Source organism: Mugil cephalus, chromosome 8 (assembly GCF_022458985.1).
Source record: "Mugil cephalus isolate CIBA_MC_2020 chromosome 8, CIBA_Mcephalus_1.1, whole genome shotgun sequence".
Lineage (NCBI taxonomy): Eukaryota > Metazoa > Chordata > Actinopteri > Mugiliformes > Mugilidae > Mugil > Mugil cephalus.
The window spans coordinates 495,251-606,801 of record NC_061777.1 but is presented as its reverse complement, the minus strand read 5'-3'; the positions used below and the strand labels follow the sequence as shown (position 1 = coordinate 606,801).

At 39.3% G+C, this 111,551-nt stretch overlaps 6 protein-coding genes, 2 long non-coding RNA genes and 2 pseudogenes across 8 annotated transcripts; all 10 read right to left on the bottom strand.

Annotated features, from left to right (window-relative positions):
- Positions 1–10,620: 10,620 nt before the first annotated feature.
- LOC125012804 (golgin subfamily A member 6-like protein 22) lies at positions 10,621–13,471 on the bottom strand. Its single transcript, XM_047592955.1, has 2 exons — positions 12,225–13,471; positions 10,621–11,963 (listed from the first exon to the last, which is right to left on the bottom strand). The coding sequence occupies exon 1, from the start codon at positions 13,444–13,446 to the stop codon at positions 12,226–12,228; it is 1,221 nt and encodes a 406-aa protein (XP_047448911.1). The 5' UTR covers positions 13,447–13,471; the 3' UTR covers positions 10,621–11,963; position 12,225.
- Positions 13,472–13,515: 44 nt separating this feature from the next.
- Positions 13,516–21,186, bottom strand: LOC125012005 (GTPase IMAP family member 8-like; the record flags this gene model as incomplete). The annotated part of the gene is made up of 6 exons (XM_047591596.1): positions 21,052–21,186; positions 19,599–19,667; positions 17,333–17,389; positions 16,423–17,034; positions 14,886–15,533; positions 13,516–14,639 (listed from the first exon to the last, which is right to left on the bottom strand). Coding segments are annotated over exons 2-6 (2,460 nt in total), but the record flags the coding sequence as incomplete, so codon positions are not given.
- A 14,285-nt stretch (positions 21,187–35,471) lies between these two features.
- On the bottom strand, positions 35,472–44,144 carry LOC125012766 (GTPase IMAP family member 8-like). Its single transcript, XM_047592899.1, is given in 7 exon segments — positions 35,472–37,487; positions 37,490–38,644; positions 38,899–40,053; positions 41,295–41,915; positions 42,841–42,876; positions 43,229–43,363; positions 43,613–44,144. Coding segments are annotated over 5 exon segments (3,369 nt in total). The 5' UTR covers positions 42,857–42,876; positions 43,229–43,363; positions 43,613–44,144; the 3' UTR covers positions 35,472–37,065.
- A 595-nt stretch (positions 44,145–44,739) lies between these two features.
- Positions 44,740–49,437, bottom strand: LOC125012772 (GTPase IMAP family member 8-like). Its single transcript, XM_047592905.1, is given in 3 exon segments — positions 44,740–47,432; positions 47,435–48,079; positions 49,320–49,437. Coding segments are annotated over 3 exon segments (2,727 nt in total). The 5' UTR covers positions 49,342–49,437; the 3' UTR covers positions 44,740–45,372.
- A 24-nt stretch (positions 49,438–49,461) lies between these two features.
- On the bottom strand, positions 49,462–52,185 carry LOC125012843. The gene is made up of 4 exons (XR_007113327.1): positions 51,637–52,185; positions 51,254–51,387; positions 50,866–50,901; positions 49,462–49,940 (listed from the first exon to the last, which is right to left on the bottom strand). It is a non-coding gene; the product is annotated as an uncharacterized LOC125012843 (long non-coding RNA).
- A 1,190-nt stretch (positions 52,186–53,375) lies between these two features.
- On the bottom strand, positions 53,376–63,120 carry LOC125012768 (annotated as a pseudogene).
- A 224-nt stretch (positions 63,121–63,344) lies between these two features.
- On the bottom strand, positions 63,345–69,566 carry LOC125012844. The gene is made up of 3 exons (XR_007113328.1): positions 69,458–69,566; positions 64,042–64,086; positions 63,345–63,407 (listed from the first exon to the last, which is right to left on the bottom strand). It is a non-coding gene; the product is annotated as an uncharacterized LOC125012844 (long non-coding RNA).
- Positions 69,567–75,732: 6,166 nt separating this feature from the next.
- Positions 75,733–84,658, bottom strand: LOC125012764 (GTPase IMAP family member 8-like). Its single transcript, XM_047592897.1, has 5 exons — positions 84,608–84,658; positions 81,753–81,806; positions 80,602–81,255; positions 78,940–80,115; positions 75,733–78,685 (listed from the first exon to the last, which is right to left on the bottom strand). Exons 1-5 carry the CDS (start codon positions 84,615–84,617, stop codon positions 77,100–77,102), a joined length of 3,480 nt encoding a protein of 1,159 aa, XP_047448853.1. The 5' UTR covers positions 84,618–84,658; the 3' UTR covers positions 75,733–77,099.
- A 2,320-nt stretch (positions 84,659–86,978) lies between these two features.
- Positions 86,979–88,742, bottom strand: LOC125012001 (GTPase IMAP family member 4-like). The gene is given in 3 exon segments (XM_047591590.1): positions 86,979–87,681; positions 87,683–87,821; positions 88,026–88,742. Coding segments are annotated over 3 exon segments (1,551 nt in total). The 5' UTR covers positions 88,735–88,742.
- A 4,281-nt stretch (positions 88,743–93,023) lies between these two features.
- Positions 93,024–95,738, bottom strand: LOC125012775 (annotated as a pseudogene).
- Between the last annotated feature and the right edge of the window lie 15,813 nt (positions 95,739–111,551).

The following is a 111,551-nucleotide window of genomic DNA, read 5'->3' as shown; positions in this document are numbered from 1 at the left end:
TCACACAGGTTCCTACATGTTCTCTAAGTTCATCTTCAGAGATGCTGGGATGGAGCAGATCTGGAGTGTTGATAAGAACTATTTCTTTGTCTTTGTACTTCCCCCTGACTGACAGAAGGTCTGGTTCTTTCTCTGAGTTGAACTTGTTCTCTCCCAGGATGAAGTTCCCCACTGAACTCCTCTCAGTCCAGCTGTTCCCCAGAAGAACAACCCTCAGCTCAGACACTGAAAAGAAAATGGGTTCAGTGGTTTACACAGTGGTTTAAACCGTAACTTATCACTCCTTTGACGTAAGAACATCTACAGTCCCCTCCAAAAGTACTGGAATAGAACGGCAAATTCCCTTGTTTTTGTTGTTCCATGAAGACATTTGGGTTTAAGATAAAAAAATTTGTATTAGACAAGAGTTCAGAATGTCAGTTTTTATTTCCTGTTATTTACATCAAGATGTGTTAAACAACTTAGGATATATCACCGTTTGTATTATACCACAGCATTTTTATGTGAGCAAAAGTAATGGAACTGACAGGTGTTTCTTGTTGACCAGAGGCCGGTATCACAAAGCCGGATCACAGACTTATGGAGGTAACTTCAGGGTGAACTCTGGGTTTCTGGTATCACAAAGCTGGATTCATTCTTATGGAGCTACGTTACCATGGTAACTTACTCTGAACAGCTAACCTGCTTCAGGTCAGGGTAACTTTCAGGATTTATCTGAATCCCATAAAAGGCTCCGCCCACCGGCCAATCAGCTGTTCAGGAAAGAATCACGTGTCCTTTCATTGAAGACCTGATTGAGATTGGAGCCCAAATCACTAGAAGAGCGTTACGGCGTGAACGCATCTTCCAGGAGATAATCACACAAAGAAGAGGATGTTTTAGCCATTTGTCCCCGCTAAGCTCAAACACAGCTCAGAATCAGGATCATTTCATTCAAGACAACAACCTGATGTATTGATGTGATGTAACTGTGGCATCAGCTTCCAGCTTTATTGTAGCCCAGGTAACATTATAGAATTAAGAAGATGAAATGATGTTTTTATCTTTTTACTCCAGAGGGGTTACATCTGGGGGAATGAAACTAATTGTCATTCATTTATGCAGCTCAGTGATTGGGTTTCGTGGCTTTGTTAAATGTAAACTAATTGAGCCATTGATGTGTAATTTGCGCACTTATGCAATCTGCAGTCCTTTACCAGGGCTTATGGCGTCTTTTCAATGCAGCCGCATTTTTGACTTTTCAAGATTTCGAGTGAGATTTACTTTTTCTTCTTCATATCTGAGGAGAATCAGTCTTTGCTCCTTTATGCTGGTGGATCAGCCTCATGATTGTGATTGTTCTGCTGCCTTGGAACCCACCCTTATATGTGCGCGTTCACAAACCTGGGTTGAGTTAGCGAGTTGATAACCAGCGTCGTCATACGGCTTATCCAGATCGTCACTGTTCTGGATAAGTTCCGCTGGATAAGTTGGAGTAAAACCGGATAAGTTGAGCTCTCTTCATAATACAAGTCTCAGGTGTTGCCTTTAAGGTTGATTGTTCAAACATTAAATAGCTCTGTATGACTAGTCTACTTTTTAGGTTGAATCCTATAAAGTTGCATTTCTTGTTAAAGAGGATCAACCAACATGAAGACCAGAGAGCTGTCTATGGGAGAGTTATTGGACAAACAATGGGCATAGCAAGCACAACACTCTGGAATGTCCTGAATAAGAAAGAAACTACTGGTGAACTGAGCAACAGACGTCGAAGAGGTCGGCCAAGGAAAACAAGAGTAGTTAATGACAAAAATATTGTGAGAGCTGTGAAGAAAACCCCAAAACATCAGTAAGTGACATCACCAACATCCTCCACAGTGCAGGGAGAAAAGGAATCACAATCCACTGTTGGAATCCATACCAAATGATGCAACCCACTCATCAGTAGTAAGAGTCAGAGGCCAGATTGAAATTTGCAAAGAAGTACAGAGATGAGCCACAAAAGTTTTGGAGCACGGTCTTATGGACTGATGAGACCGAGATTAATCTCTACCACAGTGATGGAAAGGCCAAAGTGTGGAGAAAGAAAGGAACTGCTTATGATCCGAAGCATACGGGCTCATCTGTGAAGCATTGTGGAGCTCTTGTCATGGCCTGGGCGTGATGGAACAGGCTCATTGAGATTTATTGATGATGTAACTGATGATGGTAACAGCAGAATGAATTCTGAACATTTTGTCAGTTTACGGAGAAATGCATCCAAACTAATGGGGAGGAATTTTATCCTGCAGCAGGACAATGACCCAAAGCAAACTGCCAACAAAACAAAGGACTTCATCAGGGAACAAAGTGGAAGGTTTTAGACTGGACAAGTCAGTCACCTGACCTTAACCCAATTGAGCAGCATGTCACCTCCTGAAGAGGAGACTGGAGGGAGAAACCCCCCCGAAACAAACAAGAACTGAAAGAAGCTGCGGTAAAAGCCTGGAATAGTTCACACATGAAGAATGCAACAGTTTGGTGATGTCAATGGGTCACAGGCTTGAGGCCGTCACTGCTAGGAAGGGTTATATCACCAAATATTAAATGTTATTTATTTGTTCCATTACATTTGCTCACCTAAAAATGCTGTGGTATAATACAAACGATGACAAAAGTTGTTTAACACATCTAGATGTAAATACCAGGAAATAAAAGCTGACATTCTGAACTCTTGTCTCATACTCATCTTTTAAACTTAAACCCAAATGTCTTCAGTGAAAAACACAAACAAGGGAATTTGCTCTGCTGTTCCAATGCTTTTGGAGGGGACTGTATTCAATTCGATGGTGTCTGACAGTTTGGGCCTCACACTTTAAATATTAGTTACTGCACAGCTTGAATTAAGGACTTCAGACTGAACTCATGGTGGGAAAAGATTCTTTGACTCGCCTTTTCTCTTTTTTGGGGTAAAATATCCCTTAATTCCTTATATAACATCATTTGTTGGTTACTGTTACTATCCTCTACATATGTCATGTGCCGGGGCACCTGGTTATTTATGTCTATGTTGTGTGCTCCCCCCTTCTTTGTTTTCTGCAGGTAATGACTTATGGATGGGGTTCACTGCCTGCTACAGAAGCATCAGTCCTGAAGGGATTCTGTTCCCATCTACGTCTCTCTGAGGACCTTCAGACCAGTTTCCTTTTCCTTTGGTTTGGTTATAAATTTGCAGCGGATGGTTGTGATAAGTCTGGGGTGCCCTAAACTCTTCACAGGGCAGTAGGTTGGTGCCACTCCATGTATTATTATTTACTTTAGCTGTTTTAGTGAGTCCAGCTTTTCTTTGGTTGTGTCTTTATATAGTACGCAGCCATTTGTGCATTTCTACTTCCCTCTTCACTTTCAACAATGGCAACCAAATCTTTTGCTACAACTTGGGTTAAGACAAGTCTGTATCTCTGAACAGCATCAGTTAACTTTTCCTCAGTGTGTTCCATCTTTATTGATCTAAAACAATCAATTCAAAAATTATGGAGATGGTGAAGCAGTTGGAAATACTACAGTGGATCAATCACAGCTCTTGTAATTTGTGTTGCAATGACATGTAATTACATTTCTGGGTAGGTGCACATCAGGTTGTAGCGTGAGGATCTGGGCTGTCGTTTGTACCTATGACATCAAACTGATGCAGAAGCATAAGCTGTGCATGAGGCCTATTTCTTTGTATTCATCATTCGTTTTGGTAATTTTGATTAGTTAAAATAATAACCTGTATTTGAACTGTAAGGGAATTGTTGGTTGTGGTGTTGCTGTCTCTGGTAACCGAGAGATCCCAATAACTCAGGGACATAACGTCCATCTACATTGTTCTTTATACTTGCATTGAAATGACAGGATTTAAGAAACATTAACACACACTGTCATTTTAAAACTCTGAAATAGTCAACTGTTAAATATTTTGAACTGAAATGAAACACGAGTGTGACTCACTGTCAGGAGGCAGTAATCCATAGCTGCTGCTGCGCTTCACAGGTGGTTCTGTAACTGTAAGGACACAGAAATTAAGTTTAGTGCAACTTTCCTATGTTGCTGATCACAACGTCCCATAAGCCTGCCTGAAGTCCCACTACCTATACGGTTTTAGTGGCACAAAGTTGGTCTGTTGCCATCATGCTTAAATTCCAGACTGCATCCACACTAACTGCTCAAAGGTTTTCCAGAGTCCCCAGCTCTAATTATGGCCATTTCTCCTCAAGCCAAGCTTTGTCTTTATGACTTTTGCATGGATGGTGCCCTGTCCCCTGCATTGTTTTCAACAGTTTTCCTTACATCTCTCGTATCATTGCTGCTGTTTTTCCTTTTTATCACTCAGTCATTCACCTCCATCATTAGTATCTTTGCCCTCATGTCATTGCTGCCCTCTGACTCCTATTTCCCCTATTCCCATGCATTCATTGCTCACCTTCCCTGCATCATTTTTGTCATGTTGAGGGGATTTAATATAGGACCTAAGCGCAGGACAAAGATGATGATGATGGTGATCAACCAAAAGGTATTTACTAAAGACAAGATTTAAACAAAAGGTGCTGCAGATACAGCAGGATAATCAAAAATCATGGCATGGAACACAAAAACCAAAAAAAAAGGACAGGGAACACAGGGAAAGGCAGGGCTATAAATACACAAAGGGCTGAGGGTTGATGAGAAACAGGTGAAACTTATGAGGGTGATCACACCAGGAGAAACCAACGGGCAAGCAACGGAAAACACGAGGAGGCACAACAGACAGGAAACCAAGAAACTTAACAAAATAAAACAGGAAACTCAAAACATGGAGCAGACAGATATAGACAGATATTTCCCAGTTGCCCTCCCTGATTAGTGGTTTTCTGTTCAGTCCCTTGAGTTCCCTTCACATTGTCCATGGTGTGAAATGTTCTTCCTTCCACTATTAAACACAGCCCTGAGTTCTACTGCTGCTTTTCTTCCAAATTTTTCTCCATCAATCAGGATTTATTTCTTCCTGGTAGACCATGGTTCTCCACTATCCTTCTCCACCAGACTAACATCTTCTCCACCACCACGGGACGTGTCTTTACACATGGTCATTGAAGAAATGAGAAGCCTCTCAGATGGGGTTACATAGCTTGTTGAATACCAGCTGAAAGATAATCACTCATGCACTAACTATCCAATAGGAGGCTTCAAACTATTTGCTTAGTTAAAACTGTTTTACAGTTTGATTTTTTTGCCCACTTTTGCAATTTTTATTTTTTATAATCTTATTCTCCTGCTCTTATTTTATGTACCACTCTTCGTCCTCCTAATTGCCCTTCGGGGATAAATAAAGTTTTTTTCTGATTCTGATTCTGATACAAATGGCGACTTCGTTTGGGCCAGACAGTTTATATAAGATGCTGAAGAAGAAGATGAATCAATGATGGGTGCTTGGATTCAAAGATAAGTGTCAGTTTAACTTTTACTCTATGTGTTATAATACAGACATGAAAAAGAGCTCATTTATAACTAAACAATTATTGAGTTGATCAAGGATGCAGCAAAAAACAAACTGTGGACTCACGTGTTGCCATTATGTCACTTTGCTGGAAACATCACAGACAGATTCAGCTGCAGAGAAGAAGGAAAAGACGTTAACTTTTGTGATTCACACTCTTTGATAGTTTAAATATTAATTTAACCATCAGGTCACTGAGTCTTGTTTATATAAAAACCAAAATATAAAAACTGTCCTGGAGGATTTTCTTCTGTTCATTCTTTGCTCTTCCTTTATTTGTGTGTATTAATCCTGTCAATGCTTCATGCTAACGGCTTCATTTAAAACTTAAAACACTAAATGTACTGTAGCTTTGAGTAAACCTCTCAAAAACTTCAATATCGAAACATTTTCACACATCAGACTTAAACATTCTGTTCATGGACTTATTTTTAACTTGGAAGTTATGTTGTTTAAATAAATAAAGAGAAATAAGCGTATGATGGCACGGCCACGGTGTGATGGACAAAGACATTGCTCTCCAATAAGACACAGGCTGCAGTTTGATCTGGACAAGCCAGAAGTCTATTAGGACAATGTTTAGTGGACAGATGAGACCAGAGTAGAATAGTTTGGTTTAAATGTTTGGGCATCGTCATGTTTGGAGATGAACCAACACTGCATTCCAGCATCAGAACCTCATCCGTCCATGAAACATGGGGGCGCTAATGTCCTGGTTTGGGCCTGTTCTGCGGCATCTGGTCTGAAGTGGTTCTGGTTTGAGGAATGGGATCAAATTCCTCCAAACCGCTGTAGAAACTGATCGGCAGTTATAACTTAATAACTTCAAAATGTAAAAATCATTAAACTAATGAGAAAGATGATCCCAGAAAAGACTTGGTCTGAAGTGAAGTAAATGTCACGGAGGAAGTCTTCTCTCTGCAGGAAACAGCAGCTCTCGTCTAAAACAGCGTCTCCGTCTTTTCAGACTGATGCATTTTCAGGCACATGTCAGACGTTAAACACTGAAACCAATAAATAAGTAAATCTAATATTATTTTTTTGATTTCTGCTGCGCCGTCTACTTCCTCTTCAAACACAGCCTACTAATATTTCTCCAGCCAGGTTCCTATTCATTCACTCATATCAGCACCGAGTTAATCTGCAGTAAATCATCTCTGACTAAACGTCGATGGATCTTTACCAGATTATTTCTATTTATTCAATTTGACTTCAGTTCTTACCAGCTCGGATTCCTGCTGCGACACAACGAATACAAAAACACAGAAAGTGAAAGTAAGTCCAGGGATAAGGGGATGAGAGATGAGTAGTTAATGTTGGAGCGCCACCTGCTGGACAGAACACAGAAGAGCTCTGCTACATGGAAGCATATAAGATTTCAACCTTATAATTTTAAGGTTATCATCTGCTACCAATGCCAATACAAACATTTTGTCATGTACATGATAATTCTGCGTAGAAGCTGTTTACATTGATATTTTTATTTTAAATATGTGGAAACTAAAATGAGTGATGGCCTATTAGTGCCACTGGTTTATAAATGGCAGTAGTACGACCTCCCAACTCACTGCACCTGGCACATGTTTCAATTAAAAACATCAGTGTATGAACCTGTGTATTATTTAAATAGCTAGGATTGAATGCTCAATAGCAAGATGTCTTTTTATTTGTCACTAGCCTTAGTTTAATATAAAACACAGTGAAGAGCCCTGACCTGGACTACAGAAAGTTAGGACAAATAAAGAAGTATAGAAGAAGACCTCACTTGTTGGAACAATCTACCTGTCGCTCTAACTGGAAGAATAACAGCAGTTAAAATGTCCATTCTACCTAAAATAAACCTTTTTGCTATGACCTCAGTCTAAACCACGTCTCATTGGTTTAACACCTCAGATTCTTTTATAATAAAAATAAAAAAATAAAAATTCCACAGGAAACTCAAATCAAACTTTTCACCCCACAGAAACCAAGAGAATGTAGAGGATTTCCAGCCCTGAACTTCAGACCTTTTCACCTGTCAAGTCACCTACAATATAAATCTAAATGTTTACAATATGCACAACAGTCACAGTAATCCTCTGTGGCTTGCTTGGCTCACTTACAATCTACTGTGATGAGTGAAATCCAATGAGATATAATCTACTAGTAATACCGTACGACACTTCAAGTCTAAGTTCAATACAGTGGAATACCAGAAAGATTTTAATACCTGTCTGTAATTTTTGAAAAGTGTGTAATCGGGACGCTAGTGTAAAACTATTGGCCAAATAACAGTGATAATAACACAGTAAAAGAAAGTGATATAATGATGGTAATTATATGAACAACAATAGTAAAAATAATAAGAAGATAAGCTACTGCCATGTGGAATAAGTGTGGACCATCCCTGGATAAGAGAAAATGAGTGGGTGATAAGAGATAGTGGAATTGGTGAAAAGCATAATTTGTGGGCAACAGGTAACATTTGAGTCTAGTTTGCATCGTCCCCTGCAGCCAAGAAAGGATTTATTTGAGAAAATCTCATTTGAACCAGCAAGGAAGAAGAGAACTACAGTCACAGTGCATTGTAAAAGTCTATAAGAGCAGGTCCAGGGAGTCAAATGAGATGGAAGAAGGTAGCACATTTTAAGGTGTGTAAAGAAATGGAGGCTCACAGTGACCCTTGGATGACATGTTTAGTCAGAAATCACATTTTGTGAGAAGTTGGCAACAATAAACAGCAGCATGAAGCACAATGGACTGGACTTTGTCCCTGGGCTGCCGTCCTCACAAGGTAACACAGTAATATTAAAAGCTTATAGCTTCTCTAAAGTAACTATGGCATAATCACTTAACAAGGTCCACACTTCATCTCACCCACTCATCACTGAGTGTCATTGTCTCTCTCTGGTTTGGCGCTCATTGGCTTTGGGGTCGTGGTTGTACTACAGAACTCACCAGGTCGTGTGTTATCCATGATGTCTGATGCTGAAAGAACCACTGAGTGATCAGTCAAGACTCAACTAGAAGATAAAATCTTCATCTCATCTTCATCTGTTTGTCCTTGAGATGGTTGAGGGAGGCTGGAAACCTCCCAGCTGAGAGACAGGGCACTAGAAGATAAAATGTGACATTCAAATTCAGATGTTGTTCACAAACATCACCATTCATGCTTTATGACAATAAAATATGGTAAGACATTGAGACAAATAGATAAAAAAATCATAGATACAAACATAAACAAAGTAATAAAATGATAAAAGAAGAATCGAAACACTCTTTACCAATAAAAGCTCATTATAAAAGTAAGTAAACAAATGTAAAAATAAACCACATAAAATTCCAATAAGATAACTACAAATCCAATGTGATGAAGTAGAGTTAATGGGAATTGAAATCATGAAATGGCCTGATTAAAAAGGTGAGTCTTTTTAAAAGTATCAATAGTCTCTGCTGCCCTGAGGTTCTCCAGCTGTTCCACAGTCGGGGCCAAAATAACTGAATGCTGCCCCCTCGTGTGTCCTAGATCTAACTTGTGGTATTGTTAAAAGGCCGGCGCCAGAGGACCTCAGGGTTCGTGAGGGTGGATACGGTAAAAGTAAGTCGGACAAGTAAGAAGGCCCAAGACCATTAAGACATTTAAAAATTACTAAAAGAACCTTAAAATCGATCCTGAGGTGCACGGGGAGCCAATGCAGCGATTTTAAAACTGGTGTAATGTGTTCCCGCCCTCTGGTCCACGTCAGCACACGAGCAGCAATTTTGTAAAAGTTGTAAATTGTAACAGTAACACAGAGAATCACAGTGAAACACTACAAGTGGATCAACAATGAGTGAGGAGGTGGTCATTGTTTAAGACGACATTTTGATCTGAAACTTATCATTTCATCCTGAACCTGCAAAGATGTTGAAATAAATAAAGTTTAATGTGAATCTGGTGACTAGAAAAGCTGGAATCCTACATGTTAATGTGACCAAGAGGATTTCTGACTCAGTTCACTGTAACTTACTGAGAGGTGCACCACCACTGCAGGGAGAGAGGAAATGTAGATGCATTGACTGATGTGAGTTGATGTTTCAGCTTGTGGTCTTCTCTCTTAATTATTTATTTCCTCTACTCCCAGACCTGTGTTCAGTGACTTAATTCCAGACTAAAGTGAAAGTGAATTACAACTATTGATCATGTTCAATATAGAGGATCTAGGGGATGCTGATAGAACATTTGACCCTGTAGATAAACAGAACGTTGAGACATTGGTTGATTGGTGTGAGTTGTGCCATCTGTGTGATAGTCAGAACTAACATCATGTGATTGTTGGTGTCCACAGCTGAGTGAATTTTATATTTGAAAGTCAGTTCTGTCCTGGTCTGATTTGAGTTTGATATGAATCTCTAATCAAGGTTTTTCTAAAAAGGACAGTGATAGAGGACAGTGAGAGGAGTCACCAGATGCTGCAGTCTCGATTATGTCTCTATTAAAAGAGCTGGAGGTGGTGAACTTGAGCTGCTCATTTATTCTCAACTTAAATGAACTCAACCAGCTTCATTAAGAACCTGTGAATACGTCATCATCCAACTTTCTGAACCCAGAGCAACTTTACTGACTCTTCTAGTTCTTCTGCTTTTGACCCTGACCAGAAATAGTTTTCATGATTTCATGAGTGAAAACAGAAAGTGTGTGACCCTTAGTGCACCCTGGGTAATGTAGTTTTAGTGTTTAGACAGACAGAAAACAGTGACGTGTTTTAAGTAAGAGGCCACAGTGAATGAAGTGAGGCTCTATCGCCCCCTCATGGCTGGTTAGAGTTCAGTTAAGGATATGAAAACTGGAATTATGACAGATTCTCTTCATTCCATTGATTTTTGCTCCTCTTTTATAAATATGTGTTAGTTGAAAGTATTCACATGTAAACTGGAGAACAAGCGTCAGATTTTAAACCTCTTTAATATGTACCTCCATGTTTTCCAGTCGTCTAAAGTGTTAATGTTCCTGTGACATGAGGAGACTGGAACTGTGTTGTATGTGTGGGTGAGTTTTAGCTGCCAGGTAAATATTGTGCTGTTCTCTTGTTGGTCACTACTGATCATGTGTGAACCTTTAATCAGGAGTCACATGTTTGATTGTGTGTTCTCAGTCTTAATGTGACAAAACCTCATCAGTCCAGTTCTCAGTTCACTTTGCTTTATTCAGATACTGTGGCTGTTTAATTTCACAATGAACCAATAAAATGAGTCAGATATTCAACATATACTCTGGTTAGTAAATAATGAACTGGATGAGAATGTAAAATCAGTTCTTATCAGCTACAGATTGTGGAGATGTTAAGGAGAGAAGACGTCTAAATACAGATGTTCTACATGTTTCTAATGTCACTCTATTTATCAGGACATATCTGACAGTTTATCTCATGGTTACAAGTTTCTTTGGATCAAATATCAAGATAAAAATCTGGATGATCAATACATACACTGAAATCCATCTACATTACATAATCAGAAATAAAGACTCAATAAATCAAAGCAGGATGAAAAAGAAAATGTGTTCTGTCTCTACAGTCTGATATCTGCACATCAGGTTAAAGATGTTCATGTGTTTCATAGTTCAGTTCATGTTGTGACTTCAGAACATTTTATTTCACTCAAATCACAAACATCATTTCTCCATCATGTTGTAAAGAAAACCAGAGCTTCCTGCTGAAGTCCTGCTGCTTCCTCTTCATTCATGTCTTTGGATTTTAGAAACAAAGACTCAAAGAGAACAGAAGATGAAGGTTTCCTGCAGGATGAACAGCATCTGGCTGCATCGACTCTTTAACATTAACACGTCTGAGATAAAACAGGAAAGAAAAGAACTCGAATGTTTCCACCATAAAATGTTGATTTGAACAAACCTGAAGAGAGAAAATCCAGAATGAAGATCAGCTCCATTTAGAGAGTTTCAAAGAGTAAAAACTACAAGGTCTCATTGATCAGCAGGTAGACACAGCTTCAATGGATTGTTATGCCTCTACCTAGGGATTACCTAAACATAACGTAGAAAAATTCTCCCTCTTCCACACTTTCAAAAAGAAATCACAAAACACGGAGAATACAGTCCGAAAGACACAGACACACAAAAAGACTTAAGAAACAACTCATAAAAACATGAAGAACATCATAAGGTGTTGACCTAGCCTCTGAATTCACTAGATCGACACAATATTAGGTATTTGATCCTTGAATATTCTGGAGATTATTTGTTATAACAAGATATATCATCACACCAGTTATGAAGGAGCTTTGCCTCATTGCGTTTGGGATAAACAGCTAGTTTGACTATGTTGGAACACATCTCAGATAAACCAGGTGCAGAAACATCACTCAGTATCTCTGTGGCAGTCGAATCTTTGAGATCTGAGACCAGAACAAGTAGTTTTCATTTTTCACTGAAGCACAATCAGGAACTAAAGGACAGAGACGAGGAGTCCGGGTGAAACAAGAGGAGGAACACTGACCCAAAAACAACCTGCTGGATAGATACAGAGAGGAAATTAGTTCATGTCTGACTTCAGTAAAAGGAACTGAAGCATAAATGTGATGTAACAAAGGTGTCTATTAGCTGCTATCGGTAAGATGTTAAAGTAACTGACTGAGAACCAAGAAGGAACTGTGTTTGAGATGATTTTAGGAAACACTGGGTTACTTTTATGTTTTATGTTGAATTAGCATTAGAAAAGAAAGTGAATCCAAAACTGTGCTGTTTATAAACCATTTATGATGAAAAGTTTACCTCATAAAATGCTACAGGACGATGATGACTTTTCCTTCAGCAGTTTCTCTATCAAGTCACTAATTTCATCTTCTTGTTTTCTTTGCAGTTTTTCTTTTTCCTCTTCGTTTTTCACAATCTTCATTTGATTCTCATGTTTTATTAGTAACTCTTTGATTTTTTTCATGTTTCCTCTGTTTTCAGTCACACACTTCACCAAGTCACTGATTTCTCTTCTATGTTTCTCCCTCTTCTCTTTTTCCTTGAGAGCTGAAAGAGCCTTTAACATGTCATACTTCTCATCTTTCTCTTTCATTTGTTTCTCAGACTCTTCCTTCTGATCTGCTAATTCCTTCTTATATTTCTCTTTGAATTCATTGAACTCTTCAGCTTTCTTTCTGGCTTCCTCTTCATGCGTCTTCTTCAGATTCTCCAGTTTTTCTTCCAGTTGTTTTCGTTCTTTTTCCTCTTGTTCTCTTCTGATCTGCTCCTCTTCTCTTCTTTTCTTTTCATTTTCTTCTTTTTCCTGCTTGTACTTTTCTACAAGTTCTTTCATTCTTGTTTCCTGCTCCTGTCGTCTCTGTTCATCTTCTTGTTCTCGTTTCTTCCACTCTTCCAACAATTCTTTTCGTTCTTTCTCCCAGGCATCTCTCTTTTCTTCCATCTCTTTTCTGCTCTCCTCCAGTTTTCTATCTGTCTTTTTCTTTTCCTCTGATTCTGACTTGATTTTTTTCTCCAAATCCTGTCGTTGTCGTTCCCACTCCTGTCGTTCTTGTTCTTCCTGCTGTTTCCTTTTTTTCTCTTCTTCTTCTCTATTTGCTCGTTCTTTGTTTATCTTTTCCTCCATTTCTTTAAGTTTCATTTCTCTCTGTTTTCTTTCTTCTTCATTTTCTTCTCTCTCTTGTTCCATACTTTTTTTAATTTCTTCCATCTTGTTCATTCTTGTTTTCTCCTCCTGTCGTCTCTGTTCATCTTCTTGTTTTCGTTTCTCCCACCATTCTTTTCGTTCTTTTTTCCAGGCATATCGTTTTTCTTCCATCTCTTTTCTCATCTCCTCCAGTTTTCTATCAATCGTTTCCTTTTCTTTTGATTCTGACTTTATTTTTTTCTCCAAATCTTCTCGTTCTTGTTCCCACACTCGTACTTGTTCTTCTTCCTGCTGTTTTCTTTTCATTTCTTCTTCTTCTCTCTCATGTTGTTCTTTCTCTCTTTCCTCTCGTTCCTTCTTGATCTTTTCCTCCATTTCTTTAAATTGTCTTTCTCTCTCTTTTCTTTCTTTTTCAATTTCTTCTCTCTGTTGTTCCATACTTTTTTTCATTTCTTCCATCTTGTTCATTCTTGTTTTCTCCTCCTGTCGTCTCTGTTCATCTTCTTGTTTTCGTTTCTCCCACCATTCTTTTCTTTCTTTCTCCCAGGCCTCTCGTTTTTCTTCCATCTCTTTTCTGCTCTCCTCCAGTTTTCTATCAATTATTTCTTTTCTTTCTGATACTAACTTGATTTTTTTCTCCAAATCTTCACGTTCTTGTTCCCACCTTTGCCGTTGTCGTTCATCCTGCTGTTGTCTTTTCATTTCTTCTCCTTCTCTCTTCTCCTGTTCTTTCTTTCTTTCCTCTCGTTCCTTCTTGATGTTTTCCTCCATTTCATTCAGTTGCTTTGCTCTTAGTTCCCTCTCTTTTTCCATTCTTCTTTTCATTTCTTCCATTTCTTCCTCATGTTTCCTTTCTAGTTCCTCTCTCTCTCTCTTCATCTCTTCCTCCTTCTCTTTCAGGATTCTCTCCATTTCTTTCTTTATTGCTGCTTCAGCCTCTTGCAGCATCTCATTGGTGAAGCAGCTGCCTCCATTTTCCTTCACCATGGTGTCAATCTTTGTTATCAGCTCTCTGACTTGTTGCTTGTTGTTTCTATCATAGTTATTGAACACATGGTATCTTCCTCCACAGTCAGAGATAAGCTTCTTAAAGGAATCATCACATTCATCCTTGATGTATTTCTCAATGGTCATCTCCTCATGTTCCAGTTTATCTCCTCCAGTTAAAAGAATGATGGTGAACTTTTCTGAATTCTTTCCAAATGCTTCCTTGATGAGTTTCAGTGTCTCCTTCTCCTCTGGAGTTAATCTTCCAATCTGTAACACCAACAGGAAGACATGTGGTCCTGGAGCCAGAAGACTGATACATTTCACCATCTCCTCATTGACCTCTTCATGGGACAAAGTTGTGTCAAACAGACCAGGAGTGTCCACTACAACAACAGGACGACCGTCCACCTCACCCTGAACTTTATGACAAAGTTTGGTGACTGATGTTTGACTTGATTTGGCTTTAAACTCTTCTCTTCCTAGAATGGTGTTTCCTGAAGAACTCTTTCCATTTCCAGTCTTCCCTATCAACACAATCCTGAGACGCTCTGGACTATGCTTCTCTTCATCACCTGCAGCTGGAACAGAGTTAAAAAGCAGTTTGTTAATTGATTCTTCTTTTCAGTTTGTATTCTTCTATTTTATGTCAGTGGGTCATGAAGAAAATGATTCAAAGGAGAGTTTTCCTCCATGTATTAATAAAAGACACAACATCTGGAGTTAGCTTAAAGGTTCACAGTAGCTACAGTTTACTGTCGACTCAAGACTGTAATGTAGAGACATGAGTATGAACAAAGAGACACATGAGAAACTAAAGGACTTACAGGAGACTTTGGTCTTTTTCAGCTTCTCAAGTTCATCCTGTTGTTGTAAGACTTTATCCATCTGAGCCTGAGCAAATGTTCCTGTTGTGTAGCAGCTTGGTTTAACATTGGAGAGTCTAACTTTTACTACAGTCTCCAACAGTTGTGGGATCTGCTGTTTGTTCTTGATGTTGAGAACAAAAGATCTTCCTCCAAAACGTTGACAGATCTCCTGGATGTCTCTGTCTCCTTCTACAAAGTTAACAACAGCTGGATGAGTTGGATCTGACTCCACAGTGAACAGAATGATGGTGAAGTCATTGACTCGAGAGCTGAATGTGTTCTGGATGATCTTTAACTCTCCCTTGTCTTCATCAGTGAGGGGATCCACAGGCAGGACCAGGATGAAGGCATGGACGCCCTCAGGATCACAGAGGGAGATACACCTCAATGTTTCCTCCATCACTGCCTCCTGAGGTTTTCCATCCAAGGCAGGCAGCTCCACCAGGGAAACCCAACGTCCACACACCTCTCCCTGATTCTGAACACACTCTGATGAGTTGGAGGCTGAATGAAGCTCTGTCTGACCTAAAATGGCCTTGACTGCTGAAGTCTTCTCTGCTCCTCTCCTCCCACACAGAACCAGGTTTAACTTTGGTTTGATGGTCTCTTCAGTGAAGGTGAGGAAGGTTCCTCTGGTTTCATCAACAATCTTCTCAATCTGCTCCATCAGCTGGTTGTGACCTTCTTTGAATGTGTTGTAGAGTCTCCATCCACAGTCTCCAAGGAGTTCATTAAGAGAGACATTCATTTCATCCTCATGTGTGATGACCACCATTGAATATTTAAAGACATCTCGTCCAAACAAACTCAGGATGAACTTCAGAGTTTTTCTGTTCTCCTCAGTGAAATCAGAAGGCTCCACTAACAGCAGCAGAACATTTGGTCCAGGAGGACAGAGACTCACACAGCTCTTCATCTCTTCTGCAAATGTTTCCACAGGAAGACTGAAGACATCTGGAGTTTTAACCACAGTCACTGATTTTCCTCTCCACTTTCCACAGGAGGCCACACAGTGTCTGGTTGAATGTTTAAGTTGAAAACCTTGAAGTCTGATGATGAAGTTGCCAAGTTTTGTCTTCTTGTTGTCACTTTTCCCCAACAGGACAATCCTGAAATCAGACGCTGTAAAATAACAGAGACAAGGACACAATGATACATATGAACATTTACATTTAAATGTAACAGATAAGAGACTAAACAATGAAGGATTTCCTTCTATTTTATTCAGTGGTGAATAATTGTTGGGTCTATTCATTTATAGTTAAAACCAAACATCTGTGTTTAAACACATGGTCAGGACTGTGATAAATCTACTTACTGTGGGATGAAGTGTTTCACCAGGAGAGAGGGAGAAGATCAGTGGCTCCTTTAATCACATTCAGCCCTGGAGAAAACATGACATCAATCATTTTCAGCTCTAAACCAATAAAAATAATTTGTGTGAATAAAGTTTTTATTTCCTGGTTCATTCTCTTACCAGCAGCTTTAACTGCACCTAAGATAGAAGTCTTTGTTTCCTTGTGTTGTGTCTGATGATCTCCTGGTAGATCAGCTGATGCATCTTCAGATACCTCACAGTCCAGATGTTCTCCATTGTTCTCCTTCACTATTTGACCCAAACGTGTTAACAGCTCTGAATGATCAATATCCCTCCTCCTCAAGTATCTGTATCTACATTTTCTGATCAGTTCTTTTAATGGAGGATGGTTCTTGTAGTTTTCTACTGATCTCTCCTCTCTGGGTGATGATATCAGAACCAGTGAATGATGAAATGATCGATCACTGAAGAGTTCCAGGACTCTGCAGAGTCTCTGTCTGTGTTCCTCAGTGAAGTCTTCAGGCTGTAGAACCAGCAGCAACACATGAGGTCCAGGATCAGAGAGTCTCACACAGGTTCCTACATGTTCTCTGAGTTCATCTTCAGAGAAGTTGGGATGGAGCAGATCTGGAGTGTTGATGACAACTACTTTTTTGCTATTTAATGTTCCACTGATTCTCTGACAGGACTCAGGTTCTTGGTTGAACGTGTTCTCTCCCAGGATGAAGTTCTCCACTGAACTCCTCTCAGAGCAGCTGTTCCCCAGAAGAACAACCCTCAGCTCAGACACTGAAAGAAGAGAAAGAACAACTAGATTATTTCTGTCAACATTAGAGAGGATCTATTAGTGATCAACTTATCACGTTCTTCAGTTTTGTGTTTTAATGTGTGTATATAGTTTCTATAGGAGGATTAACTGTTTACTTAAATCCTGTAACATTCACCACCTGAACTGTAAAGTGGATCTCAACATTCTCCACTAACACAGGATCAGGATAAGAATCTATGAATTAATGTAGATCCAGCATCAGTGTTTTCAGTCTGATATGATCAGACAACAGAAAAGTTCAAAATCAGTTAAACTCACAGTTTGGTGGTAGAAGCTCAAAGCTGTTGCTGCGCTTTAGAGGCCGATCAACTGTGACTGTAAAGACAGAGACACAGAGATTAATTCATAAAATCAATTAATCATTTACTCATGCAAAAATATCTGGAGTAGTATATTTTGGTACAGCTTCTTCTACTTCTATGAATTTATAAATGACAACAGACAGAGCAAAGGTGGTGGTGGGGGTGGTGTTGCAATATATGGTGATCTGAACTTGAATTTCATGATAACAGAGGCAGTGATGCTTCTATTATGACTGACATTGACAGTCTTCTTCAATGTCTCACGATACAGATTAGTGTTGAAAAGAAAACAGATATCATCAGTTCTACATACAGAGTTCCAGTTCAGGGAATGGATGGAAAACATGGGAATAAAAATGGGCAACAAAAGTATCTTCATTCATTTGCAGGGATTTTAATACTGATATACTAAACCCCAACAATCAAAAATGTTTTTTAATTCAATGCATAGTTTGAGTCACTTTCCTTCAATCACTAGACACAGAATAACAGCTCATAGTCTCTGATAGATAACATATTCACCAATGAAATAGAAAACAACACAATAAGTGGGTTATTAATTAGTGATATCACGACCTCCTCCCAGTATTCACAGTATATGACAATCATTGTAAAAATGAAATAACATAGATGAAATAGGTCAGAGGAGGCGATAGTTACTTTAAAACATGAATTAATAGTAATATACTATGATGAAGCAGATGCATATAATGTATATGATCAATTATGAACTGCATTTGTTTCATAATATGAATATTAAATGCATATCCCATTAAGGAATATAATAAAGGGATAGTGTATAAGAGCAGTCCATGGTTGATTAAGGTTTAAGAAATACCTATAAAAATAAACATTTACTTTACAGGAGTTTCATGAAGCAGAGAACAGAAGACGCTGAAGGTAAATATAAAAGATATAAGAATAAGTTAAATAAAATAAGACTAAGCAGAATACTTTATTACTACTGTACCGTACTATACTATACTACTAATACTATATACTATAACAAGAAATTATAAATGCTGTTAAAAAAAAAAAAAAATATAAATATATATATATATATATATATATATATATATATATATATATATATATATATATATATATATATATATATATATATATATATATTGTTGTAAATTAGATCCCAAATGTGGAGTCTGATGGAGTCTGTATAGATTACACTGTTCAAAAGGAATCCACACCCAGTGTTTGTGAAAGCAGTCCAGGTCGATGAAATTAACATGAGACAATAAAACATCAACAAATTATAATGGCATTGATTTGTCATTAATTACACATGTGGAACTTAGTCATTGTATGCTAGACAACACTGGGAGCAAACACAACTTTACAAACTACAAACTTGTCTCAATAATACCACAACTCTCAAAAATATTATATGTGAAAAGCCCTTTAACAACAGAATGGATAGATTTTTGGAGAAATAAAAATCAGACAGATCAGCATCACAGGAAATAATAGAACTGACTGGAAATCACAGATGCAATAGACAACAAAAAACCTGCATTAGGAGAATTCAACGATCTCAAAAGACATTTGATCCCATTATATTGTTTATCCTTTATATTAATGACATGTATTAAAATTCAGTTTCAGTTTCACGTTTGACACAAATATTCTCGGTTCAGAAATAAAAGTTAAACAAGTGGAAACAGATATAAATGAGGAAATGACAAAAACTAAAAATATGAATAAAATATTAAATGTAAGTGAGACTGAGTTTATGTTGGTAAAGGCTCAGTAAACACAGATTTGTAGGTATTATAGTAGATGACGGGATGAGGTGGAAACAGTCCAACGTATCAAGAAGCATTGCAGTCATTCACAAAGCAAAACAATTCCTGGATAATAATTCTCTCCACACACTTTACTGTTCACTGATCGTGACATATTTAAATTAACTGTGCTGATGTTTGTGAATATACGTATAAAACTTCCTTACATTCACTTATCATCCTGCAGAAAGGAGCAATGAGGACGATACACAAGCTCAACACAAACTTTTTATCCAATCAAAACTATTGAAAATCACTGACATCGTATCTTAGCAAACATCAAGGTTACCAATTAAGAAGCGAATATAACTTCATGATTTATTCACTGATGTAGTATATTGGTGAGAGGCATAAACCTATGTGAATGTGTGTGATAGTGGCTTCATTCCCACCTCCAGACTGATGGTGTCTGAGTGGACTCACCGTGGTCTGGATCCTCCATCCTGTCGCTCTGTCACATTCACCTGGAGCTCAGCTGAAGCTTTCAACAGCCTGAAAGGATCAAATAGTTCTGTTAATAGTGAACCCCCCCCCCCAAAGACCTGCTATTAAACTGTAGTCTCTAAAAGGACGGGAGTCATACACAAACACATGGAAAGGTTAGGAATTAGTTAACAGTTCCTACGCTACAGAAATCTGATGCCAACATCTAAGGAATCTCTTTCTAGTCCAACTAGTTGTTCTGGCTCAACTACAGCCTTAACAAAAACAGGTTCTTGAAGGAAACTGGCAGCAAAAACTTATAAAGAACATTCACTGGTGCATGAAAGGTCCCAGAGTTCATTGATTTAAAGCCTCCAGAGAGAAAGTCTGTGTTCATGTCAGTTAGTTTAAAGTCAGAGAACAGAGAGGGTAATGATGCTGCTTTATTTATCTCCAGGTATTAACATGATCACCTCAACGAGGAAATAAAAGGAAAACTCAGTTCACAAAGAATGTGGCAGAGAAAAGATCTCGTGGAATGTCAACCATCAACATTTTACCTTTCACTGATGCGATGGAACATTTGTTTTCAGCCTCCCTTCCTCTATAGACGGAAACTACAGGTTTGCATGTGTTAGTATAATGTTATTTATTTCACCTTTTCCCATTAAAAATGTCTTAAGTTTATTTACATTAACCTGATAATAATGGCTGAACTATGAGGAGACAAACCAAGTGTCTCATGACTGTTAAATCACACATAAAACACACAGCACTGGTTAAGGTACCGCATTTAACATTTATTATTTAATCAAGAAAATAATCAAAATAATAATAAAAAGAGTGAGTTAATCGCTGACATCAGGAGTCAGTACTGCCTCCTTTATGTTTTTCTTAAGGTTCAACTTTAGACAGATGACTTCACATCCTCTACAAGGACTCAGTCATTATGAGTCAAGAAAAATAGAAATTATCAATGTGTGGCTCCTGCAACCTCTTTTATCATGATGTAGACATATAAATAAAAAAAAGTATAGACCTACAATCTTTTCTAATAAATAATAAAAAGAGAGTTAAGGTGAAAATAAATGGAAATAATCAAACACACAAACTTTAAAATAAATCTGATAAATAGCTCCAGCAGCACAGAGGCAGAAATCTGACACCTCCATCTAATCACACTGATGATCATGTGACTCGTTTCTGGTTTTTCTGGTTCTACTACAGTCTAAAGTAGAGGAGGTAAAATGATCCAAATACAAACTGTACTCACCATAGATTTAGACACATTTATCTCATTACATTTAGAGTGATGGACTGATTTACTTATGTGCATATAATAAACAGAGACCCAGAGAGACAGTGTGTGTTCATGTCAGTTAGTTTAAAGTCAGAGTGAACAGAAAGCTGCTTCCAGCTCTGTTAGTCTATGTTAATAGAATCAGACACTCACCTGAAGCTGATGGTCACTTTACACCTGATCACATCTGATTCTATCCTCAGAGCTCAAGTCACCTGGAGACAGTTCAGTCTACATCACTGAGATGATCCGGCTTCATGGAGCTGAGACTCCGTCTGATGCAGTCAGTCCAACATCAGACAGGAAATAAAAGTCAAGAGAATGTGGGAGGAGAAACAGATCTGAAGGTTTAACAGGAATGTCAGCCATCAACATTTAATCAGCAGAGATGTGTATAACAAAAAAGTGAACATGAGCTATTGCACAACCACAGTAAAAATCTGGGTTATTGCACAAGAATGAATTCATCCAACCAACTGATTAGTGTCTGACACTCAGAGTGAGGAGTTATACAAGTTGATGAACTCTTGGAGTCATGGAGTGGGTTGGTCACGTTGTCCAAGATGACTTTCACTTGGTGAAGCATCCTCTCGTCTGACACCACTGTTAGAGGGTCCAGCTTCACTCCCACAACATCACTGGCCTTGAGGATCAGTCTGTTCAGCCTGCTGCCCCAGCACACAACAGCATAGAAGAGCACTGGCCCCCACAGACTCATAGTACATCCTGAGCATAGTCCTACAGATGTTAAAAGACCTCAGCAGCCTCAGGAAATAGAGGCGACTCTGGTCCTTCCTGTACAGGGCGTCAGTGTTCTTTCTCCAGTCCAGTCTATTATCAATGTGAACCCCCAGATACTTATAATCCTCAACGACATTCACCTTAGTCCTCCTCAGGTCCACCACCAGGTTCTTTGTCTTAGTCACACTGAGCTGTAGATGGTTCTGCTCACACCATGTGACACATCGTCACCCTCTAAAGGATCCAACCACTGCAGAGTCACCAGAAAACTTCTGGAGATGACAGGTCTCTGTGCAGTGGTTGAAGTCCGTGGTGTAAAAGGTGAAGAGAAAGACAGAGAGGACAGTCCCCTGAGGTGCCCCAGTGTTGTTGACCAGCCTGTCTGACACACAGCGTTGCAGGCGCACATACTGTTACTGCCAGTCAGGTAGTCAACAACCCACGACACCAGGGGGGAATCCACCTGCATCGCCATCATCTTCTTACCCAGAAGAGCCGGACGGACGGTGTTGAAAGCACTGGAGAAGTCAAAGAACATGAAAAAGCACATGACTCTTACAGTGTTCCAGGTGGGGATATATAGATGTGGATGAGCAGGCAGATTACTCCATGTTGGGGCTGAGAGGTGAACTATCTAAATGTGGCTTGACCACAGGCTGGAGCTTCTCCAAGATGAGTCTCTCCAGGGTCTTCATGATGTGGGAGGTCAGCGGCACAGGTCTGTAGTCTTTTGAGCCACCAAGGCCGCTGCCACTTCGGCACAGGAACTAGGATGTCTTCTAACATTGTCAGTGATGATCACGGTAGATGAGGGTAGAGGTGAGAAAATGTCTTCCACTGGAAGATGAGATGCTGTAAGGAGGGGGAGGGGGAGAGATTGGAGGAGGAGTTGTCAGGGCCAGAACAATAGAGGTGTTGATGGAGGAGTTGCTGATGGTGGTGTTCAAATCTGTTAAAGAACATATTGAATTCATCGGCCCGTTCCACGCTGCCTTCCACTCCTCTATGTCATGGTTCTGTGTCTGGCTTTTATTTTGGGATCATGTTTTGAGTTTCCTGTTTTATTTTGTTGAGTTTCTTAGTTTCCTATCTATCTTGCCTCATGTTTCTGTCATGTCTGTGTGTGTCATGTTTTGTGTTTCCTGTCTCTTGTGCCTCGTGTGTTAATTGTTCTTTGGTTTCTCCAGGTGTCATTATCCCGTCTCACCTGTGTCTTGTCATCCCTGAGCCCTCTTGTGTATTTATAGTCCAGCCTTCCTTTTGTTCCTTGTCTCGTCGTTGATGTTCTTTTCCTGATGAAGTCTGTGATTTTCTGTGCCACGTCCATGAAGCTTCCTGTATTCCTGCTCAGCCTCTCTGATCTTCATCTTCAAGTGTCTCTGTATATCTCTCGCCTCCTCTGCTGCCAGCCCTGAAAGCTCTCTTCTTCTCATTCAGGATGGCTATGATTTCCTTTTTCACCCACAGCTTGATGTTTGGGTAACAGTGGACAGTCTCTGTTGGAACAATAGAGTTAACAAAGGTCCAGGTCACAGTCTGTTAGCAGCATGTCTCAAAAGTATATAAATATACCCAGCTCTATACTGGGATTTAAATGTGATGTCCTCTGTAACGGTCTCTACTCTGACCTACTTTCCTCCCATCAGCCTCCAGTGTTGAGACCATGCTCCTGTACTGAGCATGCCTGTACCTCCTCCCCACTCAAATCACAACAGGGTCTCATCACATGAGACTTTTTTCTTTCTATTGTGCACATCACTGAATAAAACACCTTTATCAACCTGGACGTGCCTTTAATGCTGCCTGTGCTAGTATAATACTAATAAACAATAGTTTTCTTTATTAGTATTATAAAATACATGTTTACTCTCATAGTAGTTAAGAAATTACAAATTAAATCTCAACTGATGGAAAGTGACTCATGACTAATGAAAGTAAAATGATAAATATTGCTACCACATCTTATTCTATACGTCCTCTATGACGCCACTGCTGAAGCATTTATTGTGAAAATGGTTATTTGTAATGATAACAAATGAAGTGTTTTTATGTCAAAGCTCATCAGAACCATTCATGTCTCTGGATATACGCAACATTTACAACTTTAAGTCTTTAACTTCAGCCATGTCAGTTTATCCTAATATATATAATTTACAGTATATATCATTTATTCTATGAAGGTAATGAACATTGACCTATGCTGGCATGTAATAAATGAAATATCATAGTGTGTTTGTGGTGTGACCTGATCAGTTCAATTCAGCTTTATTTATATAGCGCCAATAACAATACAAATCGTCTCAAGACGCTTCACAAAAACCAGCCTGCAACCTCCAGAGCAGCCTGAGGGAAAAACTCCCTTTTAACAGGAAGAAACCTTGAGCCGAACCCAGCTCATATGGAGGGACCATCTGCCGAAGGCCAGCCGGTTAGAAACAGAGAAGATAAAGAGAAAAGAAGAGCAGAAGAAATAAGATAAACTAACTTCTGTCATAGATACATACATCAAGCGGAAGGAAACATGTAGGGTCTAGTAATATAACACATAGCTGATGATCTGTGACAGTTTGTGAGTATAACAGGAATCATGGGCAGGTTGGTGAATAGTTCATCTAGGTAGAAGTGGAAAACTGGAGGAGGACATGAAGACTGGGGCAGATGTAGTTTATGGAGCTCCACAGGTCTGATACACAGACTCCAGACCATGAAGACTGGGCTGGTTGATGAGGCCACGGCAGCAGATGTAGCTTAGAACTCCACAGGTCAGATATTCAGCCTCCAGACCAGAGACCCTCACAAGAAGATGGAGGGGAGAGAGGGAGACACAGTGGTTAGTAAATTATAAGAGATAGAAAATAAAATGATAAGATATTAGAGGACAGGAGCCAGAGAAGAAAGAGGAGAGGAGGAGGAGCAGTGCATCGTCCCCCTGCAGCCTAGGCCTATAGCAGCATAACTAAAGGATGGTTAAGTCCAGCTCTAACTATAAGCTTTTTCAAAAAGGAAAGTCTTAGTCCTGACCTTAGACGTAGAGACTGTGTCTGCCTCCAGAACCCAAACTGGGAGCTGGTTCCATAGGAGAGGAGCCTGATAGCTGAAGGCTCTACCTCCCATTCTACTTTTAGAAACACTAGGAACCACAAGTAGACCTGCACTTAGAGATGGTAGTGATCTGTTGGGACAGTATGGTACTATGAGGTCTTTCAAATATGATGGAGCTAGGCCTTTTCAGGGCCTTGTATGTAAGGAGGAGGATTTTAAATTCAATTCTACATTTTAAAGGGAGCCAATGAAGAGCAGCTAATACTGGAGTAATATGATCTCTCGCTAATTCCTGTCAGTGCTCTTGCTGCAGCGTTTTGAATCAGTTGGAGGCTTTTTAAAGAGTATTTGGAGCCAGACAGTAACGAGTTACAATTATCCAGCCTGGAAGACACAAATGCATGAACTAGTTTTTCCGCATCACTCTGAGAAAGGATGTTCCTAATGTTGATGATATTACGAAGGTGAAAGAAAGCAGTCCTGGTCACCTGCTTTATGTGAGAATAAAAGGACATATCCTGGTCAAATATAACACCAAGGTTTTTCACAGTAGTACTGGAGGCCAAGGTAATGCCATCCAACAAAAGCAGGTGATTCGATAATGAATCTCTGACATGTTTAGAGCCAAATACGATAACTTCAGTTTTGTCTGATTTTAAAAGTAGAAAATTACAGGTCATCCAAGCTTTTATGTCTTTAAGGCACTTGGAGTTTAACCAGCGGATTAGTTTCATCTGGTTTCATGGATAAATATAGCTGGGTATCATCTGCGTAGCAATGGAAGTTTATGCCGTGTTTTCTAATAATATTGCCTAAGGGAAGCATGTATAATGTGAATAATATTGGTCCTAGCACAGAACCCTGAGGAACCCCATAGCTTACTTTGGTATATATAGAAGAGTTGTTGTTTACATGGACAAACTGGAATCTGTCTGACAGATATGATTCAAACCAGTCCAGTGCAGTTCCTGTAATCTTGATCACACTTTCAAGTCTCTGTAGTAGAATATTGTGATCAATAGTGTCAAATGCAGCACTGAGATTTAGCAGGACAAGTATAGAGACAAGTCCATCGTCTGAAGCCATGAGGAGATCATTGGTAACTTTAACCAGAGCTGTTTCTGTACTATGATGAGCTCTAAAACCTGACTGAAACTCTTCAAACAAACCATTCCTGTTTAAATGATCAAGCAACTGATTAACAACAACCCTTTCCAAAACTTTAGAGATAAAAGGAATGTTGGAAATTGGCCTATAGTTGCTAAAACATCTGGGTCAAGAGTGGGTTTTTTAAGTAATGGTTTAATTACAGCAGTTTTAAAAGACTGGGGCACATATCCTGTTAATAAAGATAAGTTTATCTGATTTAATATGGAGGTATTAATTAATGGATAAACCTCCTTGAGCAACTTAGTTCGGATGGGGTCTAGAAGACAAGTTGATGGTTTAGATGCTGTAATAACTGAAGTGAGCTCAGGAAGATCAATTAGGGAGAAAGAATCCAAATATTGACTAGGCCCTGCAGAGGTTTCTAATGCCACTGTACTTACATCTTTGACGAATGGAAGGGTGCTATGAATTTTATCTCTAATGCAACAATTTTATCAGTGAAGAAGCTCATGAAATCATTATTGCTGAGGTCTGAAGGAATAGATGCTCAACAGAGCTGTGACTCTTTGTCAGCCTGGCTACAGCTGAAAAGAAATCTGGGGTTGTTCTTGTTTTCTTCTATCAATGAAGAATAATATGCTGTTCTAATCTTACGGAGAGTTTTTTTTATAAGTTGTTAAACTATCTTTCCAGGCTATGTGAGTTTCTTCAGAACTAGTGGAATGCCAAATTCTTTCCAGCTTTCGAACTGTCTGCTTTGAACTACGCAACTGTGAATTATACCATGGAGCTTCCCTCCTTCCATTTACCACCTTCTTTTTAAGAGGAGCAACTAGATTTAAAGTTGTACTAAGTGATGCTGTCGTGCTGTCAACAAAATAATCTATTTGTGATGGAGTTAGATTGTGGTTGCTGACATCCACATCACTAACATAAGGCACTGAGTTAAATATTGAAGGAATTAATTCCTTATATCTAGTCACAGCATCATCAGATAAGTGTCGACCATAACGAAATGTCTTTCCAATTTCTGTGTAATTACTTATAGTAAATTCAAATGTTAAAGAGAATGATCGGACAATAGAGGGTTGTGAGAATATACGGTTAGACCTTCAGTGTCTATGCCATAAGTTAGTACAAGATCTAAGGTGTGATTGAAATAGTGAGTTGAACCATTTACATTCTGAGAAAAGCCAATTGAGTCTAGTAATGACATAAATGAAGAGCTAAGACTGTCACTGCCAACATCAACATGGATGTTAAAGTCACCTACTATATGACTTTATCTGTTCTAAGCACTAAATCACATAGAAACTCAGAGAATTCAGCTAAAAATTCAGAGTAAGAAGCAGGTGGGCGATACACCACAACAAAGAGAATTGGTTTCTGTGTTTTCCAGTCTGGATGCGCAAGACTAAGAGTGAGGCTTTCAAATGAATTAAAGATTTGCTTAGGTCTAGGATTAATACATAAATCAGAGTGGAAGATTGCTGCCACTCCTCCTCCTTGGCCTGTGCCTCCAGGAATGTGATAGTTACTATGACTGGGTGGCGTGGACTCATTTAAACTGACATACTCATCATCCTGCAGCCACGTTTCAGTCAAACTAAATAGATCAATCTGATGATCAGTTATCAGATCGGTCACTAAAAGAGATTTAGATGAGAGAGACCTGACATTTAAAAGACCACATTTAATTTTCTTATTGCTCTGTTGTACTAGTGAATTTGTGTTGATTTGGATAAGGTTCCTATGAATGACTCCTCTGTTTTTATTTTTCCATTTAAAAAATCTGGGAGCAGACAGCACATCTATGGAGTTTGTGGAGTTATGGGTGTGAGACAGCACTAGAGAAGCAGCAGAGAGGCGTGTTAGACTGCAACTCTGCCCCCTGGGCTGAACTCTGGGTTGTCACGGTTTTGGGGTGTTAATAAAATCGGCCAAATTCCTAGAGATAAGAGAAGCACCCGCCACGGTGGGATGAACTCCATCTAGTCTAATCAGCCCAGGCTTTCCCCAGAAAGAGTTCCAATTATCAACATAGGCCACGTCGTTGGCTGGACACCACCTAGATAACCAGCGGTGGAATGACGACATGCGACTATACATATCGTCACTGGTCAGATTGGGCAGGGGACCAGAGAAAACTACGGAGTCCGACATAGTTTTAGCAAACTTACACACCGATTCAACATTAAGTTTAGTGACCTCCGATTGACGTAACCATTGGTCATTACTGCCAATGTGAATAACAATCGTACCATACTTAGCCTTAGCCTTAGCCAGCAGTTTCAGGTAAGATTTAGTGCTGGACTCTGGCCCCTGGAATGCATCTAACTATGGTCGCTGGTTTCTCTAACTTCACGTTCCGCAAAATCGAGTCACCAATTACCAGAGTTGGCTTCTCAGCGGGTGTGTCGCCGAGTGGGGAAAATCTGTTTGAAACGTGAAGCGGTTGATGGTGCTCCGTGGGCCGGGTAAGACTATGCTTCCTTCCTACCGTCACCCAGCCGCCCTGGTTTCCCGGCTGCTCGGGAGCTACAGGGGGACAGCAAGCAGGAGCTATGCTAACGGGAGCTGCAGGGGGACAGCTAGCAGGAGCTACGCTAACAGGAGCTGCAGGGGGACAGCTAGCAGGAGCTATGCTAACGGGAGCTGTGCTTGGTCGGCCCGCACCGGCTACAGGGCACTGGCTAGCTATTGGGTTTTGCACGGTGCGGAGCCGTGCTTCCAATTCAGAGAGCCTCGCCTCCAAAGCTACAAATAAACTACATTAATTACAGGTACCATTACCACTAAAGGAGGCAGAGGAGGAGCTAAACATGTGGCACGACGAGCAGGAGAGAGAAGAAGAAGCAGAGGGAGAGAAAGTAGCCATAGTTAACCGCTAAATACACCAAGGTTGATTAAACTGAGAAGAAACGTGAGATTAACAAGGTGCTACAGAGGACAGGTGGTTGTGTAAGCTCAAAACACGAGTTTCACCACTTCTACAAAAAATGTTTAACGGAGCTAAAACAGTGTGTGCACACACAGCAGCGGTGCAGAATCAGGAAGTGACGCAATACGCTTACTCACGTGACAGGACACCAATGTGTGTTTGATCTAGTGAACAGTGGTTATTCTATCTGATCCACGTCCTGGGAGTTTGTTATCAAGTGTGGAGACTTGTCATGGGAAACGGCAAAGGGAAAGTATCAGAACATCTCTATTACAGCGTACACGAAGAAGAATCCCCCTGGATATGAACGTTTTTTTTTTTCTTTAGATGAAATCCATTTGAATTCCTAAATGAAACTTTGTTCTATTTTCAGGTATAAGACTAGAAAAATGTGTTGGCTGCTGTGAGAGCTCTGGGTGATTATTGTAACCTACCCTTATAGAAACCTGTAAAAATGTTCAACTTAGAGAGACTTCCGGTTATGGAGCGCAGCTGACAAGTCGCAGCACCTCGGCTCGTCGCTAACTTTCTGAAAAATACTTAAAACTCTACTGAGGCTCGGACAATATTCGCAATTTTGGGTGTGGGAAAGTGTGTTTGGTCACTATGCCACCGAAAATTTCCAAACAACTTGGACAACAACCAGCTAAGGGGCCGCAAAATGACACGGCTAATATTGCCACGGAGAAGGCTAGCAAGAGTGCTAGTGGCTCCAAAGAAGAAGCTAACGACAACGTACCGTCCAACACTGTTATACTGGAGGCGATTCGCTCATTGAAGGAAGAAGACCGTGAAAAGACACTGAGAGCAGTCAGGAAGCTGAAGGAAGTGCGGTACGGAAATCAGCGAGTCAGCTTCTTCCCGGACCTATCACCTGAAACCCGCCAGCGTCAGCGACAATTCGACGGAGTTAAGGCCCGTTTTCGGGCTATGGATATCCGCTACGGGCTGCTGTACCCAGCGCACCTGGTGGTCACTCACAACGCGGAGCGTCTGGTTTTCAAGTCCGTCACGGAGGCAGAAGACTTTCTCCATAAAATGCAAACATCTCCGCGAGCTGAAATGGATATATACTGAACCTTTTTTTCACCGTATCTTTTGCACCTTCCCAGGTAAATATAACTAGAAGTTTAATAGATCGTGATCGTTGCACTGAGAAAAATACGCAAAATACCCCCCTCCGTTTTTTGTTTCGTTTTTTTTTCTTCATATATATATATATATATATATATACACACACACACACGGGCGTCTTTAGTGTGTGTTTTTCTTAAAAATGGACAATTAAAGTGACAATCACAAGTTTGAACGACACAAAGCTGCCCTTAGAGACATACTCTCTGGTACCCCCAAGAGGGGAGGAAGGGGGGGGATTAACGATGTACTGTTAAAGTGGCCGGTGTGTTTATTTTTATTTATTTATTTATTTGTATGCTTGTTTGTTTTTCTTCCCAACCTTTGATTTACTGAAGACCGAGCTCAGTCCATTTGATTTCGATGTTAGTTAGCCTTAAGCTATGTTACAGTATGTGCATCACGTTGCTCCTCATGGTGTGGATCTAACGTTCTGCATAACCAGAGTTTATTACTATTTGGGTTGTTTATGTGCGCTTCGTTTGGGGAAGTGCACGAGGGGTTCTTGGGACGGGTTAAGATCTCGGAGTGCTATTTTTGCTTTTCATTTTTATTATGTCAGTCATACCATTCCTAGGTACTTTTACAAAACAAATGGCACTAATGTGTTCAGTTCATCCTGTAATTTAAGTTATTACATAACCCCATGAGTAACAGGTCAGATTTAAAAATCTCTAGTTGGAATACAAGAGGGTTGAATAAATTAGTAAAACTTAAAGAAGTATTGAGTAGGCTTAAGCAAATGAAATCCAATATAATTTTTCTTCAGGAAACACACTTGGTACAAAACGATATTAGCCGAGTGGAGAAAAGGTGGCCATGGCAGGTTTACTTAGCTTCCTTTACTTCTCATGCTAGGGGGGTCATGATATTAATTCATAAATCTATCCCCTTTCAATTAAAAAACAAATATATAGACCCATCAGGGAGATATGTCATACTTAATGGTACTATAGTATCCACCCAGATCAACTTGATAAATGTATACGCTCCTAATGGGGATGATCCCTCCTTTTATCAAAACCTTTTTCTGTCTCCATCATCTTACCCTGGCCAATACATAATAGGTGGTGATTTCAACTGTGTACTAGACCTAGCACACGATCTACTAGCATTGATACTTCCCATCAACAAACAAGAAAGATTATTAAAAAATTCATGGAAGATTTAAATCTAACTGATATTTGGAGATATCTTAATCCTAACAAAAAAGACTATTCATGTTCTTCAAATAAATTTAAAAATTACTCCAGAATAGACTACTTTTTAATCTCTAATGGTCTACTGTCATTGGTTGCAAAATGTTGGTATGATAGCATACTGTTATCTGACCATGCTCCTATCTCCTTACTGTTGCAAGTGCCTAGTATAATTTCCTCGCCCCCCAGATTTCGCTTTCAGTCTAGTTGGCTCCAGTACCCTGATTTTGTGAAGTTTCTGGATGGGAAAATTGATGAATACTTCTCTTTGAACACAAATCAAACCAGCGCTTCAATAAAATGGGAGGCTTTCAAGGCATATTTAAGGGGTGAGATAATAAGCTATACAAAATATAAATCCAAGGTACATTATGCACAATTGAACGCCCTAGAACAAAAAGTAAGGGATTTAGAACAGGATCTCTATGACAGTGATGCTCCAGAAAAACAGCAGGAACTTCTACAATGGAAAGCCCAATACAATGAATTAACTACAAATAAAATAGATCATATTATGATCAGGGAGAAAAAGCTGGAAAGTTGTTAGCATGGAGAATTAAGAAGATACAAACAGATAGAGCCATCAACTCCATCATATTAGAGGATGGGAAAGAACTAGTAGATCCAATTGAAATAAATACTGCATTTAAGAAATATTATGAAGGTCTATATAAATCTGAATCTCCAGGTAGCTCACAAAAAGAGAATGATTTTTTAGACCAGCTTCAATTCCCAACACTATCTGAGGAGGACAAGAGAAACCTTAACAAAAACTTAAGCATTGTAGAACTATCTGATGCTTTAAAGAACATGAGCAGTGGAAAGGCTCCCGGGCCAGATGGCATACCAATAGAAATATACAAGAAGTTCTCGGGAAAATTGTTAACACATCTTCTTGAGATGTTTAATGAATCACTTGAAAAAGGAATACTACCCTCATCCTTAAGATCTGCAGTAATCTCCCTTTTGTTGAAACCAGGAAAATCCCGTAGGAAGGAAACGAAGGAAAATCTCGTATTTAACTGCATGGAAGAATGATCTTCAGGCAAACATCTCTGTGGAGGACTGGGAGAAGGCATGTCTTCACGCCCAAACCCAAACTATAAACACTAGATTTAAATTATTGCAATATAAGTGGTTGTTCAGGACCTATATTACCCCAGTTAAATTACATCATTTTAACCCTGAGATCCCTGATACTTGTAATAAGTGCACTGAAGAAATTGGCACACTCTATCATTGTATGTGGGAATGCCGAAAAATTCCGATGTTCTGGAAAGAGGTGCTGGAGCTCACTTCTAAATTGACAGAGAGTGTTGTCCCCATTGAAGCCAAAATGTGTTTATTACATATATACCCTGAAGATTTTCCAGTAAATACAAAGAAACGCAAACTAATCAATTTCTGTTTGATGCAAGCTAAATGTGTAATTGCTTTAACCTGGAAGGATACTCAGATACCTGAATCTAGACAGTGGGTTAAGGAGATGTCTTGTAACCTGGCACTAGAAAAAATGACCTACATCGTAAGAGGGAAAGTTGAGGATTTTTATAAGTTATGGATGCCTTTTCTTATTTTTATGAATGATATGAATATACAAATGCCTGGGAACAGATAAGCACCAATACCCCTGTAGAATGTTTTGAATCTTGTACCACAGCTAGAACATAGTGGCTATGAAATGGGATATATTTTTTTTCCAATTCTTATCATTAGTACTATTATTTAATATATTATTTTTAATTATGTATATTATTCTTTAATAATTTTCTATTTGTTTTTCACTGATTTGTTTTACTCCGACTGTTGGTTATGAGAGGGATGGAAAGGGATTTATGTCTGTATGCCTGTTGTGTTCATTGTGCATTGTTTGTTGAGAAAAGGAAAAAAACTCAATAAATAAAGTTTTGAAAAAAAAAATGTTCAACTTAGGTTGATGCTCACTAGAATGATGAATTCAGGGGTTCATAAATGTAACTTATGCGCTCAGTGTTCTTGCCAGTGTTCTGCAGGGCAGCATGTGATTGTTCTGTCCAGTGCTGTTTTGCTGGGGCACAAATAAATAAAATCTCCACCAACTCCAACCTTCACCAACCAGCACGAACTAACTGACAGAGGGAACTAGCTGCCTTTTACACATCATGAAACACATGCTGAAAAACCTAAAGTTGAGAGAAGCACCACGTGGCAGCAGCCATCATCACCATCTCCCATCCATCGAGCAGAATGATGATGTCAGCTTATCTCTTTATGTAGAAGCTGCAGTAGTTGGAGATTGAATCTTTGTCAGTGAAAACATAAAACTAAACTTGTTGGACTTTGTGAGAAATTTCAGGTTTAGACTGTCACGCTTGAGAAACAGTCAGAGTTAATATTTATGTTTGAAAAGCATGTCAAAGGCAGAACATTTGTGCCTGATGATCAGTTTTTAGTATCGTTCCAGTCCCTGTTGCTATCTTGGAAGCTTGATATACTGGGTTTTACCTGGAACAATAAAAGGTTGGTGACAGAGATGATCTACTGTCAAACTCAGATCATCATCACAGATCTCATCAATGTGATGTCAACATGTTGTAGCCGTACTGTGAGAAAGAACATCTACCTCAAGCCTCAAGGTGAAACAGGTAAAGTTGATGACTTGTGGAGCTGTCCAGTGCTGAAGTGACCCTTTCCTTGTGTTAGCCTGGCAGTAGACAGGGTTCAGGGGAGCTGTCCAGTGCTGAAGTGACCACTCCTTGTGTTAGTGGTAAAGTTATTGGTTTTATCTGCAACTCAGTGCAATTGACAATCAGATCTGAACCGAGTATCATCAGTTTCATACGAGTTCACTGAACTGAAATGTCCTCCACAATCACCAGATATCAACCTATGGGATGTGGTGGAATGGGAGATTCACATCATGAATGTTCAGATGGTGGGCAGCAGCAGATCTGGAGAATTGATGACAACTGCTTATTTCTTCCTAATCAGTCACTGTCTGAGAAAGGTCTGGTTCTTCGTCTGAGTTGAACGTGTTCTCTCCCAGGATGAAGTTCCCCACTGAACTCCTCTCAGAGCAGCTGTTCTCCAGAAGAACAACCCTCAGCTCAGACACTGGAGAGAAAACACAGTAACACAGAGAATCCACAGTGAAACACTACAGGTGTATTAACAATGAGTGAGGAGGTGGTCATTCTTTAAGACAACATTTTGATCTGAAACTTATCATTTCATCCTGAACCTGCAAAGATGTTGAAATAAATAAAGTTTAATGTGAATCTAGTGACTAGAAAAGCTGGAATCCTACATGTTAATGTGACCAAGATGATTTCTGATGTTTCAGCTTGTAGTCTTCTCTCTTAATTATTTATTTCTTCTACTTCCAGACCTGTGTTCAGTGACTTAATTCCAGACTAAAGTGAGAGTGAACTACAACTATTGATCATGTAAAATATTGAGGATCTAGGGGATGTTGATAAAACATTTGACCCTGTAGATAAACAGAAAGTTGAAACATTGATTGACTGGTTGGTGTGAGGTGTGTAATCTGTGTGATGGTCAGAACTAACATCATGTGACAGCTGGTGTCCGCAAGCTGAGTGAATTTTATATTTGAAAGTCAGTTCTGTCCTGGTCTGATATGAGTTTGATATGAATCTCTAATCAAGGATTTTCTAAAAAGGACAGTGTTAGAGGACAGTGAGAGGACTCACCAGCTGCTGCAGTCTCCATTATGTCTCCATTAAAAGAGCTGGAGGTGGTGAACTTGAGCTGCTCCTTTATTCTCAACTTAAATGAACTCAACCAGCTTCATTGAGAACCTGTGAATACGCCATCATACAACTTTCTGAACCCAGACTTAACTGACTCTTCTTGTTCTTCTGCTTTTGACCTCGACCAGAAATAGTTTTCATGAATTCATGAGTGAAAACAGAAGGTGTGTGACCCTTAGTGCACCCTGGGTAATGTAGTTGTAGTGTAGACAGACAGAAAACAGTGACGTGTTTCATGTGAGAGGCCACAGTGAATGAAGTGAGGCTCTATCGCCCCCTCATGGCTGGTTAGAATTCAGTTAAGGATATGAAAACTGGAATTATGACAGATTCTCTTGATTCTATTGTTTTTTGCTCCTCTTTTATAAATATGTGTTAGTTGAAAGTATTCACATGTAAACTGGAGAACAAGTGTCAGATTTAAACCTCTTTAATATGTACCTCCATGTTTTCCAGTCGTCTAAAGTGTTAATGTTCCTGTGACATGAGGACACTGGAACTGTGCTGTATGTGTGGGTGAGTTTTAGCTGCCAGGTAAATATTGTGCTGTTCTCTTGTTGGTCACTACTGATCATGTGTGAACCTTTAATCAGGAGTCACATGTTTGATAGTGTGTTCTCAGTCTTAATGTGACAAAACCTCATCAGTCCAGTGCTCAGTTCACTTTGCTTTATTCAGATACTGTGGCTGTTTAATTTCACAATGAACCAATAAAATGAGTCAGATATTCAACATATACTCTGGTTAGTAAATAATGAACTGGACGAGAATGTAAAATCAGTTCTTATCAGCTACAGATTGTGGACATGTTAAGGAGAGAAGACGTCTAAATACAGATGTTCTACATGTTTCTAATGTCACTCTATTTATCAGGACACATCTGACAGTTTATCTCATGGTTACAAGTTTCTTTGGATCAAATATCAAGATAAAAATCTGGATGATCAATACATACACTGAAATCTATCTACATTACATAATCAGAAATAAAGACTCAATAAATCAAAGCAGGATAAAAAAGAAAATGTGTTCTGTCTCTACAGTCTGATATCTGCACATCAGGTATCAGGTTAAAGATGTTCATGTGTTTCATAGTTCAGTTCATGTTGTGACTTCAGAACATTTTATTTCACTCAAATCACAAACATCATTTCTCCATCATGTTGTAAAGAAAACCAGAGCTTCCTGCTGAAGTCCTGCTGCTTCCTCTTCATTCATGTCTTTGGATTTTAGAAACAAAGGCTCAAAGAGAACAGAAGATGAAGGTTTCCTGCAGGATGAACAGCATCTGGCTGCATCGACTCTTTGAACATTAACACGTCTGAGATAAAACAGGAAAGAAAAGAAATCAAATGTTTCCACCATAAAATGTTGATTTGAAAAAACCTGAAGAGAAAATCCAGAATGAAGATCAGCTCCATTTAGAGAGTGTGAAAGAGTAAAAACTACAAGGTCTCATTGATCAGCAGGTAGACACAGCTTCAATGAACACGAGTCCTTTAAAGAGTCACACTGAACAACACACAACGTCTCATAAGTTCATCAACAATAACGTTAACTGGTCCAGATGTAATGGAATAAAAAAACATTGTCCAACAGCAGAAATCAGTCATCTCTAACGTACAGAGCAGCTTAAAGGTTGTTTTCTATATTTCTGCATAAAAATGACTCAAAACATTATCAAATTTTCACACAAGTCCTGAAAGTAGAGAAAGAGAACCCAGTGAAAGACATGAAACTGAAATATGACCCTTACTGTCCCACTAAATGTATCATGCACATATCTGTGAGTTTGTCTGAGAGCAGCTTGGAGGAGTTTGATCCCATTAATCAGAACAGAACCAGGTCAGTGTGAGATGTTGGTGGTTTCCTCTCATCAACTGATGCTCCAACATTTCTACTGGATGAAGGTCAGGACTTTGACTTGTTCCTAAACATTCATCTGGTTCTTCTTTAACTGTTCTACTAGAGATGATCATACACATTGAGAAACCCTGAAGTCATTAAAGTAACATCACACTAGCTTTGACTGAGTCCCAGATTCTTTAAAACATGAATTAAGTGGGTGTGATAAGTGCTGCAGTAGATCTGTGTGTCCATGTGGATGGTTCATTAATATTATTATCAGAGCAGAGTTCTGTGAGGACGTGATAATCTAGACAGGAACACGAAGAAGACGACATGTGACTCTGCTCTGTAAAGGTCCTGATGTCTGAAGGATTCTGGACAGAAGAAGAAGAACACGACTTTATAAAATGCTGCAGCTTGATGTGTTCTCAAGTTTTTGTTTCAGAATCTTTTGGATCAAATTATTCATCTCTTTCTCCTGTGACTTCTGCAGATTTTCCTTTTCAGCCTCATTTTTCTCTTCCTTCATTTGTTGCTCATGGTTTCTCAGTAAATACTTGATTCTATTCAGGTTTTCTGTGTTGTTGGTCACACGTCTCATTAATTCATACATTTGTTTCTCAGACTCTTCTTTCTGAGCTGCTAATTCCCTCAAATGTTTCCTTTCAAATCCATTGAACTCTTCAGCTTTCTGTCTGGCGTCATCTTCATAATTCTCCTTCAGATTCTTCAGAGTTTGTTTGTGTTTTTCTTCTAAATATTTTCTCTCTTTCTCCTCTTGCTCTTTTCTTCTGATCTGATCCTCTATTTGTTTCTTTTCATTTCTTCTTTTTCCTGCTTGTACTTTTCTTCAAGTTCATCCATTCTTCTTTTCTCCTCCTGTCGTCTCTGTTCATTTTCTTGATATCGTTTCTCCCACCATTCTTTTCGTTCTTTCTCCCATTCTTCTCGTTTTTCTTCCATCTCTTTTCTCATCTCCTCCAGTTTTCTATCAATTGTTTCCTTTTCTTCTGATTCTAACTTGATTTTTTTCTCCAAAGCTTCTCGTTCTTGTTCCCACATCCATAGTTGTCTTTCTTCCTGCTGTTTTCTTTTCATTTCTTCTTCTTCTCCCTGCTCCTTCTTTCTTTCCTCTCGTTCCTTCTTGATGTTTTCCTCCATTTCTTTAAGTTGCTCTGCTCTTAGTTCTCTCTCTTGTTCAATTTCTTTTTTCTCTTTTTCCATTCTTCTTTTAATTTCTTCCTTTTCTTCCTCATGTTTCCTTTCTAGTTCTTCTCTCTGACTCTTCATCTTTTCCTCCTTCTCCTTCAGGATTCTCTCCATTTCTTTCTTTATTGCTGCTTCAGCCTCTTGCAGCATCTCATTGGTGAAGCAGCTGCCTCCATTTTCCTTCACCATGGTGTCAATCTTTGTTATCAGCTCTCTGACTTGTTGCTGGTTGTTTTCATCACGATTATAAAACACATGGTATCTTCCTCCACAGTCAGAGATAAGCTTCTTAAAGGAATCATCACAATTTGTTTCTATGTATTCTTCAATGGACAGTTTATGTTGTTTCAACAAATCTCCTCCAGTTAATAGAATGATTGTGAACTTTTCTGAATTCTTTCCAAATCCTTTCTTGATGAGTTTCAGTGTCTCCTTCTCCTCTTTTGTGAATCTTCCAATCTGTAACACCAACAGGAAGACATGTGGTCCTGGAGCCAGAAGACTGATACATTTCACCATCTCCTCATTGACGTCTTCATGGGACAAAGTTGAGTTAAACAGACCAGGAGTGTCCACTACAACAACAGGACGACCGTCCACCTCACCCTGAGCTTTATGACAAAATTTGGTGACTGATGTGTAACTAGAATCAGCTTTAAACTGTTTTCTTCCTAGAATGGTGTTTCCTGTAGAACTCTTTCCACAACCAGTCTTCCCTATCAACACAATCCTGAGACGCTCTGGACTCTGCTTCTCTTCATCACCTGCAGCTGGAACAGAGTTAAAAAGCAGTTTGTTAATTGATTCTTCTTTTCAGTTTGTATTCTTCTATTTTATGTCAGTGTGTCATGAACAAAATGATTTAAAGGAGAGTTTTCCTCCATTTATTAACAAGAGACACAACATCCACACATCTGGAGTTAGCTTAAAGGTTCACAGTAGCTACAGTTTACTGTCGACTCAAGACTGTAATGTAGAGACATGAGTATGGACAAAGAGACACATGAGAAATTAAAGGACTTACAGGAAACTTTGATCTTTTTCAGCTTCTCAAGTTCATCCTGTTGTTGTAAGACTTTCTCCATCTGAGCCTGAGCAAATGTTCCTGTTGTGTAGCAGCTTGGTTTGTCCTTAGTGACTCTCATCTGTTCAACTCTGTCCAACAGCTGTGGGATCTGCTGTTTGTTCTTGATGTTGAGAACAAAATATCTTCCTCCAAAACGTTGACAGATCTCCTGGATGTCTCTGTCTCTGTCTACAAAGTTAACAACAGCTGGATGAGTTGGATCTGACTCCACAGTGAACAGAATGATGGTGAAGTCATTGACTCGAGAGCTGAATGTGTTCTGGATGATCTCTAACTCTCCCTTGTCTTCATCAGTGAGGGGAGCCACAGGTAGGACCAGGATGAAGGCATGGACGCCCTCAGGATCACAGAGGGAGATACACCTCAATGATTCCTCCATCACTGCCTCCTGAGGTTTTCCATCCAAGGCAGGCAGCTCCACCAGGGAAACCCAACGTCCACACACCTCTCCCTGATTCTGAACACACTCTGATGAGTTGGAGGCTGAATGAAGCTCTGTCTGACCTAAAATGGCTTTGACTGCTGAAGTCTTCCCTGCTTCTCTCCTCCCACACAGAACCAGGTTTAACTTTGGTTTGATGCTCTCTTCAGTCTCATCAACAATCTTCTCAATCTGCTCCATCAGCTGGTTGTGATCCTCTTTGAACATGTTGTAGTGTCTTCCATCACATTCATCAAGCAGCTTGTTCACAGAGACACTTGTTTCATTCCACTGATGCTTGTAAGTGCTGACCACCACTGAATATTTAAAGACATCTCGTCCAAACAAACTCAGGATGAACTTCAGAGTTTTTCTGTTCTCCTCAGTGAAATCAGAAGGCCTCACTAACAGCAGCAGAACATTTGGTCCAGGAGGACAGAGACTCACACAGTTCTTCATCTCTTCTCTCACTGATTCCACAGACAGACTGAACATGTCTGGAGTTTTCACCACTGTTAATGGTTCTCCTTTCCATTCTCCATCAGCAAACTCACAATGTTGTTTTGGAGAGAAAGTTTGAAAGTGAAAAGATTTTTTCTTCATGATGAAGTCTCCTAGTGTCATCTTTTCTTCTTCACTTTTCCCAAACAGAACAATCCTGACTCCTCGAGCTGTCAAACAACAGGAAAACAAACATTTAAAAGTAGTTACGAACTCATCAGTAGGTTATAAGGAGGACTGTTTGTGTTAAGGAGGAAACAGTTGGTTCTACGTGGTGTTCAGATAATAATCTGGTCCATGAAGACACAATCACACACTTCACATGACCAGAGAAGAGGTGGACAGAGTCAAAGACATCCCATTACTGACAATCCATCACCTCCTGTTGTTATGTTCACTGCTGCAGCTCTGAGATGCAAACATAATGTGGATGCTTCTCTAAAATGATAATAAAGAGTGTTTGTATTGAGTCTGTTAAAAGTGGATTAGGAAGAAACTCTTTCTTTGACCCTGATTGTAGCCTGATCTTCAGCAGACCAGAAGTGTTGATGCCAGCAGCTACAGTCCATTACTGAGCTGTACTGCAGTGGTTATATTAGATCACGTCAACAGTAATACTTATACTCTTCTTCTTTTTCAGTCTATTTAAGATTGTGCTCTTTTCTCCAAAACAAAAGAAACTTTTTAGATACACGAATCAGCCATAAGATTAGAACCACCTGGTCAGATGAATAACACTGATCATCTGGATCTTATGGCTTCTGTCCATGGGTATATTAGACCACATTTGAACAGTTTGTTCTCAGAGCTGATTGTAGAAGCAGGTAAAATGTTCAAGTGGAAGGATTTGACTTTGACAAGGACTGGGTCACAGTGGAGGGTATGTGTTATTCTGATCCAACAGATGAGATCACTGAAGAAGTCGATACTGGTTCTGATAGAGAAGAGTCAGAACACTCAGTGAATCACAGTTTGTTTAGTCGGGGGCTGTTTAGCTGCAGACCATCCAGGGTGTCCACGCTGACCCCTGATCTCTGATGAGAGCTCAGAATTAGAACATGGAGGTGGTTGGTTCTGGTTTGATAAATCACATTTACACATGGCTCCAGGATGGAAGGAAAACCTTTTACTGTTCCCATGAAGGTTTGTAACAAAGTTCAGGTGGTGGAACAAAAGCCTCCACATGAAAACCCAGGACCCAGATTTTGTGTTGAAATGCAGTTGCTGATTGGTGCATATTGTAATATAACATGGCAGCCTTAGATCTTAGAAGACATGAATTTCTTAAGTGTTTTATCAGATCGAAGCTCATTTTGGTTGAAACTGTTCTTTCCACTGAACCTTTTTGAACTTGCAGCAGCTGAACAACAGATGTCTAAACACATGTTTAGGTTTCATCACCACCTCTTACCTGCAGCTCGAGTAGGATCCATGTTGACAGGCAGTGGTTCCTGGTGTCTCAGCTTTGCTCCATTTCCAGATAAACCACAGCTCACATGCTCTCCGTTGTTCTCTCTCACAATCTGAGCAAAGCGTGTCACCAGTTCCAGAAGTTCAACTTCACTCTGCTTCACATATCTGTACCTGCACATTCTGTACATGTGTTTTAAAGCTGGTTGTTCCATGTAGTTCTCCATTGAACCTGATTTGATCTTGGCAGGTTTTGATATCAATATGAGGGAATGTTCAAATGATTGATCACCAAAGTTTTCAAGGATGGTTTGAAGCCTCTGTCTGTGTTGCTCGGTGAAGTCTTCAGGCTGTAGAACCAGCAGGAACACATGAGGTCCAGGATCAGAGAGTCTCACACATTCTTCTATGGACTCTGTCAGTTTGTCTTCAGAGACGTTCAGATGCAGCAGATCTGGAGGGTTGATGAGAACAATCCGTCTATACATGCATCGTCCACTGACTCTCACACAGCAGTCTGGTTCTTTCTCAGTGTTGAACACAGTCTCTCCCAGGATGAAGTTTCCAGCTGAACTCCTCTCAGTCCAGGTGTTCCCCAACAGAACAACCCTCAGCTCAGACACTGAAAGAAGAGACGGAAACAATCTGTCAGCTGATAATGAATTAAATATAGAGACGCTTAAAAGCTTTTGTTCCCTCAAATTTCTGAAAAAAAAAATCATTCAAAACATCAACAGAAGTCCTGAAAGTAGACAAAGAGAATCCAAACACATGAAACAGAAATACTGTGTATTTCTTTATTTAGTAAAATGAGCCAATGTTACATATCAGAGAGGTGCAGGATTAAACCAGAATCCATGTGTCCAGAAGTGTTTCCATCAACGTGATGAGACTCAGTTCCTGGTTCAGTTTCTATAAATCAGGGATTTGTCTCATGTTTGTGTTGAAGTGTGTGATGACAACGGACAAAGGAGCTTTGTGAGGAGCTCAGAAAAAGAGTTGTTGTTGTAACAGTCAAAGTCCTGATCTTAATCCAGTAGAAATGTTGTGGAAGGACATTGTTTGATTTGTTTCTCTTTGTCTACTTTCAGTACTGTGTGAAAGTCCTCTGATGTTTTCAATCTTTTTTTATATTCTATGTTCTGAAGGAAACATTAAACTTTGCTGTAGAGAACTCAGAGGCTGAACCCCAGAGAAAGACCAGAGGAAGAAACTCCCTGTTATCGGGAGGAAACACTGAACAGAACCTGATCATATGGATCAACGTCCGCTTGGGTCCAGCCAGGTAGAGAAATGTTAATGTCTTCATGTGAGATTATTTTAACGTTTCAGTTTTCACAGAATCTATTCTCTATAGCTCTCAGTCGTTCTTTATAAACAACTGGAAGTGTTTGTGACGTCAAGGGAAACAAGACTTGACGCTGTAGCATCATTTAGATCAGGTTTCACCAACAGAAAGAGGCAGAAGGAAAGGAAAATGACTCCTGTTCAACTTTTAGCTTTTTGTTGAACCTGTGTGGAAGCAGAATCAGATCAGTTGAACTTACTGGTGGGGGGAAGCATTTCATAGCTGCTTGTTCACTCTGTGGAAATAAAATATGACAATTACCACTGAACAGCTACAGCACAAACAGAAACTAGAAAGATTAAAACTCTTCTATTAAAAACTGACACATGGTCTTTGAGTTTCCTGATACTCATCAGTTCATCTGATCTATCAAACAACAGAAACAGGCGTGAAAATAAGAAACTGGCATCAAAGAGAAATAAAAGAGCAGAGCAGCTGATTGTGACCAATGTTTCAGTTCAACCACAAGAGGGCACCAAAACATTTCTGACAACATTAACATGGACGTAAAGAAGTAATGTCCTCACTTTAGTAGAGGAGGAAGTCACCATTTATTTCTTCTCATATCAAAGTTAGACTGGACTCACCAGATGCTGCAGCCATGATGTCACTCTGCTGGAAACCAACGACTCTTCTCTCAACGAAAAAAAAACTTTCTGCTCTGTGTCCTCTGGTCTGAGTCCTGGAACGTCTCACTGAGATCAGTGTCCCTGCATTCAGCTCTGAAGACATGTCAAGACAATCAGAGAGGACAAACTGGATAAAGAAACTGAGACAAGATTTAATTCAATAAACAGATTCCAGGAACTAGTCTGAGCACAAACACACCAGGAACTAGTCTGGACCAGACTTTAAGTCTCTAACATGTGACTGGAAGAGTTTATTATCAGTGAGCAGTTAAAACAGTGAAGAGTCACTTCATCAGAATCTATTTGAATCCACTTGTAGGATGAAGAACAGCTGATACTCACTGATCGACCTGCATCGATCCGTGTGTGAAGCCTCAGATTAAATTAAAGGTCCGAATCCTCCAATCAGCTGATTGATCGATCGATCCACGCGACAGGAACAAACGGTTCACGTGGAAGCTTCGACTATCCTGGTTTTAAATGAGTTTTAAATGAGTTCAATCCATCATTTATACAGTATTAAGTTCAACTGTTTGTGAGACTCGATCCACGATGAAAGTGAAAGTAAAAACACAGCAACGAGTCACAACTCAACACAACCAGGAAGTGACTCCAACAGACTGATTGACTGATTTATAGATTATGTACAAGGGGCTGTTGTAAAAGTTGCATAAACTCATCTGAGCAGCTGAGATGTGTTCGTCTTCAACACGTCCCTGTATTCACTTCTACTCAGCTGTGACTGGTTCAGCTCATTAAACACCAGCCAGACTCACTTAGTCTGCTACTGTGGCCAGTGGAGGAGCAGAGAGACAACAACATTTAAGATTAAAAGTTTTATGTTGAATGATCAGAAACTGAGAGAAGCTACATGGTGGCAACGTTCACTGACCTGGAGAACAAACAGGTCAGAGAGATTCGGACCTTTTCACTTCACATCACTGGGCTGGATAACTGTGGAAAGTTACAGAACACTGACCCCTAGAGGGCATTTGATGGATAACATCAGCAGAGACCAAGCTAGAGTAAAAATGATTAAGTTAAACACAGTAAGTTTATGTGATTGTTCATCTGATCTGTAAAGCATCAACCAATCATCTTCATTCATATCTGTCTTCTTTATTATTATTGCACTTTTAACTATTTTTTTCTGATACTTCTTAAAGGTTAAACTTCCCAACAACATTTAAATGTTGACATCACATTTAAAATATTATAATATATCCCATCATAATATAGTTTTACTTGTGAGACCTAAAAATAAGAATAAGAAACAAATGACTGCATATAATAAAGGAACCGTTTGATCAGACTTGTAAAACATGAATTTGTATTCAGTAAAATGTCTTTTTTTTAACTCACTAAGAGTCTTTTTCCAGCTTGTAGGTTTTAGAAATGAGTTTGTCACAGAAACAAGTAAATAAATCTGCATGGCTGAAAAAAGGAGTCAATAAATACATAAACCATGGTTAGTTCTGTTACTGATGATTTATTCGTCTCCACGTTATATTTTCATTTATCTCCTTTAAGTATTAAAAGCAGTGAAGTTCATTAAGTAACATCTTGTTTGATTGTTTTCAAAATCATTTAAACATAAAAACATTTAATACACACCAACAATAACTCAGTTATCAAACTGACAAAGGAAACAAATACTGCAAGAATTTAGCGAAATCATATAAAACAGAAAACACTTTGTTACGTATGTGTACTGGGGGCAGAGGTAAGAAAGAGGACAGCATTTCCTTCCACCGCTGCAGGAATGACACAGGTAAAAAAGATGACAACGCAACACTTTTCTCACAATATGAGTCATTATTAGACTGTTACTACATCACAAGCTGTTACTACATCATGAACAGTTATTACATTATGAACAGTTATTACATTATGAACTGTTATTATATTATGAACAGTTATTACATTATGAGCTGTTATTACATTATGCACAAATCTGTTATTCTGTTACCCGCTCATGATTTTATTACATTATGAACTTTTATTACATCATGAGTTGCTAAAGTCCTTAAAACTGTGTTTTAAGGACTTTAAATCAGTGAATAATATGAAGTAATATGAGTAATATGAAGAGTTCCAGATCATCAGCAGATTGTGCATTCAGGTTTGATTTTAACAATGTTCAAATCATGGCAAGTCTTTGATTCTTGTTCATGTTTTTCTTTTAGTTGATCCAGTTCTTGTTTTAGCTGATTTTGTTTTTTAATCGAGTGCTTGTCCTCTTTGCTGCGTTTCTCCTGTTTCTCTTTCATTTCTTCTTCATGCCGTTGTCTCAGAGCTTTGATTTCCTCGTTGTGTTTTTTCATCAGAGCTTCAAAGTTGTTAATGTATTTCTCTTTGAACTCGTTGAATTGTTCAGCTTGTTTTCTGACCTCTTCTTCGTATTTCTTCTTCATGTCCTCCATTTTTCTCTTGTAGTTGTCCTCTAATTTCTTCCTCTCCTTTTCTTCCTCTGCTCTTCTCTTTTGATCTTCTTGTTTCCTTTTGAGTTCATATTGTTCTCGTTTCTCTTCATACTCTTTTTGGAGCTTTTTATGTTTTTCTTTCTCCTCCTTACACCTCTGGTCATTTTCTCTACATCTTTTCTCCCACCATTCTTTTCGTTCCTTTTCCCAGATCTGTCGTTTTTCTTCCATCTCCTTTCTGCTCTCCTCCAGTTTTCTGTCAATCGTTTCCTTCTCATCTGATTCTGACTTGATTTGTTTCTCCAGAGCTTCTCGTTCTTCTTCCCACTGCTGTTGCTGAAGTTCTTCCTGTGTTTTTCTTTCCCTCTCTTCTTCTTCTCTCATTTCCTGTTCTTTCTTCCTCTCTTCACGCTCCTTTTTAATATTCTCCTTCATTTCTTTAATCTGTATCTCTCTCTGTTTCCTCTCTCTTTCAATTTCTTCTCTCTCTTTCTCGATTCTTCTTTTCATTTCTTCCATTTCTTCCTCATGTCTTCTTTGAAGCTCCTCCTCCTTCCTCTTCATCTCTTCTTCCTTCTCCTTCAGGATCTTCTCCACCTCCTTCTGAATGGCTGCTTCAGCCTATTGGAACATCTCGCTGGTGTAGCAGCTGCCTCCATTTTTCTTCACCATCTCATTAATCTTAGTGATCAACTTTCTGACTTGTGTGAGGTTTTTCTTTTCCTTATTCTTGAACACCTGATATCTCCCTCCACAGTCATTTATCAGTTTTTGTAAACTCTCTTCACTGTTTTCTATGTAAGTTTCAATTGACTGACTGAGATCGTCTCCTCTGGTGAATATAATGATGATGTGATCTCCTGATTTCTTTCCAAAGTATTTCTTGATCAGCTCCACAGTCTCTTTTTCATCCCGTGTGAAGCGACCGATCTGCAGCACCAGTAAGATCACATGAGGTCCAGGAGACAACAAACTGATGCATTTCACAAGCTCCTCTTGAACGTCATCGTTGGACAGAGCTGTATCAAATAAACCAGGAGTATCGACCAGAATGACAGGCTGACCATCAACCTCTCCTGCTGCTTTCAGGCAAAACTTTGTCACTGACTTGGAGCTTGTTGTAGATTTAAAATGTTCTTCACCTAGAATGGTGTTTGCAGTTGCACTCTTTCCATTACCAGTCTTCCCAATCAGCACCATCCTGAGAGGCTCTCTGCTCTGACATTGATCACTGGTTCCCTTCTCACTTTTATGCTTTAAACTGTTCACTTCATCTTTAAGCTTTGCTACCATCTCCATCTGAGCCTTGGTGAACATGTCTTTAGTGAAACATTTGGATCCTTGAACTCTCATCTGTTCAACTCTCTCCAACAGTTGTGGGATCTGCTGTTTGTTCTTGATGTTGAGAACAAAAGATCTTCCTCCAAAACGTTGACAGATCTCCTGGATGTCTCTGTCTCTTTCTACAAAGTCAACAACAGCTGGATGAGTTGGATCTGACTCCACAGTGAACAGAATGATGGTGAAGTCATTGACTCGAGAGCTGAATGTGTTCTGGATGATCTCTAACTCTCCCTTGTCTTCATCAGTGAGGGGATCCACAGGTAGGACCAGGATGAAGGCATGGACGCCCTCAGGATCACAGAGGGAGATACACCTCAATGATTCCTTCATCACTGCCTCCTGAGGTTTTCCATCCAAGGCAGGCAGCTCCACCAGGGAAACCCAACGTCCACACACTCTCCCTGATTCTGAACACACTCTGATGAGTTGGAGGCTGAATGAAGCTCTGTCTGACCTAAAATGGCTTTGACTGCTGAAGTCTTCCCTGCTTCTCTCCTCCCACACAGAACCAGGTTTAACTTTGGTTTGATGCTCTCTTCAGTCTCATCAACAATCTTCTCAATCTGCTCCATCAGCTGGTTGTGATCCTCTTTGAACATGTTGTAGTGTCTTCCATCACATTCATCAAGCAGCTTGTTCACAGAGACACTTGTTTCATTCCACTGATGCTTGTAAGTGCTGACCACCACTGAATATTTAAAGACATCTCGTCCAAACAAACTCAGGATGAACTTCAGAGTTTTTCTGTTCTCCTCAGTGAAATCAGAAGGCCTCACTAACAGCAGCAGAACATTTGGTCCAGGAGGACAGAGACTCACACAGTTCTTCATCTCTTCTCTCACTGATTCCACAGACAGACTGAACATGTCTGGAGTTTTCACCACTGTTAATGGTTCTCCTTTCCATTCTCCATCAGCAAACTCACAATGTTGTTTTGGAGAGAAAGTTTGAAAGTGAAAAGATTTTTTCTTCATGATGAAGTCTCCTAGTGTCATCTTTTCTTCTTCACTTTTCCCAAACAGAACAATCCTGACTCCTCGAGCTGTCAAACAACAGGAAAACAAAACATTTAAAAGTAGTTACGAACTCATCAGTAGGTTATAAGGAGGACTGTTTGTGTTAAGGAGGAAACAGTTGGTTCTACGTGGTGTTCAGATAATAATCTGGTCCATGAAGACACAATCACACACTTCACATGACCAGAGAAGAGGTGGACAGAGTCAAAGACATCCATTACTGACAATCCATCACCTCCTGTTGTTATGTTCACTGCTGCAGCTCTGAGATGCAAACATAATGTGGATGCTTCTCTAAAATGATAATAAAGAGTGTTTGTATTGAGTCTGTTAAAAGTGGATTAGGAAGAAACTCTTTCTTTGACCCTGATTGTAGCCTGATCTTCAGCAGACCAGAAGTGTTGATGCCAGCAGCTACAGTCCATTACTGAGCTGTACTGCAGTGGTTATATTAGATCACGTCAACAGTAATACTTATACTCTTCTTCTTTTTCAGTCTATTTAAGATTGTGCTCTTTTCTCCAAAACAAAAGAAACTTTTTTAGATACACGAATCAGCCATAAGATTAGAACCACTGGTCAGATGAATAACACTGATCATCTGGATCTTATGGCTTCTGTCCATGGGTATATTAGACCACATTTGAACAGTTTGTTCTCAGAGCTGATTGTAGAAGCAGGTAAAATGTTCAAGTGGAAGGATTTGACTTTGACAAGGACTGGGTCACAGTGGAGGGTATGTGTTATTCTGATCCAACAGATGAGATCACTGAAGAAGTCGATACTGGTTCTGATAGAGAAGAGTCAGAACATCAGTGAATCACAGTTTGTTTAGTCGGGGGCTGTTTAGCTGCAGACCATCCAGGGTGTCCACGCTGACCCTGATCTCTGATGAGAGCTCAGAATTAGAACATGGAGGTGGTTGGTTCTGGTTTGATAAATCACATTTACACATGGCTCCAGGATGGAAGGAAAAACCTTTTTACTGTTCCCATGAAGGTTTGTAACAAAGTTCAGGTGGTGGAACAAAAGCCTCCACATGAAAACCCAGGACCCAGATTTTGTGTTGAAATGCAGTTGCTGATTGGTGCATATTGTAATATAACATGGCAGCCTTAGATCTTAGAAGACATGAATTTCTTAAGTGTTTTATCAGATCGAAGCTCATTTGGTTGAAACTGTTCTTTCCACTGAACCTTTTTGAACTTGCAGCAGCTGAACAACAGATGTCTAAACACATGTTTAGGTTTCATCACCACCTCTTACCTGCAGCTCGAGTAGGATCCATGTTGACAGGCAGTGGTTCCTGGTGTCTCAGCTTTGCTCCATTTCCAGATAAACCACAGCTCACATGCTCTCCGTTGTTCTCTCTCACAATCTGAGCAAAGCGTGTCCCCAGTTCCAGAAGTTCAACTTCACTCTGCTTCACATATCTGTACCTGCACATTCTGTACATGTGTTTTAAAGCTGGTTGTTCCATGTAGTTCTCCATTGAACCTGATTTGATCTTGGCAGGTTTTGATATCAATATGAGGGAATGTTCAAATGATTGATCACCAAAGTTTTCAAGGATGGTTTGAAGCCTCTGTCTGTGTTGCTCGGTGAAGTCTTCAGGCTGTAGAACCAGCAGGAACACATGAGGTCCAGGATCAGAGAGTCTCACACATTCTTCTATGGACTCTGTCAGTTTGTCTTCAGAGACGTTCAGATGCAGCAGATCTGGAGGGTTGATGAGAACAATCCGTCTATACATGCATCGTCCACTGACTCTCACACAGCAGTCTGGTTCTTTCTCAGTGTTGAACACAGTCTCTCCCAGGATGAAGTTTCCAGCTGAACTCCTCTCAGTCCAGGTGTTCCCCAACAGAACAACCCTCAGCTCAGACACTGAAAGAAGAGACGGAAACAATCTGTCAGCTGATAATGAATTAAATATAGAGACGCTTAAAAGCTTTTGTTCCCTCAAATTTCTGAAAAAAAAAAATCATTCAAAACATCAACAGAAGTCCTGAAAGTAGACAAAGAGAATCCAAACACATGAAACAGAAATACTGTGTATTTCTTTATTTAGTAAAATGAGCCAATGTTACATATCAGAGAGGTGCAGGATTAAACCAGAATCCATGTGTCCAGAAGTGTTTCCATCAACGTGATGAGACTCAGTTCCTGGTTCAGTTTCTATAAATCAGGGATTTGTCTCATGTTTGTGTTGAAGTGTGTGATGACAACGGACAAAGGAGCTTTGTGAGGAGCTCAGAAAAAGAGTTGTTGTTGTAACAGTCAAAGTCCTGATCTTAATCCAGTAGAAATGTTGTGGAAGGACATTGTTTGATTTGTTTCTCTTTGTCTACTTTCAGTACTGTGTGAAAGTCCTCTGATGTTTTCAATCTTTTTTTATATTCTATGTTCTGAAGGAAACATTAAACTTTGCTGTAGAGAACTCAGAGGCTGAACCCAGAGAAAGACCAGAGGAAGAAACTCCCTGTTATCGGGAGGAAACACTGAACAGAACCTGATCATATGGATCAACGTCCGCTTGGGTCCAGCCAGGTAGAGAAATGTTAATGTCTTCATGTGAGATTATTTTAACGTTTCAGTTTTCACAGAATCTATTCTCTATAGCTCTCAGTCGTTCTTTATAAACAACTGGAAGTGTTTGTGACGTCAAGGGAAACAAGACTTGACGCTGTAGCATCATTTAGATCAGGTTTCACCAACAGAAAGAGGCAGAAGGAAAGGAAAATGACTCCTGTTCAACTTTTAGCTTTTTGTTGAACCTGTGTGGAAGCAGAATCAGATCAGTTGAACTTACTGGTGGGGGGAAGCATTTCATAGCTGCTTGTTCACTCTGTGGAAATAAAATATGACAATTACCACTGAACAGCTACAGCACAAACAGAAACTAGAAAGATTAAAACTCTTCTATTAAAAACTGACACATGGTCTTTGAGTTTCCTGATACTCATCAGTTCATCTGATCTATCAAACAACAGAAACAGGCGTGAAAATAAGAAACTGGCATCAAAGAGAAATAAAAGAGCAGAGCAGCTGATTGTGACCAATGTTTCAGTTCAACCACAAGAGGGCACCAAAACATTTCTGACAACATTAACATGGACGTAAAGAAGTAATGTCCTCACTTTAGTAGAGGAGGAAGTCACCATTTATTTCTTCTCATATCAAAGTTAGACTGGACTCACCAGATGCTGCAGCCATGATGTCACTCTGCTGGAAACCAACGACTCTTCTCTCAACGAAAAAAAACTTTCTGCTCTGTGTCCTCTGGTCTGAGTCCTGGAACGTCTCACTGAGATCAGTGTCCCTGCATTCAGCTCTGAAGACATGTCAAGACAATCAGAGAGGACAAACTGGATAAAGAAACTGAGACAAGATTTAATTCAATAAACAGATTCCAGGAACTAGTCTGAGCACAAACACACCAGGAACTAGTCTGGACCAGACTTTAAGTCTCTAACATGTGACTGGAAGAGTTTATTATCAGTGAGCAGTTAAAACAGTGAAGAGTCACTTCATCAGAATCTATTTGAATCCACTTGTAGGATGAAGAACAGCTGATACTCACTGATCGACCTGCATCGATCCGTGTGTGAAGCCTCAGATTAAATTAAAGGTCCGAATCCTCCAATCAGCTGATTGATCGATCGATCCACGCGACAGGAACAAACGGTTCACGTGGAAGCTTCGACTATCCTGGTTTTAAATGAGTTTTAAATGAGTTCAATCCATCATTTATACAGTATTAAGTTCAACTGTTTGTGAGACTCGATCCACGATGAAAGTGAAAGTAAAAACACAGCAACGAGTCACAACTCAACACAACCAGGAAGTGACTCCAACAGACTGATTGACTGATTTATAGATTATGTACAAGGGGCTGTTGTAAAAGTTGCATAAACTCATCTGAGCAGCTGAGATGTGTTCGTCTTCAACACGTCCCTGTATTCACTTCTACTCAGCTGTGACTGGTTCAGCTCATTAAACACCAGCCAGACTCACTTAGTCTGCTACTGTGGCCAGTGGAGGAGCAGAGAGACAACAACATTTAAGATTAAAAGTTTTATGTTGAATGATCAGAAACTGAGAGAAGCTACATGGTGGCAACGTTCACTGACCTGGAGAACAAACAGGTCAGAGAGATTCGGACCTTTTCACTTCACATCACTGGGCTGGATAACTGTGGAAAGTTACAGAACACTGACCCCTAGAGGGCATTTGATGGATAACATCAGCAGAGACCAAGCTAGAGTAAAAATGATTAAGTTAACACAGTAAGTTTATGTGATTGTTCATCTGATCTGTAAAGCATCAACCAATCATCTTCATTCATATCTGTCTTCTTTATTATTATTGCACTTTTAACTATTTTTTTCTGATACTTCTTAAAGGTTAAACTTCCCAACAACATTTAAATGTTGACATCACATTTAAAATATTATAATATATCCCATCATAATATAGTTTTACTTGTGAGACCTAAAAATAAGAATAAGAAACAAATGACTGCATATAATAAAGGAAACCGTTTGATCAGACTTGTAAAACATGAATTTGTATTCAGTAAAATGTCTTTTTTTTAACTCACTAAGAGTCTTTTTCCAGCTTGTAGGTTTTAGAAATGAGTTTGTCACAGAAACAAGTAAATAAATCTGCATGGCTGAAAAAGGAGTCAATAAATACATAAACCATGGTTAGTTCTGTTACTGATGATTTATTCGTCTCCACGTTATATTTTCATTTATCTCCTTTAAGTATTAAAAGCAGTGAAGTTCATTAAGTAACATCTTGTTTGATTGTTTTCAAAATCATTTAAACATAAAAACATTTAATACACACCAACAATAACTCAGTTATCAAACTGACAAAGGAAACAAATACTGCAAGAATTTAGCGAAATCATATAAAACAGAAAACACTTTGTTACGTATGTGTACTGGGGGCAGAGGTAAGAAAGAGGACAGCATTTCCTTCCACCGCTGCAGGAATGACACAGGTAAAAAAGATGACAACGCAACACTTTTCTCACAATATGAGTCATTATTAGACTGTTACTACATCACAAGCTGTTACTACATCATGAACAGTTATTACATTATGAACAGTTATTACATTATGAACTGTTATTATATTATGAACAGTTATTACATTATGAGCTGTTATTACATTATGCACAAATCTGTTATTCTGTTACCCGCTCATGATTTTATTACATTATGAACTTTTATTACATCATGAGTTGCTAAAGTCCTTAAAAAATGTGTTTTAAGGACTTTAAATCAGTGAATAATATGAAGTTATATGAGTAATATGAAGAGTTCCAGATCATCAGCAGATTGTGCATTCAGGTTTGATTTTAACAATGTTCAAATCATGGCAAGTCTTTGATTCTTGTTCATGTTTTTCTTTTAGTTGATCCAGTTCTTGTTTTAGCTGATTTTGTTTTTTAATCGAGTGCTTGTCCTCTTTGCTGCGTTTCTCCTGTTTCTCTTTCATTTCTTCTTCATGCCGTTGTCTCAGAGCTTTGATTTCCTCGTTGTGTTTTTTCATCAGAGCTTCAAAGTTGTTAATGTATTTCTCTTTGAACTCGTTGAATTGTTCAGCTTGTTTTCTGACCTCTTCTTCGTATTTCTTCTTCATGTCCTCCATTTTTCTCTTGTAGTTGTCCTCTAATTTCTTCCTCTCCTTTTCTTCCTCTGCTCTTCTCTTTTGATCTTCTTGTTTCCTTTTGAGTTCATATTGTTCTCGTTTCTCTTCATACTCTTTTTGGAGCTTTTTATGTTTTTCTTTCTCCTCCTTACACCTCTGGTCATTTTCTCTACATCTTTTCTCCCACCATTCTTTTCGTTCCTTTTCCCAGATCTGTCGTTTTTCTTCATCTCCTTTCTGCTCTCCTCCAGTTTTCTGTCAATCGTTTCCTTCTCATCTGATTCTGACTTGATTTGTTTCTCCAGAGCTTCTCGTTCTTCTTCCCACTCCTGTTGCTGAAGTTCTTCCTGAGTTTTTCTTTCTCTCTCTTCTTCTTCTCTCATTTCCTGTTCTTTCTTCCTCTCTTCACGCTCCTTTTTAATATTCTCCTCCATGTCTTTAATTTGTCTCTCTCTCTGTTTTCTCTCTTTTTCAATTTCTTCTCTCTCTTTCTCAATTCTTCTTTTCATTTCTTCTATTTTCTCCTCATGTCTTCTTTGAAGCTCCTCCTCCTTCCTCTTCATCTCTTCTTCCTTCTCCTTCAGGATCTTCTCCACCTCCTTCTGAATGGCTGCTTCAGCCTATTGGAACATCTCGCTGGTGTAGCAGCTGCCTCCATTTTTCTTCACCATCTCATTAATCTTAGTGATCAACTTTCTGACTTGTGTGAGGTTTTTCTTTTCCTTATTCTTGAACACCTGATATCTCCCTCCACAGTCATTTATCAGTTTTTGTAAACTCTCTTCACTGTTTTCTATGTAAGTTTCAATTGACTGACTGAGATCGTCTCCTCTGGTGAATATAATGATGATGTGATCTCCTGATTTCTTTCCAAAGTATTTCTTGATCAGCTCCACAGTCTCTTTTTCATCCCGTGTGAAGCGACCGATCTGCAGCACCAGTAAGATCACATGAGGTCCAGGAGACAACAAACTGATGCATTTCACAAGCTCCTCTTGAACGTCATCGTTGGACAGAGCTGTATCAAATAAACCAGGAGTATCGACCAGAATGACAGGCTGACCATCAACCTCTCCTGCTGCTTTCAGGCAAAACTTTGTCACTGACTTGGAGCTTGTTGTAGATTTAAAATGTTCTTCACCTAGAATGGTGTTTGCAGTTGCACTCTTTCCATTACCAGTCTTCCCAATCAGCACCATCCTGAGAGGCTCTCTGCTCTGACATTGATCACTGGTTCCCTTCTCACTTTTATGCTTTAAACTGTTCACTTCATCTTTAAGCTTTGCCACCATCTCCATCTGAGCCTTGGTGAAATGTCTTTAGTGAAACATTTGGATCCTTGAACTCTCATCTGTTCAACTCTCTCCAACAGTTGTGGGATCTGCTGTTTGTTCTTGATGTTGAGAACAAAAGATCTTCCTCCAAAACGTTGACAGATCTCCTGGATGTCTCTGTCTCTTTCTACAAAGTCAACAACAGCTGGATGAGTTGGATCTGACTCCACAGTGAACAGAATGATGGTGAAGTCATTGACTCGAGAGCTGAATGTGTTCTGGATGATCTCTAACTCTCCCTTGTCTTCATCAGTGAGGGGATCCACAGGTAGGACCAGGATGAAGGCATGGACGCCCTCAGGATCACAGAGGGAGATACACCTCAATGATTCCTTCATCACTGCCTCCTGAGGTTTTCCATCCAAGGCAGGCAGCTCCACCAGGGAAACCCAACGTCCACACACCTCTCCCTGATTCTGAACACACTCTGATGAGTTGGAGGCTGAATGAAGCTCTGTCTGACCTAAAATGGCCTTGACTGCTGAAGTCTTCTCTGCTACTCTCCTCCCACACAGAACCAGGTTTAAAGACGGACGGTTGTTTCCTCTCATGATTAAACCAGGATCCTCCTCTTCAAATCCACCATGCCGCAGATGTTCTCCATTGTTCTCCTTCACTATTTGACCCAAGCGTGTTAACAGCTCTGAATGATCAATATCCCTCATCTTCAAGTGTCTGTATCTACATTTTCTGATCAGTTCTTTTAATGGAGGATGGTTCTTGTAGTTTTCTACTGATCTCTCCTCTCTGGGTGATGATATCAGAACCAGTGAATGATGAAATGACTGATCACTGAAGAGTTCCAGGACTCTGCAGAGTCTCTGTCTGTGTTCCTCAGTGAAGACTTCAGGCTGTAGAACCAGCAGCAACACATGAGGTCCAGGAGCAGAGAGTCTCACAAAGGTTCCTACATGTTCTCTGAGTTCATCTTCAGAGAAGTTGGGATGGAGCAGATCTGGGGTGTTGACGAGAACTATTTCTTTGTCTTTAATCAATCCTTTGACTCTTAGACAACGTTCTGGTTCTTCCTCAGTGTTGAACTCGTTCTCTCCCAGGATGAAGTTCCCCACTGAACTCCTCTCAGAGCAGCTATAAGAACAACCCTCAGCTCAGACACTGAAAAAAGAGAAAGAACAACTAGATTTTTTCTGTCAACATCGGAGAGGATCTATTAGTGATCAACTTATCACATGCAGCTTCAGTTTTATGTTTTAATGTGTGTATATAGTTTCTTTAGGAGGATTAACTGCTTATTTAAATCCTGTAACGTTCACCACCTGAACTGTAAAGTGGATCTCAACATTGTCCACTAACACAGGATCAGGATGAGCATCTATGAACTAATGTAGATCCAGCATCAGTGTTTTCAGTGTGATATGATCAGATGTTTATTAACAACAGAAAAGTTCAGACTCAGTTAAACTCACTGTGTGGTGGCAGAAAGTCATAGCTGTTTCTGCGCTTTAGAGGCCGTTCAACTGTGACTGTAAAGACAGAGACATAGAATCACTCATAAAGTCAGTAAATGAATATGTTATTCATTCGTTCAAGTGTTGATCGCAGCAGTGTTTATTACACAGGATGAGATGTGCTTTGCCAACCTGCAGTCTAGCCATCAGCTACCACTAGCAACTAACAAGGAGACAGTAACAATATGAATCTCCTAAATGTTGGAGCAGAGGTCTGTCAGTCTCACCCACCCAGGTGAATAGGACATGTGACTGGACTGGACTTAGTCAAGCGTAACTAATAGATAAACAATAAATGTTTCCACTTCTCTTCCACCCTTGATTTGTTTCTGTTTCACAACGAGCTGGCTCAAATAATAGGAGAACCACCTCATTACACCTGAAGGACAAAGGGCACTCCTTTGAAAATAGCAAAATCCAAATCTGAGCCAGAGAAGACAGATGGTTCCAAAGAGGAGTAAAGGAATATTAACTCTGAATGCTTCAGCAGACCAAGTGATTTTAGACAATTCCATGCTCCCAGTTTGGAGATGACCCCCTTCCTGATCCACCATGACTGAGCACCAGAGCAAAAAGACCTGGATGAGGGAGTTTGGTGAGGAAGACCTGGACTTACATGCACAGAGTCCTGACTTCAACCCCATAGAACACCTTTGGGATGAATTAGACGAAGACTACGAGGCAGGCCTTCTCCTCCATCAACACACTCCTAAATCTGTGGAAAGCCTTTCCAGAGGACTTAAAGCTCGGTGTTGGTGTCATATTAAAACCCATGGAATTAAGAATGGAATGTCACTTTAACCAGGCATGTTCAAGAACTGCACTGCCGAGCTTTCTACAACAAGCAGTCTGCAACCATAGGTAACAATATCTTAGACCGAGTGTATTCAAACATGAAGGATGACTACAAATCTGTTCCTCTCCCTCATCTTGGTCAATCAGATCATTTGTCACATCCTCTGGTTCCAGCATACACTAAGGAGGAAAACAAGACCATGCACTAGGGCCATCACAAACTGGCCAGAAAATGCCATTTCCCAACTCCAAGACTGTTTTGACAGGACTCACTTGGATTTATTCAAACAACACTAATATGGGTAACACAGAGAGACTGTTCTGGGGTACGTCAAGCACTGTGTGGACACTGGTCTTGTCAAGAGACACATCAGATCGTTCAGAAACAATGGAAGACTACTGAGAAAGCATGACTCTGTACTCTGGTCAGGGTACAAGGAGCAGATGTGAAGAAAGGCATCAGGGACACATAGGTGGCATATGAGAGGAGCAGTGGCAATTTTGGTTCAGAAATTCTGGTGGGGACATGCAGGAAAATCTTACAATGCAATCTAGAAATACTATAATCAATATCCTCACAACAAAAACAATAGCAAATGAGAGAGAGGAGACCACAGCACCCGACAACAAACAGGTTACGACAAAATTTCAGCTGAACAATGCAATCACACAAACAATGCTAATATGACGACATATATTATCCTATCAATAGCACCATCATGGCATTGTTCAAGATCTCCCTACATCAAATACTCTAATATGTGACAACCATAAAAACACAATGCATGGCTCATGGTGTGAATGTTCCATAGCCAATACAGAAATAAATATACAAAAACACCACACAATATACCACAGCCAAACAGCCATTTCAGCTCCACAGACAAGTGAACAGCTCTGTCAGGGCTAGCCCACGTGAGGTTGTGTCCCCCCACACACCTGCTCAGTATGACATTACACAACTTCCATTATAATTCAAACAATATGTAAACTACACTATGAGTTCCACTTATATTACAAATAAATTGTGGCAGTGGCAGGTGGCAAAGGATAAACAGGGAGATCTGTGGGAAAACGCTGCTGGGACTCAGGCCGGGTCTCATCAGCTCCGGTCAGGTCACCTGGGCGACAATGTCTGATGTTTGAAAGACTCGAAATACCCACTGACCCCAGGTTACATCACTGATGATGTGTCCCAGCGCATCTGCTGTATCTTTAAACATACATACATGAACACACAATGAATAAAAATGAAATCTAAAATTGTGTTCATGTTCAAATAAAGGAGTAGGAAAAAGCTAAAGCTAAAGCTGCCTTGATCATTAGTTAAGACAGCAGAGACCATGGAGACAATCAAAGGCAACGGGCACCTTGTTAATAAGCCTTTGGCAATCAAATGTAAAAACTGTACATAAAGTGTACATTAGTGAATAAATTATTTTTCCATCAAAAGCTTTTCTCTGTGTTGTTTGTGTTATTTTATAGAAGGGAACAACTGTTCAGATGTTTGAGGTGTCACTAAAGCAAACAAACTGCTTGACATATTTCTTTGCACAAAAAGCCAAGCTTCTCCATTTTTTTGTCACAAATGGGTGCTTTGGTGAAACCAACCAATGTTCTACTTACGATAACTAAAGAGAATGGAAAAAAGGTAGAAACACACTTTTTTTGAATGAAAGAAGATAGTCTCCTTTTTCTTTTGGTAGTTTTGGTGTTCATGTTGTCATAGAACTCAATCTTCTGTGAGTCTCTGCTCTCAAAGCGGCTGCCAACTGATGAGTTAAGTGTACACTTCACACATTATATTTACACTAACTCAGCCCCATGGTTAGCTCTGCTCTCCACTGTATAGAAACCATCATGTTTTATTGTGGCATCAATTCATATTAGTGACAATAATGACTTCATAAAATATACAGGTAGTGTTAGGAAACCATACTGGGGACTGTTAATCTGACAGTGTCTTGTGTATTGTATTGTATTATATAATAAATATAATAAATATTCTTTGTTGTTAATTTTAGCCCCTCTCTGATTGTGTTTAAAACCACTGATCTAACACATTAAATACTTTATACAACAGTATATATATATGGAAAAAAGACAACTACACTGACTCAATCAATTGGCATCAACCTGTTGTTTAAGGTGGAGCTGAACCCTGATTCATTTAATATATTGAGAGAGTGGATGAGAACAACTGGAGAAGAAAACATTCACTTACTGAGAGATATACTATAAAAGACAACACCTAGAATGAAAAATAAAGAAAACAAAGAGAAACTGAATCAATGATGAATTCAACATAACTGCATAAACGACCTGTGACGAAGTCAGTGAGGATTTAAGGTGGACTGAAGAGAATCTGTCCGTCATTATCAAGTGAAACTTTCTAACTCACCAGTTAACGTGGAAACATTTCAACAAAATGTGACTTATTTTCTACAAACTGCTGGAATTCTACATGTTCATAGAAGATTGATGAGACACTTTACTTTAACTTACTGAGACGTGATGGTTGTCGACGTCGTCCTGTAGAGAAACAGAAAGTTGAAACATTGATTGACTGGTTGGTGTGAAGTGTGTCATCGGTGTGATAGTCAGAACTAAACATCCTGTGATTGTTGGTGTCCACAAGCAGCTCAGTAACTGATTGACTTCATCTGTGTCAACATCTAGCAGCTCCACCTCACTACCTGTGATAGTCTGTGTGGACTGAGGCAGACTGCAGGTGGAGACAGAGAGTCAGGAGAAGCACCTGGACACAAAGTTACCACTAGAGGACGCTCTCTACACAATGTCTGTCCTCATGTCTCATAAAACAACAAGACAAAGAAAGAGAAGAGCAAGTGTCTCTCTTCAGGACAGAGTTGTGATTCTCCACAATCTGATTATCAGTTCTAGAACTGGCTGCAGGAACAGTTAGAGTCAGAACACATGAAGAAAACATCCACATGGAGACTCTTTAAATGGTTGGTCTGTTTAAGGTGGAGCTGAATCCTGATTCCTTTAATATTGAGAGCATGGATGAGAACAAGTGGAGAATACAACAGTCACTTACTGAAAGATGCACTATAAAAGACAGGATCTAGAACAAAAAAATACAGAAAACAAAGAGAAACTGAATCAATGATGGATTCAACACAACTGCATAAACAACCTGTGATGAAGTCAGTGAGGATTTCAGGTGGACTGAAGAGAATCTGTCCGTCATTGTCAAGTAAAACTTTCTAACTCACCAGTCAACCGGAAACATTTCAACAAAATGTGACTTATTGTCTTAAGACTTGAGACACTTTACTTTAACTTACTGGGAGGTGGTGTTGTTGTTGTTAAATGTCGTCCTGTAGATAAACAGAAAGTTGAAACATTGATTGACTGGTTGGTGTAAAGTGTGTCATCAGTGTGATAGTCAGAACTAAACATCCTGTGATTGTTGGTGTCCACAAGCAGCTCAATAACTGATTGACTTCATCTGTGTCAACATCTCAGACTTGTATAGATACTGTGGTGGAAAAAACAAAGTCTTTACAGTTACAATATGTCACTTCTCAACATTGTCCTTTCACACTGTTCAGGGCTAATCCTGTCCCATTCTTCTTGAATTAATCCTTCTAAATAATTCTTCTAAATTTGTTGGTTTGCTCTTTGAAAGAGACTTTTGATAATCCACCACAGATTTACAATGGGGCTCATATCCAGGGATTGAGGGGCCACTCTAAGACCTGGATCCTGTGCTCCTGCAGCCAGGTTCTACTAGTTCTAGATCCTGTGCTCCTGCAGCCAGGTTCTGCTGGTCCTGGATGTGAGTCAAGGGGCTTTATCTGGTAGAAACATCCAGTTTGGACCTGGACGCAACAGAGCATGTGCAGAAGGGACCATGTGGGTTTGGAGAACGAGCTGAATGTGTGATGACAGACAGTGAGATTAGCAACACCAGCAGCACTCATGCATCAAAGCATGATGCTGCCTCCACCATGTCTGACAGTAGTTACTGTCCATGCTGGAGATGATGCTTGGCCTGGCCTTCTGCATAGCCTCACATTAGCAGGAGGAAGATAAAGCTGGAAACTGGACTCATCTGACCACAGAATCTTCTTCCAGGTCCTGACTGTCCAGTTCTTGTGTTCTTGGGGCTAATCTCTGTCTCTCATTGGTCAGGGGCTTCTTCACAGCCTTGTAGGACCTTAAGCCATAATCTAAAAGTCCACCACGTACAGTGAGGCTGGAACACTGGACACCAGTTTGGTTTGACCACTGCTGCTGGAGCTCCTGTGATGTCATTGGGATGTTTTCTCTGCACATGTGGATCAGGATGAGCTCATTTGTTGGACGTCCAGATCTTGGTTTGTCTTCCAGCTGGTTCGCCTGTGTTTCTACAGAGTAGATCCCACTGATGAAGGACTACATCTGCATGTCCTGGTGATCTGGAGGCAGCTGGACCTTCCTGACTGAGAACCTGTATCTTCAGGTGTTTCCTGCGTTAGGTTCATCTATTGTAGGATTTATTTATTTTTTGATCTCTGAAGAACTTTCAAATGTTCTGGCTTTATATAAACACAAAGCACGGCAGCAGAAAATCTGTATTTTAATAAAAAGCACGGACTTCATTAGTGGATCACTGGAACCAAAATGACCCAATACTGAAAATATCTTTTATTTTTGTGTGTGTTGAACCAATCAATTTTAAGTTTTTAATGGCTGTTTTAGGATTTGTTTAGTATTTTGTCTGTGACTGTACTAAAAGAAATATCACTTGAAGACCTAAGAGTGATTCTTAATGCAATATTTCACAAATGCATGGGCTTTACAAAAACGTTTTTTTTTCCCACCACTGTAAATTACTGACCTTGAGCATGTTAGACACTTTCATTTGCCTCAGCTTAATCACAAAGTAGCACTGACATAAGGAGATTAATGAGGAGGAAAGAAGTCACTTAGGATTTAAAGCGAGCTGAAAAGAATCTGTCACTCATCATTATCATCATTGTTTCTTTTAAACACTGAACAAAAAATAAATTTGCTTATTCTCATTTTGAATGAATCACTGCAGCAGAATTTACTATAACAATCAGCTGTCAGAGTCAGCTGTCAATTATTCATCATCAACCTGTTTAAGGTGGAGCTGAACCCTGATTCATTTAATACTGAGAGAGTGGAGAACAACTGGGGAAGACGACAGTCACTTACTGAAAAGTATCTCATAAAAGGCAGACCCTAGAACAAAATAAATAAATAAATAAATAAAAAATACAAATACAGAAAACAAAGAGACAACAACCAGTAAAGAAGGATTTAAGGTGGACTGAAGAGAGAGAATCTGTCAGTTATTATCAAGTGAAACTTTCTAACTGATTGATTGATTGATTGATTGATTGATTGATTGATTGACTGATTGACTGATTGATTGATTGATTGATTGATTGATTGATTGATTGATTGATTGATTGATTGATCACAAATTAACACTGATATTAAGAAGATTCAGGGTGGAATGAAGAGAATCTGTCACTTAACATTATCAAGAGAAACCTTTTTTAAATATAAAAAAGGAACAATAGCATTTATCGAAACCAATAATCTAAAGCATTTTTTATTGTTGTGAAAACAAGGAAAATCAAATGAATCACTGCAGCAGAATTTAATAGAAAAAAACTGAGTTAGCAGACATCAATCATCAACTTGTTTAAGGTGGAGCTGAACCCTGATTCATTTAATACTGAGAGTGGATGAGGACAACTGGAGAAGACAACAGTCACTTACTGAGAGATGACCAGTCCATCATTGAATAGACTGCAGATTCTAGTTCATCTCCTAGAAAAGTTTTATAAAATACAAAGAGAAACTGAATCGCTGATGAATTCAACACAACTGCATCAACAACCTGTGATGACGTCAGTGAGGATTTAAGGTGGACTGAAGGGAATCTGTCAGTCATTGTCAAGTGAAACTTTCTAACTCACCAGTCAACTTGGAAACATTTCAACAAAATGTGACTTATTGTCTACAAACTTCTACATGTTCATAGAAGATTGATGAGATACTTCACTTTAACTTACTGAAAAATTATGTTGTTGTTGTTAGATGTCGCCCTGTAGAGAAACAGAAAGTTGATTGATTGATTGATTGATTGATTGATTGATTGATTGATTGATTGATTGATTGATTGGTTGATTGATTGATTGATTGATTGGTTGATTGATTGATTGATTGATTGATTGATTGGTTGATTGGTTGATTGACTGGTTGGTGTGAAGTGTGTCATCAGTGTGGCAGTCAGAACTAAACATCCTGTGGTTGTTTGTATCCACAAGCAGCTCAATAACTGATTGACTTCATCTGTGTCAACATCTTAAGTCTCAGACTCTGCGCAGATATGTTAATGACCTCAAAAATGTAGTGTTGTCAGACACTTTCATTTCTGCTCAGCTTGATCACAAACTAACAGTGATATAAGGAGACTCAGGGTGGAATGAAGAGAATCTGTCACTCATCAAGTGAAACTTTCTTTTAAACATAGAAAGAAAAATAAACTGGCTTTGATTATTGCTAATTTGCGAAAACATAGAAATTTAAATGAACCACTGCAGCAGAATCTAATATAAAAATTAGAGTCAGCAGACATCAATCAATTGTTATCAACCGGTTTGAGGTGGAACTGAATCGCGGTGTATTTAATACTGAGAGAGTGGATGAGAACAACTGCAGAAGACAACAGTCACTTACTGAGAGATGACCAGTCCATCATTGAATAGACCGCAACTTCCGGTTCTAAAATACAAAGAGAAACTGAATCAATGATGAATTCAACACAACTGCATCAACAACCTGTGATGGCAGAGCTGGTCCTGTAGAGTAACAAAGTTAGCACAAAGGTGCTGCAGCATTTCCCCAGTGAGGGTCAATAAAGTATCATAAAGTTATCTTGTCTTACCATGGAACCATACTGCTATCCAGAGGCTACTAGCAGAAATGCCTTTGGAATGTAATTCTATCGAGTAACGCTGTTATAGTGGGGTTTTTAATACGTTGATATTCTGCAAAGAAAGACTGGTCCTCATAGCGCCCTTATTCATCAAATATAATCTACCTCTCCTTCTCCTTTGTATTCTTAGTTAGTGTAGCCTACTATTAGTTATGGAATTAGTTAGTACTGAGGAACGTCTATGAGGTGTTTTCATGCTGACATGACATTTAATTGAAAATGTTTGATTTTATTTGTTTCATTGTAACTCTGGTTTGACCATAGTGAGAAGCAGGCGAGTATATCGTGTACATCTTTAATGTTCTTAGAGGCTGAAAAAGAAGCGGTCCTCTGTAAATCTTTTTTTTCTTCTGCAATATTTATATTGAGAGTAAGGTATATGTAGACAGTTTCTACAAAATATTTTAGATTTTTCACAGCACACATAAAAATATAACCCCCTCCACCTATCCATCCCACCCTACAACATCCAGTGCATCTCAATCTCAGGAAATAAAATACATGAATAAATAAAAGTTATGATATTGATAGGTTAAGATATCATTCAACAGGTATGAACAATTAAACGATGACAAAAAGAAAGATAAAGTGGTAGTAGCTAGTTTGAAAAAAAAGCTTGAGAATAAATGAGGAGGCTGTGTTTGCTGAGCGACATCATGCAACATCCCTCAGGATCTAGCAATCATGAATTTATGAGATGTCGGGGAGGGACTGCATCTGGGGAAACACTGAAAAAGATAAAGGAATTGGGGTAACGCTTTCATTTTAATTCGTCTTTCCAGCCACTGAGAGATTAATGGACCTCCGGTTCTGTAAATCGCCTTTTATCACTGAGGTTGTGAAATTTTCTTTGTATAGTTTAGAGAAAGTTCGTGCAATATTGATTCCTAAATATCTAAAGCTAGATTTAGATAGAAGAAATGTCAGGTCCCTTTGTGGGAGTACAAGAGCTACGTTGGAAAGCACTGAATTTTCATAAGATTAGTCTTATATCCTGAAAAGATACCAAATCTGTGCAACATCTGAACTATGTAGGAAACACACCGCACCGAGCCAGACACATACAATAGTAAGTCACCGGCATATGGAGCCACTCTGTGTTCCCTCCCCCATCTAGGAATTCCGTTTAATTCTGGGGATGATGACAGACATGATAGACAGAGGCTCAATGACAAATGCAAACAAAAGTGGACTTAGTGGGCACCCCTGACGTGTCCCTCTTGATAATGAAAAAAATTCAGATCGCTTCCCATTCGTAACCACTGATGCCCTTTGTGAGGGATATAGAAGTTTAGTGCAGGCAATGAAAGTGGGTCTGAAGCAAAGGCCTGCAGACATTCAAATAAATACGCCCACTCCACTCTGTCAAAAGCCTTCAATGCATCCAGGGAGATAACCACTTCTGGTAGCTCCCCGGATGCAGGAGAGTATACGACATTGAGAAGGCTCCGGATGTTATAGAAGGAGTGACAATCATTCATGAAACCTGTTAGATCAGGAGAGATCACCTCATCTGTAACACATTCCTAATGCCAGGAAAGTGCCTTAGCTAAAATTTTAATGTCGCTATTTAACAACGAGATGGGCCGATGTGATCCACACTGTGTTCTCTCCTTCCCCAGCCTCAGTTAGCTTTTGTGGCAAGGCCCTAGAGCCCAACAAATCATTACACATTTCTAGAATAAGTGGAGCTAGCTTGGCTGAAATTTTTTTGTAGAATTCAACTGGATATCCAACAGGGCCTGGGGCCTTGTCCCTTTGCATCACCGAAATCGCATTTAAAATTTAGTTGAAAGGTAGTTCTAGTTCTGATTTATGAGTGGGGTTGATAACAGGGGCGTTTAAATTCTTAAAAAAGTTGTGCATATCTGTATCATCGCCAAGTGCTTCCGAAGTATAAAGTTTTGAGTAGAATGCTTTGAAGGTATAGTGATAGTCTTGCATCTGTTTTGTCTAGCCTTGTCCCTGTCTTCGTTGTTATTTTGTCTTTCCACACACTTTCTTTAGTATTCATAGATTTTTACAAGCCTGTCTATTGGTGCATTTAAAATTCTTTTATTCTTGATTTTTTCTCGACACAACAAATGACTTTCTCAAAGCTGAATTTTTCCTTTGTTTTAACCATTAAGACAGTCACACATTAGGCTATGATATTTTTGTAGATATTTTCAAGGTTTCAATCCCCTGCAGTTGTTCGGAGCAGCATCACCCGAGTCCCACGTGTGCAGAAGTAGGCACGTTTCATACTTTGATCAGCGTTGAGGTCGTGTGTGGTAAATCTAAACAAATTTTATTCTAATCCATTAATCATTAATTTAGGAAATTAGATTCTGTTTGCATTCCATTTCATTCAGTTACTTCTCACTATCACCACCAAGCTGCTGTGCCGTCTGTGTTACATTATGTGTTCAATAAAAATAATCATCATGTTAAATAAATAATAGGTTTGACTGAAATCATTGTCAATGAGCTGGGAATAGATCTCATCTCATCTTCTTCTACCTTGTATCCTCACTAGGGTCACGGCGGTTGCTGGAGTCTATCCCAGCTCTCAATGGGCGAGAGGCGGGGTCACCAGCCCAATCGCAGGGCTCTAAGAGAACTTAAAATTAAACTTAAATGTTTGATTACATTGTTGCCCTACAGGTCCACCTCACTACCTGGGATAGTCTGTGGATGAAGTGTTAACAACAGGTTTAATGTGATATCTTCAGCCTTTGCAGCTCTAACAGCGTCAACTCCAGTGGAAGGCTTTCCACTGTGTTGATGGGAATTTTTGACCATTCTACCAGAAGGGCCCCCCTCCAAGTAAGGTAAAGCTTAATTCAAAATTCACATTCATATGACATGGCAGGAGGCATGGGAGATTCAAGACAGTGTTTAAACGCCTTTTGAATATGACAACAGTTAAATCTGGTACAACTACAAACTGCACTGACTCATTAGCATCTCAGAACTGAACTGGTTCTGTTCTGGGATCAAATTCCTCCAAGCTGCTGTAGACACTGATCAGCTGTTACAAACATTTAGTTACAAGGATCTCATAGCACTCACTGGACACAAGGACACATTGAGTTTAACACCTAACTGATATTAACAAATGATTCATTTAGTTGAAAAAAAAAACACACACACACAAGTAAAGTAAATCAGTTTATTTTTCTGTAATATTTGTCTATTTTAAGGACTTCCAAATGTTTTTATGTTATGAAAAGGCCTCACTAACAACATTCAATCATGTTCAAGTGATTCATTCTAGTCCGACAGGTTCTTCTGGTTCAACTACAGCCTGAACAAACAGGTTTATGAAAGGAAACTCACAGCAATAACTCTGGTCCATAACAGGCCCCAGATCACAACTGATTCTATCCTCAGAACTCAAGTCAACTGGACACAGTTCAGTCTACAACACTGAGAGATGATTCTGATTATTTATCTCCAGTATCACATTCCTTAGGTACGGAACAGGACAAGGCCACACATGGCATAACTTAACACACATTTATTTGGCAAAATCAGTACTGACTGTGAGATCCAAGCAGGACAAAAACTGCAGAGATAATGAATGCCTGCACTGATCAGATCATTTCTACTCAGGCCTGGTGGCCACACGCAGCCAGGTACTAGCCATTCAGCCTGACGATCTTCATCAGCAGGTGCACTGCAAATTATTTGGTTCTTACCAACAAAAGAAAAAAAATTATTTAGAAGTGCAAGATAATTTGTCTTGTTTTAAAAGTTAATTTCTTATTTTAAGTGTTTACCTTCCTTATTTCTAGATTTAACAATCTTAATTTAAGAAATCTTGTCAAGTGAAATTATCTGTCCATGCAGAAAAATAATTTTACTTTACTGTTTTTAGTACCTTTACACTCAGATTTAATGTTTTTATCTTGTTTTTAGACCCCCCTTTTTTCAGTGTAGCACAAGGAATAAATAGGTGGGGAAGAACCTCCTCTCTCCTACTTATGTGACAAAGATCTCAGGATGATTTCACAGGAATGTCAACTATCAACATTTAACGTTACCAGAGGAGGTGAGGCAGAAACAGCAAACAGCATTGTGGGTAATGTGATGATATGTTTTCAGTTTCCTTTTATCTACAGAGCAAAATGACAGGTGGACACACTGAGGGGTCATGGCTCTAGCTCCAAAGGACGTTGTGAGATTTCAATCCCAGAACAGGACACAACAAAACCAGTAATGCATTTCTCAGCAGCTCAGCAATCACATGTAGTGCCGGTTAAAAGAAGAGCTGAACTATGAGGAAGTAAACCAAGTGTCTGGAGCCTATCCAAGCTGCCATCGTACAAGAGCCGGGGTCCACCCTGGACAGGTCCCAAGTGTCTCATGACTGTTAAATCATGCCAGCAGTGATGTATAGGGATTGGTACGGATGGCTCAGACCAAAAAGCAACACAGATTTCAGTGCCACTGGACATGTATTACCAACGTTTATTGACAAATATATATATATATATATATAAAGCGGCCCACCCTCTTAGCTCTCTGTTGCTGTGCTGATGCTACACATGATGAGTTTTCCACCTGCATGGATGGAAGTGAACCAAGAACAAATGTTTGTCTAAAGTTTGACTGGACTTCGTCTCAAAAGATGTAGACTGGTCAACCTGCAGCAAAGGAGGTAACACCTGGAATTCCACTAAATGGTAAATGGTCTTGCTTTTATATAGCACCTATTTCTACCTACTCAAAGGTACTCAACATGATTTTACAGTCAGAGACACATCCACCCATTCACTCACACATTCACACACTGGGAGCAACTTGATAGTTTGTTGCACAAAACTAAAATAATAATTTTGATCTGATAAATAGCTCCAGCAGCACAGAGGCAGAAATCTGACACCTCCATCTAATCACACTGATGATCATGTGACTCATTTCTGGTTTTTCTGGTTCTACTACAGTCTAAAGTAGAGGAGGAAAAATGATCCAAACACAAACTGTACTCACCATAGATTTAGACACATTTATCTCATTACATTTAGAGTGATGGACTGATTTACTTATGTGCATATAATAAACGGAGACCCAGAGAGACAGTGTGTGTTCATGTCAGTTAGTTTAAAGTCAGAGTGAACAGAAAGCTGCTTCCAGCTCTGTTAGTCTATGTTAGTAGAATCAGACACTCACCTGAAGCTGATGGTCACTTTACACCTGATCACATCTGATTCTATCCTCAGAGCTCAAGTCACCTGGAGACAGTTCAGTCTACATCACTGAGATGATCCGGCTTCATGGAGCTGAGACTCAGTCAGTCCAACATCAGACAGGAAATAAAAGTCAAGAGAATGTGGGAGGAGAAACAGATCTGAAGGTTTAACAGGAATGTCAGCCATCAACATTTCATCAGCAGAGATGTGTATGACAAAAAAGTGAACATGAGCTATTGCACAATCACAGTAAAAATCTGGGTTATTGTACAAGAATGAATTCATCCAACCAACTGATTAGTGTCTGACACTCAGAGTGAGGAGTTATACAAGTTGATGAACTCTTGGAGTCATGGAGTGGGTAGGACACGTTGTCCAAGATGACTTTCACTTGGTGAAGCATCCTCTCATCTGACACCACTGTTAGAGGGTCCAGCTTCACTCCCACAACATCACTGGCCTTGAGGATCAGTCTGTTCAGCCTGCTGCCCCAGCACACAACAGCATAGAAGAGCACTGGCCCCCACAGACTCATAGAACATCCTGAGCATAGTCCTACAGATGTTAAAAGACCTCAGCTGCCTCAGGAAATAGAGGCGACTCTGGTCCTTCCCGTACAGGGCGTCAGTGTTCTTTCTCCAGTCCAGTCTATTATCAATGTGAACCCCCAGATACTTATAATCCTCAACGACATTCACCTTAGTCCTCCTCAGGTCCACCACCAGGTTCTTTGTCTTAGTCACACTGAGCTGAAGATGGTTCTGCTCACACCATGTGACAAATCGTCACCCTCTAAAGGATCCAACCACTGCAGAGTCACCAGAAAACTTCTGTTGATTACAGGTCTCTGTGCAGTGGTTGAAGTCCGTGGTGTAAAAGGTGAAGAGAAAGACAGAGAGGACAGTACCCTGGGGGGCCCCAGTGTTGTTGACCAGCCTGTCTGACACACAGCGTTGCAGGCGCACATACTGTTACTGCCAGTCAGGTAGTCAACAACCCACGACACCAGGGGGGAATCCACCTGCATCGCCATCATCTTCTTACCCAGAAGAGCCGGACGGACGGTGTTGAAAGCACTGGAGAAGTCAAAGAACATGAAAAAGCACATGACTCTTACAGTGTTCCAGGTGGGGATATATAGATGTGGATGAGCAGGCAGATTACTCCATGTTGGGGCTGAGAGGTGAACTATCTAAATGTGGCTTGACCACAGGCTGGAGCTTCTCCAAGATGAGTCTCTCCAGGGTCTTCATGATGTGGGAGGTCAGCGGCACAGGTCTGTAGTCTTTTGAGCCACCAAGGCCGCGGCCACTTCGGCACAGGAACTAGGATGTCTTCTAACATTGTCAGTGATGATCATGGTAGATGAGGGTAGAGGTGAGAAAATGTCTTCAAATGGAAGATGAGATGCTGTAAGGAGGGGGAGGGGGAGATATTGGAGGAGGAGTTGTCAGGGCCAGAACAATAGAGGTGTTGATGGAGGAGGTGCTGATGGTGGTGTTCATGGGGGTGGAGGGGCTGTGGTATCAAATCTGTTAAGGAACATATTGAGTTCATCGGCCCATTCCACGCTGCCTTCCACTCCTCTATGTCATGGTTCTGTGTCTGGCTTTTATTTTGTGATCATGTTTTGAGTTTCCTGTTTTATTTTGTTGAGTTTCTTAGTTTCCTGTCTATCTTGCCTCTCTTTGTCACCCCACAGCTTGATGTTTGGGTAACAGTGGACAGTCTCTGTTGGAACAATAGAGTTAACACAGGTCACAGTCTGTTAGCAGCATGTCTCAAAAGTATCAGGAAGAATTAAAAATATCTTAAATGAACCTGTGTTACTTTGGTTGGTGCCTCCTCTCTCACTCAAAGATGTTTGTTTTTATATGTGAACACTGTGATAGACTGGGGACCTGTCCAGGATAAACCCAGCTCTATACTGGGATTTAAATGTGATGTCCTCTGTAACGGTCTCTACTCTGATCTTCCTTCTTCCCATCAGCCTCCAGTGTTGAGACCATGTTCCTGTACTGAGCATGCCTGTACCTCCTCCCCACTCAAATCACAACTGGGTCTAATCACATGAGACTTTTTTCTTTCTATTGTGCACATCACTGAATAAAACATCTTTATTAACCTGGAGGTGCCTTTAATGCTGCCTGTGCTACTATAATACTAATAAACAATAGTTTTCTTTATTAGTATTATAAAATATATATTTACTCTCTTAATAGTGAAGAAATTAATAATGAAATCTCAAATGACGGAAAGTGACTTATGACTAACTTATGGTTCAATGAAAGTAAAATGATAAATATTGCTACCACATCTTATTCTATACGTCCTCTATGAAGTCCACTGCTGAAGCATTAATTGTGAAAATAGTTATTTGTAATGATAACAAATGAAGTGTTTTATGTCAAAGCTCATCAGAACCATTCATCTCTCTGGATATACACAACATTTACAACTTTAATTCTTTAACTTCAGCCATGTCAGTTTATCCTAATATATATAATTTACAGTATATATCATTTATTCTATGAAGGTAATGACCATGGATCTATGCTGGCATGTAATAAATGAAATATCATAGTGTGTTTGTGGTGTGACTGGATCAGGACACCAATGTGTGTTTGATTTAGTGAACAGTGGTTATTCTATCTGATCCATGTCCTGTGAGTTTGTTATCAAGTGTGGAGACTTGTCATGGGAAACGGCAAAGGGAAAGTATCAGAACATCTCTATTACAGCGTACACGAAGAAGAATCCCCCTGGATATGAACTTTTTTTTTTTTTAGATGAAATCCATTTGAATTCCTAAATGAAACTTTGTTCTATTTTCAGGTATAAGACTAGAAAAATGTGTTGGCTGCTGTGAGAGCTCTGGGTGAAAATAACACAATGGCCACATAAAGAGGCCTTTCCTTATTTTATAAGCCCTCTTTCCTAGATTTTTCATTATTGCAACCTATACTTATAGAAACCTATAAAAATGTTCTAGTTATGTTAATGCTCACTAGAATGATGAATTCAGGGGTTCATAAATGTTACTTATGTGCTCAGTGTTTTCGACAATGTTCTGCAGGGCAACATGTGATTGTTCTGTCCAGTGCTGTTTTGCTGTGGCACGAATAAATAAAATCTCCACCAACTCCAACCTTCACCAACCAGCACTAACTAACTGACAGAGGGAGCTAGCTGCCTTTTATACATCATGAAACACATGCTGAAAAACCTAAAGTTGAGAGAAGCACCAGGTGACAGCAGCCATCATCACCATATCCCATCCATCGAGCAGAATGATGATGTCAGCTTATCTCTTTATGTAGAAGCTGCAGTAGTTGGAGATCGAGCTGAATCTAGGTAAAGTTGATGTGTCCTTGTGGAGCTGTCCAGTGCTGAAGTGACCTCTGCTTGTGTTAGCCTGGCAGTAGAGGGGGTTCAGAGGAGCTGTCCAGTGCTGAAGTGACCTCTCCTTGTGTTAGTGGTGAAGTTATTGGTTTTATCTGCAACTGAGTGCAATTGACAATCAGATCTGAACTGAGTATCATCAGTTACATACGAGTTCACTGAACTGAAATGTCCTCCACAATCACCAGATATCAACCTATGGGATGTGGTGGAATGGGAGATTCACATCATGAATGTTCAGATGTTGGGAAGCAGCAGATCTGGAGAATTGATGACTACTGCTTATTTCTTCCTAATCAGTCACTGTCTGAGAAAGGTCTGGTTTTTCCTCTGAGTTGAACGTGTTCTCTCCCAGGATGAAGTTCCCCACTGAACTCCTCTCAGACCAGCTGTTCTCCAGAAGAACAACCCTCAGCTCAGACACTGGAGAGAAAACACAGTAACACAGAGAATCCACAGTGAAACACTACAAGTGGATCAACAATGAGTGAGGAGGTGGTCATTCTTTAAGACGACATTTTGAGCTGAAACTTATCATTTCATCCTGAACCTGCAAAGATGTTGGAATAAATAAAGTTTAATGTGAATCGAGTGACTAGAAAAGCTGGAATCCTACATGTTAATGTGACCAAGAGGATTTCTGACTCAGTTCACTGTAACTTACTGCCAAGTGGCATGAATGGGTGGCTGCCATGAACTTGTAGATGCATTGACTGATATATCATGTGTGAGTTGATGTTTCAGCTTGTAGTCTTCTCTTTTAATTATTTATTTCCTCTACTCCCAGACCTGTGTTCAGTGACTTAATTCCAGACTAAAGTGAGAGTGAATTACAACTATTGATCATGTTTAATATAGAGGATCTAGGGGATGTTGATAGAACATTTGACCCTGTAGATAAATAGAAAGTTGAAACATTGATTGACTGGTTGGTGGGAAGTGTGTCATCAGTGTGATAGTAGGAACTAAACATCCTGTGATTGTTGGTGTCCACAAGCAGCTCAATAACTCATTGACTTCACTAACTGATCAGTGGTGTTGGTGGTGGTTCAGAGCTGCTGCTCTCATTGCTGGCTGGTTCAAGTGAGTTTTATATCTGAAAGTCAGTTCTGTCCTGGTCTCATTTGTATTTGATATGAAGCTCTAATCAGAGTTCACAGAACAGATTTAATGTCTGGAGACAAAGTTCATTTATAATCAGTGGCACAACTTTTTGAAAAGGACAGTGATAGAGGACAGTGTTAGAGGACAGTGTTAGAGGACAGTGTTAGAGGACAGTGATAGAGGACAGTGTTAGAGGACAGTGAGAGGACTCACCAGGTGCTGCAGTCTCCATTATGTCACTTTGCTGGAAACATCAGAATGAATGAATGAACCCAAGAGAAGAAGAAAAAGACACAATCATGATAGCAACGTTGACACATGAAGTTAACGCTACTCTGACATGTAGCATCACATGTATCTTTACATGCATGATCAGGTAAAATAACCTTGGTCCAGTCTCTCTCTCTCTCTCTCTCTCTCTCTCTGATGGAAACATGGCTGCCAATCCACACCAACAGCCTCTCCAACCACCACCGAACCACTGTGGTGGTTTTTGAAACCTTGGTTGACACATTTTTGTGGTTTTGTGACAGTATTGTCTGTTGCTGTAACGTGGAAGTGATTTGAGGAAGAAGGATCTGAGGAGTTTGTAGAAGTCTGCTTAGGTCAGCAGTTTTGTTTCCGTTGGTTCTAATGAAAATGTTTAAACTTTAAGTTAGAGGGGTTTAAATTAGAGCAGTTTGTTGTTTCTCCTGATTGTTATGAGTTTGCTGCTTTGAAGGAGAAGAAAATTCCATCTGTTAAAGTGGAGTTAGAGCATCAGGCTACAAAGGAATTGATGTATGAGTTTGCACGTTGAGCTGTTTCGACCTCAGTTAAACCCACAGGTTTTTATTTTAGTAGGAACGTCTGCTTGGTGCCTCCTGTCAATAAGAAGGATGTAGAAAATATTTCATTTTGTTTGAGCAGGTTGTTTCTTCATTGAAGAGGCTGGAAGATGTGGATGCTGTTCTTGCATTGTGTTCTTAATGGTAAAGTACAGGAGGTTTACTCAACACTTCCAGAAGAAGATTGAAGATTGAAAAGCAGCAGTGATTGGAGCATATGAGCTGGAGACGGAAGAAGAAACAGGATCAAACTGATGTTGAACTAGTTCATGATTCTGTTTGATCTCTGGAGTTCATCAACTCAGTCAGTGTCTTAATCAGTTGGTTTTCATTTTAAAAAACTGTCTCTCAGAGATGATACAGAACAGGGAGTCAAAGATATGTAGGGTTAGAGGGGAGACACCAGGTCCTCCAGCTCTCTGTGGGCTGCTGGAGTCTCCTCTGTTTAGTTATTTTGACCAACCATCATGTTCATGTTTATTGTAAAGTTGCTTCATTTTCTTAATAAATCAATTAAACTGATTCAGCTCTGATTTATGACTCTATGTGGAACATCATCTTTCTGAAAACTGACTATACATCCAGTCTCCTTGGTGCTCCCGCTTCAGGCTACAGCAAACAAATAAAAAAACAAATGAAAAACAAAGTGTTGAAAGTATTCACATGTAAACTGGAGAACAAGTGTCAGATTTAAACCTCTTTAATATGTACCTCCATGTTTTCCAGTCGTCTAAAGTGTTAATGTTCCTGTGACATGAGGACACTGGAACTGTGTTGTATGTGTGGGTGAGTTTTAGCTGCCAGGTAAATATTGTGCTGTTCTCTTGTTGGTCACTACTGATCATGTGTGAACCTTTAATCAGGAGTCACATGTTTGATTGTGTGTTCTCAGTCTTAATGTGACAAAACCTCATCAGTCCAGTTCTCAGTTCACTTTGCTTTATTCAGATACTGTGGCTGTTTAATTTCACAATGAACCAATAAAATGAGTCAGATATTCAACATATACTCTGGTTAGTAAATAATGCACTGGATGAGAATGTAAAATCAGTTCTTATCAGCTACAGATTGTGGAGATGTTAAGGAGAGAAGACGTCTAAATACAGATGTTCTACATGTTTCTAATGTCATTCTATTTATCAGGACACATCTGACAGTTTATCTCATGGTTACAAGTTTCTTTGGATCAAATATCAAGATAAAAATCTGGATGATCAATACATGCACTGAAATCCATCTACATTACATAATCAGAAATGAAGACTCAATAAATCAAAGCAGGATAAAAAAGAAAATGTGTTCTGTCTCTACAGTCTGATATCTGCACATCAGGTTAAAGATGTTCATGTGTTTCATAGTTCAGTTCATGTTGTGACTTCAGAACATTTTATTTCACTGAAATCACAAACATCATTTCTCCGTCATGTTGTAAAGAAAACCAGAGCTTCCTGCTGAAGTCCTGCTGCTTCCTCTTCATTCATGTCTTTGGATTTTAGAAACAAAGACTCCAAGAGAACAGAAGATGAAGGTTTCCTGCAGGATGAACAGCATCTGGCTGCATCAACTCTTTGAACATTAACACGTCTGAGATAAAACAGGAAAGAAAACAACCCAAATGTTTCCACCATAAAATGTTGATTTGAACAAACCTGAAGAGAGAAAATCCAGAATGAAGATCAGCTCCATTTGGAGAGTTTCAAAGAGTAAAAACTACAAGGTCTCATTGATCAGCAGGTAGACACAGCTTCAATGAACATGAGTCCTTTAAAGAGTCACACTGAACAACACACAACGTCTCCTTAGTTCAACAGTAACAGTAACGTTAACTGGTCCAGATGTAATGGAATACAAAAACATTGTCCAACAGCAGAAATCAGTCATCTGTAACATACAGAGCAGCTTAAAGGTTGTTTTCTATATTTCTGCATAAAAATGACTCAAAACATCATCAGAATTTCAAACAAGTCCTGAAAGGAGAGAAAGAGAACCCAGTGAAAGACATGAAACTGAAATATGACCCTTACTGTCCAACTAAAGGTATCATGCACATATCTGTGAGTTTGTCTGCAGCTTGGAGGAGTTTGATCCCATTAATCAGAACAGAACCAGGTCAGTGTGAGATGTTGGTGATTTCCTCTCATCAACTGATGCTACAACATTTCTACTGGATGAAGGTCAGGACTTTGACTTGTTCCTAAACATTCATCTGGTTCTTCTTTAACTGTTCTACTGGAGATGATCATACACACTGAGAAACAGTGTGTATGATCACAAAAGAAGAACACGACTTTATAAAATGCTGCAGCTTGATGTGTTCTCAACTTTTTGTTTCAGAATCTTTTGGATCAAATTATTCAACTCTTTCTCCTGTGACTTCTGCAGATTTTCCTTTTCAGCCTCATTTTTCTCTTCCTTCATTTGTTGTTCATGGTTTCTCAGTAAATACTTGATTCTATTCAGGTTTTCTGTGTTGTTGGTCACACGTCTCATTAATTCATACATTTGTTTCTCAGACTCTTCTTTCTGAGCTGCTAATTCCCTCAAATGTTTCTTTTCAAATCCATTGAACTCTTCAGCTTTCTTTCTGGCATCATCTTCATAATTCTTCTTCAGATTCTTCAGAGTTTGTTTGTGTTTTTCTTCTAAATCTTTTCTCTCTTTCTCCTCTTGCTCTTTTCTTCTGATCTGATCCTCTATTTGTTTCTTTTCATATTCTTCTTTTTCCTGCTTGTACTTTTCTTCAAGTTCATCCATTCTTCTTTTCTCCTCCTGTCGTCTCTGTTCATTTTCTTGATATCGTTTCTCCCACCATTCTTTTCGTTCTTTCTCCCATTCTTCTCGTTTTTCTTCCATCTCTTTTCTCATATCCTCCAGTTTTCTATCAATTGTTTCCTTTTCTTCTGATTCTAACTTGATTTTTTTCTCCAAAGCTTCTCGTTCTTGTTCCCACATCCATAGTTGTCTTTCTTCCTGCTGTTTTCTTTTCATTTCTTCTTCTTCTCTCTTCTCTTGTTCTTTCTTTCTTTCCTCTCGTTCCTCCTTGATGTTTTCCTCCATTTCCTTCAGTTGCTTTTCTCTCAGTTTTCTCTCCTTTTCAACTTCTGTTGTCTGTTCTTCCATTTGTATTTTTAAGGCTTCCCTTTCTTCCTCATATTTCCTTTCTAGTTCCTCTCTCTGTCTCTTCATCTCTTCCTCCTTCTCCTTCAGGATTCTCTCCATTTCTTTCTTTATTGCTGTTTCAGCCTCTTGCAGCATCTCATTGGTGAAGCAGCTGCCTCCATTTTCCTTCACCATGGTGTCAATCTTTGTTATCAGCTCTCTGACTTGTTGCTGGTTGTTTTCATCATAGTTATTAAACACATGGTATCTTCCTCCACAGTCAGAGATCAGCTTCTTAAAAGAATCATCACATTTTGTTTCTATGTATTCTTCAATGGACAGTTTATGTTGTTTCAACAAATCTCCTCCAGTTAATAGAATGATGGTGAACTTTTCTGAATTCTTTCCAAAGACTTCTTTGATGAGTTTCAGTGTCTCCTTCTCCTCTGGTGTGAATCTTCCAATCTGTAACACCAACAGGAAGACATGTGGTCCTGGAGCCAGAAGACTGATACATTTCACCATCTCCTCATTGACGTCTTCATGGGACAAAGTTGAGTCAAACAGACCAGGAGTGTCCACTACAACAACAGGACGACCGTCCACCTCACCCTGAGCTTTCTGACAATGTTTGGTGACTGATGTTTGACTTGATTTGGCTTTAAACTGTTTTCTTCCTAGAATGGTGTTTCCTGAAGAACTCTTTCCATTTCCAGTCTTCCCTATCAACACAATCCTGAGACGCTCTGGACTCTGCTTCTCTTCATCACCTGCAGCTGGAACAGAGTTAAAAAGCAGTTTGTTCATTGATTCTTCTTTTCAGTTTGTATTCTTCTATTTTATGTCAGTGGGTCATGAACAAAATTATTCAAAGGAGAGTTTTCCTCCATTTATTAATAAGAGACACAACATCCACACATCTGGAGTTAGCTTAAAGGTTCACAGTAGCTACAGTTTACTGTCGACTCAAGACTGTAATGTAGAGACATGAGTATGGACAAAGAGACACATGTGAAATTAAAGGACTTACAGGAGACTTTGGTCTTTTTCAGTTTCTCAATCTTATCCTGTTGTTGTAAGACTTTATCCATCTGAGCCTGAGCAAATGTTCCTGTTGTGTAGCAGCATGGTTCATCATTGGAGAGTCTGACTTTTACTAAAGTCTCCAACAGTTGTGGGATCTGCTGTTTGTTGTTGATGTTGAGAACAAAAGATCTTCCTCCAAAACGTTGACAGATCTCCTGGATGTCTCTGTCTCCTTCTACAAAGTTAACAACAGCTGGATGAGTTGGATCTGACTCCACAGTGAACAGAATGATGGTGAAGTCATTGACTCGAGAGCTGAATGTGTTCTGGATGATCTCTAACTCTCCCTTGTCTTCATCAGTGAGGGGAGCCACAGGTAGGACCAGGATGAAGGCATGGACGCCCTCAGGATCACAGAAGGAGATACACCTCAATGATTCCTCCATCACTGCCTCCTGAGGTTTTCCATCCAAGGCAGGCAGCTCCACCAGGGAAACCCAACGTCCACACACCTCTCCCTGATTCTGAACACACTCTGATGAGTTGGAGGCTGAATGAAGCTCTGTCTGACCTAAAATGGCCTTGACTGCTGAAGTCTTCACTGCTCCTCTCCTCCCACACAGAACCAGGTTTAACTTTGGTTTGATGGTCTCTTCAGTGAAGGTGAGGAAGTTTCCTCTGGTTCCATCAACAATCTTCTCAATCTGCTCCATCAGCTGGTTGTGATCCTCTTTGAACATGTAGTAGTGTCTCCCTCCACAGTCTATAAGGAGTTCATTAACAGAGACATCCATTTCATCCCCATGTGTGATGACCACCATTGAATATTTAAAGACTTCTTGTCCAAACAAACTCAGGATGAACTTCAGAGTTTTTCTGTTCTTCTCAGTGAAATCAGAAGGCCTCACTAACAGCAGCAGAACATTTGGTCCAGGAGGACAGAGACTCACACAGTTCTTCATCTCTTCTACAAATGCTTCCACAGGAAGACTGAAGACATCTGGAGTTTTAACCACTGTTAGTGGTTTCCTGTTCCAGTCACCGCTGGCAGCCACACACTGCATTCGTTTGCCTTCAAAATTTTTGCGGATATGAAACCCTTTTGTTCCAGAAATGAAGTTTCCGAGTTTTGTTTTTTTGTTATCGCTTCTTCCAAACACCACTATTCTGAGTTGATGTGCTGTAATGAATATTAAATAAATAAGATTAAACATTTCCTTCCAACATGGCAGTAAAATAAAATATACAACTCACTGTCATCTTTGTATCTGGAATTAAGTTTGACAGAAACTTCGGGAACCAATTAAAAACAAAATCATAAAACTAGTTTACTGTGAGAGTTGTTCAAAATAAGAATTTACATTAGTTTTAGGACCTATTTTCCAGGTTCTTGCGAGTTTATAAACCTTTTCCTTTTTTCTCTGGAACTGTAATGATTTGGTTAGAAATTGACCTACTGTACATTTAATTAGTGTCAGACACCAAATTCAATCCCAGACATTGTTTATATCTCAGTAACTCAAACACTAACCATTGCAATCAATATTCAATATTAACAATATTGAAATTAATGTTTAACTTTTTAATGTACACTGGAAATACCTACAAAATAGCTTTAACGAATATTGAAAGTTCAAGAATGACCTGCACATCATAAAACACTCACCGGTGCCTTTAACAGGATCTGAGTGGACTCTGACTCTTTGTTCTTCATCCATGTTTGCTCTTGTTTGATGACCAGCAGGTAAACCAGATGCTGAATCTTTGAACACATCACATATCACATGGTCTCCATTGTTCTCCTTCACTACGTTTTTTATGACTGATAACAGCTGTTGGTGATCAGGTTTCTCCTGCAGCAACAATGTGGCTCTACATTTACTGATAAAGTCTCCTAAAGGTGGATGTTTCATGTGTTCTTCAATGGAAGCTGATCTCTCCTCTCTGGGTGATGTTATCAGAACCAGTGAATGATGAAATGATCGATCACTGAAGAGTTCCAGGACTCTGCAGAGTCTCTGTCTGTGTTCCTCAGTGAAGTCTTCAGGCTGTAGAACCAGCAGCAACACATGAGGTCCAGGATCAGAGAGTCTCACACAGGTTCCTACATGTTCTCTGAGTTCATCTTCAGAGATGTTGGAGAGCAGCAGATCTGGAGTGTTGATGAGAACTATTTCTTTGTCTTTAATCAGTCCACTGACTTTTAGACAACGTTCTGGTTCTTCCTCTGAGTTGAACGTGTTCTCTCCCAGGATGAAGTTCCCCACTGAACTCCTCTCAGAGCAGCTGTTCCCCAGAAGGACAACCCTCAGCTCAGACACTGGAGAGAAAATGGGTTCAGTGGTTTAAACAGCAACTTGACATTAAAACAACTTTAGTCATCACCTTATAGCCACAGTAAAATTAATATAGTAATAACAGATTCTGGTCCCAGTCACTGATGCTGGCCTTTAAGTTATTCTGCTGTACTCTTTAATTCCTTGAACAAGTAAAAACATAAATAAAAAATACTCTGGGTCATACATGTGAAGTAGCGGTCCAGTCATTAGACACCTTGAAAGAGCAGACAGCAGACTGGACTCATGGAGGAAAGACCGTTTCTTTGTACATGTTGGTGTATAAACCTCAGCATGTCTCTAATTCGACTGTAATTGTTCTCTGTAAAAGATATCTGTTATTGCACTAAAGTGATCAGTCTTGTGATCTTTGTAATGACCCAGAAAGTATTATAACACTAATTACCAATTTGGGTGGAAATGTCTAAAATAACAAGATAGGATTTGAAATTAAAATCTAATTTAGTTCAGTTTGACTCACTGAAAGGTGGCAGTAATCCAAAGCTACTGCTGCGCTTCAGAGGCTGATCTGTAGCTGTAAAGACACAGAAATACTTCAGTTCTTTCTTTGTGTTCTCTGATGTAATCTCTATAAAATGGACTATATTAACATTAAAATGTGAGTCAAATAGTACAATAGCATTATATTTTTGTCCAAATATTTATATTTATATAAATGTGTGTGTGTGTGTGTGTGTGTGTGTGTGTGTGTGTGTGTGTGTGTGTGTGTCAGCTGTATGAACAGCAGAGACATCAGAGGAGTCCCTGATTAATGAACTGGTCAGCTGTGGCTCCGGCCTGAGGGTCAGAGGTTGCCATGGTAACCAAAGGTGGTTGTGTATGACGACTAAAGCGCATGGAGACAGACAGAAAAAGGGCAATTTTCTCCCTCTGCGCTGGTCTCACATTTGGGCTCACTGTGACAAAACGGTAGCTCCTATCAGAAAAATAAGCAGGCTGCGGGCGTTGTAAGACCTTCCTGAAGACTTTGATATATTTTTTGTCCTTTGTCCTTTCTTGGAGACACATGTGAGTTTAAAACAGGAGTTTTAAAAGAGACAGAAGTTTGTCTACAACAGTGGAAAAACTCACGAGTCTAATGTGTAAATTGTGCCCGTGAGGAGCGTGGAAAGAGAAAAGTTTCAGGCAATTTCAGACATCCTCTCCACTCACACAACTGATGTCACGCACTCTAGTACAAACATTCTGCGCAATACACACCCATGATAAACTCAGAATTTCTACAAAAATGATCGTAATCATTGAACAGTGACTGATCTAAAACTATAACACCTATCAAAACGAGGATTAATACACCAATACACAAGACTCATGTCTACATTTTCAAGTTCAAATGAAGTCTCTAGGTGAAAGTATGTCTGATCAGTAGACGTCTTTTCTTTTTTGCTCTTTTTTTGCCCATCCCATTCATTTCAATGGAAAATGTTTCAGTTTAATTTGTATTTTGTGGAGAAAAGTAATAGCACACCGATCCTGATGAAACTGCATGTTTTGATATAAAGTCTATAATAATTGAAGTTAACCAGTCAACCTAACCGCATGTCTTTGGAGGTGGGAAGAAACCACAGTACCCAGAGAAAGAGAAAGTGCAGTTTGAAATGAGTCCAGATTCTTAACCAGTTCTCATGACGCTGTCAGAATATACAGGAAGTGAGACAGACGAGGGACGACACAGAACGGACATGAGGGAAAAGGAGCCATGTGATGCTTCCTCTATCTGGAGCCATGACAGAGATTGTTTGTTGTTACAGCAGCAGTATAAAACAGCTCGGACGTTTGCTGCCCACTAATAGAGTAGAAAGTTGGGGAAAGCTAGATCACCCAGCTCCTTGGGCTTTTTTTAAAGAAATTAATCTGAAAAAGAAAAAAAAACTGTTTAGGAAGGAAAATGGGTACAAATAAAACAGATGTAGAAATTTAGGCAGTACTTTCATTTTGACACAATTTATACATTCAGTAAGAGATAGTGGTAAAAAAAAAAAGAAAAAAAAAAAAGGACCACCGCCCAATTAGATGTTGAGAAGATGGCTTTAAAGGAAAACGAGATTGGGGATACACTTTGTCTTCCTTGTTAACTGGCATGAACTCGCTTTTATGTTTAATTTATAATCTGAAATTTGCCCAAACTCTCTGAGCAAATTTAGTGCTACAGGAACAGATCTGCCTGGGTCAGAGATAAAAAGCAAAAGGTCATCAGCAAATAAGTACAGCTTATATTCCTGACATCTGGCTGGACCTGAAGTCCACAACTAGCTGTTCAATGGTGACAGTGAAGAGAAACGGGGAGAGGGGACAGTCCTGCTCATGTTTGAGGGGGAAATAATCAGAATGGTCGTTATTAGTAGTAGTTGTGTGGTGCAGTGAACTCACATTTTCAAAAGATTATTCCAACAATAAAGATCGAGTTATATTTAAGACACAAAGCTAAAAAGAAGACTAATAATGTTTAATTGTAATATTGAATAATCTAATGTTGAAATCCTTCCACTTTTCCATGAATTAAACACTGTATGTTAGTTATTGCAGAGAATTCATGAATCCAACTTAACTCAGTAAATACAACAAGTGACTGAACTGCAAATGCCCCTTCTTCTGCTTTTTCTTCAGCCTGCTGTGAAATAGAACTGTGAGTGAATGGTGCCATAAATCTCATGACTCACAATCCAGAACTGTTTGGTTAAAATTATAATGTCAGCAAAAAAAAACATAAAAATAAAGGCCTGAGCAGCAGTTTTCAGATCACCATTTCATAGGAACACGTGTCAGTACAACAATTCTATTCAGTAGTACAACAAACCACAGACGCCACAGTGAAAACACAGTTGAATCAACAGCTGTCAGTTAGTAGAGGCTAATACTGAATACCAGAACCTCCATGAAGGACTGTTATAATAAAAGGTTTTCACTAGTGCTAGAACCTAATGAAGCACATGGTGCTAGAGGAACCACATGACCTGAAACAACACACACACACACACACACACACACACACACACACTTCTCATTACTTTATTTGATATGTTTTTCAAGGGCAAATAATGAGCAGTGGTTGGACGACTACTTTAATCGTCCCCGTGCCAAACAAGTCCACAGTGTCCTGCCTCATAGACTATTGTCCCATCGCACCTACACACACCCTGCTTCAAGAGGCTGGTCATGGAACGCATCTAGACCCTGGTACCCCCTCTCTGGACCCTATATAGACCAAGGACAGACTGATGGACAGTGAGAGGACAGACTGATAAAGGACAGACTGATAAAGGACAGACTGATGGACAGTGAGAGGACAGACTGATGGACAGTGAGAGGACTCACCAGTCTCCATTATGTGACTTTGCTGGAAACATCAGAGACTGAATCAGCTGCAGAGAAGAAGAAAAAGACTTGAACATTTCTCATTGACTCTGAACCAGAAGCAGCTTCCAGTCAACGTTAATATCAGGTCACAGAGTCCAGTTAAGATGAATCTCTATTTACTAAAACCATCCAGTTCAGTTCAGTTTGATTTATATAGAACCAGTGAGTAATGACAAGAAAAAAGATCAGTTTTATCAGGAGGAACCAGCTCATATGGAGACGGGTCCAATAAGAGAGAAGAGGAGGAACACGATGAAACATGTGATCTAAACATACATGCAGCATCAGAACATGATATAAACCAGAGATGGAGTCTTCATCCTACTGTGGCTGAGCCTCTTTTTCTCAGGTCATATGAATTAGTTACACTCCACCTCAGTGGCCTTTTAACGTAGCCCTATATTAACTGGAACAGCTATTAAATGATGTAAACATGCTCCGTTTACTGTGACACTCACATGTTTTTGTATTTATCCCACATCATGTCTCATGACTTATGTCTCAGTCTCCTTCGTCCACACCAATGTTTCTTGGGTTTTGCTGTCAAATTGTCCATAGAACATCAACTCATTTCAGCACCGTGTCAATCAGCACTAAACCATCTTTAACTAAACATCTGTTTTCATCTCAGCTCATAAACTGTGAATCTGATCTAATGGTTTAGTGACATAATGGAGGCTGTGGGTATTTAATCACTGAATACCAAAGACACCAAAACCCTGACACAAACCCAGTCCTCACACTCAGACTAATTATTCTAATATTCAGTTTGGCTGCAGTTCACTTACCAGCTCAGATTCCTGCTGCGACAAAATCAAAGAGAAAGTGACGACTTAAAAAGAGGAAACGGACTCACTGGAAAAAATAGAAAAGGTTCACGCCCATCAGAAATGTTCCTGTTCAGACTATGATGTATAAACTAAACTACAATAAGTCTTTATGAAAGGAGCTGCTGTAGGTTTAAGGCTCTATAACCTGATGTCTGTTTACAGTGTTGACAAACTGAATTCAGTCTGAACAAGAAGAGAAGAAGATCTGGTCCTGAGTGTTACTGGGACATTATCTATAAGAGACACCTTTAAGCTTTTCACTGAGTTCACAAGCTTCCAGCAAGACAAGGAGGAAAACAGGTGATGTTGGAGCGCCACCTGCTGGACAGAACATCTAAATGAGTCGGAGTAAGAAACCTCCCCAAGACAGAGACACATGATCTGATCTGAGTCAAGTTATTCCAGTTATTATTCCTTCAGTCCTGAGGTGAAGCATCAAAAGAAGACGTTGATCACTGAGAGAACCAGACACAAACTGAGGATACTTGAGATAAAGAGATTGAATCAGCAGCAGCAGCAGCAGCATCATCATCCTCATATCAGTGACGTCTAGAAGAATGAAAAGCTTCTGTCAGAGAAACTAACCTGTGAGCTCTGATCCTTGATCAGTTTCTCTGTTAAACAACCATACGGAACTACAGGGAATCACTTTATTCATCTTTGACAAACACAGATCAGTTCATGCATTAAAATTCCCCATCTCAATAATATCATCTGGAATAAACGATTCAAGAAATTCAAGAAAAACTTATGGTCTCTGAACTCTGATGAAGGAAAACCATTCCACATTAAAGATGGAGCAGAGCTTCCTGCTGAAGTCCTGCTGCTTCCTCTTCATTCATGTCTTTGTATTGTAGACTCAGTAACTATAAACTTAAAGAGAACAGAAGATGAAGGTTTCCTGCAGGATGAACAGCATCTGGCTGCATCAACTCTTTGAACATTAACAAGTCTGAGATAAAACAGGAAAGAAAAGAACTCAAATGTTTCCACCATAAAATGTTGATTTGAACAAACCTGAAGAGAGAAAATCCAGAATGAAAATCAGCTCCATTTAGAGAGTTTCCTTCTTTCCTTCATTTGTTGTTCATGGTTTCTCAGTAAATACTTGATTCTGTTCAGGTTTTCTGTGTTGTTGGTCATACGTCTCATTAATTCATACAAATGTTTCTCAGACTCTTCACATTCTCCAGTTTTTCTTCCTGTTGTTTTTGTTTTTTTCCCTCCTCTTCTCTTCTTTTCTTTTCATATTCTTTTTACTGCTTGTACAAGTTCTTCCATTCTTGTTTTCTCCTCCTGTCGTCTCTGTTCATCTTCTTGTTTTAATTTTTCCCACCATTCTTTTCATTCTTTCTCACAGGCATCTCGTTTTTCTTCCATCTCTTTTCTGCTCTCTTTCAGTTTTCTATCAATTATTTATTTTCTTTCTGATTCTGACTTAATTTTTTCTCCAAATCTTCTCGTTCTTGTTCCCACTTTTGTCGTTGATGTTTCTCCTGCTATTTAATTTCTTCTTCTTCTCTCTTCTCCTGTTCTTTCTTTATGTCTTCTCGTTCCTTCTTGATTTTTTCCTCCATTTCTTGTTTCTCTTGTTCCACTCTTCTATTTATTTCCTCCATTTCTTCCTCATATTTCCTTTCGAGTTCTTCTCTCTCTGTCTTCATCTCTTCCTCCTTCTCCTTCAGGATTCTCTCCATTTCTTTCTTTATTGCTGCTTCAGCCTCTTGCAGCATCTCATTGGTGAAGCAGCTGCCTCCATTTTCCTTCACCATGGTGTCAATCTTTGTCATCAGCTCTCTGACTTGTTGCTGGTTGTTTTCATCACGGTTATTGAACACATGGTATCTTCCTCCACAGTCAAAGATCAGCTTCTTAAATGAATTATCAAATATTGTTTCTATGTATTCTTCAATGGACAGTTTATGTTGTTTCAAGAAATCTCCTCTAGTTAGAAGAATGATGGTGAACTTTTCTGAATTCTTTCCAAATGCTTCCTTGATGAGTTTCAGTGTCTCCTTCTCCTCTGGAGTTAATCTTCCAATCTGTAACACCAACAAGAAGACATGTGGTCCTGGAGCCAGAAGACTGATACATTTCACCATCTCCTCATTGACGTCTTCATGGGACAAAGTTGAGTCAAACAGACCAGGAGTGTCCACTACAACAACAGGACGACCGTCCACCTCACCCTGAGCTTTATGTCAAAGTTTGGTGACTTGATTCAGCTTTAAACTCTTTTCTTCCTAGAATGGTGTTTCCTGAAGAACTCTTTCCATTTCCAGTCTTCCCTATCAACACAATCCTGAGACGCTCTGGACTCTGCTTCTCTTCATCACCTGCAGCTGGAACAGAGTTAAAAAGCAGTTTGTTAATTGATTCTTCTTTTCAGTTTGTATTCTATTTATTAATAAGAGACACAACAGCCACACATCTGGAGTTAGCTTAAAGGTTCACAGTAGCTACAGTTTACTGTCGACTCAAGACTGTAATGTAGAGACATGAGTATGGACAAAGAGACACATGACATGAGAAATTAAAGGACTTACAGGTGACTTTGGTCTTTTTCAGCTTCTCAAGTTCATCCTGTTGTTGTAAGACTTTCTCCATCTGAGCCTGAGCAAATGTTCCTGTTGTGTAGCAGCTTGGTTCATCATTGGAGAGTCTAACTTTTACTACAGTCTCCAACAGTTGTGGGATCTGCTGTTTGTTCTTGATGTTGAGAACAAAAGATCTTCCTCCAAAACGTTGACAGATCTCCTGGATGTCTCTGTCTCCTTCTACAAAGTTAACAACAGCTGGATGAGTTGGATCTGACTCCAAAGTGAACAGAATGATGGTGAAGTCATTGACTCGAGAGCTGAATGTGTTCTGGATGATCTCTAACTCTCCCTTGTCTTCATCAGTGAGGGGAGCCACAGGTAGGACCAGGATGAAGGCATGGACGCCCTCAGGATCACAGAGGGAGATACACCTCAATGATTCCTCCATCACTGCCTCCTGAGGTTTTCCATCCAAGGCAGGCAGCTCCACCAGGGAAACCCAACGTCCACACACCTCTCCCTGATTCTGAACACACTCTGATGAGTTGGAGACTGAATGAAGCTCTGTCTGACCTAAAATGGCCTTGACTGCCGAAGTCTTCCCTGCTCCTCTCCTCCCACACAGAACCAGGTTTAACTTTGGTTTGATGGTCTCTTCAGTGAAGGTGAGGAAGGTTCCTCTGGTTTCATCAACAATCTTCTCAATCTGCTCCATCAGCTGGTTGTAATCTTTTTTGAACATGTTGTAGTGTCTCCGTCCACAGTCTCTGAGGAGTTCTTTAACAGGGATAAAAGATGACAATTATCACTGAAGCAGCTACAGCACAAACAGAAACTAGAAAGATTAAAACTCTTCTATTAAAAACTGACACATGGTCTTTGAGTTTCCTGATACTCATCAGTTCATATGATCTATCAAACAACAACAGAAACAGGCGTGAAAATAAGAAACTGGCATCAAAATGAAATCAAAGAGCAGAACAGATGATTGTGACCAATGTTTCAGTTCAACCACAAGAGGGCACCAAAACATTTCTGACAAGATTAACATGGACGTAAACAAATAATGTCCTCACTTTAGCAGAGGAGGAAGTCACCATTTATTTCTTCTCATATCAAAGTCAGACTGGACTCACCAGATGCTGCAGCCATGATGTCACTCTGCTGGAAACCAACGACTCTTCTCTCAACAAGAAAAACTTTCCGCTCTGTGTCCTCTGGTCTGAGTTCTGGAACGTCTCACTGAGATCAGTGTCCCTGCATTCAGCTCTGAAGAAACCACGACAAGATTTAATTCAATAAACAGATTCCAGGAACTAGTCTGAGCACAAACACACCAGGAACTAGTCTGAGCACAAACACACCAGGAACTAGTCTGGACCAGACTTTAAGTCTCTAACATGTGACCGGAAGAGTTTATTATCAGTGAGCAGTTAAAACAGTGAAGAGTCACTTCATCAGAATCTATTTGAATCCACTTATAGGATGAAGAACAGCTGATACTCACTGATCGACCTGCATCGATCCGTGTGTGAAGCCTCAGATTAAATTAAAGATCCGAATCCTCCAATCAGCTGATTGATCGAACGATCCACGCGACAGGAACAAACAGTTCACGTGGAAGCTTCGACCATCCTGGTTTTAAATGAGTTCAATCCATCATTTATTCAGTATTAAGTTCAACTTGTGAAAGTAAAAACACAGCAACGAGTCACAACTCAACACAACCAGGAAGTGACTCCAACAGACTGATTGACTGATTTATAGATTATGTACAAGAGGCTGTTGTAAAAGTTGCATAAACTCATACATATTTATTCTGTTTTGAGTTCTGTCATGTTTGACTGTTATTATCTGTCTATATTACAGGAAACAGTTCCACAGTTAATCATTTAAATCAATGTATATAAGAACATAATAATATAAGAACATCAATAATAAAATAATGATCACAGAATGTGTTCAGACTGAATTCTACTGATACTGTTTCTAATAATAATAATAAACCCATGCAAACCAATAGAATAAATCTCTGCATTTCTCTGTAAAGACTGAATAAAACCAGAGTAAATAAATGATCCAGAGTCAACGAACAGCAGAACAACTTCAGACTGGAGCCAAGAAATTCTCAGGATCTCTGTGAAACCGACCAAAACTTCAACACTTTTAATTTCGGGGGCTGGTATGAGTAGAATGATCTGTCTCATCTGAACCATTAATATCTTTATATTTGGGTTTGGCTCTTCTATTACCTTCAAATTTACTAAAACCTTTTATGCTGGGGGTCAGTTTTTAATATTATAATTTAAATTGTTCCCCAAGTTTCTGTATCAGATACTTTTATATGTTTGTTGACGACATAAATCCCTTCATGTTTTTTATTGCTCTGCATTTTTAAGGGCACGGGAATTAAAACTCCACAGTGAGCTGGTTACATGTGATGCAGAGCTCCTCAACTATCACGATCTGAGAGGAGATTTAGTAAAATCCATAGAAACGGCTTCAGACTGAGTTACAGATGTTTTCTTTCAGTGTTTAAGTCCATGTGTTTGCAGCAGTTCTGGCCTGTGAAGATGAAGCTGGTCTGACTTCTTGATGATTCAGATGTGAATGAAGATATAAAGTGGAGACACATGACACAGATACAGAAGAAGGATTTATTTCATTTAAAAGAAAAAGGAAAAAGGCGACAGCTGAGATGTGTTCGTCTTCAACACGTCCCTGTATTCACTTCTACTCAGCTGTGAGTGGTTCAGGTCATTAAACACCAGCCAGACTCACTTAGTCTGCTACTGTGGCCAGTGGAGGAGCAGAGAGACAACAGCATTTAAGATTAAAAGTTTTATGTTAAATGATCAGAAACTGAGAGAAGCTACATGGTGGCAACGTTCACTGACCTGGAGAACAAACAGGCCAGAGAGATTCAGACCTTTTCACTTCACATCACTGGGCTGGATAACTGTGGAAAGTTACAGAACACTGACCCCTAGAGGGCATTTGATGGATAACATCAGCAGAGACCAAGCTAGAGTAAAAATGATTAAGTTAAACACAGTAAGTTTATGTGATTGTTCATCTGAACTGTAAAGCATCAACCGATCATCTTCATTCATATCTGTCTTCTTTATTATTATTGCACTTTTAACTGTTTTTTCTGATACTTCTTAAAGATGAAACTTCCCAACAACATTTAAATGTTGACATCACATTTAAAATATTATAATATATCCCATCATAATATAGTTTTACTTGTGAGACCTAAAAATAAGAATAAGAAACTAATGACTGCATATAATAAAGGAACAGTTTGATCAAACTTGTAAAACATGAATTTGTCTTCAGTAAAACTTTTTTTTTTTTTACTCACTAAGAGTCTTTTTCCAGCTTGTTTTATAAATGAGTTCGTCACAGAAACAAGTAAATAAATCTGAAAAAAGGAGTCAATAAATACATAAACCATGGTTAGTTCTGTCACTGATGATTTATTCGTCTCCACGTTATATTTTTATTTATCGTCTTTAAGTATTAAAAGCAGTGAAGTTCATTAAGTAACATCTTGTTTGATTGTTTTCAAAATCATTTAAACATAAAAACATTTAATACACACCAACAATAACTCAGTTATCAAACTGACAAAGGAAACAAATACTGCAAGAATTTAGCGAAATAATATAAAACAGAAAACACTTTGTTACGTATGTGTACTGGGGGCAGAGGTAAGAAAGAGGACAGCATTTCCTTCCACCGCTGCAAGAATGACACAGGTAAAAAACACTTTTCTCACAATATGAGCCATTATTAGACTGTTACTACATCACGAACTGTTATTATATTATGAACAGTTATTACATCATGAACAGCTATTACATTATGAACAGTTACTCCATCATGAACAGTTATTACATTATGAGCTGTTATTACATCATGAACAGTTATTACATCATGTACAAAGCTGTTATTCGGTTAAGCCAGGCATGTCAAACATACGGCCCGCGGGCCGGACCCGGCCCGTTGGGTCATTTAATCCGGCCCGGCATAAATTTCTGAGTATGTCAAAAAAAGAAGCGAGTCTCTAGCTTATTTCTATTAAAAGTTGTGATTTTTTAAAATAAATACAAACCAAATGCTCCCTCCGGCCGCTAGAGGGCAGTAAATGTGTAAAAGCGCTCACGTCAAGCATGCGGCACTGACACGAGTTAGTCACAGGAAATAAACATTCGCAACGTGATGTGTCCATGAAAAAATAAACCGGCAATCTTGCTTCACCATTCACCTACTAAACAAGTTATCGGTCAACACACCCTTCCCAAAATGGCACTGTCAAAAAAAAGAAGAGTGGACACGGAGTGCAGAGTTTTCCAGGAGAAATGGACCGAGAAGTATTTATTCACAGAAGTGAATGCAAAACCAGTGTGCTTGGTATGTAATCAGCAAGTTGCAGTGTTCAAAGAGTTTAATATTCGGCGCCACTCATCATAAAGACAAGTATGTCATATTAAAGACAATTAATATTGTGCAGTATATTCTCAGCTTCAGTAGGCCCAGCCTAGTAGTTTGATCTGATGTAGTCTAATCCTATTGCCCATGCACTGCTATAACTTTTTTATTTATTTATTTATTTTATTTTATTTTGTATTTCTTTTTTTATTTATTTCAAAGCAGTATGACAATTAAGGCGAAAATATTTTTTTTTAGCTCCCACTTGAGTTTGTTTAGTGTGGTGAGTTGGTTCAGGTGTAAAACTGCATTCACTCAACTGTTAAAATAAACCAGTTGTTAACACATTCACGGCCAAACATGAAAAATCATTTTTTTCCCATTGTTTTTGAATAAATGTGTTGTGCTTAGAAAAGATCCCTTGTCATCCGTGATTATAATATGTAGGGTAGGCTACAAATGTAGGCTGAATGATAAAGCATAGTACTGAAAAACAAAGCTAAATATTTGGAGTTGACATTCTTTTGCTGATCCGGCCCCAGAGCCAAACTGAGTTTGACATGCCTGGGTTAAGCGCTCATGATTTTATTACATTATGAACTTTTATTACATTATGAACTTTTATTACATCATGAGTTGCTATAGTCCTTACAGCTGTGTTAAATCAGTGAATAATATGAAGTAATATGAGTAATATGAAGAGTTCCAGATCATCAGCAGATTGTGCATTCAGGTTTGATTTTAACAATGTTCAAATCATGGCAAGTCTTTGATTCTTGTTCGTGTTTTTCTTTTAGTTGATCCAGTTCTTGTTTTAGTTGATTTTGTTTTTCAGTTGAGTGCTTGTCCTCTTTGCTGTGTTTCTCCTGTTTCTCTTTCATTTCTTCTTCATGCCGTTGTCTCAGAGCTTTGATTTCCTCGTTGTGTTTTTTCATCAGAGCTTCAAAGTTGTTAATGTATTTCTCTTTGAACTCGTTGAATTGTTCAGCTTGTTTTCTGACCTCTTCTTCGTATTTCTTCTTCATGTCCTCCATTTTTCTCTTGTAGTTGTCCTCTAATTTCTTCCTCTCCTTTTCTTCCTCTGCTCTTCTCTTTTGATCTTCTTGTTTCCTTTTGAGTTCATATTGTTCTCGTTTCTCTTCATACTCTTTTTGGAGCTTTTTGTGTTTTTCTTTCTCCTCCTTACACTTCTGGTCATTTTCTCTACATCTTTTCTCCCACCATTCTTTTCGTTCCTTTTCCCAGATCTGTCGTTTTTCTTCCATCTCCTTTCTGCTCTCCTCCAGTTTTCTGTCAATCGTTCCCTTCTCATCTGATTCTGACTTGATTTGTTTCTCCAGAGCTTCTCGTTCTTCTTCCCACTGCTGTTGCTGAAGTTCTTCCTGTGTTTTTCTTTCCCTCTCTTCTTCTTCTCTCATTTCCTGTTCTTTCTTCCTCTCCTCACGCTCCTTTTTAATATTCTCCTTCATTTCTTTAATCTGTCTCTCTCTCTGTTTCCTCTCTTTATCAATTTCTTCTCTCTCTTTCTCGATTCTTCTCGATTCTTCTTCTTCTGAATGTCTGCTTCAGCCTCTTGAAACATCTCGCTGGTGTAGCAGCTGCCTCCATTTGTCTTCACCATCTCATTAGACTTTGTGATCAGCTCTCTCACTTGTGTGCGATCTGTCTCGTTGTTGTTGTTGAAGACCTGATATCTCCCTCCACAGTCATTTATCAGTTTTTTCAAAAAGTCATCACAGTTTTCTTCTATGTAATTCTGAATAGTTTCCTTCTTGAGATCGTCTCCTCTGGTGAATATAATGATGATGTGATCTCCTGATTTCTTTCCAAAGTATTTCTTGATCAGCTCCACAGTCTCTTTTTCATCCCGTGTGAAGCGACCGATCTGCAGCACCAGTAAGATCACATGAGGTCCAGGAGACAACAAACTGATGCATTTCACAAGCTCCTCTTGAACGTCATTGTTGGACAGAGCCGTGTCAAATAAACCAGGAGTATCGACCAGAATGACAGGCTGACCATCAACCTCTCCTGTTGCTTTCTGGCAAAATTTTGTCACCGACTTGGAGCTGGCAGTAGATTTAAAATGTTTGTTACCTAGAATGGTGTTTCCAGTTGCACTCTTTCCATTACCAGTCTTCCCAATCAGCACCATCCTGAGAGGCTCTCTGCTCTGACATTGATCACTGGTTCCCTTCTCACTTTTATGCTTTAAACTGTTCACTTCATCTTTAAGCTTGACCACCATCTCCATCTGAGCCTTGGTGAACATGTCTTTAGTGAAACATTTGGATCCTTCTGCTCTCATCTGTTCAACTCTCTCCAACAGTTGTGGGATCTGCTGTTTGTTCTTGATGTTGAGAACAAAAGATCTTCCTCCAAAACGTTGACAGATCTCCTGGATGTCTCTGTCTCTTTCTACAAAGTTAACAACAGCTGGATGAGTTGGATATGACTCCACAGTGAACAGAATGATGGTGAAGTCATTGACTCGAGAGCTGAATGTGTTCTGGATGATCTCTAACTCTCCCTTGTCTTCATCAGTGAGGGGACCCACAGGTAGGACCAGGATGAAGGCATGGACGCCCTCAGGATCACAGAGGGAGATACACCTCAATGATTCCTCCATCACTGCCTCCTGAGGTTTTCCATCCAAGGCAGGCAGCTCCACCAGGGAAACCCAACGTCCACACACCTCTCCCTGATTCTGAACACACTCTGATGAGTTGGAGGCTGAATGAAGCTTTGTCTGACCTAAAATGGCCTTGACTGTTGAAGTCTTCTCTGCTCCTCTCCTCCCACACAGAACCAGGTTTAACTTTGGTTTGATGGTCTCTCCAGTGAAGGTGAGGAAGGTTCCTCTGGTTCCATCAACAATCTTCTCAATCTGCTCCATCAGCTGGTTGTGATCCTCTTTGAACATGTTGTAGTGTCTCCGTCCACAGTCTCTGAGGAGTTCATTAACAGAGACATCCATTTCCTCCTCATGTGTGATGACCACCATTGAATATACAAAGACGTCTCGTCCAAACAAACTCAGGATGAACTTCAGAGTTTTTCTGTTCTCCTCAGTGAAATCAGAAGGCTTCACTAACAGCAGCAGAACATTTGGTCCAGGAGGACAGAGACTCACACAGTTCTTCATCTCTTCTCTCACTGATTCCACAGACAGACTGAACATGTCTGGAGTTTTCACCACAGTCACTGATTTTCCTCTCCACTCTCCACAGGAGGCCACACAGTCTCTGGTTGAATGTTTATGTTGAAGACGTTGATGTCCGATGATGAATTTGACAAGTTTTGTCTTCTTATCGTCACTTTTTCCCAACAGGACAATCCTGAAATCAGATGCTGTAAAATAACAGAGACAAGGACACAATGATACATATGATTCTTGATTATTATAGTGATCACATATGAACAACATGTTCAAACTAATGAGGCTGAAATCACTGGAGAATAACAATTCACTGTTCATCACTTTGTTCAATGAGAAGTCATTATATCCGTAAAACATTTACATTTAAATGTAACAGATAAGAGACTAAAGAATGAAGGACTTTCTTCTATTTCTATTCAGTGGTGAATAATTGTTGGATCTATTCATTTATGAGATAAAACCAAACATCTGTGTTTAAACACATGATCAGGACTGTGATGAATCTACTTACTGTGGGATGAAGTGTTTCTCCATGAGAGAGGGAGATGATCAGTGATTCCTTTAATCACATTCAGCCCTGGAGAAAACATGACATCAATCATTTTCAGCTCTAAAACAATTAAAATTATTTGTGTGAATAAAGTTTTTATTTCCTGGTTCGTTCTCTTACCAGCAGATTTAACAGCTTCTGTGATAGAAGTCTTTGTTTCCTTGTGTTGTGTCTGATGATCTCCTGGTAGATCAGCAGATGCCTCTTCAAATACTTCACAGTCCAGATGTTCTCCATTGTTCTCCTTCACTATTTGACTCAAGCGTGTTAACAGCTCTGAATGATCAATATCCCTCCTCTTTAAGTATCTGTCTCTACATTTTATGATCAGTTCTTTTATTGGAGGATGGGTCCTGTAGTTTTCTACTGATCTCTCCTCTCTGGGTGATGATACCAGAACCAGTGAATGATGAAATGATCGATCACTGAAGAGTTCCAGGACTCTGCAGAGTCTCTGTCTGTGTTCCTCAGTGAATTCTTCAGGCTGTAGAACCAGCAGCAACACATGAGGTCCAGGATCAGAGAGTCTCACACAGGTTCCTACATGTTCTCTGAGGTTTCTATTGAAGATGTTGGGATGGAGCAGATCTGGGGTGTTGATGAGAACTATTTCTTTGTCTTTAATCAGTCCACTGACTCTTAGACAACGTTCTGGTTCTTCCTCAGTGTTGAACGTGTTCTCTCCCAGGATGAAGTTCCCCACTGAACTCCTCTCAGACCAGCTGTTCCCCAGAAGAACAACCCTCAGCTCAGACACTGAAAGAAGAGAAAGAACAACTAGATTATTTCTGTCAACACTAGAGAGAATCTATTAGTGATCAACTTATCACATGCAGCTTCAGTTCTGTGTTTTAATGTGTGTTTATAGTTTCTATAGGAGGATTAACTGTTTATTTAAATCCTGTAACGTTCACCACCTGAACTGTAAAGTGGATCTCAACATTCTCCACTAACACAGGATCAGGATAAGACTCTATGAACTAATGTAGATCCAGCATCAGTGTTTTCAGTGTGATATGATCAGATATTTATAAGAAAACAGAAAAGTTCAGAATCAGTTAAACTCACTGTGTGGTGGTAGAAGCTCAAAGCTGCTGCTGCGCTTTAGAGGCCGATCATCTGTGACTGTAAAGACAGAGACACAGAAATTAATTCATAAAATCAATGAATCACTTACTCATGCAAAGTTATCTGGAGAAGTATATTTGGTACTGCTTCTTCTACTTCAACTACTTCTTATAACAAAATAATGCTAATATGGTACAATAACTGAGGAGAACTTTGTGATTCAAATGGATTGATTCAAGACAGACAGAAATAGATGTGCTGTATTTACGATAATGATGATGATCATAATGGTGACAATAGAGGCAGTGATGCTTCTATTATCACTGACATTGACAGTCTTCTTCAATGTGTCACGATACAGATTAGTGTTGAAAAGAAAACAGATATCATCAGTTCTACATACAGAATTCCAGTTCAGGGAATGGATGGAAAACATGGGAATAAAAATGGGCAACAAAAGTATCTTCATTCATTTGCAGGGATTATAATACTGATATACTAAACCCCAACAATCAAAAATAGTTTGAGTCTCTTTCCTTCAATCACTAGACCCAGAATAACAGCTCATAGTCTCTGATAGGTAACATATTCACCAATGAAATAGAAAACAACACAATAAGTGGGTTATTAATTAGTGATATCACCGACCTCCTCCCAGTATTCACAGTATATGACAATCATTGTAAAAATGAAACAACATAGATGAATTAGGTCAGAGGAGGCGATAGTTACTTTAAAACATGAATTAATAGTAATATACTATAATGAAGCAGATGCATATAATGTATATGATCAGTTATTAACTGCATTTGTTTCATAATATGAATATTATATGAATATCCCATTAAGGAATATAATAAAGGAAAAGTGTATAAGAGTGTCCGTGGTTGATTAAGGTTTAAGAAATACCTTTAAAAATAAACGTTTACTTTACAGGAGTTTCATGAAGCAGAGAACAGAAGATGCTGAAGCTAAATATAAAAGATATAAGAATAAGTTAAATAAAATAAGACTAAGCAGAATACTATATTACTACTATACCATACTATACTATACTATACTATACTATACTATACTACTAATACTGTATACTATAAAAAGAAATTATAAATGCTGCTAAAAAACACACACAAAAAATATTTTGTTGTAAATTAGATCCCAAATGTGGAGTCTGACGGAGTCTGTATAGATTACACTGTTCAAAAGGAATCCACACCCAGTGTTTGTGAAAGCAGTCCAGGTCGATGAAATTAACATGGGAAAAGAATTATAATGTCATTGATTTGTCATTAATTAAACATGTGGAACCAGGTCATTGTATGCTAGACAACACTGGGAGCAAACACAACTTTACAAACTACAAACCTGTCTCAATAATACCACAAGTCTCAAAAATATTATATGTGAAAAGCCCTTTAACAGCAGAATGGATAGATTTTTGGAGAAATAAAAATCAGACAGATCAGCATCACAGGAAATAATATAACTGACTGAAAATCACAGATGCAATAGACAACAAAAAACCTGCATTAGGAAAATTCAACGATCTCAAAAGACATTTGATCCCATTATATTGTTTATCCTTTATATTAATGACATGTATTAAAATTTAGCCAGTTTCACGTTTGACACAAATATTCTTGGTTCAGGAATAAACATTAAACAAGTGGAAACAGATATAATGAGTAAACAGTGACAAAAACTAAAAATATAAATAAAATATTAAATGTAAGTGAGACTGAGTTTATGTTGGTAAAGGCTCAGTAAACACAGATTTGTAGGTATTATAGTAGATGACGGGATGAGGTGGAAACAGTCCAACGTATCAAGAAGCATTGCAGTCATTCACAAAGCAAAACAATTCCTGGATAATAATTCCCTCCACACACTTTACTGTTCACTGATCATCACATATTTAAATTAACTGTGCTGATGTTTGGGAAAATACGTACATAACTTCATTACATTCACTTATCATTCTGCAGAAAGGAGCAATGAGGACGATACACAAGCTCAACACAAATCCACTTTTTATCCAATCAAAACTACTGAAAATCACTGACATCGTATCTTAGCAAACAGCAGTCATCAAGGTTATCAATTAAGAAGAGAATGTAACTTCATGATTTATTCACTGATGTAGTATATTGGTGAGAGGCATAAACCTATGTGAATGTGTGTTATAGTGGCTTCATTCCCACCTCCAGACTGATGGTGTCTGAGTGGACTCACCATAGTCTAGATCCTCCATCCTGTCGCTCTGTCACATTCACCTGGAGCTCAGCTGAAGCTTTCAACAGCCTTAAAGGATCAAATAGTTCTGTTAATAGTGAACAGTCTCATTTATTCACACACAGACATGGTTTTCATCAAAGTCCAGCATTGTCTGACTGATGAATGAATCTCTGTGTGTAACCGTGAACATCTTTAATCTCAGTCACTTTGACCAAAGAGGAAGAAGAAGGAACAGTTGAGGGAGAAATGCTGATGTTTGGTGGCAGTGTTGAAAGGACAGATTGTAAATTAAGCTGAAGTCCTTTGAAAGTGCAGTTCATGGAAACTGAAGCATTTCTCATATGTTTATAGAACATTTCATGTTTGACATATACACCGACCAGTCACAACTTTAAAAGCTGAAAGGAGAAGTAAATAACACACAGCACAAGGTGTTGACCTGGCCTCCAAATTCACTAGATCCCAAACTGACCAAGTATCTGTGGGATGATCCACTGAGGCCCCTCCCCTCAAAGACCTGCTATTAAACTGTCGTCTCTAAAAGGACGGGAGTCATACACAAACTAATGGAAAGGTTAGGAATTAGTTAACAGTTCCTACTCTACAGAAATCTGATGCCAACATCTAAGGAAACTCTTTCTAGTCCAACTAGTTGTTCTGGCTCAACTACAGTCTTAACAAAAACAGGTTCTTGAAGGAAACTGGCAGCAAAAACTTATAAAGGACATTCACTGGTGCATGAAAGGTCCCTGAGCTCATTGATTTAAAGCCTCCAGAGAGAAAGTCTGTGTTCATGTCAGTTAGTTTAAAGTCAGAGAACAGAGAGGGTGATGATGCTGCTTTATTTATCTCCAGGTATTAACATGATCACCTCAACGAGGAAATAAAAGGAAAACTCAGTTCACAAAGAATGTGGCAGAGAAAAGATCTCGTGGAATGTCAACCATCAACATTTTACCTTCCACTGATGCAATGGAACATTTGTTTTCAGCCTCCCTTCCTCTATAGACGGAAACTACAGGTTTGCATGTGTCAGTATAATGTTATTTATTTCACCTTTTTCCATCAAAAATGTCTTAAGTTTATTTACATTAACCTGATAATAATGGCTGAACTATGAGGAGACAAACCAACTGTCTCATGACTGTTAAATCACACATAAAACACACAGCACTGGTTAAGGTACCGCACCACATTACTGAAGGTGACATATCTCTACACATCTACAAGGAACATGTATTATTTAATTAAGAAAATAATCAAAATATGCCACATTCTTCTGACTAAAGAGTGAGTTCATTGCTGACACCAGGAGTCAGTACTGCCTCCTTTATGTTTTTCTTAAGGTTCAACTTTGGACAGATGACTTCACATCCTCTACAAGGACTCAGTCATTATGAGCCAAGAAAAATAGAAAAAATCAATGTGTGGCTCCTGCTACCTCTTTTATCATGACGTAGACATATGAATAAAAAAAAATTTAGACCTACAATCTTTTCTAATAAATAATAAAAAGAGAGCAATTAAGGTGAAAATAAATGGAAATAATCAAACACACAAACTTTAAAATAAATCTGATAAATAGCTCCAGCAGCACAGAGGCAGAAATCTGACACCTCCATCTAATCACACTGATGATCATGTGACTCATTTCTGGTTTTTCTGGTTCTACTACAGTCTAAAGTAGAGGAGGTAAAATGATCCAAACACAAACTGTACTCACCATAGATTTAGACACATTTATCTCATTACATTTAGAGTGATGGACTGATTTACTTATGTGCATATAATAAACAGAGACCCAGAGAGACTGTGTGTGTTCATGTCAGTTAGTTTAAAGTCAGAGTGAACAGAAAGCTGCTTCCAGCTCTGTTAGTCTATGTTAGTAGAATCAGACACTCACCTGAAGCTGATGGTCACTTTACACCTGATCACATCTGATTCTATCCTCAGAGCTCAAGTCACCTGGAGACAGTTCAGTCTACATCACTGAGATGATCCGGCTTCATGGAGCTGAGACTCCGTCTGATGCAGTCAGTCCAACATCAGACAGGAAATAAAAGTCAAGAGAATGTGGGAGGAGAAACAGATCTGAAGATTTAACAGGAATGTCAGCCATCAACATTCATCAGCAGAGGTGGATCTTCTTCAGTTATTAATAATCTTTGAACAGTCGTACGAGGTTTGTTGCACAGTGACATGAATGTGAGTGGTTTTTCTTTCTTATTGTTGTAGCTGCACAACATCATAGTCAGTTATTTTACCTGTTAAATATTTCCAGGTCCACATCACAGTCTGTTAACAGCACATCTCAACCCGGTCAAGAGGAAATAAATCTGTCTAAAATGAACCTTTACATGGAAATTAAAATGAGTCGCTGTTTCCTCTCTGACTCAAAGACATGAACAGGTAGATGTACAGGTCAGTGTCACTGGCTGTTTTTCTTTCTATCTCTGTCCTGTCATAGACTGAGGACCTGTCCAGGACGAACCCAGCTGTTGCCCACTTATATCTGGGACAGTGTCCAGACCCACTAGAGCAGGTCAAAGTCCTTTTAGTTCAGGTGCAACATTCAGCCTAAAGTGATCTCAAAAGGACCAGACTAGTAGCATAACAGACTAATATCCTATAACTAACAACAACTCCACGTTGTTTCCATTTGTTTTAGTGCAAAAAGAGCAAGTACATTAGGGAACATTTACATTTCAGAAATTATCAGAATTATCAGAAATTTTCATTTAAAAAAATGTATTTTCTTAAGGAAAAACAAGTTCCATTTGGGATCATGTCTGTCTGCTGTCTGGTCCCCAGTCTGTTTAGTCCTGGTCTCAGTGTCGTGCACTTTGTAAATTCATGCCGTGGACCAGATTAGAATGTGTTGCACTAGATGATTCATGAATGAATGAAAATTAAAATCATCCTGTATCCTCTAATCATCAGAAGAGCATGTCACATGTTCTCACATTCTTTTTCAACAAATTAAAGAAGAGTTTATCTTTATCCTCCTAAAAACCACAACTCTTTTCCAAGACTGTTTACTATTAACAGAACTATTTGATCCTTTCAGGCTGTATATATACAACATTGCAAACATGCTAAATTGACGCTAGGTGTGAATGATTGTCTCTGTGTCTCTGTGTTAGCCCTGCAATAGACCGGCGACCTCTCCAGGGGGACAGCTGAGATTTAGGCTCCAGCAACCCCCGCCACCCTAACTGTACTGCCCTCACGATGCGTATACCAACGCAAGGCTCAGTGCAAGGACAGTCAGTCAACGATTTGTTGAAGTCAGGGCTGGACTGGTTATCTGGCCAGATGGAAAAAAAACAAAAATACAGAGGACGCAGCATAATGTGCTAAAATAAGTGACATGTTTTCTGTTACCACAAGCTCTGTGGTTGTCGCCAGGAGAGTTAGCGGAGGAGGAGAAGGAGGGAGAGGAGGATGATGACGAGAGAGACATGACCCAGCAGCAGCAGCAGCAGGGACAGACTGAGGTCAGAGCAGCTACTGAAATGTTAAGAGAATCAACTTTGAAAATGTTATTGGACGTGTTCACTAAACAGTATCTGGGGACATTGTAGCATATATTTGTTTTGTTTTGTGGTTTTGTGCACAACCTTGTTCTACCTTGTGTGTGTGTGTGTGTGTGTGTGTGTGTGTGTGTGCATGTGTGTGTGTGTGTGTGTCCATCTTACAGTGTTATTTATTTTAACCATAGAGCCATAAAGTTACAGTTTGCAGGTGTTGCAGTTTACAGTTATTATTATCACATAATATTGGTGAATCATTGCTTTGCTGAAATGGATGATTAATCATCAGTAAACAGAGAAGAAACACCAGTGACACTCACATCCCTGCCTCTCTCTCTTTCTTACTGTAGGCCTCATTGTCTTATTAATCAAACACTGAAAAGCACCTGTAGCAGTGACAACTACTTTCACTTCAAGGAGTTAATTGTTGCACTGTGGCCATGTCTTTTTAATGAAGTCTTCTTGTTATTGTAAAACTGAAAATTGTTACAAACAGAAACACATATCTGTAGAGAATAAACATTGTACAGGTACATTTCAATCAGTGTCCAGTGGAGCATCTGCTGTAATTAGCAAACATCATAAATGAAGAGTTTATCATCACACGCTTTAGAAAATATACAAGTATGTAACAAATATCCACAAAAGGTACTAACAAATAAATATCTTCCAAGGCAAAAGCGTTGAAACAAGTCTGCTTATCTCGCCTGTGCTCTACTGGCTTAATGGAACATGCAACGAAAAAACCTAAACTGTGTAACAAAGCGTGAAAACTAAGCTGTTTTCTAAACCAAAGAACAGACCGCTCACTCTGACGCAGTTTTTCACAACCAAGAACATCGACTTTTTAAACACTTTCTATCTTTTAACTTAAGATTTTTAACTTTTAAGAGCAGTACAGATATGAGATGAGATGACTGCAATCATTTGACGAATTCTAGATCCTTGACAAATTTTTACTTTTGTGTTCTGTTCTCTATTTATACACAGACAAAAACAAAAATGGAGCAGTTTCTCCTGCACTGAATTAAATATTAACAAACTGTTTGATTAACATGGTGCTCTTACAGTAAAGATACAAATATAACAAGTTAAAAATATTACAACATTTTCAGGTTATTTTATGTGGAATATGATACAAGTGGTTATTTGTAACAATAAATGTAGTGTTTTCACCTCAAAGTCAACCTTGTGAGTAGATGTTTTCAACATTTACAACTTTAACTCTTGATGTCAGTTTATCCAAATATTCATAGTTAAGAATTGCAAAAGTATTCAACAGTATAAAAAAAAGTCATTAACTAAAACTTCTTTACAGAAACCTAGTAATAATCTAAATATCAAACTGTTAAATGATTCTAAAACCAACTTACACTGTGTTTCACTACAGGAACTTATTCACAGTTTAAAGCCTGAAGGGCCAGGGCTCAGTTCAGTCTGGATGAATGGATGAATTCCTATAATGGTTACATGCTGCCATTCATTCATTCACTATTCAGACATGTCACCATTCCGACATACGGACACCCCGCCATTCCAACATGTTATAAGACATGTTATATACTGATGTGATACAGTCAGTGGAAGCTTAATATATAAACAAACACAAAGTCTCGCCATCTGAAGGACGGTAGGGAGGCTGATGGAGCGCAGGGGGCGGATGGGGGGTACCCCGAGTTCCGACGTCTATGGCTGTCTGTCATTAATGTCTGATCATAAACTAACAATTTTAGAAAAGGAACAGGGAAGAGATCGTAATGTTGTTATCAGATTCCGACTTTTTGGCTAATGGAGCGAGCATCACAGTTGTCAGTCTCCGCATGTTAATTGTAATAATTAATGTTGCATATGATGCCAGTGTAAAACATACCACCATTCTGACCTTAGGAGGCAAAAATTTTCTGAATGATGGGACATTAGATTAAAGGGTTAAGTGTTGCCATTCTGGCAATTAGGGCCTAATGTCGGAATGGTGTTATGTCGGAATGGCCGTTGCCACCCTTGTAGGTTAGCATTTCATAGTAGCACGCATTACATTCCATATGTTCTCCATTGTTCTCCTTCAACATTTGGACCAAACAAGTAAACAGCTGAGAATGTTCAAGATTTTTCCTCCACAGAAATCTGTAGTGACACATTTTGATCAGATCTTTTAAGGGTGGATGAAGCCTGTACTTCTCCTTGCAGCCGAAGCCCTTCTTCTTGGATGTTGATATCAGAACCAGTGAATGATCAAATGGTCGATCACCAAAGAGTCCCAGGACTCTGCAGAGTCTCTGTCTGTGTTCCTCAGTGAAGTCTTCAGGCTGCAGAACCAGCAGCAACACATGAGGTCCAGGATCAGAGACTCTCACACAGGTTTCTATGAACTCCGTCAGTTTGCTTTCAGAGATGTGTGAATGCAGCAGATCTGGAGTGTTGACAAGAACTATTTCTTTGTCTTTAAACAGTCCTCTGACTGGCTGTAAGTGAAATTCCTCCTCCTCGCTGAACACAGGAGCTTCCATGATGAAGTTTGCAACTGCTCGTCTCTCGGACCGACTGTTTCCCAGCAGAACAACTCTGATCTCAGACACTGAAAAGGAAACATCACAGTTTAGGTTTCACACTCCTTCACTGGGGCGTGGAGAGTCTTCTTTTCCAACAAATGTAAAAAATAAATGCAGAGATTACATGCAGCTTAACAAAACGATGATCTGCTTTATCTGGTCTACAAAAACAGCAGCCAATATCTGGACTGACAGAAGAAAACTAAGTAAATTGTTGAATTTAGATTCATGAATCTCGGGGTCAAAAAATATTAATACGCGTCAGTTTAATGACACACTAAAGTTTTGACTATCAACAAACTTAAATTGTGAAGTTTACATTTAATATTATATGAAAATTATAGTGTGTATGTACTGTGACGTAAGGATATTTCTCATGATTCAACAGAACAGTTATCAGATTGGTCTCCTGGGTATTTGTTGAGTTGTGTAGAGACTTGCCATGGGAAGTGTTAAAGCAAGATAACAGGGGCCCTGTGTAAAGCACTATACAGTAGAATACATAGCGGGTCGCACAAGACATGAAGTAAAACAAATTAAGAGACATAAAACACCTGTAAAATAAATAAATAAAAATACAGCTATACAGTAAGACAAAACAATAAAATAAAACAGAAACAAATGGCCAGGGAGAAAAAAAAATCGTTTAAGAAGAGATTTAAAAACAGACAAGGAAAAAGACTGTCTGATGAGCAGAGGCAAATCATTCAGCATTTTAGAAGTTATATATATGGAAAATAAATAACTGAGTAAAGTTACAGGCAATAGGATAGAAATAAGTGTTTAAAAGAGTAACAGAGAACTGCAGTTACCGTTAACTCGGGTTCAGAAAGACGTACCTGGGTTAAGGGAAACTGCAGCACTCTTTTAAACACCTACTCCTGTAATCCCTATTTCATGGAACTTTATAGCCATATACGTCCTGTTCATGATTACAGAATATATGTGCAGTTAAACTCACTGTCAGGCTGCTGCAGGTTGTTTCCATCGCTGATGTTCAGCAGTTGTACATCATCTGTGAATACTAACAGAAACACATATTTATTGTGGTTTGACTCTCATTCAGTCGGAGACTTTATGATCTTCAAGCACTTTGCTTTGGACACATATGGTTACTCGCATTTAGGTGGCAGTAATTCATATATGTTGCTGCAGGCATCTGGGAACAGAAATATACACTTTAATTTATTCATTAATGGGCGTTAAAATAGACTCTCAACTCTTCTTTGACACCCACATCAAACACCTCCATCATTTTACCACCTCAGGATATTAATCTCGTCTTATTTATTTTTATCTTTCTTGAGTTTATGTTTATGTACAATGAAGCTACTGTGACAAAGTCATTTCCCTCATTGATCATTAAAATCTAAGAACATTGACTAACTCTATCCTGCCTTCGTCCTGGAAGATGCAGAGAAGCTCGTTCATACATTTATCTCCTCCAGGCTGGACTACTATAATCAACTCCTCATCAGGATCTCTGGCAAAAACATCAAAAGATTTCAGTGCATCAAGAACAGCCCCGCCAGGATCTTGATGAGGGTGCTCATGCACAAGCAAGATCATATCCCCCATGTGCGTTTTGGAGAGCGCAGCAGCGAGCTCATTCACTCTCTTTGAACCCAGAGGCTGAGAATAATTTCCTGGACCCATCAAAGGAAACCTCTCTACTGGAATTAACTGGAGCTGATGTGGTTGAATCTGAATATGCTGTGGCCCGTGAGTTCCTGGTGAAGAAAATGACTGACACCCTGGTTCCCCCTGAAGATGGAAAATGGAGAATAGCCAACATCCTTCGCACATTCAACTGTGCTCTCCAGGCTCTGCCGACTGTTGTCACGGCAAACACCCTTGCCATAACTTTAGGAGCTTCCAGAGCAGTATGTGAAAACTCATTGTTTCACGCTCAAAAACATGTTCTCGGATCATCGGCGCAGTATGCTGCACAGACATACTGCCCAGCGGATCTAGCCTTTGAAAAGGATCTCACTCGTTGATGAGGAGTCTCTGCTCGGAGAAACTGACACAGGACAGCGCTGCCTCCAGTAAAAGTAGGTTAAAAAGTGCGTGTGTGCGTGCGTGTGCGTAACGGAAATGCATATTCCTTCCATGGTGCTTTTTTGGTTTGAGAGACGGTTCATGTTGCATAGTTAAGTGTTAACATGTCTTGACTCACCAGGTGCTCCAGCCATACTGTCGCTCTGTGGGAAACCTGCAAGCGAGGGGGACAAACTTTTAACGGAAACACCAGACAAATCACCACAAAGCAGTTTTAAATTTTGATACCCTAGTTGCAAATGTTGGAAGAAAACCTCCAAGTTAACACTGTTGTCTCTGAATTTAAAGTTTATTATTGTTGTAAACTTCAATATATCACTCTATGATAATAGACATTTTAAAATATGTGCAACGAAATCAACTTAAACTTAACGTGATACACAATTTCAATATAGAATTGTTTTCTCTAGTTTAATTGTCAAACTGAAAACCTCTTTAATTTTTACATCATTATTACAACATAATCACCACCATCACAGGACTCACTGGTCAGGACACGAAGTCTGAAAAAAAATATTAATTTCTGGAGGAGGCTTCGCTTCATTTCAGCGATATATTACAACACTCACAACCAGGAATATCAGGAGAGACCACAACATCAGCAAGTAAAACGCACACCCACAACACAGCCTCTTCACACTCAAGTGTGGATCTTTTGATATAAACAAAGTATAATAACTAAAGATAACGTATGTTCTGGGTTGCATTAAACATGTTATTGTATATTCCGACACAAAGGTACGACTACCCAAGAAATGGATGCTCCATCAGTTCAGATCTGTAGTTACTCATTATCATAACCCTAAACCCAACTGTCTATATCCAAAAATAGACTCTAACCCTTTATCTCAAACCCAACCACCGTTCAGCCCTAACTCTAACCTTCTATCTGCAGCCCTGCCTCTAATCCCAACCATGATCCAAATACACGTATGACAATATTAGAGCTTACAAAGTTTTTAGTTGGTTTATAACTCCTGGTTTGTTTTACAGTTCCATCCAAGCCTGATCTAACACAAGCCCACAGAGCAGGACATGCAACCAAAAGACTTGTCTAATATGGGGAAAGAACGGTGTTAAGACAGTGTCTAAACAGTCTGTAAATATGTCTGTAAATATACAGTTCACTTTTATTTTGGACTCTGGCTTCATGGTTCGCTGACCTATTAACCAGCCAACAAATGATTCATGGTGAAGTTCCCACAGCAGGAAGCAGGAACAGAAGCGTTTTAAGAGGTGACTTATCTTACAAAACAAAATAAACGTACATTACCTGTAGATGAATCATTTATGGAAAATAATCAGCACTCACTTGAACTACAGACGACAGATGGACATGGTAAAAGATAAAAAGTAATGGATGTTCAATTTCCTCTTTCTGTTTAACTATTAAAGAGCCTGACAGTTGCTCTTTAAGTCAGTTTCTGGTGTTTTCTAGGTTCAGCTTCTACGTTCTCCTCATATATTTAGTAGATCAGCAGAGGATGGTGTCAGTTCAAATCAGTGCCAGAGCTTTCCCTTTCTTAGTTGCATGTAGGATGATGCTCTTCTTATAGAAATCCCATCAACCTCCATCTATCAAATCCAGACAACAACAGGTCTTTCTTGACAACTTTTTAACTTTCTGAGCATCTCCATCCCAGTGGAATGAGTTCCTGAATGCACCTTTCTGTCATCACACCTGGACACCTTAAAGTCCAGGTGTGAACACCGATGTGGTCTCAGTCCACATGTGGAGATGGTCCGGGACACATGTGCCCCAGAGTTAAAGTCAGGTAGAAATGAACCTGAATAAATGACGTCTCTTCGTTAGTGATCAGACTTTTAACAGAATCTGGACGTGGAGCTGAGGACAAAACTAAACTAGAAACTAATCTGAACCAGATTCCGCTCAGGAAATGATGTCCTTTCAGGGGAAGAAGCTCCTTTTGAACACAAAATTAATGTTATGATTACAGCTCCATCTGATTAGTCCAGAAAACTTGCTCACTTTAACCATTAAAACCATGACTGAGACCTGCAGCACTGAACTCACAGTGTGTTTACTCTTATTTGCTCCAATTAATTGTGGCTATTTTACATTTTACTGTCAAATATGTCATGGGTCTAACCCTAACCCTAAGTCATATGGGGTTATTATTCATGTAAACTGGGACCTTCAGAGTATAATACATTCCTGTCCGACTCCATCTTTAACTAAAATCACAGTAATACATGAAAAATGTAATCAAACGTCAGAAAATGAAAGTAGTAGTAGAGTCTACTCACCAGAACCTTCTCTGTAGTCTTGTGAAGGAAGAAATGATGTGAGCCTCACAGAGAGCTGAGTCAGTGAATCAGAAGATAATGATTGAAAGGTTTTATTAAACTGACGGCCTTTTACATCCAGTTTCCTGAAAAACAGCTGTTCCTGTATCCTGGTCATCGCTAATTTGATGTTTCATTATCAAACATTAACAGACGATGTGAGGAAATGCTGCTCTCAGGCAGTTTTTGTACAACACAGAAGCTTCTCTCTCAGAGACGACAACATCTATTAAATGAGGATGAGAACTTTACCATCTTTTCCTTTTAGGTTCATGTTAAAAGTCTGAATTTTAGGCCATTACAGACTCTACTTAATGAAAACTGAAACAAGTCATTGTGCCTTTTGTTGTGGCTTTGTTTCTTTTTTGAATAAGTCGTGATCTATGAGTCCACCTCAGGCCTTTCTGGGTACAGTTTGCATGTTCTCCCTGTTTTGCATGTTTTTTTCCGGGTACCCCGGTTTCCTCCCACCACCAAAGACATGCTTGTTAGGCGACTGGTGACTCTGAATTGACCCAATGCTTGTTTGTCTCTGTGTTAGTCCTGAGATAGACTGGAGACCTGTCCAGGTTGGACACCGCCTCTCCCCCAATAACAGCTGGGGCAGACTCCAGCAACCCCACGACTCTAGTGAGGATAAGAGGTAGAAGACGAGACGAGACAAGACGAGACGAGACGATCTACATGACTGAGAGCCTTCACAGACAGGTCAGAGGTGAACAGAGTGAATCAGAACTGGGTGTGGGAATAGCAGGAGACATCAGGAAGGAAAGGAGTGCTGGACACTGTTTGATCCGGTTTAAAACATAGGTCACATTATTCAAAGGTTAAACTACATAAAATCACCCATCTCTGAAAAATACAGTCACACAGAGGCCGACTTACTTTACAGATATGCACTGTGTCCAAAACTACAACATTTCTGGACAGATTTTCTTTCTCTTTTCAAAGGTTCTTAGGAATTACAATGAATAACAAGAAAACCAGATCCACTCTTGCTCCTACTGGAGGCTTCAGGGAACTCTAAAAGTCTGCAGAATATTCAGCGCTGCCTTCTGACCCACGGCCTCCTGTGTGGTTAAAAAGTCATCCTCTCAAATTGAAAATCAAAGAAGGTTTTTAGGGCCTGGGTAACTGCATTGACTGATACATCTTAAAAGGACTTGGTCTGAACAACAAGACGGACGTCTTCAAGAAGACCTGGAATCCAGTGACCTCATATTTAGGACAATATGTAGCACGAGGTAGGACAGGGAGAGTTTTATTATTTTATTATTTACTTTTATTTATCTCCCCATGTATCGTTGATTTAAGTTATTTGAAACAGAGGTAAACAGAGTGACATCCAAATGAGGTAAAACCAGTTAAATACTATAGAAACAAAGTGCAGGTGAAGAGGAAGCTGATGCAGCTCATTCATTATAATGTAGAGTCACATTTGAAGCTTCTCCTGTTGTTGAGTTCCAGCTCCATTCAGGATCAAAATAACCCAGAGATTATATGAATGAAGGTCGTAGTGCTGACATGTTAATACTGTGTGTTCAAAGGCATCAGGTTAAATACTGAATCGCTAATGTGCTGTATTTTATTTCAGCAAATCTATTCTGAACGTTTAAAAATGAAAATGTAAGT

Bases quoted from the DNA above. Each gene is read 5' to 3' on its own strand.
- LOC125012804 (XM_047592955.1), bottom strand. From the start codon at position 13,446: ATGGAGGAAAAGATCAAGAAGGAACGAGAGGAAAGAGAGAAAGAACAA.
- LOC125012764 (XM_047592897.1), bottom strand. The intron at 80,116-80,601 runs GTGAGTGTTTTA...TATTCATTACAG, and splicing joins AGATCCTGTTAAAGGCACCG to CACATCAACTCAGAATAGTG. The intron at 78,686-78,939 runs GTAAGTCCTTTA...ACTCTGTTCCAG, and splicing joins GAAAAAGACCAAAGTCTCCT to CTGCAGGTGATGAAGAGAAG.